Below are 144,179 nucleotides of genomic sequence, written 5' to 3' on the forward strand. Positions count from 1 at the left end.
GCTGTAAATGCACTACTCCCATCTAAGACTTGGGGCACAACAGCAACATGGATAGAGAGCCGGGACTCAGGAGAAGAGAGTCCCCGAAGCAGGCTACAGCTGTCTGCCATACGAGTAGAGTTCTTGGGAACATCTGACAGGAGGAATTCCAGAGTTCCACGGTACTGGAGCCCTTCACACTTTAAGGCGCAATAGAGGAGTCGTTCAGGAAAGGTACATGTTGGCGGAGTGTTGGAGAGGAGCTTTCCATCTGGCCTGGAGGTTGGCTGAGTCTCTGACCCGGATGACACGGCCCGGAGTCAGGCACCCTTGTGTACCGCAGACTGTGAGTAAAGCTTTGGAACTAAAAGTCTCGGTGTCCTCCATTTATTCTTGCGCCAACCTGCTCAGCACCGCTACATCTGGGTACCATTCTTTACACTGCCTGCGCCTTTCCACAACCATTACAACTACACTGCCCTGGGACATCAGCCCTGCCTGTGGAGGGCTATACCATCACTGCTGCACCATACCATCTGTCCCAGAGGATCTATCTGCAGCTTTGGCTTAACACATCCCTTGCCGAGCACCACAGGTGGCATCACAAACTATTCCATTCCACATTAACTACATTGCCCCATTACTTGGGCGCCCAGGGCCACGGACCGGGTCGCCGCTGCTGTGACACATTCCCCTGACACCGGCCCGGTACCGAGTACCCCACGGCCCCGGGAGGGCGACCCAACTTGGCGTCACAAACAGGATGCCATCGGGTTCTGTGTGCCTGAGATTTGTTGGACTTTGAACTTTTGAAAATGTGCAGAAGACCTAGTTTAATGGACTGTGACATGAATATTAAAAATGGCCGCTGGCGCGGAGAAGAGCGTGAAGAGATAGGAGGTCCTAGGAAAAGACCGCAAAGAGTCTTGGGCCTCCCCTGCCTGAATTACTACGTGACCGCTACATGGCCCATCCCCGACGGGTTCGTATACTGGCTTGGTATGGAGGCGCTGGAAGAAGACGCCGCCCCTGGAAGGAGGGGCAGAAGAAGTCAGTGGCGGGAAAGGGGCCGAGACAGGAAGAAGAATGCCAAAACGCCATTTTGGAGAGAGAGAGAGAAGGAGGCCTGTAGAGCGCGCGGAGGTTAAGATGGATCTCCCCGGCGCCATGGCTGAAGGCTCCGACCCCGTCTCTGAGATGAGCCGCCAGCAACTAGAAGAAGACATCGCCCAGCTGACGTGCCGTCTCCGCAGGCAGACGTTTCTATGGCTCTTTCCATTACCCCAACCAGTCCCTATCTCACCCTGTGGGAGGCAGAATACATGCGTATGGCAAGTAGACAAAATCAAGATGAAGATACCACATCTGGTAGCGGTACCCAATCAGCTTCCAGAACCCCAGGAGGGGACCAACATTAGTGAATTTACAGTAACTCTCGTGACCCAAGAGGGTTTGTTCAGCACCGTTGTGCCTTTTTGTTTGCTCATCATGGTTTAATTTTTGTTTTTTCCCAGAGTTGCCCTGTTTGATTGGCAGCGTTTCTACACTTGGAATTGAGGAGATCATGAACGCCGTATGATCCAAAACTTTTATTGTAAATAGTTGCACCTCTTTAGGTGCCCTCTCTTGGTTTTACATAAGGACACTTTGCGAAGATGATGTCAAGATTTTACATAAGGACACTTTGCGAAGATGATGTCTTCCTCAAAGGACACTGCAAGAGATCCCAGCTGGGAGCGGTGTCCAGCACTTGCAAGAATAATTGTTGAAAGTTTTAATGCAAAGTATTTTTGATAATGATGTATCTTATGAGAATATTAGCAACTAGGAAATGGCTTTTATATAGAGTGAGAAATGTTTTGATATGAAAGATTTAAATAAAGAGTTGAAAATGTGAATGGTGAACCAGGTACGGTATCACAGGTGTCACTTGAAAGAGAATAGAGAATGTACACTAGAAAGAGAAAGGAAATGTGTACTAGAGAAGGAAAGCTGATTAATACTGAAGTGATAGTGAGTCACAGATAATAGCACTTAGAATTGCGTAAAATATGAAAAATTGCACTTTTTGACTTGAAATTTAGACAGTTAATTAAGAATTGTTTGTAACGTTCAAGAAACAATGCCTCCTATATTAGGAAGTTTAGCATAAGAAATGTTTATGCACCATTATAAAATTTTGTATGTTCCTGTACCATCAACTTTGTTGTCTTGCAGCCCGCGGACATGTTGTGTTTAACGGGGGGTATGTGGTGCCCCTGAGGCTCAGTCGCCACAGAGGTACTGCACATTCTCCTAAGGTGTAGTGCCCCACCATCCAGGTAAGGTGGGAACTCCTTTCCACGCTCCAACACACGCACCCCACACAACAGGGTAGTACTGCATAACCACATTGCGGCTCAGTGCTTAGAGAGTAGCAGAGCACCCCTGGTGGTTCCCTGCTTGGAACACTGGATGTGCTGGGAGGTGGGTGGAGTTGAGATATATAAAGGAGTGGGAAAGTGTAGGATTAGAAGTTCAGTCTGGCAGAAGGTCAGGCTGGTATGAAGTCACTCAGACAGGAGTGAGGATCCCTGGAAGAAGGGATGGAGGAAGGAGTGCTGCAGCTGCCTCAGTGATCTGAGCCAGCTGGCACGGGAAGGGGAAAAGAAGGAGAAAGATGTAGAACTGCAACCTAAGCTTCCATAAGAGAGAGAAAGATTAGTACAGAATGAAGGAGTAAGGAGAACAGAGAGGACATGGGTTGGAAGAGGAACCCTGCCTATAAGTTCTCAGCACAAGGTCGGGGCCCGGTCCCCGAGGTTGTATGGACACTTATGGTTCTGCAGCAGACACCGGTGGAGTAGTAAGCTATAAATGCACTACTCCCATCTAAGACTTGGGGCACAACAGCAACATGGATAGAGAGCTGGGACTCAGGAGAAGGGAGTCCCTGAAGCAGGCTACAGCTGTCTGCCATACGAGTAGAGTTCTTGGGAACATCTGACAGGAGGAACTCCAGAGTTCCACGGTACTGGAGCTCTTCACACTTCACAGGCGCAATAGAGGAGTCATTCAGGAAAGGTACATGTTGGCAGAGTGTTGGAGAGGAGCTTTCCATCTGGCCTGGAGGTTGGCTGAGTCTCTGACCCGGATGACACGGCCCGGAGGCAGGCACCCTTGTGTAACGCAGACTGTGAGTAAAGCTTTGGAACTGCAAGCCTAGATGTCCTCCATTTATTCTTGCGCCAACCTGCTCAGCACCGCTACATCTGGGTACCATTCTTAACACTGCCTGCGCATCTCCACAACCATTACAACTACACTGCCCTGGGACATCAGCCCTGTCTGTGGAGGGTTATACCATCACTGCTGCACCATACCATCTGTCCCAGAGGATCTGTCTGCAGCGTCGGCTTAACACCTCCCTTGCCGAGCACCACAGGTGGCGTCACGAACTATTCCATTCCACATTAACTACATTGCCCCATTACTTGGGCGCCCAGGGCCACGGACCTGGTTGCCGCTGCTGTGACACATTCCCCTGACACCGGCCCGGTACCGAGTACCCCACGGCCCAGGGAGGGCGACCCACTTCCACTAACAATAGATTGCCTCTTCTTTTTCTAGCCTCCATTGACGACAGGGCAAGTTGCCATATCTGACAATAACAGTGGAGCGCTCACTTTGTGATCATTGTACTCACAGGTTCCATCAACCTAATATTGATCTAACTATTATTTATTATTCTAGCATTCATTTTTCTAGCTCCTGTTTTACTATTGGGCCAATCGCAATAATTGCTACCTTTATTAGCACCTATTAACTAGGTATCTTCACATCTGTTTTATTCAGTATTACTAGAAAAAGTTTGAGACTTTCTTCCAATTCCTGGTTTCCTTCAGCACGAGTCTATTCTTCTTATTATTTATAATCAACCTGTTTGCCCCGTGGTTGGTATCTAGATCCGCAGCAGTTACTAACCTACACACGTACCAGCTCCGCTTTATCTCATTATAGATAGATACTAGCTGAAGAGCCCGGCGCTGCCCGGGCATAGTAACTAACAGTGGTTAGTTATAACAAATTATAATTATCCTCCATCCCATAGTCCCGTGCCCATATACCCATCATACATATCCACCATCCCATAGGCCCGTGCCCATATACCCATCATACATATCCTCCATACCATAGTCGAATGCCCATATACCCATCACACGTCCTCCATCCCATAGTCCCATGCCCATATACCCATCATACATACACACATACATACATACATACATACACACACTTGAGCTTTATATATTAGACTAGCTGAAAAGCCCGGCGCTGCCCGGGCATAGTAACTAACTGTGGTTAGTTATAGCAAATTATAATTATCCTCCGTCCCATAGTCCCGTGCCATATACCCATCATACATATCCTCCATCCCATAATCGAGTGCCCAAATACCCATCACACATCCTCCATCCCATAGTCCCATGCCCATATACCCATCACACATCCTCCTTCCCATAGTCCCATGCCCATATACCCATCATACATATTCGCCATCCCATAGTCTCATGCCCATATACCCATCACACATCCTTCATCTCATAGTCTCATGCCCATATACACATCATACATATCCTCCATCCCATAGTCCCGTGCCCATATACCCATCATACATATCAGCCATCCCATAGTCCCGTGCCCATATACCCGTCATAAATATCCTCCATCCCATAGTCCAGTGCCCATATACCCATCACACATCCTCCATCCCATAGTCCCGTGCCCATATACCCATCACACATCCTCCATTCCATAGTAAACCTTTATGACATCATAATGAGCGGCGTGGCTTGCAACCTATGATGACATCAGCGTCGCCATGGCAACCGTTATGACATCATAATGAGGGGCGGGGCTTGATACACACACACTTTTTCCCCATTATGTAGATAGGGGCAAAATTGTTTGGTGAATTGGAACGCGCGGGGTTAAAATTTCGCCTCACAACATAGCCTAGGACACTCTCGGGGTCCAGACGTGTGACTGTGCCAAATTTTGTGGCTGTAGCTGCGACGGTGCGGATGCCAATCCCGGACATACATACATACATACATACATACATACATATGTACACACACTTGAGCTTTATATAATAGATTAACCTGGCAGCTCTATGCTGAGATGTGTGCTAGATTATCCAATATATATACTTATAGATGTATCAATTACAAATAAATCATATGCCAGGTAGTTCACAGTAACCATCAAGGATTTATCTTCAGGCTGTGTGCCCACGTAGCTTTTTTAAGCATTTCTGCAGCGCTTTTAGACTGTATATGTAAGTGATGAGATGATGATTGTGGTTGTAGTGCAGGGCAGATGGTATAGCAAACAAATCTGAGGACACAGTGGGGTTGTAGTTTCCTTTACCTTTACTGGATGTATAGAGGTGCAGACCGGAGCACTGGTTACAGGTGACAATGGAGGTCAACTCAGGATCCACTCAGCCAGGTGGGTTGGAGGCCTCCTTACTGCGCTGCTCTATTTGAGGTCCTTGCTGGCTAAAGCTCTGCTCAGGCCTCTGTTCCTCTCATTGTCTGTCAGAAAACATTACCCGCATGGCAGGCAGCTTGAGCCTTTCACAGGTGTCGCTCCTCATGGCATCTCCAGGCTCTAACCTTCTGTTGTGCCTTCAGGTGTGTGATGGGGGCCAGAAGATCTGCAATCTTCTGCCCTCCGGATTTAGCTGATGAGACCTAAGTGCTCTACAGCCACGGACTCTGGTGTCCAGTTCTAGTGCTGAGCTCTGGGATGAGCGTGGTCACAGCTCCTCTTCCCAAGCTTTCCTATATTTCGCTCTTCCTCTCTGACTCAGAATGCACTCCAGTCTGGGAACAAGCTCCTCACTCATCCAGTTCCCATCATCAACTCACTGAAACTCTAACTTCCTCCTCCTGACCAGAGAAAGCAGCTTCCCTGAAGTCGGGTTCAGAGCTCCCCCTGCTGGCCCAGAGCAGGAACTGTGTTGCATGCTGTGTATAATTGGCCAGGGGATCCCTCCTTGCTTCAGGCCTGACATCACCCCCTGTGAGGGAGGCAATGCCATTGTGGCAACCGGACTTTTGGGGTGCCACATTTTTATATATGTACATACATACACAGTGGTGACCGGAAATGAATACTTCTCTCTGGTTGTTGTGATGCCATTTTCCTCGTGATAAATTGAAAGTGCATGAAGTTGTCATCATGCAAGACCTAAATTTTAACCAAAATGCTTCAGAATATATGTATGGTCATTTAATTAAAGAAAACTGACTGACAAAAAGTTTTGCATATACTATTATTATGTAGCATAACCTCTTGCTTTAATTATTGCACCACACCGAAGGGGCATTGAAGCCACTCGTGTATTCAAGACCTCTTGAGAGATCTTGATCCATTCCATTTGCAAATCTGCAAACAACTCACTTTTATTGCTATGGGTACGGGCCCCAACTTGGCACCCTAACTCATCCCAAAGGTGCTCTATAGGGTTTAAATCAAGTAAATGGTTTGGCCATTGCAACAGGCGAACATTTTCCTATGCTAACTACAGTGCTGTGCAAATTAATTGGGACAAAGCATTTTTTTAAGTAAAATCATATGTTGATTACCAGTCAGTGGTTCAAACCAGTTTTAACTGCTTTGAACAGGTGTGAGTGCCTGTTCAAAGCAGTTAAAACTGGCTTGAATCACTGACTGGTAACCAACTTACGATTTTACTTAAAAAATGCTTTGTCCCAATTAATTTACACAGCACTGTAATTTGTTACTAAATTGGATGTGTGCTTAGAATCATTGTCTTGCTGGAATTTCCAGCCGCTGACTACTTTGGTTTTACCAAGTGGCAGCATTACATTCTACGGTATATCCTTGTACATGGTAGCATTCATATTTACATAAATTCTATGGAAAGGACCAACGGAAGATGGCGAAAAGCAGCCCCAAACCAAGACATTGCCACCACCATATTTTACTGTAGGTGTTTGGTACCTCACATCATTACGTTTTCCAATTAGGCGGTATATATAGTGCCTGTCATTACTACCAAACAGATTGAACATTGATTCATCCAGCCACAACACCTGAGACCAATCTGTCTCTTTCCATTGGCTGTCTTCTTTGGGAAACTCAAGTCAGACCTTCCGGTTCTTTGCAGAGATGAAAGACTTCTTCACTGGAACTCGTGCATTCAACCCTACTGCTGTTAGCCGTCGGACAACAGTTTGGCAAATCACTTTGACCCCATATTCTTCGTTCATTTCATGCAATATCTGTACAGCACTTTTATGGACATCAGATACTGACTTTTTCTTAATAATGTGATCAACTTTGGAGGAAGTTTTTGTAGTCGTCCATTTCAAGGTTAGTCAGATGTTCCATAACCTTTTTCTTTCTTTATGACACTTTACTTTGAGAACAGTTGAATTCCATTGCTACCTCTTTTTGGCTGTTGCCTAACTTCACTCTCAGAATAATAAGCTTCCTGACATCTGATGATAAATTTGTCTTTGTCTTTGCCATGTTTTAACTAAAAAAAACACACAAAGAAAAAATATAAATTTTACACAAAACTTAACCACCCATGACAAAATATGCAAAACATTTGGCCCAGCAAATCTTGAAAACTAACACATAAAGGTATAAAACAATGTCAAGCACAATTTTCATCCTTATAGCTTACAACCAATTGCTTCTGGTTTGCTAAAATCACTAGGAAAATGGCATCACAAAAAACAGACAGAAGTAGACACACTTTAAAAAAAAGAAAAACTTTTGGTCGCCACTGTGTGTATATATATACTGTATATATATATATATATATACACACAGTGGGGCAAAAAAGTATTTAGTCAGTCAGCAATAGTGCAAGTTCCACCACTTAAAAAGATGAGAGGCGTCTGTAATTTACATCATAGGTAGACCTCAACTATGGGAGACAAACTGAGAAAAAAAAAATCCAGAAAATCACATTGTCTGTTTTTTTTTTTCATTTTATTTGCATATTATGGTGGAAAATAAGTATTTGGTCAGAAGCAAAATTTCATCTCAATACTTTGTGATATATCCTTTGTTGGCAATGACAGAGGTCAAACGGTTTCTGTAAGTCTTCACAAGGTTGCCACACACTGTTGTTGGTATGTTGGCCCATTCCTCCATGCAGATCTCCTCTAGAGCAGTGATGTTTTTGGCTTTTCGCTTGGCAACACGGACTTTCAACTCCCTCCAAAGGTTTTCTATAGGGTTGAGATCTGGAGACTGGCTAGGCCACTCCAGGACCTTGAAATGCTTCTTACGAAGCCACTCCTTCGTTGCCCTGGCGGTGTGCTTTGGATCATTGTCATGTTGAAAGACCCAGCCACGTTTCATCTGCAATGCCCTTGCTGATGGAAGGAGGTTTGCACTCAAAATCTCACGATACATGGCCCCATTCATTCTTTCATGTACCCGGATCAGTCGTCCTGGCCCCTTTGCAGAGAAACAGCCCCAAAGCATGATGTTTCCACCACCATGCTTTACAGTAGGTATGGTGTTTGATGGATGCAACTCAGTATTCTTTTTCCTCCAAACACGACAAGTTGTGTTTCTACCAAACAGTTCGTTTGGTTTCATCAGACCATAGGACATTCTCCCAAAACTCCTCTGGATCATCCAAATGCTCTCTAGCAAACTTCAGACGGGCCCGGACATGTACAGGCTTAAGCAGTGGGACACGTCTGGCACTGCAGGATCTGAGTCCATGGTGGCGTAGTGTGTTACTTATGGTAGGCCTTGTTACATTGGTCCCAGCTCTCTGCAGTTCATTCACTAGGTCCCCCCCGGTGTGGTTCTGGGATTTTTGCTCACCGTTCTTGTGATCATTCTGACCCCACGGGGTGGGATTTTGCGTGGAGCACCAGATCGAGGGAGATTATCAGTGGTCTTGTATGTCTTCCATTTTCTAATTATTGCTCCCACAGTTGATTTCTTCACTCCAAGCTGGTTGGCTATTGCAGATTCAGTCTTCCCAGCCTGGTGCAGGGCTACAATTTTGTTTCTGGTGTCCTTTGACAGCTCTTTGGTCTTCACCATAGTGGAGTTTGGAGTCAGACTGTTTGAGGGTGTGCACAGGTGTCTTTTTATACTGATAACAAGTTTAAACAGGTGCCATTACTACAGGTAATGAGTGGAGGAAAGAGGAGACTCTTAAAGAAGAAGTTACAGGTCTGTGAGAGCCAGAAATCTTGTTTGCTTGTTTCTGACCAAATACTTATTTTCCACCATAATATGCAAATCAAATGAAAACAAAACAGACAATGTGATTTTCTGGATTTTTTTTTCTCAGTTTGTCTCCCATAGTTGAGGTCTACCTATGATGTAAATTACAGACGCCTCTCATCTTTTTAAGTGGTGGAACTTGCATTATTGCTGACTGACTAAATACTTTTTTGCCCCACTGTGTGTGTGTATATATATATATATATATATATATATATATATATATATATATATATATATATATATATACATACAGCTCTGGTAAAAATTAAGAGACCACCACATCAAAACCCTGTCATGGGCAGCCCATTCTCCAGACCTGAACCCCATTGAAAACCTCTGGAATGTAATCAAGAGGATGATTGATAGTCACAAGCCATCAAACAAAGAAGAACTACTTAAATTTTTGCGCCAGAGGCAGTGTGAAAGACTGGTGGAAAGCATGCCAAGACGCATGAAAGCTGTTTTTAAAAATCATGGTTATTCCACAAAATATTGATTTCTGAACTCTTCCTGAGTTAAAACATTAGTATTGCTGTTTCTAAATGATTATGAATGGGTTTTCTTTTTCTTTTTTTTAACATTTTGACCATTTTTCTTTGTCAGAGAAAAAATACAAAATTTATTGCTTGGAAATTCAAAGACATGTTGTCAGAAGCTTATAGACTAAAAGAACAATTTACATTTTACTCCAAAATAAACCTATAAAGAGAAAAATCAGACAAACTTAACATTTGAAAGTGGTCTCTTAATTTTTGCCAGGGCTGTACATATATATATGAGTATGTATGTCAGTGTCCAGCTGCAGCAATGAGACTCATGGGTCTTTCCCACCTGGTAATCAAGTTCCTGCACGGACTGGATTAGGAGTAAATCCTTCAATAGGAGAACAAAAAGGAAATCCAGCAAGAACTCAGCATACCAGGATTGGAGTAAAATGGTACTTTTCTTTATTTCTTCAATAAGGTTAAAAAGACGACCCACAAGGATCAGGAACCAGAGTGCATGGCAGAAATAAACGCAAATGGGACTACGCGTTTTGGCGACCTAACCTGGTTTGGACCGTAAAGAAGGCGGTTAGGTCGCCGAAACGCGTAGTCCCATTTGCGTTTATTTCTGCCATGCACTCTGGTTCCTGATCCTTGTGGGTCGTCTTTTTAACCTTATTGAAGAAATAAAGAAAAGCATCATTTTACTCCAATCCTGGTTTGCTGAGTTCTTGCTGGATTTCCTTTTTGTTCTCATATATATAAATATATATATATTTATTTATTAGCTGCTACTGAGAAATGCACGTGACAATATGCTCTCTTGTTATATGTATTAGTTGTAGCTAGTCATCATACCTAATTCTCTATTAAACAATAAAAATATTTTTCTCATTATTGTTATTATCATTGCGTTCAGCCTCTTAGTTTGACACTCCATAATAGTCAAACTCTATCACGTGGTTAATTTCCAACTCCTGGTAAGGATAGATCTCTACAATGCACCCTCTAGTGCTGAATATGCAGAGGATGATTTTTTTTGGCCATGCATTCATGTGCAGATGGAGCAAGCAATTCAAAATTATGAAAGAAATGGAAACAAAAATACTATATTTAAAATATGATTTCTTTTAATGCTTGCCATGAATTTGAGGTAAGGCAGTTTCAATGACAAGCTACTGTATACTTTAAAATGTGTATGGTTTATAAAATGGACAAATAAAATTGATGTTGCCATTGTTGATTGTTAGCATTGCCTGGAAAACATCGCATAAAGTGCCCCAGTATTCTGTCTACAATCACAAAGACATAGCCAGCGTCGGACTGGCCCACTGGAGAATCGGAGGATTCATCCACTCAATGCCGACTTTTATTCCCCATTGACTTGCATTGGGGTTGGGTTTCAGACGAAACTCCGACTTTTTTTTGCCCTAGTTGGACCAGTTTCATCTGAAACAAATTTTGTTTCATGAAACCCGATCCGACTAAAGTCGCTCAACTCTAGTCGGGAATATTCAGAATATCCATTGATTTTTATTTTACACAATAAGCACAACCATATTTCATAGCGATTAAGAGATCATCAATTGCCCCCATTGGGGCTCAGGGGATTTAAATTCTATCAGTTTGGAGAGAGGGAGGAGAACACAGTACTCAGTGGAAACCCACACAAACACAGGGAGAAAATATAAACTCCTTGAAGATGCTGTTTTTGGTGAGATTTGAACCCAGGACACCAGTACGGCAAAGCAACAGTGTTAATCACTGAGCCACCGTGCTACCCTAAAAATCAATGGAAAGAACCATGCATGAGATCTTCCTCCCCATTGCTGGTGGTAAAAGATGGAACTCCATGCTTGAAATTGGTGCGGGTCCTATCAGCAACTATCAAACATTTGAGACACTTATGACATTCCAAATGGTTTGGTATACATGTAAGGAGGTCAGGACTTAGCCCCTTTAAATGTTGATGCTACTGTTTACATGTATATAATTGCTATATATTTTATTATGCCGTATTTTCATATCTTTGTACTATATGTAAGCTAGGGACGGTGCAGTTATGGGAAAAGGTCACTAGATGGGGTCACTGAGTACACTGCATAGGAAGGTTTAGTTGTAGGAAACTTATAGGTTAATTGTAGGAGTGGTAGGTGGGGCATAAGCTAGACAGAATTTCTTGGATATAGGCAGTCGGGGGCAGACCGCTGGTGTGCTCAGGTGGCCTTGGGGCCTGAGCTGCTTAGCAATCACACAACGTTTCCAAGTAGAAGCCCAGCCATCCATAGAAAGGAGTGAAAGTATAAAGGAAGAAGAGAAGAGTTAAGTGCATGGTACCGCAACAACGTAGTGAAGAAGTTACAGAAGAAGTTTGGGAACAGAAGTAGTAGAGTGGGCCACCAGCGAGTGCGCGGGCAGGATAACCATAAGGGGGTGGACGACCCAGTAGATGATATTTCCGAGTCTGGTCTGAAGTCGTTTCCAGGGAGATATATTGAAGTGACATTTTCACCGGGCTCCTCTTCCCGTTATATCTTTGTGGCCTATTCCTGTGAAGTAGAAGAAGTTATGGAAAGACGAAGAATAATGCATTGCTGGTACTGTGACAAGTGTGCTGGAAGTGTTATGGATGTGCTGTGTCCTGAAGAAAATAAATCCGCTTTGTTGAAAGTTGCTTTGGACTCTGCCTCCTGTTTTTTGAACACCAGGAAGAATGGGGGACACAGCAGGTAAGGAGCAGCTGACAGCACAGTGAGTACGGATTGTGCTGACATGACTACAACTCGGCCAGCGTATTACATACAGTAAATGTCAGAGATGGGAATACTCCTTTAAGGCAGTAAGTAATAGGATGAAAAAAACTTGACTTTGAAAATGTCTTTGAATTGTTCTACAATCTAAGAGGAACAACACTGTGTTTTATAATGCAGTTCTAATGCAGTCACATATGGTAACACTGCCAAATGGCATTTCTATATTTGGGAGCAAAACACATTCTGATGTAATTGAACTTGCATCCGATTTTCAATATTTGCTGCTACTAGTGCAATGCAAATATAAACACACATATCCACACTACTGCAAATATTGTACACATACAGAAATATACTACATGAAGTATATGAAATAAATTCATATATTTTCAATCACATTTTGCTTTAAAAAGTGAAAAATATATTACAACAGAAACTGAAGAAACTAAACATAATAGAGTTGTTCCATCAACATTCATTAAGGGGCTGGTTTGGCAATATAAAGAATATCTAGGAGTACTCTATTTAGCAACCACAGTGCGTTATTTGCCTCAAACAGGCCCCTTTCTAATACAGTGCACTCATGAACTTACAGATTTTCATAAAAAACATGGGGTCCCATAGAAAAATATTTGATGGAGTAGGCAGGGGCTCACCACAAGCGCAGTCGCAGAAGAGCATACCTCCCAACATTTAAAGACTGGGAAATGGATATGTTTTGTGGCACAAACACTTAATTGTGCCCCTACTGAAGCCTTAGTGTTCTCAACCACAATATCCCTTCTCATGGCACCATATAGTATTATGTCCCCACAAATATCCCCCTAACATACGCAGTATGATTCCCCCACAGCTTCCCCCAGCAAATACTGACTGACAAAAAAAGCTACTCACCTCATTCCCTAATGCACTGCTCCACTCTGCAGCATGTGGACCGGGGCTCCATGCAACAGGCGTAATCTAGTGATGTCATTGTGCCTGTTAGGGCAGAGATACACTGCCGTATTTCTCATGCAAGAATCGCATGGTAAACCTCGTACTGGCTGTCAGCTCTCCTGACCTAAGCTTCACAGCTGCATAGTAATCCATCACGCTGTCATGCTCAGGTCAGGAGAGGTGCCGGCCAGTCCGTGCAGTGCGATGCGATTATCGCATGAGAAATATGGCAGTGTGACCCCAGCCTTAAGCTGATACTCAGTTGGACAGGCTCAATTGTGGAACAGAGAACTTATGGCTTGATGTTCCACCTTTGTGTTGGATGTTATCTGCATCCTGAAGATGCAAATACAGTTAAAATTGAGATGTTGGGTGAGTACAGGGAGGTGGAGGCCCTGTGGTACAGGGCGCTACTGTTACCAGCACTTTAGCTGTCCCAGTCCTTACCAAATTTAGAAAATTATTTTGTACTGGATTATACATTAGGTTCATCTTTAGGCCATTTAGTCTAACTTTACATGACTTATTATTTGTTTTCTCTGGGCACCATTTTGGGGGGCAAGGTTGCATCTTACCTCATGTCATTTCCCAGCTAATCCATGCTCCCTTGTAGAGCAAGGTGCAAAATTATCTAAAACCCACATTAAATGTGTTGCTAAGCATATTATTGTTTTTTTTTATGCAAACTGAATCATAAGTCTGAAAAATTTAGCATGGCAAGCTTTTCCTTATTTCTAAATAATTTGGTAATTCTGTGGCTTTGTACATAGAATGTAATACATCTCCTGTCTAGCAATGGGTGAACTCATGGATGTTCGAACCCGGCCGTTTTGGCTAAACATCTAAAAAAAAAAGTTTGGTTCGGGTAACAGAACAGTACCTGAACCTGGACCCCATTCAGATGAATGTGGGGCCCGAACATCCATTGTTTGCCTGGTTTTCAAGAATAGAGGGTTCCCCATGCCATTTTTAAAAATTATTTAAATAAATAATTTATTTTTCCCGCCATTGTTGTCAACCAGCCAACCTAAAGCAGACACTAGGGGCTGGTATTCACAGACTGGTAATGGACCATGGATATTGTCTCACCCAGCTTAAAAATAGAAGATCACAGCCACCCCAGAAAGGTGCATGCATCTATTAGATGTGCCAATTCTGGTGCAGTGGCAAGTGGGGTAATAGTTGTGGGGTCGATGTCAGCTGTTTTATGGTCACAGAGATCAAGCCCACAAGTTAGTAATGGAGAATTGTCTATAAGACGCCCCCATTACTAACCCCATAGTTAGACACAGATAGAAAAAAATTCCTTTATCTAAAATAAACACTCTTTTGTTTAAAATAAAAATAAAAAAGCATGCTTATACTCACCTTACGCCTCTTCCATTGAAGCCCTTGTACTCTATGAAAAACAGAAATTAATAAGCAACAAACGTATGCCTACTCCACCAATGTGCATGTCCCCTGTAAAAATTTTAAAATAATAAATGATCATACCCCTCACCTACCTGATGTGGAGGTAATCCATACTGTCCCATGACAATTCGGGTGATTTGTATAGCAGTCACATCAGTGATGCCACCGCTGTCCCCGTCAGCCGGCACACACTGACAATAGCGTAATCGCTCCTGTCAGTGTTCAGCTCTGAATTTCCATGAGTAAGCTCACTGGAGTTCAAACCTGATGAACTCCGGTGACCTCACTGATGGCCCCGCTAGCTGCTTGAGAAAGTCCTCACGCAGCGGTTCAGTAAGTGAGAAATGTAACTTTTTCCCACAAAAATGTTGCTTTAGTCCTAAATTTTTCATTTTCAGAAGGGTAAGAAGAGAAAATGGACAATACAATTTGATGTTCAATTTCTCCTAAGTACACCGATAACCCATATGCAGTGGAAAACTACTGTTTGTGCGCACGTCAGGACTGGGAAGAGAAAGATCACCATTTGACTTTTGGAGTGAAAAATTTACTGGAATAGATAGCGGACGCCATAACATGCCAAAACAGCATTTTGGAACCTATACCTTTTGAGTAGTGATGAGCAAGCACTAAAATGTTTTGGTACTCGTCACTAAGTCAAACAAATCTTAATACTCATGTGATGCTTGTCACTTCTCACAGCAAAGTCATGAGTCAGAGTGGTCAAGGAGTCCAGGGTCAGAAGCCAGGAGGGTATTATTATTATTTATTATTATTTATTTATAAAGCACCATTGGTTCCATGGTGCTGTACATGAGAAGGGGTTACATACAAAATACAGATATCACTTACAGTAAACAAACTAATAATCACAGACTGATATAGAGGAGAGAGAGGTACATCATAAACAGAAGGAAGAGACAAAAGCGTAGTCAAGTAACGTTCCGAGGTCAGAGTATCGGGAGGATAACAGCAGCGCTGAAGGGGTTAAACAGGCGAATGGTCAGAACGAAGTCAAAGGTCAGGCAGCAGATCAAGCATATAGAACTCACGGCACAAGAAAGCGCAAACCTCACAAGGTGAATGTACATCTGGCAGTGGTCTGGGAGAAGCTGCTCAGTTAAGTAGGCATGACAATTGCCTGGGATAGTGAACACTTGAGACAGCCAACGCCTCCCAGTCATAGATTGGCTAGTTGAGCTGTCAATAAACACACTGACAGCTCAGCATGCCCCTGAATCAGATTAAAAGGCCATTATGTCTGTCAAAGTACTAACAGCTTCAGCATGCCCCTGTACCAGATTGGATGGCCAAGCTGTCAGTAACAACATCCCAGACACCCTGAGGGGTGGAACCATGACAGTACCCCCTCTTCTAGGGGGGCCACAGGACCCCCAGGCTTCCCAGGAAATTTTAGATGGAAGGCCCTGACTAACCAATTGGCCTTCACATGTCAAGCAGGGACCCAGGATCTCTCTTCTAGTCCATATCCCCTCCAGTGGATGAGGTACTGGAGTGAATTACGGACCCTCTGAGGATCCACAACCCTCTGAACCTCATACTCCAGGCCACTGTCTACTGAAATCAGAGAAGGCGGGGATGAGGGAGACAATGCAGAAGGGACATACTCCATTAATAGGGATTTATGGAATAAGGGATGCGAAGGGATGGAGGAAATTTTAACCTAAATGCCACAGGATTGACCACCTCTAGGATCTCATATGGACTAATAAACTTTGGATCCAACTTTGCCGACGGCACTTTAAGTTTAATGTTCTGTGGTGTAGTGACCACTGTGTCCCCTAGGGGGCGCTGTGTGGATGTCCTAGGAGAGAGGATAAATGGCAGAATACTGAATGACCGTTGTGTATCTCAAGGTGGGTGGCCTTGAGATGGAGACTTAAGCGTGTGTTGATCAGCAGTGATACTGCTGAGGTGCTGTTTCAATGTGTCCGGGAGAAGTCTCCAGGTAGCTGGGAAGACGGGCGGACTAGTTACCTACAAATCCAACCAGGGGTGTGGTTAAGAACGATATTGTAAAGAGTGTGAGAATGGTTCAAGGACCTGTGATGAGGTCATGGCCATGTGACCCGGGGGGAGTGGCTATGGACCATAAAAAGTGGCCAGGGTAGGTCACATGGGTGAATGCTGGGACCTGGTTGGTCCGTTTTGGAAGGCCCCATCTGGGAGAGATGGGGGCTGTCTTCCTGACAGCAAGGAACGCTGTGTTGAATGGCTACACGTGCCTGATGATTCCCTGGAGGGAATGGACGTCTGCAGCATGATGAGGTGAAGCAGTCATGAGGAAACCGTGATGTGGGTGAGATAACTGAGGCTGAAGAGCCTGTGTATGCCTTACCTGTGTGACCACAGGGGTTACAGAGCTGAACTCTGTCATGGACGCTATGCTGATGTGATGAACTTTGTATTACTGCTGTGTGTTTATGATGCTGAATAAACCGCATGGACTATAATAGTTTTATGGAAAACCTGTGCCGGATCTGGTTTTGTGGCAGCTAATCGAGTATCCCCTACTTGAATAACAGCGCTACCTTACAGTTCCTAGATGACAACCAAACCTTATCCCCAATCCTAAAAGCAGGACCCACTAACCATCTTTCTTTCTTTTAAACATCTTTTTATTGGGTTATAAAATACAAATAAACAATGTACAGTTACATAACAGGGTGAGTGTGTTTTTTCAATAAAATGTTGCCAAAAGTTCCTTCATTAGGTCATCACATAGTATATGGTAATATTTATCACAGTAGAAGTTACAATCTCTCTTTCCACAACAGTTTGTCTTCATTTTCCTACTGCTTTATAACAAAGGAGTCTAGCCCGGTGTGTACACACCTATAGATCTCAAATTATAACATTGATACAGAAAGAAAGAGAAAGTAGGGAAAGAAACATCAGAAGAAAGGGGGGTGTTATGAGCTCATTTTCTGCTCCACCAGTTGAGAGTTCCCCTTCCGTTCTCCCTCTGATGGTGACAGGAGGTAGTGAGGTTGGTTTAAGTGGTAGTAATCTGCCACCTGGTGAGGACGATAATGATTGGATCTCTGGAATATCAGACTGGATATAAGACAGCCGACGCCCTATCCTAGTGCTGGTGATTCAGTCTGTTTCTCAGGTCTAGGACTCAGCTCTGTTCCAGTCTTCTTAAGATAAGTTTAATTTGTGCTAATGTTCACACTTGCTCTTGTTGGTCTTTTCAGTTTTTTGTGTGGTCAGCCAGCCCGGCTGGGCTGTGCTGAATTTCCACGCTTATTCGCCAAATTGCCTTTCTTTTGTCCCTTATTAGATTGGCCTCTTTTTGCTCTGTCTCAGAATATTTCAGAGTGCTGATATAGTGGGAGAAGTCTAGTGACTTCAGGGTTAATTTTGCTATCAGTTGTGTGGGACATTTTGTAGGGGTTTTTGGCAGACTGCAGTGTCGTTCCTTTCCTGTCCTTTCAAGTTAGTTTGGCCCCATCGTTTGCTCAGCCTATTTTCCTGCCTTTGTGTTTTCATCTTTTTTCACTGTCAATACATGGGGGGGCTGTCTCTCTTTTGGGGTCTGCTCTGGGCAGTTAGTTTTTCCTCTTTTCCTGCTTTAGGCTTATTTAGTTCTCCGGTTGTGACGAGGCGTCTAGGACCACCGTAGGAATGCTCCACGACTGCTGCTAGTTGTGTGTTAGGATCAGGGGTCTGCAGTCTGCATAGTTACCAACCTCTTTGGTTTTCTGAGACTTAGCTTGTATTGTTTTTTTTTTATTTCCTCCTCGGCTGCCCGTTCATAACAGGGGGGTCAATGAGAGTCTTCCATGTAAGAGTGGGTAGTGGCACTGGCAGCTAGCGCCTTACAGCTTCATGAGACCTATGTAACAAGCATTAACCTCTGATAAAAGCTTGTTAGGTTTTAGGGTGGATGCCAGACCATCATTCAGCCAGTGTGTGAGACTGGTGACCCACTACCTTTAAATATTCATCTGATTCCCCATATAATACCCAAGGCTCCCATGTTACCCCAAACCTGTCTCTTGATAAGTTTACAAAAGCTCCAATTTCCTCTACATAATAGAGCTGGTCAACTTTTTGGAGCCAATCAACAATGCTCGGGCTACTCTGAGAGCTCCATCTTGTGGGAATAATAAGTTTGGCCGCTGCTAATAAAAGTAGGAGTAGTGATTTGTGCTTGGCCTGTGAAATGTCACTAGACCAGTTCAGAAAGATGAGGTTCGGCACGCGGAGATTTCGAAAGTTTGCACAACTTGGTAATAATTTTCAAAACACCATCTCAAAACGGTCTAATCTTATCACATTATCACCAAATGTGCAGGAACACCCCTTTATCTCTATTGCATCTCCAACAGGTTGGGAGTATGTTGGGGTACCATGAATGAGTTACCACTGAGGTAGTATACCATCTTGTGACTATCTTACATGAGTTTTCTTGAACTCTTACATAGCTAGATGGTCCAAACAAATTTTTATAAATGCGCTCAACCTCCCATACCTGCAGTTTAATTCCAAGTTCTTTCTCCCATGCTAATATATAGGCATGTTTAATAGGTACAGAGTCCGACAAAGGTCTGGTATAATTTTGGTATAATATTCCTTTGGGTTGTTTATGTTGTGTTATTAAGGTTTCAAAAGTCGTTAATTCCCTAAATGGGATACCAGCTTGTAAATATTAACTTTCTCCATTATAATAAACTCAAGAAAGCTATTAGATCATATTGTGACGTCCGCCTGCGGGTCTGGGCTGCAGCCAGGCAACACCCCGAGAAACACTGATACCCTTTACCCCTATACAGGGATCTGGATTTATAGCAGAGCCCAGGAGGCGCTGTCTGAATAGGAGCAGTGACCAGAGCAGGACGGTCGCCAGAAAGGTGTTCCAATACAGGACACAAATGTGGAGATATGCGAGTCTAAACCAGTCGGGCAGCAATGGTACAAAAATGGTAGACAGAAGCAGAGTCAGATTCAGGCCGAGAGTCATAAACCAGGAGAGTAGCAGAGGTACAGAATCGTTAGGCAGAAGCAGAGTCAGAATCAGGCCGAGAGTCATAAACCAGGAGAGTAGCAGAGGTACAGAATCGTTAGGCAGAAGCAGAGTCAGATTCAGGCCAAAAGTCATAAACCAGGAGAGTCGCAGAGGTACAGAATCGTTAGGCAGAAGGAGAGTCAGAAGTCCAGGCCAAAGTCAGTCAGTCAGAAAGCAATTCACACAGTAACACACAGGGGAACCAAGAATATATCCGGCGGCTTGCAAGACCAGTCCCAAGGTATTTCAGGGATCAGGTCACCCCTCATAGGTTCCTGGACTGATGATGTCATCAGTACCGCCCCCAGGACCAGGCCAGATGGAGATGCAGTAACCTCTTGATGACTGACAGAGGGGTGGAGCCTGCGTCCACCAGATGCCTGCGCAGGTGCCCTTACTCTGTCAGCACCATAACTCCCGGGCGAGCCATGGCGCCTGCTAGTGACCGCGACAGGAGCAGCAGACCCAGAATTTAACGGCGACGTGACAGACCGGCGCCTCCTAGAGGCTAAAGCCGGGACAGTAGGCTCTGAGCCTGACGTGACAGAACCACGGCCCTGTCCAGTGGCCGAGGCAGGAACAGCCGTCCCTGAGTCTGATGATAAAGTGGCGGTCCGGCGCCTCCTAGAGGCCGCGACCGGAGCAGCAGGCCCTAAGTCTGGCAGAAACGTGACAGTACCCCCCCCTCCAAGAGGGGCCTCCGGACCCTCAAAACCCGGTTTATCAGGGTGAAGGAGGTGAAACCTTCTAATCAACCCCTTGGCATGAATGTCACTAGCGGGGACCCAGGACCTCTCCTCTGGGCCATAGCCTTTCCAATGAACTAAATATTGCACAGACTTTCTCACTAAACGGGAATCAAGGATGCCCTGGACTTCGTACTCCAAGGCACCCTTGACCAAAACTGGAGGAGGAGGGGACTGGACGGGATGAATTGGGGAGCGGTACACCTTGAGAAGGGATTTGTGGAAAACATTAGGAATTTTAAAAGACTGAGGGAGCCTTAAACGAAAGGCTACCGGGTTAATTACTTCTAATATCTTGTAGGGACCAATAAACCTGGGCCCCAGTTTGGCAGATGGCACCTTAAGCTTAATGTTTCTGGTAGACAGCCAAACTTTGTCCCCAACTCCTAGGTGCGGCCCCGTGGACCTCCGTTTATTTGCGGCCGAAGCCTGCCTGACCTGGGACCCTTTCAAGTTTGTGTTCACCTCCGACCAGATTGTCCTTAAGTGACGTATGGAATTCTCTACTCCCGGAAGCTCCGACATCTTGGCCGAAAATGAACCAAAACGTGGGTGCAAACCATGATTGCAGAAGAACGGGGTGGTTTTGATAGATTCCTGGTACTGGTTATTTAGCGCGAACTCAGCTAATGGGAGATATTCCGCCCAATCAGACTGATGTTCCGAGACATAGCAGCGAAGATATTGCTCTAGAGCCTGGTTGGTACGCTCCGTTTGACCATTGGTCTCAGGGTGGTAAGCGGAGGAGAAGGATAATTCAATACCAATACATTTGCAGAATGCTCTCCAGAATTTGAAAACAAACTGGGTACCTCGGTCGGACACGATATTCTCTGGAGCGCCATGCAGCCTTATTACATGAACAATAAACAACTTACTCAGAGTTTCTGAATTAGGTAATCCAGAGAGGGGAACAAAATGACATTGCTTACTGAACCTGTCCACCACCACCCAGATACATGTCTTCCCCTCTGAGGGTGGTAGGTCAGTAATGAAGTCCATGGAGATGTGGGTCCATGGACTCTCTGGAGCGGGCAAGGACTGGAGCCAGCCGGCAGGCCGATTGTGAGGGGACTTGGCGCGAGCACAGATTTCACAAGCTAGTACATAATCCTTGCAGTCCTTAACTACCGTTGGCCACCAAAAACTCCTAGTCACAAGTCTGGCGGTATTATTGACCCCAGGATGGCCTGCCAGGACGGAGTCGTGCGACTCCTTCAGAACTTGTAGGCGAAACGGCGCTGGAACAAACAATTTCTGGGGGGGCGTCGAGTCAGGGGCTGGTTCTGGGGACCTACGGATCTCCTCCAGAAGGTCCAGAGACACAGCCGACACAACAATACCATTGGCCAGTATTGGAACTGGCTCCGAGTCCTCAGCCTGTGAGGGGCAGAAACTTCGAGAGAGAGCATCAACCCTCACATTTTTGGTACCAGGACGAAAGGTTATTAAGAAATCAAACCTAGAGAAGAACAAGGCCCACCTCGCTTGTCTAGGATTTAATCTTTTTGCTGACTCCAGGTAAGTCAGATTCTTGTGATCTGTAATCACAGTGATCTTATGTTTGGCGCCTTCGAGGAAGTGGCGCCATTCCTAGAAGGCCCATTTGATCGCCAATAACTCCCGATTACCTATATCGTAATTCTTCTCAGTGGCAGAGAATTTTGCGGGAGAAAAAGGCACATGGGCGAAGCTGAGTGAGTGATGCAGTGCCTTGCGACAGCACTGCTCCCACTCCGACCTCAGAGGCGTCCACCTCTACAATAAACGGGCGGTCCAGATCAGGCTGAACCAAAACTGGGTTGGCTACAAAGCACTCTTTTAACGTAGCAAAAGCCTGAATTGCCTCAGGGTTCCAATTGGTCACGTCTGCCCCTTTTCGGGTCAAATCCGTGAGTGGTTTAGCAATTTCGGAGAAACCCCTGATGAATTTTCGGTAATAATTTGCAAACCCTAAAAATCGCTGCAGCGCTTTTAGCGACTTGGGTTGCACCCAAGTTTTAATAGGTTGGATCTTGGCAGGATCCATACGGAAGCCTGTGCTTGAAACCACATATCCTAAAAATTGTACCTCCTCCGCAAAAAAAACACATTTCTCCAGTTTAGCAAACAGGAAGTGTTCTCGCAGTCTCTGCAGTACAGAGCGAACGTGCTGAGCATGTGTCACAGGGTCAGCAGAATAAATCAAAATGTCATCTAAATACACGACGACATACACCCCACAAATGTCCCTGAAAATGTCATTTACAAAGTGCTGGAACACGGCAGGTGCGTTACTGAGTCCGAAGGGCATTACCAGGTACTCAAAGTGGCCAAGAGGGGTATTAAAGGCTGTTTTCCACTCATCCCCGTCTCTTATGCGGACTAGATTGTATGCCCCCCGGAGGTCCAGTTTAGTAAACCAACGGGCTCCCATTAGCTGATTAAAAAGATCAGGGATGAGTGGAAGCGGGTACTGGTTCTTTATAGTGATTGCATTCAATTCCCGGTAGTCAATGCAGGGTCTGAGACCACCATCTTTCTTTTCTACAAAGAAGAAGCCAGCTCCAACTGGTGAAATGGACGGTCTAATAAACCCCTTTTTTAAGCTATCAGCTATGTACTCGTTCATAGCCTGACGCTCTGGACCTGAGAGATTAAATATTCTCCCTTTTGGGAGACGGGCATCTGGAATCAGATCTATAGGGCAATCATACTTTCTGTGAGGGGGTAGCTTTTCAGATTTTGCAATAGAAAAGACATCCTCAAAATCTCTGAAGGCAAACGGTATGTGGAGGGGTTTAACTTTAACTTGGTTTACTGTTAGCGACATGCAGTTTTCCTGACAGTGTGAACTCCAGCGTATAACATCGCCTAGGTGCCAGTCGATGACTGGATTATGCTGGCGTAGCCATGGCATCCCCAAAATGACTGCAGCAGACAAATTATCCATCACAAAAAATGACATAACCTCGGTATGCAATGCTCCCACCGACATAGTGATTTTGTCAGTAACAAATTTAACCCCCTCCTGGACAATAGATGTGCCATTAATAGCCGTAGTTTTTATAGGGGCATTAAGTCTTAATAGGGGTACACCGAGACTTTTAGCAACCAAAGAATCCATAAAATTCCCTTCAGATCCACAATCCACATATGCGTTCACACACTGAGATTTCTGACCAAAAGAAAGGGCAATAGGCAATAAAACTTTAGCCGCATCTGCGGGCAATACCTGTGCCCCTGGGCAACCATAGCCAGAGTTGCCCAGAGGCCGATGTCTCAGTAGTATGGATCTCTGACGCTCAGCTCTCTCTCTGAAGGCTCCAGACTGCAGCATACTGGTGCAGGAAGATGAAAGTGCTCCTTCAGGCTGTGCACTGAACCAGGTGCTTAGGCCAGAAATCAGCTCAGTCAGAAGAAGGGAGAGAAAAAAAAAATTCAGGGAGACTGCTTTTGTATATGCTGGATATATACACAAGAAGCAGTTTTTTTTTATATGGCCGGATATAATGTGACGTCCGCCTGCGGGTCTGGGCTGCAGCCAGGCAACACCCCGAGAAACACTGATACCCTTTACCCCTATACAGGGATCTGGATTTATAGCAGAGCCCAGGAGACGCTGTCTGAATAGGAGCAGTGACCAGAGCAGGACGGTCGCCAGAAAGGTGTTCCAATACAGGACACAAACGTGGAGATATGCGAGTCTAAACCAGTCGGGCAGCAATGGTACAAAAACGGTAGACAGAAGCAGAGTCAGATTCAGGCCGAGAGTCATAAACCAGGAGAGTAGCAGAGGTACAGAATCGTTAGGCAGAAGCAAAGTCAGATTCAGGCCGAGAGTCATAAACCAGGAGAGTAGCAGAGGTACAGAATCGTTAGGCAGAAGCAGAGTCAGATTCAGGCCGAAAGTCATAAACCAGGAGAGTCGCAGAGGTACAGAATCGTTAGGCAGAAGGAGAGTCAGAAGTCCAGGCCAAAGTCAGTCAGTCAGAAAGCAATTCACACAGTAACACAGGGGAACCAAGAATATATCCGGCGGCTTGCAAGACCAGTCCCAAGGTATTTCAGGGATCAGGTCACCCCTCATAGGTTCCTGGACTGATGATGTCATCAGTACCGCCCCCAGGACCAGGCCAGATGGAGATGCAGTAACCTCTTGATGACTGACAGAGGGGTGGAGCCTGCGTCCACCAGATGCCTGCGCAGGTGCCCTTACTCTGTCAGCACCATAACTCCTGGGCGAGCCATGGCGCCTCCTAGTGACCGCGACAGGAGCAGCAGACCCAGAATTTAACGGCGACGTGACAGACCGGCGCCTCCTAGAGGCTAAAGCCGGGACAGTAGGCTCTGAGCCTGACGTGACAGAACCACGGCCCTGTCCAGTGGCCGAGGCAGGAACAGCCGTCCCTGAGTCTGACGATAAACGTGACACATATGTTGTTTTGGGAATTTATTTTGCAATTCTGGTAATGGGAGCAGTGTACCTTCTGTGCGTATTTAATCAAGTGCAAGGAGTCTATGGATTTAATTTTAGTTTGATCCAAGTACAGCCCTGGTAAATCCGTAAGAAAGTAGAAAAGCTACTGACCAAAGAAGAGAAGGGATCACCAGAGAATATAGTAAATTTTATTGGACAACCATAAACAACACCATATAAAAACACTTAAAAGTCACAAAACATGACAAGGCATACACAAGGCTCATGATAAAGCCAACAAGACATCCCTCACGACTGAAAAAGTGGCTGAACAGTTCAACGTAATGTGTAAGCAATAAAAGTGACAAGAAAGGAACAATTATTGTAAATGCATATGGTACACTAAATAGGTCAAATTATTGTTAATATCACCGTCCCCAATCTGTAGCAGCAGTAATAATGGTTGTTTGCCCATAAGGATGAACACATCACAGTACTATAATGGTATGAAAAAGGCACCAGAAATACACATATAACAGATAGTGGGCAATGGAATCAAAGACTCACAATTTATGTAAATACCTCAAAATGCCCTGAGGAGTGACCAAAGAATTATTTGAAATATTTATAATATAGGAAAGTAGCATATAGTCTTGTCCATACCAATAAGTGAACCACGGTCCTAGTGGACTCAAGCCATATCCAGCAATGCAGCAACAGTGCAGATAGAGATTTAAGGACAGGCTGAAATGAAACCAAGGTAAATGGAGACCATACCACGCATCACCTGAAAACGGAGATGCAATGTACTCAAATAGAGGTGAGAAAAAAGTACTGTCCGCACTATCCTGGTAGCATTCATTTACATGGGGGAGCTTGTGGAGTGCCCGACGCGTGTCGCCACCGCAAGGTGGCTTCATCAGGGGCTGGTGAGTATGTGCAATGGAAGTCCTATAAATATGCTCCATAATAAACATAATAGATTGCAGCTGAGGCAAATTACCTGATCAGACGCATTGGATGAAAGCACGAGGACGCGCCGTCAGACGGAGACCAGAGGTATGACCCGTGACACACCATTACTTCCGGGTGAATGCACGTAAGTTCATTATAGGTGCCCGACATGACAAATCATACTGCGCATGCACAGAAAAAATGGTAGTCGTGGTAACCAGAAGACGCTATTATTGAGAATGATCCAACGCGATAAATCATTAAAAGTATGTGACATGGCTACTCCCCACTGCGCAGATGTAGGGAGAGCAGTCATCATAATGATTATAGACCTGATCGGTCGCATTGGATGAGAGCACGAGAACGCGCCCTCAGGCAGAGACCAGAGGTGTGACCCGTAACACACCATTACTTCCGGGTAAATGCATGTACATTCATTAGAAGATCCTGACATAGGCAAGTCATACTGCGCTTGCGAAAAAAAGATGGTTGTCGTGGGGCGAATTTAAATAATAAAACGTGCAGCTGGATACACCGCCTCCAACTGGCGAATTTAGGTAATACACGTTATATATACAGTAGTCTGGAAACCCCGCCTCCAGTAAGGCGAATTTAAATAATAAAGGGGAAACCTGGGTAACAATAACAATGGTGGGCCCTGCGATAGGGAATAGGGACGTGGAGACCTCCTGTACTCCTCTGAGCCAGTGTCCCTGCACTCCTAACGTTCCCTATGCCGGCTCCACAGCGGGCGACGCACGCGTACCTCAAACCCTGACTCGCCCTGCACCTAAACCCTCACTAGGGAATTGGTCGGTGCGGAAACTAATCCCACCACTGCACTAAACACACATAAGGGAAAATGACAATACAGGGAGAACATCACTTATCTTTGCTCTGTTGCGTTCGCTCCTAGCAACAGAGCCCACCACCTGCGTGCATCTTCTCCAACCGGATCCATTACCATAACCGGATCCATCACCCTAGTGCAGTCTTGGAGCAGAGTCCACCACCAGTTGCAGCTGCCCAGTAAACAGAGTCCCAAAGATGAGTCCAGCTTCTGCCAAAAAGTCCAGCATGCTCGAGTCCAACTTTTCTGCCAAGAAGTCAAGCATGCTTGAGTCCAGCTTTTAGCAACCAAGTCCAGCATGCTGAGTGCAACTCTCACCATAGTCGCCACTCCACCAAGCCATGCAAGCACTTCCTGCTGACACCATAAACTGCGACTCCACCACGCCATACCAGCCCTTCCTGGAGACACCAACGTTGAACTCCACCAATCCATGCCAGCACTCTTTGCAGACTCCATAGCTGACTCAACCCCTCTGACTGGGCTGCCCAGGACTCTCATTCAGCTCCTTCATCACCCAGGCTTGCTTCCCAAATGACGAACTATCAATATCACCAACGATCATCAAACACACCTGAAACTCTTTTATAGAGCCTCACACCTGATTTGTTATACGTGCACATTAAAACTAAAGTGTAATACCACTCACCACCACCGGGGCAACTTAGAACAAACGACACTACATGTAATAATTCTAATGGCTACCGGGGGCAATCAACCCACTTTGGCACCAAGCCAAAGGAAAAAAGTTCACTTTGTCCATTTACTTGTCAGATCCACCTTGGATCATGACATAGTCTTTTTTTCACAGTGGGGAGTAGCCATGTCACATTCTTTTAATGATTTATCGCGTTGGATCATTCTCAATACTAGCGTCTTCTGGTTACCACGACTACCATTTTTTCTGCGCATGCACAGTATGATTTGTCATGTCGGGCACCTCTACTATATTGTCTGGTGATCCCTGCTCTTCTTTGGTCAGTAGCTTTTCTACTTTCTTACAGTGCATGTTTTTTACTGACTGCAGGAGTATCCCAAATTCTTATTTTGTAGTGCCCTCCTTGGTTTCATTATTACAGCCCTGGTAAATACATCACCCTGGCCAGAGGTGACAGAAGTGGCATTAATAAGTTTGAGTTTCTGATCCAAGTGTGTACCACATTCCTAGACATAGCGTTAGGTATTTCTAATTTGTGGATAAAATCTTTGGGAGCATGGAGTATGGTAGTAATCAGGACAGGTACGGAATCATCTGTTATCTTTGTAAATAGCTTATGTTTAAGGTTCCTTACCCAATCAACTGTCAAAGACAGTGTCGCTGCTGTGTGATATTTCTGTCGATCAGGAGCGCTCATACCCCCTTTTGTCCAAGGGATTATTTTATAGTTAAGTCTAGATCTTGAGCCTCTCCATATGTACTTCCCAAAGATGGAGCATATTCTCTGAAAAAATGTGATAGGTACTTTGATAGGGCGCATTCTTGATACATAGCTGAACTTGGGGAGCACAAAGCTTTTTCGCAGATTCTTACATCCCATCCAGGAGACAAAAGGTGCTTTCCATGACAATCAGTTCTAATGTAGTGTTGATCAGAGAGGCATAGTTTAAGTGAGAATAATGGATGCCAATCTGGGCTCAATTTGATTCCCAATTATTTATTGAAGCTCGGGTTCCATTTAATTGGAAATCTGGATTTAATATCTTGAAGGGTCGAGTTCTGGACATTCATACTCACAGCCTCTAATTTTTCAAGATTTATTTTAAAATTTGACATGCTTCCAAATTTTTCAAACGATTTCAGCACTGCAGGGATTTCTTTGCTAGGATTTGTCCATAATAGTAATGTCATCTGCAAAAGCTGCTACAATATGGGACATTCCAGCTAATCTAACCCCTTTACCCTCAAGGGTGGTTTGCATGTTAATGACCAGGCCAATTTTTACAATTCTGACCACTGTGCCTTTATGAGGTAATAACTCTGGAACACTTCCATGGATCCCAGTGATTCTGACATTGTTTTGTCATGACATATTTTGTACTTCATAATAGTAGTAAAATTTCTCTGATATGACTTGTGTTAATTTGTGAAAAAAATGGAAATTTGGCAAAAATTTTCAAAATTTTGCAATTTTCCAACTTTGAATTTTCATGCCCTTAAATCACAGAGATATGTCACACAAAATACTTACTAAGTAAAAGTTGACCAGCGATTTCTCATTTTTACAACACCATTTTTTTAAGGATCACATCACATTTGAAGTCACTTTGAGGGGTCTATATGATAGAAAATACCCAAAAGTTACACCATTCTAAAAACTGCACCCCTGAAGGTGCTCAAAACTACAGTCAAGAAGTTTATTAATCCTTCAGGTGCTTCACAGGAAAAAAAATGAACATTTAACTTTTTTTTCACAAAAAAAATTTTTCAGATCAAATTTTTTTTAATTTTCCCAAGGGTAACAGGAGAAATTAGACACCAAAAGTTGCTCTACAATTTGTTCTGAGTACGCTGATACCCCATATATGCAGGTAAACCACTGTTTGGGTGCATGGCAGAGCTCAGAAGGGAAGGAGCGCCGTTTGAATTTTCAATGCAAAATTGGCTGGAACTGAGATTGGACACCATGTCGCGTTTGGACAGCCTCTAATGTGCCTAAACAGTGGAAACCCCCCACAAGTGCCCACATTGTGTAAACAAGACCCCCTAAGGAACTTATCTAGATGTGTGGTGAGCACTTTGAACCCCCAAGTGCTTCACAAAAGCTTATAATGTAGAGCCATAAAAATAAAAAAAGTCATATTTTTTTCACAAAAATGATCTTTTCGCCCTCAATTTTTTATTTTCCCAAGGGTAACAGGAGAAATTGGACCCCCCAAAAGTTGTTGTCCAATTTGTCCTGAGTACTCCGATACCCCATATGTGGGGGTATATCACTGGGCGCATAGCAGAACTTGGAATGGAAGGAGCACCGTTTGACTTTTTCAACGCAGAGCCCTTATCCCAACCCTAACCCTAACTTTAGCCCCAACCCTAACCCTAACTTTAACCACAACCCCAGCCCCAAGGGTCCCTGATCCAAAGGCAGAGGTGTTCCAGGGGTTAAAGTGCAGTTAGTGCCGGGTGTCAGCTGTGAGAATCAGCTGACACCCTGCCGCGATTGGCCACGCTTACCCTGTTAGCGCGGCTGATCGCCCATGACGTAATATCCCGTCCATGGGCAGTAAGTCCAGGGCATATGGACGGGATAGTACGTCAGCTGTCAGAAAGGGGTTAACAATGCTGATCATTCAAATGTAATTGAAATCCACAATTACATCAAATGTAGTACAAGCGCGGTAATCTACCATGCTGAGTGTCCTTGCAAAATGTAACTGGGAATGGCTACAAGGGAACTCAAGGTAAGAACTAGAGAACATGTATGCGACATAGAAAAATCGAAAACAAGTAAAGACCTGAGTTCCCTCAAAACATTACCCAGACATTTTAAATTGTGCCATCAAGGTGTTTCCAGATGTCTTAAGGTAAAGGGAAATAATAAATTGCATTTAACCAATTGGGGATGAGATATTGTGAAAAAAAATTAGAAAGATTGGAAAGCAGATGGATTATAGATTGGGTACAGTTGCTCCTGGAGGCATCAATGCCTTTCTGTTGGGTATCTTTTATGGGTGGGTTTTATTTTAGGAAATAGGCTGTATTATTTTTACCCTGCATTTTGGTTTTAAACTAATTTTGTTTTTTATATGTTTTTTACCAGAGACAATTTGCTGACCATGTGTAGATGAGATTTCAGATTTTCTGTGTGAGCCCCTGATGGCAGTATCCTGGATACTATTCTGTATTTTCAATCAACCATCCTGTACCTGATTGCTGATCTTTGTAGCAAGATCCACCATTCTTATTATCTTCTCCATGGTATTATATTTGCTGTCATTAGCCTCTTGATGTTCACATCCCACGCCTATATGGTCTTTGTTTAATTTTTTTACTAATGGTGGAGGAAACTTCTAGTATCCTGTATAGGTCCTTGGTTGAAGTATCAGGGATGACGACAAGACAACATGTCTATATCTGCAACTGACCGTTTGGCACCTGATTGATCTATTCAATGGGATTCACTGATTCCATTAAGGGCATGTCACACTAAGCGATATCGCTAGCAATATCGCTATAACTTGTGACGTTATAGCGATATTGCTAGCGATATCGCTGTGTCTGATACTTACCTACGACCGGCTCCCCCGCTGGTTATCGCTGATCGCGCGAGAACGTCCTGGACCGTTTCTCGTCGTCTGCTTCCTGCGGCGCTTCCTGCTGTGACGACGAGCGACGCGTGGAGCCGGGCGGGAGGACGTCAGGATCGCCTGGTGTGACAGGTAAGTAGCGATCCCCGTCTCCAGTGATGTCGCTGGTGAGATCTGCCTGTGTGGCAGCTCACTAGCGACCACTTAGCGATGTACCAGCGATCCTGACCGCGTCATATCGCTGGTCGGGATCGCTGGTACATCGCTAAGTGTGACAGTACCTTTACTCTCATCATGGCACCCCTTACGTAGTTAGTGGCCTTTTCATGTCTACACCCTACAACATTGTTGGTTCTGTAAGCAGATACTGTTTGGCCTCCTCATTTGACCAAGACTCTTATCTATCTTATTTTGTAATATCCTTGAATGCTTGCTCTATCCTTGGGTAGACAGTTTTACTACATGTTCACTTTAGGCTAAATTAATATTTTCCAGGATATGTACTACATGTCCTTGCTATAGTGATCTGTGAATTGTTGTCCTTATTGGGTATTAGATTCTACTGGAGTAATCATGAGTCCTATGGTGGGGGTGACTCATTGATTATATGTTTTAGTGCTGATACTTGTTTATTCACTTGTGCTCAGGGATTGTAAAAAAAAAAAAGGAATTGCACTTTATCCATTTTAAGATTTTATTGTTCACAATGCACTTGCCCTTTGTGTATTATTGTAGATATATTTATTAAATTATTTTTCTGATATACACATATATAGTAGTGTTCTAAATAATAGCAGTGTGTTCAAAAACATGAGTTATTCAAAAAATCTTTATACTAGTTTTATTTCCATACATTGGGAATATTGCACACTGTTTTCTAATTTAAAATACTGTATGAAGAGAATGTCACGGACAGTTCTTCCTGTGCGTCTTTCTGTTGGCAAAGCTCCTGGTACATGGTCCGAATGGGCAGGATCCGGAGTCCAGCGGGATCCATGGCCTGAGCAAACTGTCATGGACGTGGTTTGTAGAACCACTGTGCCACGAACCACGGAGAACCTGGAGAGGGGTGACTAAGGCTACTTTCACACATCAGGTTTTCGCCGTCAGGCACGTTCCGGCGTCGTGCCGGAGCGCCGGATCCAGCAAATGTTTTGTAAAACCGGATGTGACGGATCCAGTTTTCTGCCGGATCCGTCTTGCGCATGACAGCCAAAACCGGATCCGTCTCATCCGGTTCATCCGGTTTTCGATCCGTTTTTTGACGGATTACGGTTTTTTAAAAACGCCCCTTGTGGCCTTCCGAACGGGATTGGCTATTGAAAAACTATATATACCGTGTTCCTACAGCCCTTCTTTGACAGGTTGTAGAGGAGAAAGTGCAGGTTGGAGAGAAGAGCAAGTGACTGGCGAAGATGGATGTTGTGATTGGAAATATTTTGAAGAATTTGGCGGATTTTACAGCGGAGGCGAATCGTTTGAGGGTGATTGTTCTGGAGAAGGAGTGAGCGAGACAGCAGCGCATCAGGTATCGTAGACGACGCTTGTGGATCCACCCCATCACAGCCAAGAGAATGACGCGTGGGGTCTATTCTACACTCTGCATGGACCTTAGACGAAACCCGGAGAAATTTTTTGGATATGTACGGATGAAAATGGAGAATTTTGATTACTTGGTGGAGCGCATTGCACACCTCATAAGAAAATCGGACACCTATTGCCGCTTCTCTGTTTCACCCGCAGAGCGTCTGATGGTGACTTTAAGGTAAGCCACATTTATTGGATATGCTCGCATCAGAGCACACTTTCACTGCAATCTTGTTGGTGGTAGTTTGTATAAACAAGTGTTATAGCTGAGTTTTGGTATGTAATGCTGTGATTTTAAACTAATTGATTGTTTTTTAATTCCCCACAGATTTCTTGCAACTGAAGAATCCCTTTCATCACTGCATTTCCAGTACAGACTCGGGATTTCCACCATATCTGGAATAGTGAAGCACACATGCCGTGCACTGTGGGACTCCTTAGCTGAAGAGTTTTTACCAGAGCCCACAACAGAGAGGTGGATTGAAATTTCTGAAAAGTTTCTACAGATATGTCAGTTTCCGAACTGCTTGGGTGCTGTGGACGGGAAACATATCTGCATTGTAAAGCCAGCCGGATCGGGATCGGAATATTTCAATTACAAGAAATATTTTTCAATTGTCCTCTTGGCCATCGCTGACGCGGAATACAAATTTATTGCTGTTGATATTGGGGCCTATGGTCGCTCAAATGACTCTCAAGTTTTCAAACTGTCTGCCATGGGACGTAAACTGTATGGAAACACCTTCCAGTTCCCATCCCCTAGACCGCTGCCGCAAACATCTGGTCCACCTATGCCATTTGTCTGTGTAGGGGATGAAGCCTTCCAGCTGTCAGAACACCTTTTGAAACCGTACGGTAGCAGAGGATTGTCAAGAACAAAACGCATTTTTAATTACCGCCTCACAAGAGCAAGAAGAATGGTTGAATGTACCTTTGGTATTCTGACAGCCAAATGGCGGGTCCTATTGACTGCGATCAACCTCAAGACAGAAACTGTGGACGAGGTGATCAAAGCTTGCGTGGTACTCCACAATTTTGTTATCTGCAAGGAACCCATTTCCATTGAGGACACCTCTGAAGAAACCACCTTGCAAGATTACCAGGACATTACCACTAGAAGTTCTGTGATGGTTTCAGTAATGAGGGACAATTTTGCAATATACTTTATGTCACCTCAAGGCAGAGTACACTGGCAGGATGACAGAGTGTGAAAGATTTGTGCCCTTAACCAAACTTGTGTACCTTCTGTACCAACAGTATATACCTTTGCCAACCAAAGTTGGCTATCTTGTCATGGTCTTACTATTTTTACCTTTAGGCCACAGGTGTGTACCTGGTTGTGTTTTATGCAAAGTATTTCACCTTTTAACAAAAGTTGTGTACATTGTTAGGAAATTACCAACAATAAACACAACTTTTTAGGTGAAATACTTTGCTTTAAACACAACCAGGAACACAACTGTGGCAAAAAGCTAAAATTTACCCACAGTTATATACCTGGTTTTGAATACCTTTTTACCTTTTAAATACCCTGCATTTAACCTTTTTTTTTTAACATATTTCGCCGCAGAAAGAAATGACAGACAACCAGTGTAAACGATAATTTAACTTTTATTAAAAAAAATTTTTCTTGTAAACTGTTTTTAAAGTTAAAAAAACTTTTTTAATAAAGGTTTGAAACCATAAAAATGGTCATTTTTAATAAAATACACACATTATAAATTGGTGTAGTGTGGGGTGGAAATGCTGCTGGAGGGGCTGCGGGACACTTCGACACTGGGAGTGTGGAGAGAGGACTGGGATCGTGGTGGGGAAGGAACAGTTAGAGGTGAAGGTGTGGAAAAAGCTAGAGAATGGGTGGACATGTGGGAGGCAGAAGAGGTGGTGGAGTGGAGGGTTGGGCAGGGACTGTAGGAGCAGATGATGTTGATGGAAAGTTGTATGGGGAAGGAGTTTAGTACGGGGAAGGAGTTTGGTACGGGGCAGGTTGCTGGAAGTGGGGAGATGTCTGGTACTGGGGAGGTTGCTGGTACTGGGGAGGTGGCTGGTATGTAATAGGAGGGGGAGGATGGAAAGTGGCTGGAGGGGGTGCAGGTGGAGGAACTACTGGGGTGGGAGGAGGAGGTTGGGAGGTAACGTGCTGGAGAGCACCGTGGCACGAATGCATTACATGCATCTGCTGGCTAGGAGAGAGCGTTTCCATGCGCTCCACAACAGACCTGAAAAAGGTGTGGTTTGGCGAAGATCTTGCTTCTGAATGCATGGTTTGCTGAAGTGTCTTTACCTCCAGAATGCTGGATTTGATCTGCTGAAAGCCTGCGGAGATTTGCTCTGACAAGACTTTTAGACAGATCTGGAAATATGCATTCAAATGCAAGAACTCTGACGCATAAGTCTTTTCCTGACCCCTCTGCCGCTGCCGCCCAGTACCCGCAGGTGTACTAGAGGTGGCAGGGGCAGAAGGGTGGGGTAAAGGGAAAGCGATCTCCTCACCAGCAGCTTCATGTAATGTTGTCGGCCACGATGCTCCTGTGCTGGTGGATGGGACAGATGGCTGTAATGTGTGGGAAGGTGCAGATGTACCGGGGCGGTCGAAGTGTCCCTCGGTGCCGGTCTCCTCAGGGATCGCCTCAGAAGGGTCCAATCGTGCAGGCTCCCGAGTGCTGCTCACCGTGCTGTGGAATAAAGAGAAAAAAAAACAATTAAAATAGTGACATGGCATGGCCCTGGCTGAAAATTTTTTTTACATCTAAACATTTTTTTTTACATGTGGTGTGTAATATTTACCTTCTGGTGACCATTGTATCCCGGAGGAACGACAGGGCTCGTGCGTACTTGTACTTGCTCCTGTGTCCTCCAGATCCACTCGGGGCCCGCATCTCTTTATTGAACTCCTTCTTGAAACGATCCCTCACAGACCGCCACCGCTTCACAATTCTGTCCCCTGAAACGAGAAAGGACAAAGTGGTTAGTATACAACATCAGTGTTTCCCAAACTCCAGTCCTCATGGTCCCCAGGGGTCAAGTTTTCAGGATTTCCATAGTAAATAGAAATCCTGAACACATGATCCGTGGGGACCACGAGGACTGGAGTTCGGGAAACACTGGTTTACATCAAGCAACCGGTACTGTATATACTTACGCTCTTTAATCTGGGCCCGAGCATCGAGGTCCTCCCAGCGGTCCACAAGGAGCGAACAGATTTCCTCCCAGAGCCGTCAGGTAACAATCAGGTCAGCATGGCGGCGGTCAGCCATATTCCATAGCGGCTCCCTTTCTCTGACGAGATCGATAAGGTGGTCCACATCTATTCCTCCATCCTCACCGTCAGAGTCAGGAGCACGCTGTGAAGGCTGTTAAAGTAAAATAGAAAAATAGCAAAATTAGTCACCACACTTTAAACATGAAATAAAAAGTGTACCAAAATTTAACTTAAATATTATACTTACACGCTAGTGACCGCCGCGTTGCTGTCGCCGACGACCCTGGGAGGCACTGCGAGGACCTCTTGGCCAAGCACCAGATTGGGAAGACTAGAGAAGAAAAGAAAAAAATTTATGTGTTTGGATGTTGGCATATTTGTTTGCTGTGTGATGTCTGCGGTACATTGTTTTCTATGTGTTGTGTGTAGTGTGATGTTGTGTTTCTGCGTTTGATGAAAAAATCTTACCAATTGTGAGCCCACTCCAGGTGTCTGTCCACCCCTTCCTTCTTCTTCTGGGAGCTCCTCTTCAGCTTGTGATTCCTGTTTTGAAATAAAAGGCAATGAATAGACATATATTACAGAGATGATGGATTTTGGAAATAAAAACTTACCATCAAACGCTAACGATGCGAGGGAGGGCTCCCAGAAGAAGATGTGGTGTCCTGTTGCTGGCCAGACTCCATGGCTGTGGGTGGTGCTGCTGCTGCCAGTGCTGCTGCTCCTGCTGCATCTCTTGGGCGGCTGTTGAACAAAGAGAAACAAAGGGCCAATGAATAGCTTGATATTCCATGGCCCTAGTTTTGAGGAATGGGGGATTTGATAATTACCGTCTCTCATCTGCTGCTGGACTCCCCTCCCGTTGTTCAGCATGTTCCCTTCGCTGCTCCATTTGGGGTGGTGGTGGTGCTGATGGTGCTGCAGTGGTCTCCTGCCTTCTCCTGCGCCTGGTTCCTGTCTTGGGTGGCATGTTGGGTGTGGCTGAGGGTCCCACTGTCATGCTTTTATATATGTGTGCTGTGGGCAGAGCTACTGAGCATGCTCAGACCCCAAAAAACCGGATACGGCTTTCGCCGGATCCGGCACATTGCGGCGCTCATAGACTTTCATTGTGTGAAAAAGCCGGAAGCGCCCGATCCGGAGGGTCCGGCTTTTTCACCGGAGACAAAAAACGTTACAGTTGCCGTTTTTTCCAGATGCCGGATTGCAACACATTGCCAGATCCAGCGAAAACCGGACGAAACGCATGGCCATCTGGCGCGATCCGGCGCAAATGCAAGTCAATGGGGGGGAAACCGGATCCGGCATTGCATTTCGCCGGATTAGGTTTTTGTCAAAAGAGCCGGATCGCGCCTGACGGCGAAAACCTGATGTGTGAAAGAGGCCTAAGCGATTACCTGACTGTTCACTAGACCTTCTGATGGTGAGGTTAGACTTGGCTCCCGATGAATGCCAGGTGCCACCCCAGGACAGACCAATGGTCGTCCAGCAGCTGGACCCAGAAGGATAGACTGGATGGAGCAGCAGGCAGAGCTTGCATCAGAGTGCAGCTGACCAAGTTCGTATCCGAGTGCAGAAGACAGCGTTTGTGTCAGAATGCAGCAGAAAGAGTTTGTGTCAGAGTGCAGCAGACAGGGTCTGCATCAGAGTGCAGCAGGCAGGATTGACACTAGAGTGCAGCAGGCAGGATTTGCACCTTGAGTACAGCAGGGACTGATATGCAACCGTACACAACTTAGACTGCAAACAAGAAGGTTGCTCAGGCACCTCCCCAGTGGGGAGGAAGCAATATATACATAATGCCCCACAGCTATTGGCTGGGGCGGAAATAGCAAGTGCATGCGCTGACCCTTTAAGAGGGTGGGAGGGCACGCGTGAGTGCCCTAAGGACATGTCCAGAGAACCGGCTGGAAGCATGCAGAGCATGGGGAAGGGAAGAACTGACCACAGCATGGGTGAGTGAAGAGACACGCCGGAGACCCTGCCTGTCAGAGCAGGACTCTGGCGTGGTGCTAACAGAGAAATGTATATAATTTTTAACTACTTTAAAGAAAATAACAAAAAATGAACATTGGGCTTTTCTAAAAAATAGCAGCGTCTGCATTTGTCCTCACAAACTCATAATATGTACTTTTTTGTGGATTTAGCATTCCTGTGAATCACTAAATTAATATTTAGTAGAGTTGAGCGACTTTTGCTTTTTTAGGGTCGCGTTTCGTTTCGTGAAACCCGACTTTTCCAAAAGTCGGGTAGAGCAAGATCGTCCGATTATAGGGAAAAGTCGGGGTCGTCCCGAAACACGAAACCCAATGTAAGTCAATGGGGAATAAAAGTCGGCAGTGAGAGGAGGACAGGAAACACACCTACAGTGCCCATTTGAATGCCAAAAGCATCAATTCTTCTTACTTAAGCTTGTCAACCTTAATTAACTTCATAATACAAGTTACGCACTGAAAAATGGGGGTTATTTGGCTAAATTTGTGGGGGGGGGGGGCTGGCTGCAGGTTTTCATGTGCCCTGGGCGAAAGAGCGCCCCTTTAACACATACCACAACTCATCATGCTCCGATACGGCAGAGAAATAGCGGTATAGTACAATGAAAAATACCTCACTTTTTACATCTCATGACGAGGCCCATCTATTTCTCCATACAAAATCATTGGTCCCATATAATGTTTGAAACAGTATATGATGAGCTCCACATAATGCTACAGTATATGTTGGTCCCCATGGATGAAGCTCCACTGTCTTATGGGCCCAAATAATGCTCCAAACATAATGGGCCCCATTTCTACTGCTCTAGTGTATAATGGGCCCTGTAAATGCTGCTCCAGTGTCTGATGTCCACCTTTGGAATGTTCCAGTGTATGGTGGGCCCCATCTATCATTCTCCAGAGTATAGTGCTCCCCAAAAATTCCTGTCCCAACATAGAAAACAATCAAATAAGTCTCCTCGCTAGGGAATCCCTGTACTTGTCTGGACAGGTGCTGTAGCTTGCTTAACAGCTCGCCAGCCGTTCTCACGCCCAGTATGGATTGCACGTGATTGCAAAAAGGTTAGAAAGGGTACCGTATCCCTGGATAACATGTATGGATAGCGTACACATTCAAAATATATGTCTATACAGCATGAGGCAGGCTCAGACGGTGTTAGGCCCAGTATGGATTGCACGTCATTGCACAAAGGTTAGAAGGGGTACCGTATCCCCGGATAACATGTATGGATAGCGTACACATTCAAAATATATGTCTATACAGCATGAGGCAGGCTCAGACGGTGTTAGGCCCAGTATGGATTGCACGTCATTGCACAAAGGTTAGAAGGGGTACCGTATCCCCGGATAACATGTATGGATAGCGTACACATTCAAAATATATGTCTATACAGCATGAGGCAGGCTCAGACGGTGTTAGGCCCAGTATGGATTGCACGTCATTGCACAAAGGTTAGAAAGGGTACCCTATCCCTGGATAACATGTATGGATAGCGTACACATTCAAAATATATGTCTATACAGCATGAGGCAGGCTCAGACGGTGTTAGGCCCAGTATGGATTGCACGTCATTGCACAAAGGTTAGAAGGGGTACCGTATCCCCGGATAACATGTATGGATAGCGTACACATTCAAAATATATGTCTATACAGCATGAGGCAGGCTCAGACGGTGTTAGGCCCAGTATGGATTGCACGTCATTGCACAAAGGTTAGAAGGGGTACCGTATCCCCGGATAACATGTATGGATAGCGTACACATTCAAAATATATGTCTATACAGCATGAGGCAGGCTCAGACGGTGTTAGGCCCAGTATGGATTGCACGTCATTGCACAAAGGTTAGAAGGGGTACCGTATCCCCGGATAACATGTATGGATAGCGTACACATTCAAAATATATGTCTATACAGCATGAGGCAGGCTCAGACGGTGTTAGGCCCAGTATGGATTGCACGTCATTGCACAAAGGTTAGAAGGGGTACCGTATCCCCGGATAACATGTATGGATAGCGTACACATTCAAAATATATGTCTATACAGCATGAGGCAGGCTCAGACGGTGTTAGGCCCAGTATGGATTGCACGTCATTGCACAAAGGTTAGAAAGGGTACCGTATCCCTGGATAACATGTATGGATAGCGTACACATTCAAAATATATGTCTATACAGCATGAGGCAGGCTCAGACGGTGTTAGGCCCAGTATGGATTGCACGTCATTGCACAAAGGTTAGAAGGGGTACCGTATCCCCGGATAACATGTATGGATAGCGTACACATTCAAAATATATGTCTATACAGCATGAGGCAGGCTCAGACGGTGTTAGGCCCAGTATGGATTGCACGTCATTGCACAAAGGTTAGAAGGGGTACCGTATCCCCGGATAACATGTATGGATAGCGTACACATTCAAAATATATGTCTATACAGCATGAGGCAGGCTCAGATGGTGTTAGGCCCAGTATGGATTGCACGTCATTGCACAAAGGTTAGAAGGGGTACCGTATCCCCGGATAACATGTATGGATAGTGTACATATTCAAAATATATGTCTATACAGCATGAGGCAGGCTCAGACGGTGTTAGGCCCAGTATGGATTGCACGTCATTGCACAAAGGTTAGAAGGGGTACCGTATCCCCGGATAACATGTATGGATAGCGTACACATTCAAAATATATGTCTATACAGCATGAGGCAGGCTCAGACGGTGTTAGGCCCAGTATGGATTGCACGTCATTGCACAAAGGTTAGAAGGGGTACCGTATCCCCGGATAACATGTATGGATAGCGTACACATTCAAAATATATGTCTATACAGCATGAGGCAGGCTCAGACGGTGTTAGGCCCAGTATGGATTGCACGTCATTGCACAAAGGTTAGAAAGGGTACCGTATCCCTGGATAACATGTATGGATAGCGTACACATTCAAAATATATGTCTATACAGCATGAGGCAGGCTCAGACGGTGTTAGGCCCAGTATGGATTGCACGTCATTGCACAAAGGTTAGAAGGGGTACCGTATCCCCGGATAACATGTATGGATAGCGTACACATTCAAAATATATGTCTATACAGCATGAGGCAGGCTCAGACGGTGTTAGGCCCAGTATGGATTGCACGTCATTGCACAAAGGTTAGAAGGGGTACCGTATCCCCGGATAACATGTATGGATAGCGTACACATTCAAAATATATGTCTATACAGCATGAGGCAGGCTCAGATGGTGTTAGGCCCAGTATGGATTGCACGTCATTGCACAAAGGTTAGAACGGGTACCGTATCCCCGGATAACATGTATGGATAGTGTACATATTCAAAATATATGTCTATACAGCATGAGGCAGGCTCAGACGGTGTTAGGCCCAGTATGGATTGCACGTCATTGCACAAAGGTTAGAAGGGGTACCGTATCCCCGGATAACATGTATGGATAGCGTACACATTCAAAATATATGTCTATACAGCATGAGGCAGGCTCAGACGGTGTTAGGCCCAGTATGGATTGTACGTCATTGCACAAAGGTTAGAAAGGGTACCGTATCCCCGGATAACATGTATGGATAGCGTACACATTCAAAATATATATCTATACAGCATGAGGCAGGCTCAGACGGTGTTAGGCCCAGTATGGATTGCACGTCATTGCACAAAGGTTAGAAGGGGTACCGTATCCCCGGATAACATGTATGGATAGCGTACACATTCAAAATATATGTCTATACAGCATGAGGCAGGCTCAGACGGTGTTAGGCCCAGTATGGATTGCACGTCATTGCACAAAGGTTAGAAGGGGTACCGTATCCCCGGTTAACATGTATGGATAGCGTACACATTCAAAATATATGTCTATACAGCATGAGGCAGGCTCAGACGGTGTTAGGCCCAGTATGGATTGCACGTCATTGCACAAAGGTTAGAAAGGGTACCGTATCCCCGGATAACATGTATGGATAGCGTACACATTCAAAATATATGTCTATACAGCATGAGGCAGGCTCAGACGGTGTTAGGCCCAGTATGGATTGCACGTCATTGCACAAAGGTTAGAAGGGGTACCGTATCCCCGGATAACATGTATGGATAGCGTACACATTCAAAATATATGTCTCAGGAGGCAGGCTCAGACGGTGTCAGGCACAGTATGGATTTGACGGCCCAGATTACACAGCGGAGGAGCAGGGAGAGGTAAAGATTGCAAATGCTGGGGCCCTGGCCAAGCAAGGGGGGCCCACTCATGGGCGTCGGTACTGGCACTGGGCCCCTCATAGTACAGCGGTGTGTCTGACGGCGGGTGTGCACCACCGCCGTCAGAGACACTTGATTGCACTATGAGGGACCCTGTGCCAGTGCCCGCGCCCAAGAGTCGGCCTACCCACCTGTCCAGGGCAACGGCACTCGCACGGTGTCGTGCACTAGGTGGTGACCCCGGCCATGGGGGGGGAGGCAGCACAGTTAGGGAGTTTTAGAAAGTGGCATATGTTGATGTTGGACATTCAACTGATGCAAAAGGCGAAATAGGTGAAGTACCAGGAAGAGGTGGACCAAAGCAAGCCATTTTTCTGTCACCCTATGTGCCATCAGGGGAAGGTGGGACAAAATCCTTGGAAACCCATGCGTGGTTCATTTTAATGAAGGTTAGATCATCCACATTTTGGGTTGACAGACGGGTCCTTTTTTCTGTCAGGATTGATCCAGCTGCACTGAAGACTCTTTCCGATAGCACACTTGCAGCTGGGCAAGCGAGCTCCTGTAAGGCATATTGGGCCAATTCAGGCCAGGTGTCCAGTTTAGCGGCCCAATAGTCAAAGGGGAATGACCTGTGTGGGAGAACATCGATATGGGAGGAAAAGTAGTTTGTAACCATAGTTGACAACTGCTGTCTCCTGTCACTTTCCATCGATGCAGTATTACCAGTTGTGTGAGCGGTATTTGAAAAATCAGTCCACAACATTGTCATGAAACCCCTGTCTCCAACGCCACTTCTGCTGTGTGCACCACGAACACCTCTGCCAAGCTGCCCCCGGCCCGTACGGCTCGTGTGAGAACCATCACCGCTGCTGTGTGCTGGGAATGCCTCAAGCAACCGATTTACCAGAGTTGCTTGTTTATTAGCCAATATTAGGTCAAGGTTCTCCTGTGGCATGATGTTTTGTAATTTGCCTTTATAGCGTGGATCCAGGATGCTGGCCAACCAGTAGTCGTCATCGTTCATCATTTTGGCAATGCAGGGGTCCCTTTTTAGGATCCGCAAGGCATAATCTGACATGTGGGCCAATGTTCCCGGTGTCAATGATACACTGGGAGTGCTGGGTGGAGGAGCACTTTCTGGCAAATCCACATCCCTCCAGTCACGCACAAACCCTGTACCAGACCTTGCCACGCCAACATTTTCACTTGCCCCACGAGATGCATCCTCCTCCCCTAAGTAATCATCCCCATCATCCTCCTCCTCCTCCTCTTCTTCCTCCACCTCGTCCAGGAGAGGTCCCTGAGCAGACAATGGCTGAATGTCATCAAGGATTCCCTCCTCCTCTTCCTCCTCATCAACATTGGCTGCAGACGCCTGCTCCTTAAGGTGCGTCAAAGTTTGCATGAGCAGACGCATAAGTGGGATGCTCATGCTTAGGATGGCGTCGTCTGCGCTTACCAGCCGTGTGCATTCCTCAAAACACTGAAGGACTTTACAAAGGTCTTTCAGCTTCGACCACTGCACGCCTGTCAACTCCATGTCTGCTCTCAAAGTGCCTGGCCGTGTATCCTCCCACAAATGCATTATGGCCTGCCTCTTCTCGCACAGCCGCTCCACCATGTGCAGGGTGGAGTTCCACCTTGTTGCAATGTCGATAATGAGGCGGTGGTTGGGAAGGTGGAGCAATCGCTGCAGCTTCTGCATACGAACGGAGTGTACAGGCGACCGGCGGATGTGCGCGCACAGTCTTCGCACCTTCTGGAGCAGGGCTGTTAACTCCGGATAATTTTTGAGGAAGCACTGCACCACCAGGTTCAAGGTGTGAGCCAAGCAAGGTATGTGGCTGAGTTTTGAAAGGGCTATGGCTGCCACAAAATTACGGCCGTTATCACTAACTACCTTGCCTGCCTCAAGATGTACACTGCCCAGCCATGACTCAGTTTGTCGCTTCAAGTACTCGGCCAGCACCTCGGCGGTGTGTCTGTCGCCCAAACACATCATCTGCAACACAGCCTGCTGACGCTTTCCACTAGCTGCTCGATAGGGGGACACATCATGTGCAACAGTGGCAGCTGCAGATGGAGTGCTCGTACGACTGCGCTCTGTGGACGAGCTGTCGCTTCTGGAGGAGGAGGAGGAGGAGAAGGGTCGAACGCCTACAGCCAACTGTTTCCTATACCGTGGGCTAGGCAGCACTGTCCCACCACCGCTGTCCCCTGTGGACCCTGCATCCACCACATTAACCCAGTGCGCAGTGATGGACACGTAACGGCCCTGGCCATGCCGACTGGACCATGCATCAGTTGTGAGGTGCACCTTTCCGCTCACTGACTGCTTGAGTGCATGGACAATGCGGTCTTTCACATGATGGTGGAGGGCTGGGATGGCTTTGCGAGAGAAGAAGTGGCGACTGGGTAGGTCATAGCGTGGTACTGCATAGGCCATGAGTTCGCGGAAAGCTGTGCTTTCCACCAACCGAAAGGGCATCATCTCAAACGAGATTAGTTTGGCAATGTGGGCGTTCAAACCCAGTGTACGCGGATGAGAGACTGAGTACTTTCTTGACCTACTCATAGTGTCTGGGAGGGTGAGCTGGACTTGAGAGCTGCATATGGTGGAAGTAGCGGTGGACAGGGCGGACTGAGAGAGGGTTGATGATGATGATGGAGTTGGTGTTCTTTCTGATGGCCAAGAATCAGTCTTTCGTTGATATAACAGTGGGATTCCCTGACTGCTGTGGCCTTGCAACGACACCTCAACATTTGCTGCTGTGCTAACCGGTGGGCTTACAGTGGGGGAAACAATGTAGCGTTGCTGACTACCTTCATTGTGATCAGTTGCACATGTGGCACTTGAGGTTTGGTGTTGTGTCCACGCTTGCAAGTGCATGCTGGTTAAATGTCTAAGCATGCAACTGGTATTCAAATTTTTCAGATTTTTCCCTCGGCTAAAGGTCTTTGCGCACTTCTTACAGATAACCTTGGCCTGATCATGAGGATTTTGTTCAAAAAAGTGCCACACTGCACTCTTCCTACTTTGGCAGACATTTTGCGGCCTAGCACGCTGTGATCTTTTGACCCTCTGGACAAGCTGTCCAGCAACTCTTTTGATGTTTGGAACCTGTCTTTGGAGTGCTCCGGGCCTGCCAGATAACAGCTGTTGCGATGTCGATGTCTGCTGTGGATGCTCCTCATCTGAGCTATTGGAAGCAGCACCCTCTTCCCCCAATGGATGCCAATCTGGGTCAACAACTGGGTCATCCATCACCTCCTCTTCTATGTCATGTGCACCTTTCTCTGTGTCACCGTGTATGGTGGTATAGTGTGCGGGAAGGGGCACCTGAGTCTCATCAGGGTCAAAATCTGGCTCTGTACACTGCGAGGACAATGTAGTGCTCTGAGTGAATGTACCAGCAGAATCATCCATCAGCGGCTGTGCATCAGTGCACTACATGTCAGATTCATCTTGGCCTGGGTAATTCACCATTTGACTTGATAATCCAGGCATGGTATGTGAAAACAGCTCCATGGAGTAATCAGTAGTATGGCCTGCGTCATCCTTCAATCATGGTTGGGGTGAAGGACACAAGGAAAGGTGTGGTTCATGAACATGAGCCTCCAATGACGACTCAGTGCTTTTACTTTTTACAACTGAAGAAGAGGAGGCGATAGAGCTGGAGGCTGAGTCAGCAATGTAAGACAAAACTTTTTCCTGATGCTCTGCCTTTAAAAGCGGTTTGCCAACTCCTAGAAAACTAAGCGTTCGAGGCCTTATGTAGCCAGACGATGACGCAGGGTCAGCACCTCCTGCATTCGGTCCTATTTTGCTCTTGCCACTACCATCAGATCCACCACCAACACCATCATTACCAGCTGCCAACCCCCGCCCAATTCCACGGCCTCTTCCACCAGCCTTCCTCATTTTTGGTAGAAATGTAGACAAAATCCAACAAACTATATAGTAATGTAAAACAAGGTACAAGGTGTCTATAGGACAGGGGAGTTTTAGAATTTCTGCACACACTTGTGGACAGTGGACACTTGTGGATTGTGTGCGGCCCACTGATATCTGAGCGCTATGTGACACGCTCGATGGCACAGCTGCCTGTGACCAAAGTGACGAGAGGATAATGGAGATTTTGAATCTCTGCGTACACTTTTGGACACTGGACACTTGTGGATTGTGTGCGGCCCACTGATATCTGAGCGCTATGTGACACGCTCGATGGCACAGCTGCCTGTGACCAAAGAGACGAGAGGATAATGGAGATTTTGAATCTCTGCGTACACTTTTGGACACTGGACACTTGTGGATTGTGTGCGGCCCACTGATATCTGAGCGCTATGTGACACGCTCGATGGCACAGCTGCCTGTGACCAAAGTGACGAGAGGATAATGGAGATTTTGAATCTCTGCGTACACTTTTGGACAGTGGACACTTGTGGATTGTGTGCGGCCCACTGATATCTGAGCGCTATGTGACACGCTCGATGGCACAGCTGCCTGTGACCAAAGTGACGAGAGGATAATGGAGATTTTGAATCTCTGCGTACACTTGTGGACAGTGGACACTTGTGGATTGTGTGCAGCCCACTGATATCTGAGCGCTATGTGACACGCTCGATGGCACAGCTGCCTGTGACCAAAGTGACGAGAGGATAATGGAGATTTTGAATCTCTGCGTACACTTGTGGACAGTGGACACTTGTGGATTATGTGCGGCCCACTGATATCTGAGCGCTATGTGACACGCTCGATGGCACAGCTGCCTGTGACCAAAGTGACGAGAGGATAATGGAGATTTTGAATCTCTGCGTATACTTTTGGACAGTGGACACTTGTGGATTGTGTGCGGCCCACTGATATCTGAGCGCTATGTGACACGCTCGATGGCACAGCTGCCTGTGACCAAAGTGAAGAGAGGATAATGGAGATTTTGAATCTCTGCGTGCACTTTTGGACACTGGACACTTGTGGATTGTGTGCGGCCCACTGATATCTGAGCGCTATGTGACACGCTCGATGGCACAGCTGCATGTGACCAAAGTGACGAGAGGATAATGGAGATTTTGAATCTCTGCGTACACTTTTGGACAGTGGACACTTGTGGATTGTGTGCGCCCCACTGATATCTGAGCGCTATGTGACACGCTCGATGGCAGAGCTGCCTGTGACCAAAGTGACGAGAGGATAATGGAGATTTTGAATCTCTGCGTACACTTGTGGACAGTGGACACTTGTGGATTGTGTGCGGCCCACTGATATCTGAGCGCTATGTGACACGCTCGATGGCACAGCTGCCTGTGACCAAAGTGACGAGAGGATAATGGAGATTTTGAATCTCTGCGTACACTTGTGGACAGTGGACACTTGTGGATTGTGTGCGGCCCACTGATATCTGAGCGCTATGTGACACGCTCGATTGCACAGCTGCCTGTGACCAAAGTGACAAGAGGATAATGGAGATTTTGAATCTCTGCGTACACTTTTGGACACTGGACACTTGTGGATTGTGTGCGGCCCACTGATATCTGAGCGCTATGTGACACGCTCGATGGCACAGCTGCCTGTGACCAAAGTGACGAGAGGATAATGGAGATTTTGAATCTCTGCGTACACTTTTGGACACTGGACACTTGTGGATTGTGTGCGGCCCACTGATATCTGAGCGCTATGTAACACGCTCGATGGCACAGCTGCCTGTGACCAAAGTGACGAGAGGATAATGGAGATTTTGAATCTCTGCGTACACTTTTGGACACTGGACACTTGTGGATTGTGTGCGGCCCACTGATATCTGAGCGCTATGTGACACGCTCGATGGCACAGCTGCCTGTGACCAAAGTGACGAGAGGATAATGGAGATTTTGAATCTCTGCGTACACTTGTGGACAGTGGACACTTGTGGATTGTGTGCGGCCCACTGATATCTGAGCGCTATGTGACACGCTCGATGGCACAGCTGCCTGTGACCAAAGTGACGAGAGGATAATGGAGATTTTGAATCTCTGCGTACACTTTTGGACACTGGACACTTGTGGATTGTGTGCGGCCCACTGATATCTGAGCGCTATGTGACACGCTCGATGGCACAGCTGCCTGTGACCAAAGTGACGAGAGGATAATGGAGATTTTGAATCTCTGCGTACACTTTTGGACACTGGACACTTGTGGATTGTGTGCGGCCCACTGATATCTGAGCGCTATGTGACACGCTCGATGGCACAGCTGCCTGTGACCAAAGTGACGAGAGGATAATGGAGATTTTGAATCTCTGCGTACACTTTTGGACACTGGACACTTGTGGATTGTGTGTGGCCCACTGATATCTGAGCGCTATGTGACACGCTCGATGGCACAGCTGCCTGTGACCAAAGTGACGAGAGCATAATGGAGATTTTGAATCTCTGCGTACACTTTTGGAAACTGGACACTTGTGGATTGTGTGCGGCCCACTGATATCTGAGCGCTATGTGACACGCTCGATGGCACAGCTGCCTGTGACCAAAGTGACGAGAGGATAATGGAGATTTTGAATCTCTGCGTACACTTTTGGACACTGGACACTTGTGGATTGTGTGCGGCCCACTGATATCTGAGCGCTATGTGACACGCTCGATGGCACAGCTGCCTGTGACCAAAGTGACGAGAGGATAATGGAGATTTTGAATCTCTGCGTACACTTGTGGACAGTGGACACTTGTGGATTGTGTGCGGCCCACTGATATCTGAGCGCTATGTGACACGCTCGATGGCACAGCTGCCTGTGACCAAAGTGACGAGAGGATAAGGGAGATTGGATTGCTTTTAAAAAAGCAGTTTGCGGAGCAGTGGGTAAACAGCAATGCCAGCGTGTCAGGAAGCCTTAAAAGGCAGCCCAACAACCAACACCACTGATACACCACAATATAGCCTCCCCTTGCACTGCACACACAGTGACTTGTGTGTTGTGCAGGCCAAATCGCTAGCAGCAGAAGCAGTTTTTTTGTCTTCTTCCCTGCCTAACGCTCTCCCTACAGAATCAGCAGCAACCTCTCCCTATACTAAGATCGGCAGAAGTAAGATGGCGGTCGGCGTGCACGCCCTTTTATACCCCCTGTGACGCCCACCAAAGCAAGCCAATCACTTGCATGCCCTTCTGAAAGATGGTGGTGACCCGTGCCTATGTCATCACGTTGCCCACAGTGTCCGTGGATCCTGATTGGCTGAAAAAGAGCGCAAAACAAACTTTTGAAACGCGACTTTGGCGCGTAAGTCGCCGACCTCGTGGCCGACCTCATCCTAGGGTCGGGTTTCGTTTCATGAAACCCGACTTTGCCAAAAGTCGGCGACTTTTGAATTTTTTCGACCCGTTTCGCTCAACTCTAATATTTAGCTGTATACCCACAGTTTTTTAGAACTGCTTCACATCTATGTTGCATAGAGTCCACCAACTTCTGGTACCTGTCAACTGTTATTCCAGCCAAGAATGCTTGGACTACATCCAACACTTTTTAGGCTTTGCCTCAGAAACGGCACTTTTACTGTCACCCAACTTGTGTTCTACCGGATTAAGGTCCGGGGATTGGGATGGCCACTCCATAACCTCAATTTTGTTGGACCGGAACCACGTTTTTGCTCATTTACTGGTGTGTTTAGGGTCATTGTCTTGTTGAAACTCACATTTCAAGGGAATATCCACTTCAATGCAAGGCAACATGACCTCTTCAAGAATTTTAATACATGCAAACTGGTCCGTGATCCCTGGTATACGGTAAATAGGTCCGGCACCATAGTAAGAGAAACATGCTCACATCATGATGCTTGCACCACCATGCTTCACTGTCTTCATAATGTACTGATGCTTGAATACAGAGTTTGGGGGTCATCTGACTAACTGTCTGTGGCCCTTGGACACAAAAATAACAATTTTACTTTCATCAGTCCACAAAATGTTTCTCCATTTCTCTTTAGGCCAGTTGATGTGTTATTTGGCAAATTGTATCCACTTCAGTACATGTCTTTTTTTAACAGTGAGACTTTGCCGTGATGTTTTGCTAAGAGATTAGTTTCACACAGGTGTCTTCTTACAGGTAACTTGAGACTTTCTTAGATCATCCTAGAGCTGATCATTGGCGGAGCCTTTGCCATTCTGGTTATTCTGCCATCCAATCGAATGGTACTCTTCCATTTTCTTTCACGTCTCTCTTTTTTGGCTTTCCATTTTAAAGCATTGGAGATTTTGAAAAATAAGGTTCTCAAAGCACAATCGTTAACAATTCCGAAAAGAGGGAAGAATAGTAAGCATTTAAGGAAACTAGGATGGATGAACATAGAACATAAACACATGCTAAAAAGGAAGAAATAATTGTTTATCAAATGGAAAGAGGGAGGCATATCTAAAGAAGAATATAATGCTGTCTGCAGAAAGTGCTGCAGGGGACGCATCAGATTAGCTAAAGCTAACAAGAGACGTCAAAAGCAATAAAAAAGGATTTTGGGAATATGTCAAAAGTAAAAGAAAAGTCAAAGATGATATAGGATTTTTATAGGACGAAAATGATGAAATGGTAAGAAAGGATGTTGAGAAGGCCAACTTTTAAATTCCTATTTTGCATCTGTTTTCTCTGAGAAATAAAATGTAACATCAACTGATCCTCACTGGTCGTAAATGGCTGCTCATCCAGTTGGAAGAATGTCTCAAGTGGGGTACCACAGTGCTCTGTCCTGGGCCCTGTATTGTTCAACATCTTTATCCATTATTTAGATGAAGGAATTGAGGGTACACTGATTAAATTTGCTGATGACACAAAGCTAGGAGGGATAGCTAATATTAGAGAAGAGAGAGAGGTTTTAAAAAGATATAAATAAACTGGAGCAGTGGGCAGCAACTAACAGAATGGTTTTTAACAGGGAAACATGCAAAGTACTACATCTGGGCAATAAAAATGAAAAAAGCATATACAGAATGAGAGGAATAGGGCTAAGCAACAACACATGTGAAAAAGCCTTGGGTATACTAATAGATGATAAACTGAACATGAGTAAACAGTGTGATGCAGCAGCAAAAAAGGCAAATACAATTCTGGGATGTATTAACAGAAGCATACAGTCTAGATCACGTGAAGTCATTACTGCCCGCTACTCCTCTTTGGTCAGACCTGATCTGGAATACTGTGTCCAGTTTTGGGCGCAACATTTTAAAAAAGACATCAACAAACTGGAGCAAGTTCAGAGAATAGTGACCAGAATGGTGACCAGTCTGCAAACAATGTCCTATCAGGAACATTTACAGGATTTGGTAATGTTTAGCTTACAAAAAAGAAGACTGAGAAGAGACTTAATAGCTGTCTACATATATCTCAAGGGCTGTCACATTGTAGAATGATCATCTTTATTCTCATTTGCACAAGTAAAGACTAGAAGCAATGGAATGAAACTGAATGGGAGGAGACACAGATTAGATATTAGAAAAATCTTTTTTGACAGTTAGGGTGAACAATGAGTGGAACAGTCTGCCAGAAGAGGTGGTGATTTCTCCTTCAATGGAAGTCTTCAAACAGAGGCTGGACAAACATCTGTCTGGGATGATTTAGTGAATCCTGCTTTGAGTAGGGGGTTGGACCAGATGACCCAGGAGGTCCATTCCAACTCTACCATTCTATGATTCCATGTGATTATTTTAACCTATCATTTTCTGCAGTTCTCTATAAGTTTTACCCTTTTCAATCAACTTTTTAATCAAAGTACGCTGCTCTTCTGAACAATGTCTTGAATGACACATATTTCTCAGGCTTTTGAGGAGAAATGCATGTACATGTCCTCGCTTCACCCTTAAATAAGGGCCGCCTGATTCACACCTGTTTCTTCACAGAATGATTGACCTCACTAATTGATCTCCACACTGCTATTATTTTGAACACATCTCCATTCAATTAATTATTCTAATACACAGACTCAAAAACATGTAAATCATGAATGCTGAGTCTGTTGGTTTTCTAAGGCCTCTTTCACACATCAGTTTTTTTGCCATCAGTCACAATCCATTGTTTTTAGAAAAAAATGGAACCAGCGACTGATGACACTGGATCCTTTTTTTATCTCATAGACTTGTATTAGTGACGGATTGCGACGGATGGCCTCACGTTTCGTCCATCGTTCACTGGATTCATCGGAAATTTTGTGTCCATCAGGCAGAGACGACGGACAAAGTAAAGTTTTTGGTCTTCGTCGAAAAGTAAGACAGCAACGGATCCAGCGCCATTCGTCATTGGCTATAATGGAAGCCTATGGGCGCAGGATCCATCGATGTCCGTCAAATGGACCTGTCGCATCAGTTTTTCACAATCTGCGACAGATCAGTTTTTTCCAAAACTACTGGAGTGCGAATGAATGCAAGAAACTGATGTGTAAAAGAGGCCTATAATGGAAGCCTATGGGCGCAGGATCAGTCACTGTCCGTCAAATGACGAAATCCAGCGACGAATTCCTTTTTTAAACTGAGCATGCTCCAATTATTATTACGAGGTAGGGCAGTCGGATCCAACAAAAAAACGGATCTGTCGCATCAGTTTTTAACAATCTGCGATGGATGCCTTTTTTTTCCAAAACTGCTGGATTGCGATTGACACCAAAAAACTGATGTGTGAAAAAGGCCTTACAATCTACTGCACCAACTGGTAAATTGTTTGACACGTGGTAATATAACTTATACCAAAAACAGTGATTAAACTGGTTAGTCATATTTGACTGCTATTATTTTGATATTTTGAACACTACTGTATGTATGTATATATATCATGTGAGTTTATTGGCTTCTTAAACCAAGAAGCACCAACAAAAGGTAAACAGCCTTTAGAGCACACAGGCTGGGATAATGTCCAGCTCACACGCTCGGTCTGGAGTCACACACACAGGAGTCCTTCTTCTTCCCAACACACAGACCATGTGCCAAACAATAGCCTCCTTTACATAAGCTGTAACCACACCCAGATGTGAAGTATGTGGGTAGCCAGATCCGCCCGTCTCTCATAACTTCCTGCAACCCAGAAACAGGTGCACCAAATGACATCTTAGTGCTTACGTGTACTAGAAAAAAAAAATTCGGGTTACATCACAGAGCGCTGCCATCTCTGCGACACATATCGCTCATTGATTACGTGGCCTTTAGCCTCCTTACATACCTCCCCCTTTCTCTAAAACAGTGGGGCTTGGCACCTTCCACTACCCGACCAGAGACCCTTCTCGGTTGCCTTTGAAATTTAACCTATCTGGCAAAATTGGGCCTTGTCACTGAACCTTTTTGAAACAATATATCATCTGACTCTGTCACCTCCTTTGATAGAGTGGCCCCTTTTATAGACCACCCCCATCCCTGGCGGTCAGTACGGTATTGCGATTCCCTTGCCCCAATACCTACTGTCTGATCTGACTCTTTGTCACCATGTCCGCTACACGGTCTCCTGCCTAGGCTGCTCAGCACTGAGTTAACAGAGGAGTCCCTAGTTCTAACCCTTCCGTGTCCTCTTCCATTAGGCCACCTTAAGTTGTCTCTCTCTGTTGGCAATTTCTCTTTTTGTCTTTATTAACCAGAGACCAGTCATTGCTTTCATCTCTACTTCCCCTCTTAGATTCAGATTGAGTACTTCCAACCTTTAGAGAACCCCTTCGTCTCTCCATACCTCAGGTTGAAAGTGGTCACTATCCTCTTTCCACTTACTGTAGCTGTTTATTAATCTGCAGTCTGTCAAGTCTTAGCTGCTCTACCTTTAATAGGTATGCCACCCAATATTCAAGAGCATTCAGATATTTCTATGGAACCATCCCATCTTCACCAGCTACCTGAGCTTTGTCATCAGCCGGAATCCGCACTCTCATCACACCGGACTTATTCACGATTTCTTGTATTTCTTTTCCAAGTCATCCAATAACTTTCCTCACCATATTCCTGGGCACTTGTATGATGTCTTCCATCAACCCCAACCGACTTTGAGCCTTCCTTGTACGCTCCAGACGTCGAGTGGCTTCCTCATTCCTCGAAGGGATCATCCATTTCGTGCGGAGACAGCTCAGGATAGCCACCCGCTTTACTGTGACTTCCCTAGTTGACAGTATGACCAACTGTTTAGTCTCTGGCGCCCAGTTCACACTACACACTTTCACCACCTTCCTAAAATCTTCATGCACAGACTCACTGGCACAGACTTCTCTCAAGTCTTTGGGTAACTCTACTTCACACTTGAAAAGCGAAGTCTCAACCTCTTCAGGGACCAACGGCTCCTGCTTTGCCCTGGAAGTTTCCATCAAATTATCTGCCACCACTGGGTGATTGTCTTGTTCAGCCTTTAGCGCAAGTTCTCCCTGAGTTTCACACTCTTCAAGACACCTCACCAAGATGGGCATTTGCAGCTCAGCCCCTTTATCACTCGGGAACTGCCGCTGTAAGTTTGCGACCACCACCTCCTTCTCATGTAGAAATCCCCTTAATGCTTGTTTGAGCACCTCCATATCTTCCAATATGGCCTTGTTCACTGATTGATACGATGATAGGTGATCCCTGAGCTCAGAGACTTCTTTCTCCAGCTCATCCACTCTCTGTTCATTTGCTTGTCTCAAGACTTTTTCTTGCTCTATAAGGTCTTTTACTGCCTCCAGGATCTCTGCTGGGTTCTCTGAAGCTTTCATGTTCTTGTTCCTACACACCATGTCCCCAGCCTCGGACTTTCTGGAGTCCTCACTCTCCACTGTCACGGGGTCACACGCCTCATCACAGTTCGCTTCTTCCTCCAGGGTGCTGTTCTGGTCTCCAGCCTCGTTATAGGTGGATCCACCCGTGGTCTGCACCACCTGAGCATCACAGACTCCTTCAACACTGTTTTCTTCAGCAAGCTACACTTGGAGCACATCTGGATGGCCCTGGCTCCTTCGGCGATGGGAGGATGTGCCATCCTTGTTGAACCCTCCCTTACTGGACTCCCTTTGGTTCATAGAGCCAGAGTCACCCCCGGAATCTGTGTCATACCCCACAGTAAGGTGACCCCTCAATGTGCTGTCTAAATTGGTGTCAACTCCCGCATCACTCCCAGTCACACTGTTATTTACTTCGGGTGATGTCAGGTAAGTACATTGGATGGACGCATACCTTCCACCGGTCACCCCTACATCTGTACCGTCAGATTTGGAAACTGTTACTGTCGGAAGGTACCCACCCCCATGAACATAGGACCCTTCCTCCTCCAGCTATAGAGGAGCTCCCTTCTCCCATAAGTCTGAGAACAGCCCGGAGTGCTGGCCCACTACCACTGGATAGGCTAAGCTAGGGACCACGGCGACATCATGTCGATGACATGAGATGTCACTGGCCGTCTCGAGGATCCCCCTGGACACCTGGTAGTCTTTAGAGCCCCTGTGGATGCAGGTGATGTAGATCTTCCTTTTCGGTATCTCAAAGACCTTGGGCGCAGCCTTCACCAGGGTCACCGAGCTCTCAGAGTCAACCAGCCCGCATACGCCCTCTGCATTCATTTGCAGGGCACATTCACATAGCCCCTGGCCAGGTGGGTAGTTCATCTGGCAGACTGGACACAAATAGTACAATTGTCCCTGGCAACAATCCATCTGCATCACCCCTTTTAGTCTGGGATGCTCCGTCCCCTTTTGGACACCTCACACTTTCTAGTACTCTGCCCCTTTTGGGTCATTATGCCCTTTAGGGCAACCACTCCTTTTGGGATACCACCCCTTTTGTGACTCCACCCCTTTTGGGTAACTACCCCCTTTTGGGATACCGACCCCTTTTGGGACTTTGCACCCTTTTGGGCAACTACCCTCTTTTGGGATACCACCCCTTTTGGGACTCCTCCCCCTTCTGGGCAACTTTCCGTAAACACCCTACAGTTCCTGGGAGCCTCCCAATGGCCCTGCAGACCTCCCGATGGCTCTGAAAGGCTCCACACAGTGATGCTCAGCACCACTCTGCAAGGCTTCGCACTTCTCTGCACAGCTCAACACGGCTCTGCACGGCGAGGCTCCGCACCACTCTGCAAGGCTTTGCACGGCTCCGCAAGGGTCTGCACCTCTCTGCACGGCTCTACACAGCTCTGCCAGCCTCCGATCTGCAGATTTTGTGGACTTGCCAATCCACAGCAAGCCGCCTGGAGTTCGTGGACCCTCCGATCCACAGCAATCACCTGTTGTAATCCTCCCAGGTACCTCCTGGACTGATGCCCGCAGTCTAGCACAAACTTTTGGGGTTGTACTCACTCAGGTGCGACAGGAGAAAAGCAGGAGGCATGTACCACTAAAAGTTCATGAAGGTTTATTGGCTTCATAAACCCAGAAGCACCAACAAAAGGTGAACAGCCTTTAGAGCAGGCAAAAACAAAGCATAAATGTCCTTAGCAGGGCTCTGCTCTGCCAGGCCTGTGGGCACAAAGGCTGGGGTAATGTCCAGCTTGCAGGCTCAGTCTAGAGCCACACACACAGGAGTCCGTCTTCTTCCCAACACACAAATGATGTGCCAAACAACAGCCTCCATTACATAAACTGTAACCACACCCAGATGTCAGGTATGTGGGTAGCCAGACCCACCCATCTCTCATAGCTACCTGCAACCTAGATCTAGGTGCACCAAATGACATCTTAGTGCTTATGTGCACTAAAGAAAATACTCCGGGTTATATCATAGAGAGCAGCCATCTCTGTGACACATACCCCCCAATGATTATGCTGCCTTTAGCCTCCCCACAGCATATATATATATTGTATATTATACCCTCAGTGGTTAGCACTGTAGCCTTGCAGCGCTGGAGTCCTGGGTTCAAATCCTTCCAAGGACAACATCTTCAAGGAGTTTATGTGTTCTCCCTGTGTTTGCATGGGTTACCTCTGGATTCTCCAGTTTCCTCCCACATACCAAAGACATACTGATAGGGAATTTAGATTGTGAGCCCCATCGGGGACAGCGATGATAATGTGTGCAAACTGTAAAGCGATGTAGAATATGTTGTCGCTATATAAATAAAAAGATTATTATTATTATTATATACCCAATACATGGGTGCACAAATTATGTATATAGTATTTTTATTAGCACAATGGTGATGAACAATGCACATGCATTTTAATAGAAGATTAATATGGCCATATTTATATACATTTAATCAGCTGTACATATTAGGTCTTCACAATTCACTAGCAACACATTACATGCAGTAATGTATATTTACATTTAGTCCTCATTCTTTATTTACACCTATTGTTTCACTTAGGCTACATCTGCACGGTCAGTTTCCGGCAGCGCTTTGGACGCACCACATGTCTGTTCTGTCCAAAGCACTGCCGGCTTTTGAACGCAGGTGTTTCTGCATGTGTTCATTGAACCGTGCGGAATCACCGCATCCTATACATCCTATACATTGCACTTGTGATATTTGTCTCCGCAAGATAACTAGATATGCTGAGGTCTGGAAAGACGCGACATGTGTTCGTCTCTGAAGGGGAAGCCACAGGTGTCAGGGCACGCATAGTGGACATGGGATTTCTTGAAATCGCATCCACTGTGCTGTAACATCTGGCCACTGCAGGTTGGACCTTACGGATGTATGCAGCGTCCAACCCGTCACGTTTACTGACCGTGGGAACATACCCATAGTTACTAGATTTTCACATATACTTTATCACTCATACTTGCAGTCACATTTTTCCTTTTTCATAGAAATCTTGCACCACATCTCTTCATTCATTCATTTTCATAACAATCTCCCTTTGTATCTGGTACTCGCTAAGTCACTCTTGGACCACATGTCCACATACGTGATCTGTCTTCCCCTTCTTTATCTCAGCCAGGCGACAAGTCCGTGGTGTGCTTGCATCTTCACGGAAACAGTTCCCGTGGAGACGCTGCATGCTTCGGATGCTGTACCGGTGGGGGGAGGATCCCTTGGGTGTAGTACCATTCGAGCTTGCGCCAATTACATGGATCTGATTTGGAGAACTTCTCCATTACATCGCAGCCATCTTATCAATCAGTAATTGGGGGTGTATGTATACATCATTAAGGATATATTGTAGGCTTATTGTGATCGGCTGGTTGGTTTAATCATGAATGACAGTCATCACCAGATAGGCCACTTCGTGATTACATCACAAACAAGCATTAGGATTTGTCAAACACACAGTTTGCTTGGCAAATTGCCATTGGTCAATTAATTTACATACTAACCCTTTTATACTCACCTGTGCTCCTTATATGACACACCGCTTGAGAAAGCAAAGGTGAAAAACGTGTTGGGGTGCCAGGACCATATGCTATCACTACCTGACACACTACAACATGTAAGTACCTTATTACGATCACATTCTGACAGCCTTATCCTTGCAGTAAGGGTATAATGCACAGTGTTACTCTTGGATTTATTTTGGTTCAAGGAAGATTTTTATTATCTAACATACTAAAATATGTGAGCTTTTCATAATTATTCAATTTTATATCAACTTGTCTTCTTATTTGGTAGAGTATATAGTGAGTACCTCACTTATAATCACTTTTGGATAAAGGAAGGTTATTTAACCTAGTAAATATATAGTTAAAAGCACATGCATTTATGTATGTGGTCCTCCATTGGGTTACTCTGTTGTTTTAACTATTGGTTTTATTGCATATTTTTCATCTCAATAAAATTTATGTTTTATGAGACTTTCATGCACCATATTGTTCTTTTGTTGGTATTGAGTGGGTGTGTTATTAGCTAAATATATTGATCTTATGTAAAGGGGTAAGATATATTGGGAAAGGGGAGCATCTCTCCTAGGACTGCCTATCATTGCCACCCTGAAAGACTGGGAACTTGGAGTGTTACCTGTGCACCATGGACTGCGGTGCGTATTGGACGCAGCTTATATTAAGCCAAATGACTTGCGGTTTTCTTGCGGTTTCTTATTATTGTTGGTTTTTGTATCATGCCTTGGTCAAGGATGACCAAGTTCAAGGAAAGGAAGAGTGTAAGAGGGTAAGATATCATCTCTTTCATGCCTCCCTTCCCTCTGATTGTATCTGGTTCTTGATGTTTACAGATGTGTTTTATGATAATTGCCTGCGGTACTGCTACATGTATAACTATGTATTACCGCTCATTGCTTATGGTATTGCCACTTGAATATGTTACCATAGAAAACTGTAATATATTGCCTTGTATTCCTGTATTATAATATTGTATATATATATATTATGTGCTCTTTGTATATGTACAGTCAGGGAAAGTTAGTGTATCTTTCTTGGGACATTAGAGGAGGGGCTGCTGAGAGTTAAGGTTAATGATGAAGAGTGGTTTAGTCAGCCAGGGCTAAGGTGCCCAAGTATCCACATGGGCTATAGGCCCAGACAGATCAGCAGTCACGTAACGTTAAGTCGTTATAGCCCACGTTACCCACGGCCACTGCATGTCTTAGCAGTGGGTCAGAACAGGAAAATGAGGATGTGGCATCTTACCGCCTGGGCCAATGCTTTTAGGGCAGAAGTTGGCTGGACTAAGGAGATGAAAGGAGTTGGATCTTCGACGAGATCGGTACAGATGGGCCAGATGCTTCAACAGGGATCACCAAGCGTAGTGATTGATGAATTCATGTCTGGGGTGAAACAAGCTAAAGGAAATGTCATTATAGTGAGCTCAGGCGTGGAAGGAACTGGGAAGCAGTCTAGTACAGTCCGGTCCGGGTGTGTACTGCACAGAAGTGATAACAAGCAATGGAGAGATCAGGAAGCAAGCAAATGTTATAATGTACAACCTGTGGATGTAACGTGCGAAATCCTAAGTAAAGAAAGTGTTAAAGTTGTCTCTGACTGTGTCTCCATTGCTGGGGGTCGCTAGAAGAGGGACCGTTATGGCCTGGGAAGTGCCCTGGTGAAGCGGAATCTGGAGATGCAGGTATTCAGAGGAGAATAGTATTGTTTCATGTAGTGGAAGGACTGGACACAGCTGCCACCGAAATACAGGTCACGACTACAGTCCTGTCCCTCCCTTACACTTACATTTAAATGCTGCATATTGTTGGTTTTAATAACTGATACTGTAGATGCAGCCCAATCCACCAGCACCATGTATCAGGCACTGGCTGTATGAACTCAGTCAGGAATGTGTGACCCTGAAACAAAACAATTAATCCTCCTGGACTTCCGATTGTCTCAGGCATGAGAGGGCTATGTGATCGAATTTGTAAATATGTTGAACATTATTTGAGACCACAAGTGGAGACACTGTCCTCCTATGTCAGAAACGTCTTGAGACGTCTGGGCGGTTTACATCTTGAACAGGATATGCTCCATGTTATAGTTGACGTCGAATCTTTGAACACCTGTATTCATCATGAAGATGACTTGGAGGCTGCAAGTTTTTTCTTGAATCTAGTAATATCGAGGTGGAAACTAGCAGCCTAGTGTTGAATTTTTTGCAATTCGTGCTGACTCATAACTTTTTCACATTCAAGAATTGATTCTTTTTGCGGAAATGGGGTACTGCCATGGATAGGGCCGCCATCAGGACATTACTGCCCTTACTGGTGTTAGGGGGCCCGGTGAGTGGGCCCCCTTTATTTGACTCACCAGGCCCCAACAGCAGATATCTGCCTGTTCAGTAATTGAGCGTGCCTCCACGAATGCATGTTCAGTTAAAATTTATGTTGACTTCCTGCACGGCAACAGTTAACAGCTGCCAGCCAATCACAGGCTAGCAGCTGACGTCAGCGTGCACGTCACTGGCGTATGACGTCATTGCTATAAGCGGGGACATTCGCACCTCGGATGAATCGAGGAGAGAATATGAGTCGCCCTCCCAGGGCTGTGGGGTACTCGGTACCGGGCCGGTATCGGTGGGATGTGTCACGGCAGCAGTGACCCGGTCCGTGGCCCTGGGCGCCCAAGTAATAGGGAGATTGAATGGTGGAATGTAGTTAATTGAATGAATAGTTCGTGACGCCACCTGTGGTATTCGGCAATTGAGGTGTTAAGCCGACGCTGCATGCAGATCCGCTGGGACTGATGGTATGGTTCAGCAAAGATGTAAAAGCTCCCCACAGGTGAAGCTGTAGTCCCAGGGCAGGGTAGATGTGATTGGCACGGGGATGTAGTGGTGCTGGAAGAGTAGGAAGCAGACAAAGACACAGCGGGGTGCAGTTTCTGTACCTTTACTTGGTAAATGCAGTCAAGGGTCCTGATTACAGATGGTACCTGAGCAGGCTAGCCTGGAAGCAACTCAGGAATTCTCTCTCAGCAGATGGGCTGTGCAGTCTCCTTCCTAGCACTTATTTGAGGTGTCTCCAGTACCGAGTTACACTGAAGTTCCTCCTTACTATCGCTTCTCTGAATACCTCGTATGGCAGACAGCTGAAGCTGCTATTTCTCTCTTGGCTCACACCGTGCTGTTGTGCCTCTGACTCTTAGGTGGGAGTCGAGTATTTATAACTTCCTACTCCTCTGGTGTCTGTTGCAGGACCATTAGTATCCATACAACCGTGGAGACCAGGCTCCAGTTCATGCGCTCTCACTGGAGATGAGCCATTTCTCTCTGCTCGATCTCGGCGCTTCTTCCTCACGCCTGCACACTTCACCCTCCTCAGACTGACTACCCACTCCTTCCTCTTGGCCCTCAGAGAGCACTCCTCCCCTTAATTCCGGTTCAGAGTCCCCCCTGCTGGCCTGGAGTGGAACTGTGTTGCATGTATAGGTTAACTGCGAGAGAGACCCTTCACTGCTTCCAAGCCTGGCATTACCCTCCCTGGAGGAAGGCAAAGCCACTGTGGCGGCCATACTCCTGGGGGCGCCACAGATACCTGTGGACCTTGACCTAGGTAAGGGGAAACCTTTTTTTTGTAAAGCCGCACCATGGGGGCACTGGGAAAGACACTGGGGCAGCATGGAGAAACACTGGAGCAGAATGGAGAGACATGGGGCATTATGGAAAGACACTGGGGCAGTATGGAGAGATATGGGCAGTATTAAGAGACACTAAGCAGTATGGAGAGACACTGGGCTGTATGGAGAGACAGTGGGGCAGTATGGAGATACATTTGGGCAGTATGGCGATACACTGGGGTAGTATGGAGAGACATTGGGGCAGTATGGAAAGACAATGGGCAGTATGGATAGAAACTGTGGCAGTATGGAGAGCCACTGGGACAGCATGGAGATACATGGGGCATTATGGAAAGACATGGGGCAGTAGGGAAAGACTTGGGGCAGTATGGAAAGACACTAGGCCAGGATGGAGAGACAATGGAGCAGTATGGAAAGATATGGGGCAGTAAGAAGAGACTCTGGGCAGTATGGAGAGACACTGGGGCAGTATGAAGATACATCTCTGGTCATTGTGTGACAGTATTTGTTCCATATATGTGTTATTATTTTGTCACTATGTGGTGGTAATATGTGGTCCGGCCATGGTGTGGTGGCATTTCTTGCCTGTATGTGGTACTGTTCGATGTGGTCTGGTCATGGTGTAACGATATTTGTCCCTTCTATGTGGTATTATTGTTCATTTTTTGTCTCTTGTAGGAAATATATGACTTTGAAACGTTGCAGCATTTTAGAGAAAAACATACTTTAAAAGAATCAAGATGCCCTGGAAATTAGACTCATAGTAAATATTTCAATATTTCACTGGCTTGAATAATATATCTGATAAAGTAAAGTCTGAATCCAGTCTACAGGATATACACAAATGTGCATACAATTCTAGAAGAACAACAGAACCCAAATTGAGAACCCTGGACCCAGCACAAAACAAACCATGAAGCCATCCCAGCAGTAAACACACATTATTACCAGGACTTCAAAGATAAGCAGATTCTTGTTTTCAGACTATACCAATCCTATTAAGATGCAGTTATATGATTAGTATTTGTATGTTTATTTAAAAAAAACTTGATTTCACAGCAGTTCATGTCTCCTGACATCATATGAGTACTCTGGCAGATACTCTGTATGGCACCATATGCTTAATGGGGATATATCTTAACAATTAAATGGAAGTAGGTCACTCAGGGAGAGGACAGGAGACTGAACACATCAAGCCTCAAGGGAAAGTACAGGTGTCATTTACGTCATGTCATCAGGGATGCAGAATATAGGGTTATCAGAGGGAAAAATCTGTATGAGACAACTTATTAGGAGAAAAATATATCAGTACATCTGCATGTAGAGCAGGGCAATGTAGGGCTATGATTTTTGCCTGCAAATTCACCCAAGTATCTGCACTTTCTAATAACATTGAGTTGAGCAGTCTGTGTGGTGATGTCCAGTAAAAAACAGTGATATACTTCCGGTTCCGGCGCCAACGTGGCTACAGCGGGGTGAGGGAGCTCCACACTTCAGCCTGACAATGAGCGACTCAACTTGACCAACGGCCCGTGCTACTCACAGGAAAGGTGACCGCTGACATCCCCTCATACCGGAGGCACCGTGGACCGCTGGCTCCGAAGCATGGGCGGCGAGAGCAGAGCCGCAGGAGCACGTGAGATGGCAGGAGAAATCACCAAGATGGCGGCGCCCGCAGCAGCGCCACAAAGCGGGAAGCACAGGGGTAAGGGAAACCCGGAGGCGCAGTTGAAAACAACCAGGCCAGAGCGGGGAGAGACAGGGGGAACCCGCATTAGCCCCAAAGGAGATTGCCGGCCGGAATCACAGCGCGGGGAAGGCCCTGTGACAGGGACACTTATACAGGGAGACCGCAGGGAGCTGGCAAGAGAGGTGGCCGGATATCTCATGGGGGATAAAAAAATCGCAGTAAAGGAGGCAGTTAAAAACGCTCTAGAAGAGATTCATGAAATATCAGCACAGCATGCCAGCAGGCTGGAGCACTTGGAGCAGAGGGTGTCGGATACAGAAGATAGGACAATTCAGTTTGAACAGGAGCTGGAAGCGTCCCGAAAACAGGGCACATGGCTGAGGTCCAAATTTGAGGACCTAGAAAATAGGTCCCGAAGAAATAACTTGCGGCTAGTGGACCTGCCCGAATCTGTCGCATATCAACAACTCAATGACATTTTTGAAAAGAACTGCCTACAGCCCTAGGTGTACAAGATAAGTGCGGGGTTGAAAGAGCACACAGAGTGGGCCCACCTGGAGGGAACCTGGCGAGAGATACACGTCTAAGTGGAGCGGGACGCGATGATCAACGCAATCAGAAGCCTTGCCAGGTTATAGCGAAATATTTGGACTTTAAGGATAAGGATAAAATTCTGTGCCTTTTTAGAGCCAGGCGACAACCACTCATACTCCAAGGGCATAAAGTTGTCATCTTTGAGGACTTTTCACCCGAAGCTACTAAAAAACGCAGGGCCTTCAGTGAGGTCTGCAGCCTTCTTTACAAGAAAAGCATCCAGTTCCAGCTACTTTACCCTGCTGTCCTCAAAATGAGGCACACGGACAGCTCCTTTAAAATTTGGAGGGACTCCAGCGAAGCCATGAGGGAGCTCATGCCATCTTCCACGAGATCTCCCAATGGGCACCACGATGAGGAAAGAGAAATTGAGGAACGTGGCAACCGCTTAGTTCGCCTGAAGGAATGAAAGTTTCACTGGGAAGACTTTTCTACAAGGATATCTCTAGGCAGGAGGATCTCACTGGCGTTGTCTGCTGATGCTGCATTTTAAACGCTGTGTGATTACTCGAAAGGGAAGATGGCTTCATGTACTTTTGAGAGTTGTTACAGCACCCTCATCTGGACACGTAGATATACGTTGATTGCACTCTGTTTGTTTCCAGGTAGTGGATGGTCACATTGGAAAAAAATGGAAGTACTAGTGATATACATGGCAAGGGGGGGAGGGAGAGGGACAAACTGGGGAAGGGAATGTTGAAAATGTTTCACATGTTGGGGTATTCAGTTTGGGGACCAGGTGGGTTTGGCTTGGTATGTGCTGTAACATTTCAGATGCTTTCGTCAAGATTTGGTTCACTCCTCATAACACACCTGAGGGCGGACTTTGGTTAACCTGCCCAGTACTTTATACACAGGCAGACATCTTGTTATTGAGCCACATCGCTAACACGAATGGTTAAGATCATAACATGGAATGTTAAGGGTCTCAAGACCCCAGAAAAAGGTCCTTGGTACTCAGGCACCTGAAAAGGTTATGTGGTGATATAGTCCTGCTCCAGGAGACACATTTGCCTCAACATGCAGGAAAAGTAGAGGGAGAACCAGGTTGAGATGTGTAAAGTTCATTTTTTGATTCAGAAAGCATTGCATGAATAAACTAGAGGGAAGGGGGAGGAGGGGGGAGTTACCATGTTGTGATATTTGGCAATTTCTACCAGCAATTCTGTAGTGTTCATATTAAGCGGGTGTTTGTAAAGCCACTTATGAGATGTACTACTAATGTTTGATTTTTGTACTTATATGTTTTGTCTTTATTTGAAAACTTAATAAAAAGGATTTATGAATAAAAAGAAAAAAAAACAGTGATATAACAAGGCTCAGACTTAATATATATGCTTATCATATCATTACATCTACATATTTTGGAAAACATGATACAACTAACTTTACAACGTCACGCAGATCCCAATATTGTTGATTCACAACATCACATCAATTTAACATGAAATGAATGACCTACACTGCTCTATTGTTTTCTAGTGAAGCTTATAATCCTTTTCCTTACAGATGTGTTCTGACTTAGCTTTCTATAAATTTGTTAAGGACAACAGTGGCTTAGTAGTAGCAAGCTTAGTAACAGTAACTTGACGCTCGTCATCCCCAATGCACAATCTCCAACAGAGCCCACTACTATCGCAAGGCTTCAATATTAACTCGTGACCGGGCCAATTTTTTAAGTTCTGACCAATGTCACTTTATGTGGTCATAACTCTGGAATGCTTCAACAAATCCCAGTGATTTTGATACTGTTTTTTCGTGGCACATTATAATTTATGGTAATAGTAAATTTAGATTGATATGTTTTGTATTTATTTATAAAAATATCAGAAACTTGACAAAAGGGTAAAAAAATTGCAGTTTTCAAACTTTGAATGATTATCCCTTTAATCCAGATAGTCATACCACAGAAAAACATGAATAAATAACATTTCCCACATGTCTGCTTTACATCAGCACCATTTTTAAAACTGTCATTTATTTTGTTAGCCTTTTAGGAGGTTTAAAAATGTAGCAGTAATTTTTCATTTTTTCTAGGAAATTTGCAAAATTTATTTTTTTGAGGGACCTATCCAGGTTTGAAGTGACTTTAGGGGTGCTATATATTGCAAAACCCCAAACGTGATACCATTTTATTAACAGCACCCCCTGACATATTGAAAACTGCTGTCAGGTAGTTTATTAACCCTTCAGGTGATTTTCAGGAATTAATGCAAAGTGGTATAGCCGGAATGAAAAAGTGTTTGTTTACCACCTAAATGTCGCTAACTTCTGAACTGACCGCTATATCCGGGAGACTCTAAGGCCGCTATTTGGCCATGAACTGCTATGGCAAACATCAGGATCACAGAATCATGATCTCAGTGTATCAATTAGATTAAAATGCAAGCCCCCACAATCTTTTAACCATTTATTTGATGTAGTCACTTTTGACAGCAGCAACTAAGGGGTTAAACAGATATGGACGGTGCCAACACAGATCATTTGTGATGCAGCAAGTTGTCAGATATAGTGGACAGCCGACAGCTGCTGGATTGTCACCTTTATGGGGATGCTATTCTCTTATATCTCAGGTCAGTATATATACATATTGGCGGTCTTGAAGGGGTTAATAGTCTTTTCATGTGGACCAAAGGGATGTTTTGGGCCACCTAGATTCTGTGGCCCTGGTGTAATCGCAATTAATGGACCTACTATAGTTAGGCTATGTTCACACATTGCATTTTTGCTGAGTTTTTGTTGGAATGATGCTTATTATAGTATACTAGCTGAAGAGCCCGGCGTTGCCTGGGCATAGTAACCAACTGTGGTTAGTTATAACAAATTATAATGATTATATTGCACATAAAAACATTTCACATCATATATTCAACACTACAGATTTGCAACACAAATTAACTAAACGATTACCCGAGTATTGATAGTATTTTATTTTCAACTCATTCAAGAGCCTTTTGATAAACAACATGTGTATCTGTGTATCTAACCCTATCCTGTGTGATAATGTCTGCTGAGCTGTGTAACTAATCCTATCCTGTGTGATACTTTCTGGTGAGCTGTGTATCTAATCCTATCATGTGTTACTGACTGCTCAGCCGTGTATCTAATCCTATCCTGTGTAATACTGACTGCTGAGCAGTGTATCTAATCCTATCCTGTGTGATACCGTCTGCTGAGCCATGTATCTAACCCTATCCTGTGTGATACTGATTGCTGAGCCATGTACCTAATGCTATCATGTGTGTTTCTGACTGCTCAGCCGTGTATCTAATCCTATCCTGTGTGATACTGCCTACTGAGCTATGTATCTAATCCTATCCTGTGTGATAGGATTAGATACCTCAAGTGGGGTACCACAGGGCTCTGTCCTGGGCCCTGTATTGTTCAACATCTTTATCAACGATTTAGATGAAGGAATTGAGGGTAAACTGATTAAATTTGCTGATGACACAAAGCTAGGAGGGATAGCTAATACTAGAGAAGAGAGAGAGAGGATTCAAAAAGATTTAAATAAACTGGAGAAGTGGGCAGCAACTAACAGAATGGTTTTTAACAGGGAGAAATGCAAAGTACTACATCTGGGCAATAAAAATGGAAAAAACATATATAGAATGGGAGGAATAGGGCTAAGTGACAGCACATGTGAAAAAGACTTGGGTATACTAATAGATCACAGACTGAATATGAGTCAACAGTGTGATGCAGCAGCAAAAAAGGCAAATGCAATTCTAGGATGTATTAACAGAAGCATACAGTCTAGATCACGTGAAGTCATTATTTCCCTCTACTCCTCTTTGGTCAGACCTCATCTGGAATATTGTGTCCAGTTTTGGGCACCACATTTTAAAAAAGACATCAACAAACTGGAGCAAGTTCAGAAAAGAGCGACCAGAATGGTGACCGGTCTGCAAACCCTGTCTTATGAGGAAAGGTTGCAGGATTTGGGAATGTTTAGTTTGCAAAAGAGAAGACTGAGAGGAGACTTAATAGCTGTCTACAAATATCTAAAGGGCTGTCACATTGTAGAAGGATCAACTTTATTCTCATTTGCACAAGGAAAGACTAGAAGCAATGGGATGAAACTGAATGGGAGGAGACACAGATTAGATATTAGAAAAAACTTTTTGACAGTTAGAGTGATCAATGAGTGGAACAGGCTGCCACGAGAAGTGGTGAGTTCTCCTTCAATGGAAGTCTTCAAACAGAGGCTGGACAGACATCTGACTGGGATGATTTAGCGAATCCTGCTTTGAGCAGGGGGTTGGACCAGATGGCCCAGGAGGTCCCTTCCAACGCTACGATTCTATGATTCTATGATTCTATGATACTGACTGCTGAGCCGTGTATCTTATCCTATCCTGTGTGATACTGACTGCAGAGCCATGTATCTAATCCTATTCTGTGTGATACTTTCTGCTGAGCCGTGTATCTAAGGCTAGTTTCACACTAGCGTTTTGGAGCGCAGCGACGGCCTGCGCACGGCCGCCGCTAAGCCCCGCCCCCTGCCACGCCCCCGCCGGTAGCTCCGCCCACCGGCGCATGACGCTGCATGCGCCCTGCGTCCCCTATCTTTGTCACAGGGGGCGCAGGCCGTGCGCAGTATGCGTTTGGCGGCGCATGCGTCCTTTTGACAGTGCGCCGACCTGCGCCAAAAGCAACCTGCTGCATTTTGGTTGCGTCGGCGCACCGTCAAAAAGGCGCATGCGCCGCCAAACGCATACTGCGCATGGCCTGCGCCCCCTGTGATAAAGATAGGGGACGCAGGGCGCATGCAGCGTCATGCACCGGTGGGCGGAGCTACCGGCGGGGCGTGGCAGGGGGCGGGGCTTAGCGGCGGCCGTGCGCAGGCCGTCGCTGCGCTCCAAAACGCTGGTGTGAAACTAGCCTAATACTATTCTGTGTGATACTGTGTGCTGAGCTGTGTATCTAATCCTATCCTGCGTGATACTGTCTGCTGAGCCGTGTATCTATTCCTATCCTGTGTGATACTGACTTCTGAGCCGTGTATCTAATCCTATCCTGTGTGATACTAACTGCTGAGCCGTGAATTTAATCCTATCCTGTGTGATACTGACTGCTGAGCCGTGTATCTAATACTATTTTGTGTGATACTGTGTGCTGAGCTGTGTATCTAATACTATCCTGTGTGATACTGACTGCTGAGCCGTGTATCTAATCCTATCCTGTGTGATACTGTCTGCTGAGCCGTGTATCTAATCCTATCCTGTGTGATACTGACTGCTGAGCTGTGTATCTAACCCTATCCTGTTTGATACTGTCTGCTGAGCCGTGTATCTATTCCTATCCTGTGTGATACTGACTGCTGAGCTGTGTATCTAATCCTATCCTGTGTGATACTGACTGCTGAGCCATGTATCTAATCCTATCCTGTGTGATACTGACTGCTGAGCTGTGTATCTAATCATATTCTGTGTGATACTGTCTGCTGAGCTGTGTATCTAATACTATTCTGTGTGATACTGTGTGCTGAGCTGTGTATCAAATCCTCTCCTGTGTGATACTGTCTGTTGAGCCGTGTATCTAATCCTATCCTGTGTGATACTGGGCTCCCCTGCAGTCTGTGTCAGAGGGTGGTCTGTGTTGGCGCGGTAATAAATTGTGTTATTTCCAGCTTTACAGAAGGACGATAACACCATAGAAATTATAAGAATAATAGGCAAAATTGTTTGGTGAATTGGAATGTGCAGGGTTAAAATTTCGCCTCACAACATAGCCTATGATGCTCTCGGGGTCCAGACATGTGACTGTGCAAAATTTTGCGGCTGTAGCTGCGTCTGTGCAGATGCCAAACCCAGACAAACACACATACATGCACACACACACTGAGCTTTATATATTAGATATTGCGACAATTACTATTTACTACTCTTTAACCCCTTTACCCCCAAGGGTGGTTTGCACGTTCATGACCGGGCCAATTTTTACAATTCTGACCACTGTCCCTTTATGAGATAACTCTGAATGGATCCCGGTGATTCTGACATTGTTTTCTCGTGACATATTGTACATCATGTTAATGGTAAAATTTCATTGATATAACTTGCGCTTATTTGTGAAAAAAACAGAAATTTGCTGAAAATTTCACAATTTTCCAACTTTGAATTTTTATGCCCTTAAATCACAGAGATATGGCACACAAAAAACTTAATAAATAACATTTCCCATATGTTTACTTTACATCAGCAAATATTTTTTCGTTAGGAAGTTATAAGGGTTAAAAGCTGACCAGTGATTTCTCATTTTTGCAACACCATTTTATTTTTACGGACCACATCACATTTGAAGTCACTTTGAGGGGTCTATATGACAGAAAATACCCAAAACTGATACCATTCTAAAAACTGCACCTCACAAGGTGCTCAAAACCACATTCAAGAAGTTTATTAACCCTTTAGGTGCATCACAGGAATTTTTTGAATGTTTAAAAAAAATGAACACTTAACTTTTTTTCACAAAAAAATTACTTCAGGTCCAATTTTTTTTTATTTTACCAAGGGTAACAGGAGAATTTGGATGCAAAAGTTATTGTGCAATTTGTCCTGAGTACGCTGACACCCCATATGTGGGGGTAAACCACTATTTGGGCGCATGGCAGAGCTCAGAAGGGAAGCAGCGCATTTTGACTTTTTTGGCTGGAATTGGTATCGGATGCCATGCCGCGTTTGGAAAGCCCCTGATGTGTCTAAACAGTGGAAACCCCCCACAAATGACCCCATTTTGGAAACTAGAGGTTCCCCCAAGGAACTTATCTAGATGTGTAGTGAGCACTTTGAACCCCCAAGTGCTTCACAGAAGTTTATAACGCCCGGGCGTGAAAATAAAAAAATCATATTTTTTTTCCACAAAAATGATATTTTTGCCCCCAGTTTTTCATTTTCCTAAGGGTAACAGGAGAGATTGGACCACAAAAGTTGTTTTGCAATTTGTCCTGAGTAGGCTGATACCCCATATGTGGGGGTAAACCACTGTTTGGGCGCATGGCAGAGCTTGGAAGGGAAGAAGCGCCGTTTGACTTTTTCAACGCAGAATTGGCTGGAATTGAGATCAGACGCCATGTTGCGTTTGGAGAGCACCTTATGTGCCTAAACAGTGGAAACCCCCCAATTCTAACTCCAACCCTAACCCCAACACACCCCTAACCGTAACCTCAGCCCTAACCCTAGCCCTAACCCTAACCCTAATGGGAAAATGGAAATAAATACATTTTTTTTTATTTTGTTATTTTCCCTAACTAAGGGGGTGATAAAGGGGGGTTTGATTTACTATTTTTAGTGGGTTTTTATGTTTGGCAGCTGTCATACGCTAAAAGACGCTTTTTATTGTAAAAATAGTTTTTTCATCACCACATTTTGATAGCTATAATTTTTCCATATTTTGACCCACTGAGTCATGTGAGGTCTTATTTTTTGTTGTGATGAGTTGATGTTTTTATTGGTACCATTTTCAGGCATGTGACTTTTTTGATCAATTTTTATTCTGATTTTTGGGACGCAGAATGAACAAAAACCAGCGTTTCATGAATTTCTTTTGGGGGGGGGTGTTTACACTGTTCCGCGTGTTGTAAAATTGATAAAGCTGTTTTATTCTTCGGGTCATTACAATTAGAGCGATACCTCATTTATGTCTTTTTTATGTTTTGGCAGTTTTATGCAATGAAAACAATTTTATATAAAAAATAATTATTTTTGCATCGCTTTATTCTGCGAGCTATAACGATTTTATTTTTTCACTGATGCTGTATGGTGGCTCATTTTTTGTGGGACAAGATGACGTTTTCAGCAGAATCATGGTTATTTATATCCGTCTTTTTGATCGCGCGTTATTGCACTTTTTGTTCGGCGGTATGATAATAAAAAATTGGTTTTTGCTTTGTTTTTTATTTTTACTTTTTAAAGGGTTCGCTAAAGGGGTTAACTAATGGGATAGTTTTATAAGGCGGGTCGCTACGGACGCGGCGATACTAAATATGTGTACTTTTATTGTTTTTTTTTTAAATGAATTTATTAGGGAATATTTTTTTTAATTTATTTATTTAAAATATTTTTACACTTTTTTTTAACCTTTTTACATTGTCCCGGGGGGGGGGACATCAATGTCATGTGTCAGATCGCTGATCTGACACACCACACAGTGCTGTGACAGATCAGCGATCTGACAGGCACTGCACAAGGCTTCCTCATGCCTGCGCTCCGCAGGCACTGAGGAAGCCGCCTCCCTGCAGGCCCCCGAAGGCCATATTGGATCCGGGGACCTGCAGGGAAGGAGGCTCCCAGAGCAGCGCAGCACATCGCGCTGCACTGGGGGTCTCAGGGAAGCACGGAGGGAGCCCCCTCCCTGCCGATGCTTCTCTAAACCCCCGGTACACTGCGATTGTGTTTGATCGCAATGTGCCAGGGGTTAACATGCCTGGGGCGGTCTGTGACCGCCCCTGATGCATAGTGCCGGGTGTCAGCTGTGATAATCAGCTGACACCCGGCCGCGATCAGCGGAGCTCCCCCCGTGAGCGCCGTTGATCGCAATGACGTACTATCCCGTCCATGGGCATAGGGGCCCATGGATGGGATAGAACATCAGATGTCAGGAAGGGGTTAATGATGCATGAGTTTCTGTCTCCAGCAATAGTGTTATATTGCCAGTAAAGCACTGTTAAAAAACAGGAACCAGGAAGTTCCTGTTCACTCTGTGTGTAGCTGGAGCACATTTTAATTTCACTTTGCAAGCTGACAGACAAGATACTAAGATCCTAAGCTATAAGAAATACCAGTTGTAAGCTGTGTTATCTTTGTTCTTGAATAAATATACATTTACTGCTGCACTCCTGAATAGTGATGAGCAAGCAGGCTCAGTAATGTTCGTTACTCGCCCGAGTATCGCTATACTCGCGGTACTCGGTGAGCGCCAATCATTTCCGAGATTATTCGGCGGGTGCTCGGGTCTCCGCCCTGCAAGTTTGGCACTCTTTAGAGCGCCAATCAACATGCAGAGATTTTCTGCCATGCACTGTAATGCCGCAGCCATCTTTGGTGTGGTATTACAGCGATTAGCTGGCCACACAGCATCATCAGGTCTATAAGAGACCTGCCGCAGCCCTACTCGGTACAGTCACGTCCAGAATCAGACAGTGTAGGGAGAGCTGCTGCTGTGATATGGTCAGATTTGGGGGTTTATAAGTTAGTGTGGGTATACCATCATAGAATACACAAATCCAGTTAAACCAACAGACCTTCTAAGGACTAATTATGGGGTAGATAGATTGCAGTGCTAGGAAGGCAGGGGAGTGTATGTGGCTAAATACATAGTGCAAGGCATGCAGGCACTGTATGTGGGTATATAGATATCATTGAATACATCAAGAGGGTCCATTCCATTTTTGCTGCTGCTACCTATTACATATATTGACGGTATATACCTAGCCCCAGGTATCAGTGGCTAGGAATAAATTTTTTTGCATATTAATCCTGATTATTTTATTCCAAAGCAATCTAGAACCCCTTTTTTTCTCCATTTGCTTGTTGACACTGCAGACTACAGCAAGATCCTTTTGATAGTACAGCGTGAAAATACAGCAATTTTAAATGGGTTAGCCCGTCCCAGGCATCACAACTGCCATTTTTTGTGGAACTGTAGAATTTTTTTGAAGTATCTTGTACAATTTTTTTACACCATTTTGCTGCCAAAAAATATTTAGCTACAGGGCAGATATTTTACACTCGGTTTTGTCCGCCACACTGATCTCATATCATTGAGTTCAAAATGTTGCCATTTCAGGCCTCCATAGAATTTATTTGGTTGTGTCATAGCCTACTTATTGACACAATTTTGCTGGCCAAAAAAAAAATGCAGGGCAGATATTTGAAAGTGGGCTTTCTCCGTCAGATGCCTCATCTATCTGTGGGCTACAAATTGTTGCATTTTGGGCCTCCTTTCCACTGTATTTGCTGTCTGTGACCCTAAATCTATAGACTATTTTGGGGTAAAAAAAAAATACAGGCCACATATTGAACAGTGTGGTATCTCGTCATACGCCTGATTTATCTGTGGGCTACAAATTGTGGCATTTCAGGCCTATATTCACCATTTTTTTTACTGTGTCTTACCCTAGTTTTATAAACTATTTTGGGGTAAAAAATAAGAAAATACAGGCCATATATTGAACAGTGTGGTATATCCGTCAAACGCCTCTTCTATCTGTTGGCTAAAAATTGTGGCAGTTGAGGGCTCCATTGAATTGTTTTTGCTGTGTGTTTCCCTAGTTCTATAGACTATTTTGGGGTAAAAAATAAAAAAATACAAGCCACATATTGAACAGTGTGGTATCTCCGTCAGACACCTGATCTACCTGTGGGCTTCAAATTGTTGCATTTCAGGCCTGGGGGGATTAGCCATGCCAGCAGTGAAGAGTCAAATCAGCCACGCGGAGCCGTGCCAGCAGAGCTGTGCGGAGCTCAGCCAGGTGCCGTACACTATGAGAGAGTGAGTACCGCACAAGCGCTGCACAAGAGTGACCGCATACTTGACAGACCCCTTACATATTGTCCACTGGAGTTGGACAACAAATCGACAGCATACCGCCACCCGCCACGCCAGGAGGTTACTCAATTTAGAAGAGAGAGACTGGAGCAGTGAGGAGCAGGTGACTAGGCCAAAGCCCCTTAGCCGAGGACTTGTGCACACCGCGGAGTGACGTCCCATTCCGGCGGTCCCTCACACTGGACTCAGTAACATGCTAGACATATTTAAGCACGGGAAATCTTCCTGCCTCTCAGAGAATTCGCCAAAATGTCCTGTGCCGCTGTTGCCGGTGCCACCGTTGGAACTCCGAGGAGCTGCACCCAAAAAGTTTACAGACTGATAAGTTTCACCTCTATTACTGAACTTTCATTCATCTCTGACCTACCCTGCCACTCTCCCAGTTCTACCCCATTCATTACAATCACCCTACAATCCTTCACTCCTTGTGTGGAGTACATTCCCTGTTTAACAAATACTTTAACTCTTGATCTGTCTCCTGTTCGTGGCAACATCTCGTGTTCCTGCGAAATTATGCAGTATCTCTGTCTTCTATCTGTGGGGTAAAAATTGTGACATTTGAGGGCTCCATTGAATTGTTTTTGCTGTGTCTTTCCCTAGTTCTATAGACTTTTGGGGTAGAAAATAAAAAAAATACAAGCCATATATTGAACAGTGTGGTGTTGTGAACACTTTTGACCTGGCTTCTGAGTTTGGGCTCCCTCTGGTGGTTGCTCCTGATAATGGAGCTGGTGTAGCTGACAGAAGTCAATCACCTGAGCTGGATGATTGGAGGTCAGGTGTTACAGACTGGGGAGATTTAAGTAAACAACATTCCCTCAGCTCTTGCGGGTGATTTGGTTTGCTTCCTGAGCATATTTTGAAGTCTGCTGGTCTCCTGCTCCATCCTGCATCTTTCAGATAAGTTATTTGTCTTCTTGAATCTTTTTTTGCATTGGATCCATTTTTGCTTTTCTCTGATTTTTGCTTAGCTGGTGTTAGATCAGCCTGGTTCCCTGTTGGGACCGGTGCTGGACTCTGCTCCATGTGCCACAGCGTATGTTAGTCTTTTTAGTAACCAGTTCACACCAGAGTTCTAATCTAGTGGGGGAGAGGTCGTGTGGCCTCAGTATTTTTGCATATCTGATGTGTTGGATTTTGCTTAGGGTTTTTGTGTGATTGCAGACAGTATCCTTTCTTGTCCTATTCTATCTAGACAGTTTGGGCCCCATCATTTGCTTACTCTATTCTCTGCCTGTGTTTTGTGCTTCATCTTGTCTCACTGGCAATATATGTTCGGGGGCTATCTATTCCTTTGGGCTTCTACTCCGGGGCCGTTTAGCTTTCCCATTTCTCTCTTTAGGGTTAGTTAACTCTGTGGCTGTGCCGAGGCGTCTAGGGCATCGTAGGTATGTCCCACGGCTAATTCTAGTTGTGTTGTCAGTTTAGGGATCTGCAATCCGCTAGCTAGCAACCTCTTTGGTTATCTGGTTGCCTAATGTATTCCCCGTTATCCTCCTCGGTTACCTAATCATAACAGAATCACCAGCCTGACTGTAGATCCTAGGGTACTCTAAAGAAGGAAAGAACTGTAAAAAAAAGTGTCAGAATTTTTTATATTTTTTTTTCTCTTTTTCTCTGGGGGCCGTAGGAGGATTTTTTATGTAAGGAATATTAAGCAATTGTCTGATCATGTTGAGCAGCTTGCTGCTGAAGTTCGGAGAATTTCTGCCTATCTCGCTCAGTTGTCTGCTGTAGAACCTAAAATCCCTATTCCTGATGTATTTTCTGGGTATTGGTCTACATTTTTGAACTTTAAGAATAATTGTAAACTGTTTTTTGCCTTGAAACCTAATTCCTTGGGGAACTCGGTGCAGCAGGTTAAAATTGTCATCTCCCTGTTGCACGGCGCACCTCAGGATTGGGCTTTTTCCCTGACACCTGAGGATCCTATTCTGACTAATGTGGATGCGTTTTTTGAGGCTCTGGGGTTATTGTATGATGAACCTAATGTTATTGATCAAGCTGAGAAAACCTTATTGGTATTGAACCAGGGTCAGGAATCAGCAGAGTTATATTGTCAGAAATTCCGAAAGTGGGAGGTCCTTACTAAATGGAACGATGATGCCCTAGCGGCTCTTTTTTCGGAAGGGTCTGGCAGAGACCGTTAAAGATGTTATGGTGGGATTTCCTGTCCCCTCTGGTCTCAGCGACTCTATGTCACTGGCCATTCAAATTGACAGATGTTTGCGTGAACGTAAAACTATGCGAGAGGCGTTGTTGCCTTTCAAACAAGCTTCTGAGCCCATGCAGTGTGATAGGGTTTTTTCTAGGGCTCAACGTCAAGAATTTAGAAGGCGTAATAAGTTGTGCTTCTTTTGTGGGGACGCCTGTCATACTATTTCTGTCTGCCCTAAGCGGGAAAAACGTTTTGCTCACTCATCTGTTTTGGGCAATGTACAGCCTAAATTCCTTTTGTCGGTTTTCTTGATCTGCACCTTATCTACATTTTCTGCTAAGGCTTTTGTTGTTTCAGGAGCAGCCCTGAACCTGATGGATTTTGACTTTGCCAAACGTTGTGATTTTCCCACGGTACCCCTGCGGACTCCTATTCCTTTGAGGGGTATTGATGCTACCCCTTTGGCGGAGAATAAACCCCAGTTTTTGACCCAGGTGATAATGCGGGTAGCCTCGGACCACCAAGAGAATTGTAAATTTTTGGTGTTGCATAATTTACATGACATTATTGTGCTGGGTTTTCCTTGGTTGCAGACCCATAATCCTGTTCTGGATTGGAAATCTGTGTCTGTGGTTAGTTGGGCTTGTCAATGTGTTCGTAGTGACACTCCTGTTTTCTCTACCTCTCCCCAGTCTCATGATGATGTCCCTGACTATTTGGCTGATTTCTCTGATGTGTTCAGAGAGGGTAAGTCTGCGTCCTTGCCTCCTCATAGGAGTTATGACTGCGTGATCAAGTTAGTGCCCGGTTGTAAGTTTCCCAAGGGGCGGCTCTTCAATTTATCTGTACCTGAACATGATGCTATGCGATCCTGTATCAAAGAATCCTTGGAGAAGGGTCATATCAGACCGTCCTCTTCACCTTTAGGTGCCGGCTTTTTCTTTGTGGCCAAAAAAGATGGCTCATTGAGGCCATGTATTGACTATCGTCTCCTTAATAAAATCACTGTTAAATATCAGTATCCATTACACCTGATTTCTGATTTATTCTCCAGAGTGAAAGGTGCTAGTAGGTTTACGAAGCTTGACCTTAGGGGGGGGCGTATAATCTTATTCGCATCAAGCACGGTGATGAATGGAAGACGGCGTTTAATACTCCTGAGGGGCATTTTGAGTACCTAGTGATGCCTTTTGGGCTCACTAATGCCCCTTCCGTCTTCCAATCTTTCATGAACGATATTTTCTGGGATTTTGTGGACAAGTTTTTGATCGTTTATTTGGACAATATTTTGATTTTTTTCCCAATGATTGGGATTCTCATGTTGGACATGTTCGGACTGTATTCCGGATTTTGAGAGAAAATGCTCTGTATGTTAAGGGATCGAAATGTCTCTTTGGCGTACAAAAAAATTTCATTTTTGGGATTCATTTTGTCCCCGTCCGCTATTGAAATGGACCCAGTCAAGGTCCAGGCCATTTATGATTGGGTTCAGCCCACTTCCTTGAAGACTCTCCAGAAATTTTTGGGTTTTGCTAATTTCTACCATAAATTCATAAGTAATTTTTCTGTTATTGTTAAACCACTGACGGATTTGACCAAAAAGGGTGCTGATGTGGTGAATTGGTCTCCACAGGCAGTATCAGCATTTCAAGAGCTTAAGCGGAGATTCTCTTCTGCTCCTGTTCTACGGCAACCCAATGTTTCTCTCCCATTTCAGGTGGAGATAGATGCTTCTGAGATTGGGGCAGGAGCCATTTTGTCTCAAAGAAATCCGGTAACCTCTAAGATGAATCCTTGTGCCTTCTTTTCTCAAAAAATTTTCCCATCTGAACGTAATTATGATGTGGGGAATCGGGAGTTGTTGGCTATGAAGTGGGCGTTTGAAAAGTGGAGACAATGGTTGGAGGGGGCCAGACATCAAGTTGTGGTCTTCACCGACCACAAGAACTTGATCTATCTCAAATCAGCCAAGCGATTTAATCCTAGACAGGCTAGGTGGGCCTTGTTTTTCACGCTTTTTAATTTTGTGGTCTCCTTTCTTCCGGGCACTAAGAATATTAAGGCGGATGCCCTCTCTAGGAGTTTCTTTGCAGATTCTCTTGATGTGACTGAGCCTACTACCATTCTAAATGAGGGTGTGGTTCTTTCCGCTATTTCATCCTATTTGAGACTTGCCCTGGAGGAATTTCAAGAGGACAAACCTGAATGATGCCCTATGAGTAAATTTTATGTCCCCGACCAGTGGAGAAGAGGAGTAATGTCTGAAATTCATTGCTCCCGCTTAGCTGCTCATCTTGGTATATTTGGTACCAGAGATTTGGTGAGTCAGTCTTTTTGGTGGTCTGATTTATCTCGTGATGTCAGGAATTTTGTGCAGTCCTGTGGGACTTGTTCTCAGTCCAAACCCTGTTCTCATTCTAGTGGATTGTTAGTGCCACTGCCGGTGCCCAGGAGGCAATGGACCCATATATCAATGGATTTTGTTTCCGACCTCCCTGTCTCTCAGAGAATGACTGCTATCTGGGTGATCTGTGATAGATTTTCCAAGATGGTCCATCTTGTACCACTGCCGAAGTTGCCGTCCTTTTCTGAGTTGGTGCCTTTATTTTTACAGTAGGTGGTTCATTTGCACGGTATTCCGGAGAACATTGTGTCTGACAGAGGAGTCCAGTTTGTTTCCAGATTTTGGAGAGCTTTTTGTTCTAAACTGGGAATTCAGTTGTCCTTCTCTTCTGCGTTTCACCCTCAGACCAATGGGCAGACTGAAAGAGCAAACCAGACCTTGGAAACCTATTTGAGATGTTTTGAGTCTGCTGACTAAGATGACTGGGTCTCTTTTTTGCCCTTGGCTGAATTTGCTCTAAATAATAGGGCTAGTTCTGCCACTTTGATGTCTCCTTTTTTCTGCAACTTCGGGTTTCATCCTTGGTTTTCTTCAGGGCAGGTGGAGGCTTCGGCCTGTCCAGGTGTTGATTCTGTGGTAAAGAGAATGCAGCAGATTTGGGATCAAGTAGTGGATAAGTTGTCTCACTCTCAGAGGGCCCAACGGTTTGCCAACCGGCATAGGACTGTTGGTCCCCGGTTTAAAGTGGGTGACATGGTTTGGTTGTCCTCAAAAAATATCCCTATGAAAGTTGCGTCTCCAAAGTTTAAGCCAAGGTTCATTGGACCTTATAAGGTTTTGGAAATCCTTTATCCCGTTTCTTTCTGTTTGGCTCTACCAGGTATGTTCAAGATTCACAATGTCTTTCATAAATCTTTGTTGAAAAGGTTTGTGGAGCCAGTAGATCCCATGGCTGCGCCCCCTGATCCTGTATTGGTTAAGGGTAATCTGGAGTATGAAGCAGAAAAGGTATTGGATTCTCGTCTGTCTAGACGGGGATTCCAGTACTTGGTCAAGTGGAAAGGTTATGGTCAGGAAGATAATTCTTGGGTCTTTGCTTCGGACATTCATGCCGAGAGATTGGTTTGTGCCTTTCACAGGGCCCATCCTGATCTGCCTGGTGGCGTGGGTGAGGGTTCGGTGACCCCTCCTCAAGGGAACACTTTTGACCTGGCATCTGAGTTTGGGCTCCCTCTGGTGGTTGCTCCTGGTAATGGAGCTGGTCTAGCTGACAGAAGTCAATCACCTGACCTGGATGATTGGAGGTCATGTGTTACAGACTGGAGAAATTTAAGTGAACAACCTTCCCTAAGCTCTTGCCGGTGATTTGGTTTGCTTCCTGATATTTTGAAGTCTGCTTGTCTCCTGCTCCATCCTGCATCTTTCAGATAAGTTATTTGTCTTCTTGAATCTTTTTTTGCATTAGATCCATTTTTGCTTGTCTCTGATTTTTGCTTAGCTGGTGTTAGTTCAGCCTGGTTCCCTGTTAGGACCTGTGCTGGACCCTGCTCCATATGCCACAGCATATGTTAGTCTTTTTAGTAACCAGTTCACACCAGAGTTCTGATCTAGTGGGGGGAGAGGTCGTGTGGCCTCAGTATTTTTGCATATCAGATGTGTTGGATTTTTCTTAGGGTTTTTTGTGTGATTGCAGACAGTATCTTTTCCTGTCCTGTTCTATCTAGACAGTTTGGGCCCCATCATTTGCTTACTCTATTCTCTGCCTGTGTTTTGTGCTTCATCTTGTCTCACCGGCAATATATGTTCGGGGGCTATCTATTCCTTTGGTGTTCCACTCCGGGGCCGTTTAGCTTTCCCATTTCTCTCTTTAGGCTTAGTTAATTCTGTGGCTGTGCTGAGGTGTCTAGGGCATCGTAGGTACTTCCCATGGCTAATTCTAGTTGTGTTGTCAGTTTAGGGGTTGCCTAATCTATTCCCTGTTATCCTCCTCGGTTACCTAATCATAACAGTGTGGTATCTCCGTCAAACACCTGATCTATCTGTGGTCAACAAATTGTTGCATTTCAGGCCTACATTCACCTTTTTTTGCTGTGTCTTACACTAGTTCTGTAGACTATTTTGGGGTAAAAAATAAGAAATACAGGGCACATATTGAACAGTGTGGTATCTCCGGCAGACGACTGATCTATCTGTGGGCTACAAATTGTGGCATTTCAAGCCTCCATTCAACTGTATTCGCTGTGTCTTACCCTAGTTATTGACACAGTTTGATAACAAAAAATAAATTTTTACCTACATTCCAGATATTTTAAAGTGTGGTTTTCCCACACACGGATCACATATAAGTTCGCTCCCAATTCAGCCATTTAAAGTGAACGTGGAAAATATTGTAGTCCATTTAAAATGGGCAAGGTGCGTGGCAAGGGACAGGGAAGTGGACATGATGGTGATGGTGCATGCAGAGGCCAAGGCCAAGGGCAAGCTGAAATTGTGCCTCAACAAACACCGACATCTTCAAGTATGACCTTCCTGGCTGAATTCTTAGGGGACCGCAGAACAGCACTATTAAAACCAGAGCAGTGTCAAAAGGTTTTTAGTTGGATAGTAGATGTTTCCACTCACTTTTACACCACCACCAGCACCCTGTCTTCCACACATTCAAGTCTGAGTAGCCGTGAGTCTGGACCGCATATTCCTCACCCTGATCCTCGTTCCTCTCGCCATGCTAAGTGCCCGAAGACAACTAATCCCACACTTGGACACTCCGAAGAGCTGTTCACTTTTCTATTTATAGATTTGGGCCTCTCGCCTGTTCCCTTGAAGATGAGATTGCAAGTTGCAATGCCAAAATGTTTGAGCAGCCATGTTCACACGAAGGCAACGGTGGGAACGTGTCACAACAGGTGGATGATGTTGAGACACAATTGCCAGAAAGTCAGTAGGAGGACCAGGGTACGGAAGTGGAAGCTGATGATATAGTAACTCACCCAACCTGGCAGGAGGACATGCAGAGCGAGGACAGCAGCATACAGGGGGAGGGAGGCTAGCACCCCAGTAGGCAGAAAGAAGCAGTGTCCGCAGACAGAAGGCGGGCAACCGTTCCTCGTATCACCAACATGACGAAAGTTGGCAGTACAATTGTTAGGTCTTCCCGAGTCTGGTTGTTTTTCAAAGACTCTGACGATAACCCCAAATGGGCCATTTGCGCCACCTGCCATGCCAGCATCAGCAGGGTGTAAGGATTCCGGACTTTCCTTTGTGCCTGTTTGCCCTGATCCAAGATGGAGTCTCGCATCGCGCCCTGTCATGGAATTTCCTGTCTGCCCTGATTAGTCCAGGTCATGTGCTCCTCTATGCTTGAGTATTTTGTTGCTGTTGGCTTCAAAGCTACTGCCTGTCTGCTGGTGGACTCCCTGCTGCTGCTGCTCGTTACTTGGTGCTCTGCCTTTCCACGTTCTGTCACCTACAGTCCTCTGTGCATCTCCCTGATGCTGTCTGTGCTTAACTACGGTCTGGACTTCTAGTGTGGAGCTATTTGCCCCTGGAACTGCTATGCCTAGTAAGGAATCCTGACATCACCATTTCCTCTATGTCTTTGTTTGTTTGAGCTGTGTTGCTGGACTTGTGAGGGACTTTCAGCCCTAAAGGTACATTTAGTGACCTTTTGCTGTTTATACGGCTCCTGTATCACACTGGACTTCTACGTTCAAGTGCCGTGTGCATTTCCACGCTTATGATTGCTGGACTTCTACACTTTAGTGTTGTGTATGTGCTCATTCATAACATCGCAGGACTGCCTCATTAAATGTGGTGTGCTTACTTTCATACTCACTGCTGGACTCCTAGATTTAGTGCCTTGTGCACACCTGCGTAATATTTCTGTTGGCCTGTTTCATATTAGCGGTCGTACCCTGCTCTTCAGTTATTCTGCATCATTCTATATAGTGCTGTGTTTTCTTTACTATTGTAGGAAGTGCTCTGCTAGTTTTACTTTACTTGATTCACTCTATATTGTGCTGTGTTTTTGTTACCATTGCAGGAAGAACTCTGTTAGTTTGGCCACCCTTGTTAAATATACAGGGTGGACCATTTATATGGATACACCTGGGTGGGCCATTTATATGGATACATCTGGGTGGGCCGACTTCAAAATGGCCACCATGGTCACCACCCATGTTGAAAAGTTTTAACCCTTCCATATACTAATGTGCCACAAACAGGAAGTTGATATCACCAACCATTCCCATTTCATTTAGGTGTATTACCCTGTAATTATTTGCATCAACTTTGGTCTGTGTCTCATATTATCCCACGCAATTAGATTCTATTGTACCTTTATAGTTGTTACACAGGGCTAGCAAAACTACCAGCCTGACCACCACCAGCATGATCAGGCACATGGCTGCAAAGCACCTGACTTTGTGGGCCAAACACCAGGCTCCAGGAACAGTATCTGTGGGTGAAAACACTGCTTCTTCAACTGTTATGCTCTCAAACCAATCCCCTGTCCATGTTGCATGCGAAGATACCTCCTGCACTGCACCTGTCATTGTCCACACTCAACCAACACCATCACCAAGCACGTAGAAGTCCTTGTCATTGAAATGCAAGCAAAAATACGCAACCAATACCCCACAGGCCACAGTACTAAATTCACACATGTCTCGTCTGCTTGCGCTCGAAATGTTGCCTTTCAGGCTTGTGGATACAGCGGCCGTCCCAAGGTACTCGGTCCCCAGCTGCCACTATTTCTCCCAGTGTGCTGTCCCGGCATTACACAAGCACGTGTCCTACAACATTACCCATGCCCTGAACAATGCTGTTACTGGGAAAGTCAACCTAACCACAGACATGTGGACAAGTGCTTGTGGGCAGGGACGCTACATCTTGCTGACGGCACACTGGGTTAGCATAGTGGAAGCCGGGATCCAGAGGGACCTTGGGATGGAACACGTCCTCCCGACTTCAAGGATTGCGGGCCCTACATCAATCAAGGTTGCCCCCACAGTCTACAGCTCCTGCACCTCATCCTCCTCCTCCTCTTCTTCAGCTTCCATCTCCAAAATGACCACATCAGTTACAAGCTGGAAGCACTGCAGTACTGTCTCAGCCAAGCATCCACAGGCTATACTGAAGCTAATATGCTTATGTGACAAACCGCACAATGCTGTAGAGTTGTGGACAGCTCTGAAAGAGCAGGCAGATGTGTAGCTGACACCGCTCAACCTACAGCCAGGCATGGTTGTGTGTGACAATGGCCAAAACATGTTGGCAACTCTGAGGCGAGGCAAGTTCACATGGGTACCATGTCTGACCCATGTGCTTAACCTCGTTGTTCAACGGTTTCTCAAAACCTACCCGGAGCTGCCAGATCTGCTTGTCAAAGTACGCCCATTATCAAAAGACAGCTTCAGCTTCCACCGCCCTTGCCGTGCTTCAGCAGCGTTAGAAGGTTCCGGCTCACTGACCGGTGTGTGATGTCCCCACACGTTGGAAAGGATTTGTGAGCAGAAGAGGGCAGTTGTTGACTACCAGCATCAACAAGGCCATCAGTATTCAGTTCAGACTCCACACATAAGACCTCAGGAGTGGACATGGATGTCAAACATATGTACCATGCTACAAAACTTTGAGGAGTCCACCAAGATGGTGAGTGGCGATAACGCCATAACTAGCATCACCATCCTGCTTCTCTGTCTTCTGAAACGCTCTCTGCTCACAATCAAAGAGGTGGCATTGCAGGTTGAGCACAATGAGATGGAGTAAGGAAGTATACAGGGTGATTACACACAGCCCAGCCTCATGTCATCCCAATGTGGATTGGTTGACAATGAGGAAGTGGAGGAGGAGGAAGAACAGGAGCTACTTTTATGCGCTGTAGATGGTACTACAAACAAAACTGTCATACCTTCTGTTCAAAGTGGATGGACTGAGGACAGGGAGGAGGAGGAGGAGAGGATGGTCAGTTGTCCTCTTGGTGAGGAGAGGGAAGTCTTGCCTGTTAGCAGTCTGCCATGCATGGCTGACTTTATGTTGTGCTGCCATTTCCGTGACCCTTGTAATGTCAAAGTTTTGGCTGACAGTCATTACTGGTTGGTGACACTTCTACAAGGAGAGCTTTCAATATCTTCTTTCAGAGGCAGACAGGTCTACTTAAATTTTGCAGTACCAGAAGGCCCTTGTTATGGAATTATTAAAAAAAATTCCCATATGAAAACACTGGCGGCAGAGGTCACATTGGTTGTTGGACAACCAAGGAGTACAGGCGAGAGAGACACAACTCCAATCCAGCAGAGGCAGGGGAAAACTGGAAAAGTTCTGGGAAAGTTTTCTCAGACCCTGCCATCGCGGTGGCCCTGAGGCGCGGGGTACTCTCACAAGGAATGCAAAGTTTTGGAAGATGGTGGGGAAGTACCTTGCTGACCGTACCAACGTCCTCCTAGAGTCCTCTGTACCTTTAAATTATTGGGTCTCAAAGCAGGATACGTGGCATGAACTGGCTCTCTACGCTTTGGAGGTCCTGGTCTGTCCTGCTGCTAGCGTTTTGTCAGAGCACGTCTTTAGTGCTGCTGGTGGAATTATATCTGATAAGTGCATCTGCCTTTCAACTGAAAATGCTGACAAGCTGACCCTTATAAAAATGAACAAGGGCTGGATTGGCCTGACTTCTGCACACCACCGCATGATAACTGTGAATCCTAACCTCAAATCCAGTGTATTTTTTGGGAGGTATATTCCCATACCAACTCTTCATACCCGCACATGTTTATACGCTTCTGGATTTTGGCTATTTACTTTTATCCTCCTCCTTATCCTCATCCTCATCATCCACCACCACTAGATCACCATGGTGACCATGGTCCGTGATGCAACAGCCATTAGAAATTTTTGCAAGGGTATTTATGATGCCAGTTCCAAAAATGTTTACACTCTATATTGAGGTGTCCCCCCAGGGGAAAATGTTTTTCAGCCTATACACTTAGTGTGTGGGCATTACAAGTATAGGAGAACCGCTCCTTTAAATTGGGAAAACAGTTTTAGTAGGTCATCCTACACGTCTCTTTCGACACCTCCACTAGATCACCAGCGTAATCGTGGTCCGTAATGCAACATCCGCTATAGTTTTTTGCAAGGGTGTTTATGATGGCCGTAAAAAAATATTTACACAGTAGATTGATGTGTACCCCCTAGGGGGGAAATGTTTGTCATCCCATACACTTAGTGTATGGGCATTACAAGTATAGGAGACCCGCTCCTATAAACTGGGAAAACATTTTTCAGAGACCATCCTCCACATTTCTTCCTTGGGGGATTGGAGTGTGTGCAAATTTTGCGCAAACCTTGTATTCACTTCGTTTGTATTCAAACTTTAGCCGACTTAGGGCTGTGTGTAACTTTGCTGCAGGGCAGGCATTGCATTCAGTGCATAAGCAAGCAGTATGGTCGTACCAAATGAACAGTACAGAGATTAATACGCTGGCAACAGGTTATGGGCCAAGAGACCCAGGGACCCATCAACTCAGGCCCAGAGAAGCAGGGTCCCAGGATCACTGCTGGAGGAGGCAAGAGTGGAGCATTGCTGCAGGCCACAGGCTGGGATGAGGGGGTGTTAGGATGTGTGGCGCGCCGTGGCTCTGCTGACATTTTGTGAAAGGCCAGAGCCCCCACAGTTCTATGGTTTCCTATGTGGAGGACTCCGGGAAAATGGCTGCCAGGGGCGACACATGCGCAGATGGAGATCTCAGCACCAAGATCTCGGGAGATGAGATCTCAGCACTGCTGTCACCATTGCATTCTATGGCGCATACATCCATATAATAATGATAATAAACCTGAGGCTGCAAAAAATTATTTTTATATGTTGTTTTTTATTATAAATAGCAGTCACACAATGCCCAACATTTCGGCCGTACTGGTCTTTATCAAGGGTATTTTATCTAAATTAAACATGAAAATAACATCAAATCAAAATTTTTTATACCTAAACTGAAAAATAAATTGCTGACTAATATTTAATGTGAAAAATTCAAGTAGCAATTATATACATTGACATACAATCAATAACTACAGAATTATAATACTGTATAATGACCACAAATAGAGTAACCATCATTGGAGGCAGTTCCTATAAAAGGAAAAATATTCATATCCAGAAGCATTACAGTCTAAGGCAGATTTTGGTATCACAAAAAGAAGGTGCATAGAACAATAATAATAGAAAATACCTGTGTGGCTACAAATTGGAGATTCAGAATGCTAGTAAAATAATAAATAATAAATTTTTTGTAAAATGAGATATAGCCAATGAAAGGCCGCTATAAGTGTAATACCCTGTTTATAAAGGAGACCCATCATAAAATTTGGTATTGACCAACCTGTAACAGGAATATGCGGTGGAACAGGACTGCGCCACAGCTTGGTGAAGAAGTGAGTGTAATACCAAAAGGTTCGCCTATTTATGCCTCTTTAATGAGTAAATGTAATGCAGCTGAGGACACTGAATTGCGCTAAGGGGGTGCATGTGCAGACTATCAATGAGTACGGAAGTGGGGCATACAAGCGGAAGTGGGGCATATGCAAATTACAAGAGAGTATTGGAGCGTCGTAATATTGAAAAACGCCTGCTCTGGACGCACTAACTTGCGCAAATAACATGAAAGTGCCGACTGACTGTTTATGTCTCTAAAGTGGATGAATGTGATACAACAGAACACATAAGATCGCGCTAAAGGTGCGCATGCGCAGACCATCAGTGAAGACGGAAGTGGGGCATACTGCAACCAGAAATGAGGCATATATGAATTACAGGGAGATATAGGAGCGATGTAATGATAAAGTGCGCTTATGCTAAGCGCTTGGGAAAGAAAGCGCCAGATATCTAGAAGGATAAACCACATACAAGCCCCAATAAGGGGGAGGATATGTAAATGTATAGAAATTTGTGAAAAAGGTATAATTTGGCAGCGCGCCTGTGCAGAATAACATATGGACAAGTCTGATATATAATATGATATAATATGATATTTTATTTGTTAGGCAAAGGAAAATAGGAAAAAAGGGGGACAAAAATAAATAACCAAAGAAAAATTAGGAACATGCCATTATTAAATCCAATCACCTAGTGAAGTGAATATCAATAAGCCGAAAAGTGAATACCATATTCCTGCGATTAGGTCTGTAGAGAAAGAAAAAAACGAAGAAAATTACTTCATTAAAATAAACATCCAGACACTCTTTTGCTGGGGGTTTTGGACTTATGCCTCAATGAGGACACACAATGCAATGTGAAAGCACCCTTAAGGTGCTGTCACACTTAGCGATGCACCAGCGATCCCGACCAACGATATGACCCGTTCAGGATCGCTGGTGCATCTCTAAATGGTCGCTAGTGAGCTGCCACACAGGCAGATCTCACCAGCGACATAGCAGGGGTGGGGGGTCGCTACTTACCTGTCAGACACGGCGATCCTGACGTCCTCCCGCCCGCGTCTACGCGTCGCTCCTCGGCGCCACAGGAAGCCCAGCAGGAAGCTGATGACGAGAAACGTCCCAGGACGTTCTCGCGCGATCAGCGATAACCAGCGGGGGAGCGGTCGTAGGTAAGTATCAGACATAGCGATATTGCTAGCAATATCGCTGCTACGTCACAAAAACCAGTGACGTTATAGCGATATTGCTAGCGATATCGCTTAGTGTGACATGCCCTTTAGTATTAGTACAGTTTAATTAAATTAGTGAGACGTGATAAAGGAAAAAATGCCTGACCAATTCAACTCCCTCTTGCTGTTTTTAAATAAAAATGTTTTATGGTTTCAGATACGTCTAATACCTTGTATTGTTCATGCTTGTATGGTGGAAGAAAAGCTGAACTTAAGTATCCTGAAAAACACAGCAAAAATAGACAGCAGAAGCACAGCAAGAACTGCAGCAAAACCTGTGGTTTTTGGCAGCAGCTTTTTTACTACCAAGATATCAGGCTCTGGGCTGCAGAAAAAAAGACGCAAAAAAGCAACATATGTACATAGTCTTACATCCCTGGACACCAGGGACCCTCACTGTAGGATTGAGCTTTCCACCATAGCACACAATCTTATTATCTACCTCTATAGTGGGGCACTCATGAATAACAATGTCTTTTCTATACCAAGGAACACATATGTGATCATGAGGTTTTAATGTGATTAGTAGTATCTTGTGACAAGTGTTCAGTATTAGAAATATGGCATATAGGGAGTATATATTTTTACGACTCTTGCTATTATCTTGAGCGCCGCACTTTCTTATGAGATTTGATATATACTCTATCTCTTACTCCTTGTTACATTCTTGAAATGCTTGGCATAAATATTTTTCTATACTTTTTATTTTTGGAGGGATTAATTTATCATACAGTATATTCTTAATGTGATTGCATTTTTGTATTTTAGTGTCTGTACTACCGGCATTGTACTGTGCAATTGTGATACCTTTTTGTACATTATTATTGCAACCATTAGGGTTTATTTTGCCCATCTGTGCTTACTCTATAACGTGACTGGTAATCACTGTATTACCTGTACACTGTATACTATATACAGAGCTCTTGATTATGATGTCACTGGTGATCACTGTATTATCTGTACACTATACACTATATGCAGAACTCCTGTGTATAATATCATTGGTAATCATTGTATTACCTGTACACTGACACTATATACAGACCTCCTGTGTATAATGTCACTTGTAATCACTGTATTACCCGTACACTGACACTATATAAACCTATTACCCTTACCCACAAAGCACTCCACGGCTCAGCACCACCATACATCTCCTCCCTAGTCTCAGCCTACCACCCTACCCGTGCCCTCCGTTCTGCTAATGACCTGAGGTTAACATATTTAAACTGTTAACTGGTTCATGGAGCCATTTTGTGAGCTGAATTTCTTGCTACATGTTCACAGACTTACCAGTGGAAACTCCTAATTTCACATGCCACAAATGCAAGCTTGTGTCCCTGTTGGAGGAAAAGTTGCAAAATCTCAAAGAGAGGTTAACTACATTGAAGATCGTTAAGGAAGGTGAAGAGTTCTTAGACAGAGCAGAATTATCTCTTCATGTTACAGAAAGAGAAGAAATTCGAAGTGCACCTGAAGAAACAGAGGAATGGAGACATGTGACCCAGAGAACCAGGAGGATCGGGAGGCAGTCAGCGCTCATACTGTTAAGGAACCAGTACCAGGCTCTTACACAGGAGAACGATGAAGAAATACATCAAGATAAGACCTTACCCACAAAGAACAACCTTGTACAGAGTCCTCCTGGATGGAGAAAGAAAAATGTTGTGAAGAAGAAACGGAGAGTGGTGGTCATGGGGGATTCCCTGTTGAGAGGAACAGAGGCCGCTATCTGCAGACCGGATATAACCTCAAGAGAAATGTGCTGACTTCCAGGTGCAAAAATTAAAGATGTGTCTGACAGGATATCAGGACTCTTCAGACCTACAGATGACTACCCTTTCCTGCTAATACATGTGGGGACAGATGACACAGCAACAAATGACCTGGAAACCATCTGCAGTGACTTTGAAAAGTTAGGTAAGAAAGTGAAAGAGCTGGGAGCGCAGGTGGTAGAGTTGAGCGACTTTTGGTTTTTTAGGGTCACGTTTCGTTTCGTGAAACCCGACTTTTCCAAAAGTCGGGTCGAGCAAGATCGTCCGATTATAGAGAAAAGTCGGGGTCGTCCCGAAACACGAAACCCAATGTAAGTCAATGGGGAATAAAAGTCGGCAGTGAGAGGAGGACAGGAAACACACCTACTGTGCCCATTTGAATGCCAAAAGCATCAATTCTTCTTACTTAAGCTTGTCAACCTTAATTAACTTCATAATACAAGTTACGCACTGAAAAATGGGGGTTATTTGGCTAAAGTTGTGGGGGGGGCTGGCTGCAGGTTTTCATGTGCCCTGGGCGAAAGAGCGCCCCTTTAACACATACCACAACTCATCATGCTCCGATACGGCAGAGAAATAGCGGTATAGTACAATGAAAAATACCTCACTTTTTACATCTCATGACGAGGCCCATCTATTTCTCCATACAAAATCATTGGTCCCATATAATGTTTGAAACAGTATATGATGAGCTCCACATAATGCTACAGTATATGTTGGTCCCCATGGATGAAGCTCCACTGTCTTATGGGCCCAAATAATGCTCCAAACATAATGGGCCCCATTTCTAATGCTCTAGTGTATAATGGGCCCTGTAAATGCTGCTCCAGTGTCTGATGTCCACCTTTGGAATGTTCCAGTGTATGGTGGGCCCCATCTATCATTCTCCAGAGTATAGTGCTCCCCAAAAATTGCTGTCCCAACATTGAAAACAATCAAATAAGTCTCCTCGCTAGGGAATCCCTGTACTTGTCTGGACTCCTCGTCGTCCCCATCTTCCATCTCACTGCACAGTATTTCAACTTTGCAAGTGCTGTGATCCTGAGCAAGCAGGGGGGGGCCCACTCGTTGGCGACGGCACTGGCACAGGGCCCCTGATAGTACGGTGGTGTGTCTGATGGCGGGTGGGCCGAACCTGCACTTTCATCTGCAGCTTCCTCTTTGTCACCGTGTAAGATGGAACTGTATATGGGAAGGGTAACCTGAGTTTCATCAGGGTCAGATTCAGGTCGTGTAGCGTGCGAGGGGAATGTAGTGGTCTGGGTCAATGTACCAGCAGATTCATCGAGCAGTGGCTGGGCATCAGTGCACTTGTGTCGCCCCCAGGAGTACGGTCGCCACAGTGGCATTACCTTCTTCCTAGGGAGTGTGATGTCATGCTTGGGAGCAACGAACGATCTCTCTAGCAGGTTAACTGATTGGGCGGCGTTATTCCCACGAGTCATGACCCTCCAAACAGCGTTCATGAAGGCAAAGTGTTTGTTTTACGTGGGCAGTATGGTTGCAAAGCTGAACCTTAAAGGAATGTCCAGAAGGGCACCACCAGGAGTGGAGCCTACGGTTAAATTCGACTCCACCTGGGAAACCTCAACCATGCCAGCTACAGAACAGATGCACACATTGCAAGCTTAATTCCGTTAACGAACGAGACTCCGTCATGCCCCGCGGTCCGAGTCCGGCTTACTAGAGGGACACGTGAGGCTCTGGCACATGAGATTGGCCAATAACTGGTGTGTCATGCCCTTACATGTCCGTGGCTGCATGTGCGCTACACTGAAAAGGCCAGCGTTTGTCGCTTACAGGTGCAGATAACCCGCTGAACAACGTTAGTGATGGGGATCACTGATTACAATTATTACCCGCGAACGATGATTTCCCAGTAAGTGCAGGTCAACCGCAGTTCCGGAATTAGGCCTAACCATCATTCCTGAAAAAATGAAAAACTTACGTGTGCAAACCACAGGTGCTGTAGCTTGCTTAACAGCTCGCCAGCCGTTCTCACGCCCAGTATGGATTACACGTGATTGCACAAAGGTGAGAAAGGGTACCGTATCCCCAGATAACATGTATGGATAGCGTACACATTCAAAATATATGTCTATACATCAGGAGGCAGGCTCAGACGGTGTTAGGCCCAGTATGGATTGCACGTGATTGCACAAAGGTTAGAAAGGGTACCGTATCCCCGGATAACATGTATGGATAGCGTACACATTCAAAATATATGTCTATACATCAGGAGGCAGGCTCAGACGGTGTAAAGCCCAGTATGGCTTGCAAGTGATTGCACAAAGGTTAGAAAGGGTACCGTATCCCCAGATAACATGTATGGATAGCGTACACATTCAAAATATATGTCTATACATCAGGAGGCAGGCTCAGACGGTGTTAGGCCCAGTATGGATTGCACGTGATTGCACAAAGGTTAGAAAGGGTACCGTATCCCCAGATAACATGTATGGATAGCGTACACATTCAAAATATATGTCTATACATCAGGAGGCAGGAAGGCGGTGTTAGGCCCAGTATGGATTGCACGTGATTGCACAAAGGTTAGAAAGGGTACCGTTTCCCCGGATAACATGTATGGATAGCGTACACATTCAAAATATATGTCTATACATCAGGAGGCAGGCTCAGACGGTGTTAGGCCCAGTATGGATTGCACGTGATTGCACAAAGGTTAGAAAGGGTACCGTATCCCCAGATAACATGTATGGATAGTGTACACATTCAAAATATATGTCTATACATCAGGAGGCAGGCTCAGACGGTGTTAGGCCCAGTATGGATTGCACGTGATTGCACAAAGGTTAGAAAGGGTACCGTTTCCCCGGATAACATGTATGGATAGCGTACACATTCAAAATATATGTCTATACATCAGGAGGCAGGCTCAGACGGTGTTAGGCCCAGTATGGATTGCACGTGATTGCACAAAGGTTAGAAAGGGTACCGTATCCCCAGATAACATGTATGGATAGCGTACACATTCAAAATATATGTCTATACATCAGGAGGCAGGAAGACGGTGTTAGGCCCAGTATGGATTGCACGTGATTGCACAAAGGTTAGAAAGGGTACCGTTTCCCGGCATAACATGTATGGATAGCGTACACATTCAAAATATATGTCTATACATCAGGAGGCAGGCTCAGACGGTGTTAGGCCCAGTATGGATTGCACGTGATTGCACAAAGGTTAGAAAGGGTACCGTATCCCCAGATAACATGTATGGATAGCGTACACATTCAAAATATATGTCTATACATCAGGAGGCAGGAAGACGGTGTTAGGCCCAGTATGGATTGCACGTGATTGCACAAAGGTTAGAAAGGGTACCGTTTCCCCAGATAACATGTATGGATAGCGTACACATTCAAAATATATGTCTATACATCAGGAGGCAGGCTCAGACGGTGTTAGGCCCAGTATGGATTGCACGTGATTGCACAAAGGTTAGAAAGGGTACCGTATCCCCAGATAACATGTATGGATAGCGTACACATTCAAAATATATGTCTATACATCAGGAGGCAGGAAGACGGTGTTAGGCCCAGTATGGATTGCACGTGATTGCACAAAGGTTAGAAAGGGTACCGTTTCCCCGGATAACATGTATATATAGCGTACACATTCAAAATATATGTCTATACATCAGGAGGCAGGCTCAGACGGTGTTAGGCCCAGTATGGATTGCACGTGATTGCACAAAGGTTAGAAAGGGTACCGTATCCCCAGATAACATGTATGGATAGCGTACACATTCAAAATATATGTCTATACATCAGGAGGCAGGAAGACGGTGTTAGGCCCAGTATGGATTGCACGTGATTGCACAAAGGTTAGAAAGGGTACCGTTTCCCCGGATAACATGTATATATAGCGTACACATTCAAAATATATGTCTATACATCAGGAGGCAGGCTCAGACGGTGTTAGGCCCAGTATGGATTGCACGTGATTGCACAAAGGTTAGAAAGGGTACCGTATCCCCAGATAACATGTATGGATAGCGTACACATTCAAAATATATGTCTATACATCAGGAGGCAGGCTCAGACGGTGTCAGGCACAGTATGGATTTGACGGCCCAGACTACACAGCGGAGGAGCAGGGAGAGGTAAAGATTGCAAATGCTGGGGCCCTGCCCAAGCAAGGGGGGCCCACTCGTGGGCGTCGGTACTGGCACTGGGCCCCTCATAGTACGGCGGTGTGTCTGATGGCGGGTGTGCACCACCACCGTCAGAGACACTTGATTGCACTATGAAGGACCCTGTGCCAGTGCCCGCGCCCAAGAGTCGGCCTACCCACCTGTCCAGGGCAACGGCACTCGCACGGTGTCGTGCGCTAGGTGGTGACCCCGGCCATGGGGGGTGGAGGCAGCACAGTTAGGGAGTTTTAGAAAGTGGCATATGTTGATGTTGGACATTCAGCTGATGCAAAAGGTGAAATAGGTCAAGTCCCAGGAAGAGGTGGACCAAAGCAAGCCATTTTTCTGTCACCCTATGTGTCATCAGGGGAAGGTGGGACAAAATCCTTGGAAACCCATGCGTGGTTCATTTTAATGAAGGTTAGATCATCCACATTTTGGGTTGACAGACGGGTCCTTTTTTCTGTCAGGATTGATCCAGCTGCACTGAAGACTCTTTCCGATAGCACACTTGCAGCTGGGCAAGCGAGCTCCTGTAAGGCATATTGTGCCAATTCAGGCCAGGTGTCCAGTTTAGCGGCCCAATAGTCAAAGGGGAATGACCTGTGTGGGAGAACATCGATATGGGAGGAAAAGTAGTTTGTAACCATAGTTGACAACTGCTGTCTCCTGTCACTTTCCATCGATGCAGTATTACCAGTTGTGTGAGCGGTACTTGAAAAATCAGTCCACAACATTGTCATGAAACCCCTGTCTCCAACGCCACTTCTGCTGTGTGCACCACGAACACCTCTGCCAAGCTGCCCCCGGCCCGTACGGCTCGTGTGAGAACCATCACCGCTGCTGTGTGCTGGGAATGCCTCAAGTAACCGATTTACCAGAGTTGCTTGTTTATTAGCCAATATTAGGTCAAGGTTCTCCTGTGGTATGATGTTTTGTAATTTGCCTTTATAGCGTGGATCCAGGATGCTGGCCAACCAGTAGTCATCATCGTTCATCATTTTGGCAATGCGTGGGTCCCTTTTTAGGATCTGCAAGGCATAATCTGACATGTGGGCCAATGTTCCCGGTGTCAATGATGCACTGCGAGTGCTGGTTGGAGGAGCACTTTCTGGCAAATCCACATCCCTCCAGTCACGCACAAACCCTGTACCAGACCTTGCCACGCCAACATTTTCACTTGCCCCACGAGATGCATCCTCCTCCCCTAAGTAATCATCCCCATCATCCTCCTCCTCCTCCTCTTCTTCCTCCACCTCGTCCAGGAGAGGTCCCTGAGCAGACAATGGCTGAATGTCATCAAGGATTCCCTCCTCCTCTTCCTCCTCATCAACATTGGCTGCAGACGCCTGCTCCTTAAGGTGCGTCAAAGTTTGCATGAGCAGACGCATAAGTGGGATGCTCATGCTTAGGATGGCGTCGTCTGCGCTTACCAGCCGTGTGCATTCCTCAAAACACTGAAGGACTTTACAGAGGTCTTTCAGCTTCGACCACTGCACACCTGTCAACTCCATGTCTGCTCTCAAAGTGCCTGGCCGTGTATCCTCCCACAAATGCATTATGGCCTGCCTCTGCTCGCACAGCCGCTCCACCATGTGCAGGGTGGAGTTCCACCTTGTTGCAATGTCGATAATGAGGCGGTGGTTGGGAAGGTGGAGCAATCGCTGCAGCTTCTGCATATGAATGGAGTGTACAGGCGACCGGCGGATGTGCGCGCACAGTCTTCGCACCTTCTGGAGCAGGACTGTTAACTCCGGATAATTTATGAGGAAGCACTGCACCACCAGGTTCAAGGTGTGAGCCAAGCAAGGTATATGGCTGAGTTTTGAAAGGGCTATGGCTGCCACAAAATTACAGCCGTTATCACTAACTACCTTGCCTGCCTCAAGATGTACACTGCCCAGCCATGACTCAGTTTGTCGCTTCAAGTACTCGGCCAGCACCTCGGCGGTGTGTCTGTTGCCCAAACACATCATCTGCAACACAGCCTGCTGACGCTTTCCACTAGCTGCTCGATAGGGGGACACATCGTGTGCAACAGTGGCAGCTGCAGATGGAGTGCTCGTACGACTGCGCTCTGTGGACGAGCTTTCGCTTCTGGAGGAGGAGGAGGAGGGTCGAACGCCTACAGCCAACTGTTTCCTATACCGTGGGCTAGGCAGCACTGTCCCACCACTGCTGTCCCCTGTGGACCCTGCATCCACCACATTAACCCAGTGTGCAGTGATGGACACGTAACGGCCCTGGCCATGCCGACTGGACCATGCATCAGTTGTGAGGTGCACCTTTCCGCTCACTGACTGCTTGAGTGCATGGACAATGCGGTCTTTCACATGATGGTGGAGGGCTGGGATGGCTTTGCGAGAGAAGAAGTGGCGACTGGGTAGGTCATAGCGTGGTACTGCATAGGCCATGAGTTCGCGGAAAGCTGTGCTTTCCACCAACCGAAAGGGCATCATCTCAAACGAGATTAGTTTGGCAATGTGGGCGTTCAAACCCAGTGTACGCGGATGAGAGACTGAGTACTTTCTTGACCTACTCATAGTGTCTGGGAGGGTGAGCTGGACTTGAGAGCTGCATATGGTGGAAGTAGCAGTGGACAGGGCGGACTGAGAGAGGGTTGATGATGGTGATGGAGTTGGTGTTCTTTCTGATGGCCTAGAATCAGTCTTTCGTTGATATAACAGTGGGATTCCCTGACTGCTGTGGCCTTGCAACGACACCTCAACATTTGCTGCTGTGCTAACCGGTGGGCTTACAGTGGGGGAAACAATGTAGCGTTGCTGACTACCTTCGTTGTGATCAGTTGCACATGTGGCACTTGAGGTTTGGTGTTGTGTCCACGCTTGCAAGTGCATGCTGGTTAAATGTCTAAGCATGCAACTGGTATTCAAATTTTTCAGATTTTTCCCTCGGCTAACGGTCTTTGCGCACTTCTTACAGATAACCTTGGCCTGATCATGAGGATTTTGGTCAAAAAAGTGCCACACTGCACTCTTCCTACTTTGGCAGACATTTTGCGGCCTAGCATGCTGTGATCTTTTGACCCTCTGGACAAGCTGTCCAGCAACTTTTTGATGTTTGGAACCTGTCTTTGGAGTGCTCCGGGCCTGCCAGATAACAGCTGTTGCGATGTCGATGTCTGCTGTGGATGCTCCTCATCTGAGCTATCGGAAGCAGCACCCTCTTCCCCCAATGGATGCCAATCTGGGTCAACAACTGGGTCATCCATCACCTCCTCTTCTATGTCATGTGCACCTTCCTCTGTGTCACCGTGTATGGTGGTATAGTGTGCGGGAAGGGGCACCTGAGTCTCATCAGGGTCAGAATCTGGCTCTGTACACTGCGAGGACAATGTAGTGCTCTGAGTGAATGTACCAGCAGAATCATCCATCAGCGGCTGTGCATCAGTGGACTCCATGTCAGATTCATCTTGGCCTGGGTAATTCACCATTTGACTTGATAATCCAGGCATGGTATGTGAAAACAGCTCCATGGAGTAATCAGTAGTATGGCCTGCGTCATCCTTCAATCTTGGTTGGGGTGAAGGACACAAGGAAAGGTGTGGTTCATGAACATGAGCCTCCAATGACGACTCAGTGCTTTTACTTTTTACAACTGAAGAAGAGGAGGCGATTGAGCTGGAGGCTGAGTCAGCAATGTAAGACAAAACTTTTTCCTGATGCTCTGGCTTTAAAAGCGGTTTGCCAACTCCTAGAAAACTAAGCGTTCGAGGCCTTATGTAGCCAGACAATGACGCAGGCTCAACTCCTCCTGCATTCGGTCCTATTTTGCTCTTGCCACTACCATCAGATCCACCACCAACACCATCATTACCAGCTGCCAACCCCCGCCCAATTCCACGGCCTCTTCCACCAGCCTTCCTCATTTTTGGTAGAAATGTAGACAAAATCCAACAAACTATATAGTAATGTAAAACAAGGTACAAGTGTCTATAGGACAGGGGAGATTTTGAATTTCTGCAGACACTTGTGGACACTGGACACTTTTGGATTGTGTGAGGCCCACTGATATCTGAGCGCTATGTCACAGGCTCGATGGCACAGCTGTGACAAAAGTGACGAGAGGATAAGGGAGATTTTGAATTTCTGCAGACACTTGTGGACACTGGACACTTTTGGATTGTGTGAGGGCCACTGATATCTGAGCGCTATTTCACAGGCTCGATGGCACAGCTGTGACAAAAGTGACGAGAGGATAAGGGAGATTTTGAATTTCTGCAGACACTTGTGGACACTGGACACTTTTGGATTGTGTGAGGCCCACTGATATCTGAGCGCTATGTCACAGGCTCGATGGCACAGCTGTGACAAAAGTGACGAGAGGATAAGGGAGATTTTGAATTTCTGCAGACACTTGTGGACACTGGACACTTTTGGATTGTGTGAGGGCCACTGATATCTGAGCGCTATGTCACAGGCTCGATGGCACAGCTGTGACAAAAGTGACGAGAGGATAAGGGAGATTTTGAATTTCTGCACACACTTGTGGACACTGGACACTTTTGGATTGTGTGAGACCCAATGAATATCTGAGCGCTATGTGACAGGCTCGATGGCACAGCTGTGACCAAAGTGACTAGAGGATAAGGGAGATTTTGAATTTCTGCACACACTTGTGGACACTGGACACTTTTGGATTGTGTGAGGCCCAATGAATATCTGAGCGCTATGTGACAGGCTCGATGGCACAGCTGTGACCAAAGTGACTAGAGGATAAGGGAGATTTTGAATTTCTGCACACACTTGTGGACACTGGACACTTTTGGATTGTGTGAGGGCCACTGATATCTGAGCGCTATGTCATAGGCTCGATGGCACAGCTGTGACAAAAGTGACGAGAGGATAAGGGAGATTTTGAATTTCTGCAGACACTTGTGGACACTGGACACTTTTGGATTGTGTGAGGCCCACTGATATCTGAGCGCTATGTCACAGGCTCGATGGCACAGCTGTGACAAAAGTGACTAGAGGATAAGGGAGATTGGATTGCTTTTAAAAAAGCAGTTTGCAGAGCAGTGGGTAAACAGCAATGCCAGCCTGTCAGGAAGTCTTAAAGGCAGCCCAACAACCAACACCACTGATACACCACAATATAGCCTCCCCTTGCACTGCACACACAGTGACTGGTGTGTTGTGCAGGCCAAATCGCTAGCAGCAGAAGCAGTTTTTTTTTCTTCTCAGCAGGACAAAAAAAAAAAATTGGGATTGCTTTTAAAAAAGCAGTTTGCGGAGCAGTGGGTAAACAGCAATGCAGGAATGTCAGGAAGCCTTAGAAGGCAGCCCAACAACCAACACCACTGATACACCACTATATAGCCTCCCCTTGCACTGCACACACAGTGACTGGTGTGTTGTACAGGCCAAATCGCTAGCAGCAGAAGCAGTTTTTTTTTCTTCTCAGCAGGACAAAAAAAAAAATTGGGATTGCTTTTAAAAAAGCAGTTTGCAGAGCAGTGGGTAAACAGCAATGCAGGAATGTCAGGAAGCCTTAGAAGGCAGCCCAACAACCAACACCACTGATACACCACTATATAGCCTCCCCTTGCACTGCACACACAGTGACTGGTGTGTTGTGCAGGCCAAATTGCTAGCAGCAGAAGCAGTTTTTTTGTCTTCTTCCCTGCCTAACGCTCTCCCTACAGAATCAGCAGCAACCTCTCCCTATACTGAGATCGGCAGAAGTAAGATGGCGGTCGGCGTGCACGCCCTTTTATACCCCCTGTGACGCCCACCAAAGCAAGCCAATCACTTGCATGCCCTTCTGAAAGATGGTGGTGACCCCTGCCTATGTCATCACGTTGCCCACAGTGTCCGTGGATCCTGATTGGCTGAAAAAGAGCGCAAAACAAACTTTTGAAACGCGACTTTGGCGCGTAAGTCGCCGACCTCGTGGCCGACCTCATCCTAGGGTCGGGTTTCGTTTCATGAAACCCGACTTTGCCCAAAGTCGGCGACTTTTGAAATTTTTCAACCCGTTTCGCTCAACTCTAGCAGGTGGTCTTCTCTTCCATCCTCCCAGTGGATAGCCATGGAACAAGGAGGTGGAGTAAGATTCTGCAGGTGAACAACTGGCTACGTCGATGGTGCCGTCAGCAAGGATTTGTATTTCTGGGTCACGGAGTGAATTACCTATACGATGGACTGCTTGCTAGAGATGGGGTGCACCTTACGAAGACTGGAAAACATGTATTTGGAAGTTGCCTTGCTTCACTCATCAGGAGAGCTTTAAACTAGAACAATGTGGGAAGGGAAGCAATAGGCCAGAAAAAGCCATACACCTTACAAATGCTATTGAGAACTCTGGTATTAGAAGTGGAAAGGAAGAACAAAGACAAAAGAATCTAAATAATAAAAATATTGGAGAAAGAGAAACCAATCACAAACTAAAATGTTTCTATACTAATGCACAAAGCATGGGCAACAAACAAGGAGAATTGGAACTACTAACGCAGGAAAAGAAATATGATGTTATTGGAATCACTGAAACTTGGTGGGACAATACACATGATTGGAATACAAGTCTAGAAGGATACAACTTATTTGCTAGAAACAGACTTGATAAACGAGGAGGAGGTGTCGCATTGTATGTTAAGGTACTGTCACACTAAGCGATCGCACCAGCAATCACGACAACACAACCTGGCAGAGATCGTTTGTACATCGCTATATGGTCGCTAGTTAGCTTCCAAACATGAAGATCTCATAAACGACACATCAGCGATCAGCGATCTGTATAACGGTCGTTGGGACCTGTCACACAGCATGTATTGTATAAGACCCCGACCTCGATAGGTGGGATTCAGTGCATCTTTTTCCACACCCCTCTTCACAGATTGGTGGTCAGTGTATGGCATGACTGTTTATGTCACAGCTCTCGCTTTGTGATTGGACGACCGTGTAATAAAAGGATGACGTATTAGTGCTCCCATCCATTTTTTCTAGAGCGCAGAGGTTCATACGAGTTTCCAGCAGCGATCCATATTGCGTCCAGCTAGCCTTCTGCTTTGCAGTTCCTGCGATCTATTCTGTGCCGCTGTTGCATTTGGCCTGGATTTATTGATTCCTTCAGGATCTCTATACTGTATTGTAAGGTAGGCACTTATTTTTCTTAGTTTATCATTTTTTTTGCATTAATTTTTTTTACTTTATTTAATATTTATATCTGTCTTTATATCCAGCAGCCATGGTAGTTTTCCTGCCACCGCCCTCCGCTATAACATCTTTCGGACATTTTTGTTTCTGCCGCGCCCACTATCACTATTTTTTTGCAGCTGTTTTAACAGTTGTCGGCCATCTCTGGATTTTTTGGGGGCAGCCATTTTTGTTTCTAGCGTGCCCACTGTTATGAATGAGTCACCGTAGGAGGCAAAAGCACTTATACAAGCTAAGTCCAGAAAACCAGAGAAGTTGGCAACTATCAGATTGCAGACCCCTGAACCTATCAACACAACTAGCAGTAGCCGTGGGGGTTCCTACGATGCCCTAGACCCCTCGATCACAGCCTGAGAAATACATAGGCCTAAAGAAAGAAAGGGGAAATCTAAACTGCCCCAGAGCAGACCCCAAAGCAATAGGCAGCCCCCAACATATAAGGACGGTGAAGCAAGATGAAAATACTAACACAGACAGAAAGATAGACTGAGCAAAGACGGGGCCCCAAAACTACCTAGATAGGAAATGACAGGAAGGCTGCTGTCTGCAATCTGCCAAAACCCTATCAAAGACATAAGCCAACCAGCTGATATGAAAAAGGCCCTGAAACAGCTAGGCTTCAAAAACTGAATCAGCACTCAGGTATTTTCAGAAGACAGAGCTAAATGAATTCAGCAAAACACAGCAGGGAATGGCAGAAATCCAGAAAAACAAAGCAAAAACAAAGTCAAAGCACAAAAGCAAAAGGCCGAGCAGCAAACTTAGCTTTGGAGGAGCAGGAATTCAGACTGGTCTCCAAGGATCCCACAGAAAAATCACCCGCAGGGCAGAAGGCCGTCGGCAGCATTATATCCAGTCCGTAACTCCACTCAGCCAGTCACAATCATCAGCCTCAGGTGTTTGACAATCAGGCTCACTACCTTTCTTTACCAGAAGAGGGAGTTCCTCGGGCCTCAGTAATGAAGGGGAAAATGAACTCACAACAGTACCTCCCCCTTGAGGAGGGGTCACCGAACCCTCAACTATGCCACCAGGGCGATCAGGGTGAGCCCGATGAAAGGCACGCACCAATCGTTTGGCATGAATATCAGAGGCGGAGACCCAGGAATTATCCTCCTGACCATAACCCTTCCACTTAACCAAATACTGGAGTCTCCATCTAGCCAGACGGGAATCCAGTACTTTCTCTACCTCATACTCCATGTTACCTTCAACCAATACAGGGTCTGGAGGTGCCACCCCCGGAACAACAGGTTCAACAAACCTCTTCAACAAAGATTTATGGAACACATTATGGATTTTAAATGTGACAGGAAGAGCCAAACGAAAAGAGACCGGATTAATAATCTCCACAATCTTGTAAGGTCCAATAAATCTAGGCTTAAACTTAGGAGAAGCCACCTTCATAGAAATATTTTTTGATGATAACCACACCATATCACCAACCTTAAACTTGGGACCAATGGTCCTATGTCGGTTGGAAAACCGCTGGGCCTTCTCCTGGGAGAGAGATAACTTATCCACCACTTGGTCCCAGATCTGGTGCATTCTCTCCACCACAGTGTCAACACCTGGGCAGGCAGAGGGCTCCACCTGCCCTGAAGAAAATCGAGGATGAAACCCAAAGTTACAAAAAAAAGGTGACATCAAAGTGGCAGAACTAGCTCTATTATTCAAAGCAAATTCGGCCAAGGGCAAAAATGAAACCCAATCATCCTGATCAGCAGAAATAAAACATCTCAAATATGACTCCAAGGTCTGGTTTGTTCTCTCTGTCTGCCCATTGGTCTGAGGGTGAAAAGCAGAGGAGAAGGACAACTGAATTCCCAGCCTGGAACAGAAAGTTCTCCAAAATCTAGACACAAACTGCACTCCTCTGTCAGATACAATGTTCTCAGGAATCCCGTGCAAACGAACCACCTGTTGTAAAAACAGGGGCACCAACTCAGAGGAAGACGGCAACTTAGGGAGTGGTACAAGATGAACCATCTTAGAGAACCTATCACAAATCACCCAAATAACAGTCATCCTCTGAGAGACAGGCATATCAGAGATGAAATCCATTGAAATATGGGTCCATGGCCTCTTGGGGACAGGCAAAGGCATCAACAACCCACTAGAGCGAGAATACGATTTAGACCGGGAGCACGTCCCACAGGACTGCACAAAATTCCTGACATCACGAGACAAGGAGGGCCACCAAAAAAAACGACTCACCAGATCTCTAGTACCAAAAATACCTGGATGACCAGCCAAAGCAGAGCAATGAACTTCAGACATCACTCTCTTCTTCCACTGGTCAGGAACATACAACTTACAATGGGACAACGCTCAGGTTTGTCCTCCTGGAACTCTTCCAGAGCACGTCTCAAATCGGGCGAGATGGCAGAAAGAACTACCCCTTCGCCTAAGATGGTAGCAGGCTTGGTCACCACAGGAGAATCAGCAAGGAAGCTCCTAGAGAGGGCGTCTGCCTTGACATTCTTTGTTCCAGGAAGAAAAGAAACCACAAAATCAAAACGTGTAAAAAACAAGGCCCACCTAGCCTGTCTAGGGTTCAAGCGCTTAGCCGACTCTAGGTAAATCAAATTCTTGTGGTCAGTGAGGACCACGACTTGATGCTTAGCTCCCTCCAACCAATGTCTCCACTCCTCAAATGCCCATTTCATGGCCAACAGTTCCCTATTCCCCACATCATAGTTACGTTCAGATGGAGAGAACTTTCGGGAAAAGAAAGCACAGGGATTCATTTTAGATGTTACAGGATCCTTTTTGGACAAAACAGCTCCTGTACCAATCTCAGAAGCATCCACCTCTACCTGGAATGGAAGTGAGACATCAGGTTGCCGCAAAACCGGGGCGGAGGTGAATCTTCGCTTCAACTCCTGAAAGGAAGAAACAGCCTCCTGAGACCAATTTAACACATCAGCACCCTTTTTAGTCAAATCAGTCAATGGCTTGGCAATACTAGAAAATTTTGCTATAAATTTCCGATAAAAATTAGCAAAACCCAAAAACTTCTGGAGGGCCTTCAAAGAAGTGGGCTGAACCCAATCGTGAATGGCCTGTACCTTGGCCGGGTCCATTTCAATAGTTGACAGGGACAAAATAAATCCCAAAAAAGAAATCCTCTGTACTCCAAAAAGGCATTTAGATCCCTTGACATACAGGGAATTCTCCCTCAAGATCCGGAACACAGTCCGAATATGTTCCACATGAGAATCCCAATCCTTGGAGAAGATCAAAATATCATCCAGATAGATAATCAAAAATTTATCGACAAAATCTCGGAAAATATCGTTCATGAAGCACTGGAAGACAGAAGGGGCTTTAGTGAGCCCAAAAGGCATCACCAGGTACTCAAAATGTCCCTCCGGAGTATTAAACGCCGTCTTCCATTCATCCCCATGCTTAATGCGAATAAGACTGGTCTCCAAGGATCCCACAGAGAAATCACCCGCAGGGCAGAAGGGCGTCGGCAGCATTATATCCAGTCCGTAACTCCACTCAGCCAGTCACAATCATCAGCCTCAGGTGTTTGACAATCAGGCTCACTACCCTTCTTTACCAGAAGAGGGAGTTCCTCGGGCCTCAGTAATGAAGGGGAAAATGAACTCACAACAGCCCACCACCGCCATTTTACCATCCCAGCTGTGTTAACCATTGTCGGCCATCTATGAATTTATTTGTGGTATCCATTTTTGTTCTGCCGTGCCCACCGTTGCCATTTTTTTCCAGCTGTGTTAACAGTTGTCGGCCATCTCTGGATTTTTTGGGGGGCAGTTATTTTTGTTTCTGCTGTGCCCAGCACCGCCATTTTATGCAGCTGTGTTAACCGATGTTGGCCATCACGTTTTTTTTGGGGGGGCAGCCATTTTTGTTTCTGCCGCGCCCAGCACCGCCATTTTATCCAGCTGTGTTAACAGTTGTTGGCCATCACTAATTTTTTTGTGGGGCAGCCATTTTTGTTTCTGCCGCGCCCACCTCCACCATTTTATGATCATAGCTGTGTTTTAAGTTGTAGGCTATGTACGCATTTTATTTTATCATACCTTTCAATAAAACAAATGTTACTTGTATTGGGCCGCTCTCACATAATCACTTTTTTATTGTATATGGCCGATAAGCAAGATTTCCTGCGTGACTTCATAGAGATGTACCGCTCGATGCCTTGCTTATGGAAAATAAAGTCGGCTGATTACAGCAACAGGCTGAAAAAGAAGGAGGCTTACTAAAAACTGGTGGAGCTTTCAAAAAGCCATTACCCCAATGAGCCAGTGGATGAGTCTTCGGTCAAAAAAAGAATTCAGACCCTCCGCACAGTATACTGGAAGGAACTAAACAAAGTCGAGAATTCAACCAAGTCTGGAGCCGGGTCAGAATATGTATATGTCCCCAAACTTTGGTACTTTGAACTTCTTGCTTTCACAAGGGACCAAGAAGTACCGAGACAAATGTTGGCACCAGACCCTGTGATCCTGCAGGACTCCCCTGTCGGTGATGTAAGTACCTATCTTGTAGTACACATAGGAATGTACATGCCCATTTGGAATAGAAATTATAAATAAATAAGGGAAAATTGACACAATAGCACAAGTTATCCCATAACGCACTGATAATTAATCAAGTTAAACTTTTGAGGCCTATCTATTTAACATACAGTTGAAGGACAGTTAATAACAATTGATACTATTCCTGTTATCAAATTTGTTGCTGTATTTGGCTGTTATAGTGTGACGCTTAATTTCTTTTGCTTTGTGATGTTACATGTATTTTCTGTTCACACAGGACACAGAAGAGGCAGTCATCTCACCTCCCTTAATCACGCCCGAACAAGACAGCATTGCAACGGTGCAAGAGGAGGAAGCAGTTGAGACACCATCCCCATCTGTGCCGAGGCGACTCACATTTTCAGGTCAAAATTGGAAGGCCCCCACCTCGGCTACCCCTGAATTTATCCAACTTGCCAAAAAAGTCCTAACAACACCTCAGAACCTAACCGGCTTTGCGTACTATGCTAATGAGAAGCTGCCTACACTCGATTCAATACAGCGTGTTCATGCTGAAAGGCTTATGCTCGAGATTGAGCTCATCTTTTTCCACGCCCCTCTGCACAGATTGGTGGTCAGTGTATGGCATGACTGTTTATGTCACAGCTCTCGCTTTGTGTTTGGACGACCGTGTAATAAAAGGATGACGTATTAGCGCTCCCATCCATTTTTTCTAGAGCGCAGAGGTTCATACGAGTTTCCAGCAGCGATCCATATTGCGTCCAGCTAACCTTCTGCTTTGCAGTTCCTGCGATCCATTCTGTGCCGCTGTTGCGTTTGGCCCGGATTTATTGATTCCTATAGGATCTCTATACTGTATTGTAAGGTAGGCACTTATTTTTCTTATTTTATAATTTTTTTTGCATTAATTTTTTTTTAACTTTATTTAATATTTATATCTGTCTTTATATCCAGCAGCCATGGTAGTTTTCCTGCCACCGCCCTCCGCTATAACATCTTTCGGACATTTTTGTTTCTGCCGCGCCCACTATCACTATTTTTTTGCAGCTGTTTTAACAGTTGTCGGCCATCTCTGGATTTTTTGGGGGCAGCCATTTTTGTTTCTGCCGCTCCCAGCACCGCCATTTTATCCAGCTGTGATAACAGTGTTGAGTCAAGCAGCAACCGGGAGACTCACTGACACGTATACTGTCATGGACAGAAATCACAACCCGCAATACTCTTGGCCGCACAATCCTGCACCTCTTGAGCCTACAATGAGGAGGGGGTTAGACCCTCAGCAGAACCCAAGACTTGTTCCCCCACCTTTTTATTATACTCCGCCAAAGCAACGTGGAAATGAAAACGACACATATTACCAACAATTGTAGTTCTGCACATATTTCTTGCAATTTTTTTTTGTGCATATATATTTTTTACAAGTTGTTTAAGTGTTTTTAATAAAAATGTTATATTTCATATGAAACGAGGTCTGGTTTTCTTCTTTTGTTTGGTATTTGAACATTATTGTATACTACAATATAAAGATGGCCATATACATGAACACGGACGTCAGCCCAAGTAACCAATCTTTTACCAAAAAAAGACACAGCCGCGTATATGAACTTAAAATATATAAATATATATTTATGACATATATATTATATATCAAACTTTTTTGTGTAAACATGATACAAACTTTCTGTACCGATAGTAAAACATTAAACATAAATATAACTAAAAAAAAATTAGGTAATGCCACCCTGTTGTAGGCCCGCCAAGAACCTCTCCAGCATCTGTCCGTGCACGTCCATAGCTGCCAGAGTGACAGCTATAGCAGCCCTCATCCGCCAGTGAGATGCCAGCAGGACCTGTGCAGTGGGAATCTCTGTTGAAGAAATGATAAACGTAAACCTGTAAATTATTGACACACTACAAACAAAAGGTCCAAGGTTCTTGTTTTTATACTTACGGTATTGCAGTGGCTCAGTTCCGTCACGTGAGGGGCTAATAGCCCACCCCGAACCAGTGGCACCAACGGCTATGGGACCAAAAACAAAAAATTTAACGACAACCCTCCATCCTTTCCAAAGCCAAACATAAAAGTACCCTTTTTTTTTAATTTTATTAAAAAAAAACGTGCTTTAATTTAATTACCAGATGGAGAGGCGGCACCAATATCACGGAGTGATGCTGGAGATGGGCTGGCAGCGGGCGAAGGGGTAGGTGCTGAGGCGTGGTGATCCCCTGGAGATGGTGGGGTTGTTGATCGTGCTGACCGCGATGGCGGGCTGGATTGTGAAGGTGGTCCTAGAGATAGGAAAAACAGTCCATTGATATCTGAATGTAAAATGCAGTATTTCATCGTAAAAAAAAAAACAGGGCCGAACATTTGTGTTATTAGCGAGTTGTTAAATCGTCAACGCTATTTGCATACCGCTAACAACTATTTAATAATAACAAGTATTCTTCTCAATTTTAAATGTTATGTTGTACTCTTTTACAGTTCCGCTTTTACCTACAGCAATAAACGTTTTTTTGTTGTTTTTTTTATTTTAATCCTGGAGTAACATTAAAATTTTAATGTAACTTTTACTTTAAAAAAGTTTTGGTTTAAATTTGGTACAAATTTTTAAAAAATCAGTAGATGTGCATCTTCATTTAAAAGCTTCACCAAAAAAAAAAAATATTCACACTTCTTGTAACTTTCACTTTCATTATAACACATTACAATGCCCCTGCATTTTTGCAAACGGCAAATGCCATCATGCTGTGTGTTTACAAGCTGACGCTTGTCAAAAGCTGAACGTGCTACGTCAGATATGAGGCGGTAAAATACACGTCCATAGACAACATACAACTTAAAAAAAAAATAAAAAATTCACATCCTGTCCAAAACACTCACCCTCTCCCCTTTGGTTTTCTGACCGGATAGTCGCTATGCGCTCACTTGAGCGGTAACGCAGATCCGCCAATTTCTTTCTGATCTGCGTCGTAGTCCACTGTATTCCAGCGTTGCGCATTAGGCCTTTTTCGATCTTTTTCAAAACGCGCTTCTTGTGCAGCATGGGACGGTCATGTGTTGTACAGTCATAGTCCCGTGCGTCAAGTTCTCTGATCAGAAATCGGACCTCTGGCTCCCCCCAAGGAACCGAATGCTGGGATGCCATGTTGTTCAGTTATGTGTTGGCTAGGCCACATTAACGCCGCCCACCAGAGCGTCATGGCGTCATGGCGCTCGGTGACGCTGATGCGTCATAGTTATACCGCGGCCTCTTTGGCGACGCAACAAAACTTGCATATGTCTTGGCATTACATGTTTTCTATAGCTACACGTTCTACTTATAAATTGGATTTATCCACAATACACACCTGTCCCGATCACGACAATGACCTTGCCTTCTCCCCATTACTCCCCACTCCCCATCACACCCCACATTTTCCCTTATTACTCCCCTCTCCCCATCACACCAATGACTTTGCCTTCTCTCCATTACTCCCCCCTCCCCATCACACCAATGACTTGGCCTTCTCCCCATTACTCCTCCCTCCCCATCACACCCCACATTTTCCCTTATTACTCCCCTCTCCCCATCACACCAATGACTTTGCCTTCTCTCCATTACTCCCATCTCCCCATCACACCAATGACTTGGCCTTCTCCCCATTACTCCCCCCTCCCCATCACACCCCACATTTTCCCTTATTACTCCCCTCTCCCCAACACACCAATGACTTTGCCTTCTCTCCATTACTCCCCCCTCCCCATCACACCCCTTCATTTTCCCTTATCCCCATTACTCCCACCTCCCCATCACACCCCTCATTTTCCCTTATTACTCCCCTCTCCCCATCACACCAATGACTTTGCCTTCTCCCCATTACTCCCCCCTCCCCATCACACCCCCTCATTTTCCCTTATCCCCATTACTCCCCCCTCCCCATCACACCCCTCATTTTCCCTTATTACTCCCCTCTCCCCATCACACCTATGACTTTGCCTTCACCCCATTACTCCCCTCCCCCCATCACACCCATCATTAGCCCTCTCACCATGCCCTTCCCCCATATTGCTAAATTTATTGAAATAATGAAGGCAATTTTAAATGTAAAATTTTTTTATTAACAAAATGTATAAAAAAAGGATAAACTAAAAATTTTTACAATGCAAACTATATCTGATGCTGCCAAGTCACTGCACCAGGCCTGTTGAAGTATTGGCAGTAATTATCTCGGCTGGCCTTCGCATCGTCCTTGGTCCTGCCTTGATTGACAGGTTGAAGTCCTGCAATAGCGGGATCATTTTCACGCCATTCTCCGAGCACAACGTCACCATTGCTGTCCGAGTCCATGAAGCCTGGCGGACTGTAAGCTAGAGCATCGCGCTGCCAAACAAAATTGTGCAGCACGCAACAGGCCAACACCACGGAGTCTATAGAATCCAGCTTCATGTTGATTGGTGTGTGGAAAACCCTGAAGCGGTTGTCTATTATGCCGAAGGTATTCTTGACAGTGCGTCGTGCCCTTGACAGTCTGTAATTAAAAATATGCCTTTCCTCTGTCAAAGTCTTTTGTGGGTACGGTTTCACAAGATGCGCATGAAGGGGGAAGGCTTCATCGCCAAAAAAAACAAATTTAAGGTTGGCGGTGGTGTCCATGTTAGTTAGCAAGTGCAGTTCATTGTTATTCAAGCGTTCCCCAAAAATAGTGTGCTCTAAAACGCCTCCGTCTGAAACCCTTCCGTTCATGCCAACATCTACGTTTATAAATTCATAATTGGCATTAACAAGGGCCATGAGGATCACGCTGAAGTAGCCCTTGTAGTTATAGAAGTAGGATCCGCTGTTGGCTGGTTGCGTGATCCGCACATGTTTGCCATCCAAGGCACAACCACAGTTTGGGAACTGCCAAATACATTCAAAATCTGAGGCAATTTTTTGCCATTCCGCCACGCTTTTTGGAAAAGGAATGTAGCTCCGTAAACTGCAGACGATGGCGTTGCATGTTTCTGAAATTAATACACTGAGGAGTGATCGAGAAACAGCAGCAGAAAATTGCAAGTCTTTCATTGAATGTCCAGTTGCCAGAAAACGCAGCGTGACTGCCAAACGTTCCTCTGCTGAAACAGCTGCACGCATCCGTGTATCCTGCGGTTCAATGAGTGGCCTCACACATTCCAGTAGGAGCTTGAATGAATCCTCCGACATCCGTAGATAATTTCTGAAATGCTGCGGATTCTTCTCCTGCAACTCCCTCACTAGATGCATGTGGGTGAATTTGGACCTCTGCTCCAGCCATTCTCTGGTCCACATGTGACGCTTTCGTTTGGAGCACCTCAGTTCCACCTGCGCCTCTTCTTGTCAATCTCCCTCCATCAGTAAAGCTGCTGCCACAATCACATGCTCCGCGGTGGTCATGTACATTATGTGCAACCTGCCCGGTAAAGAAGAGAAAAGTTATTTAATTAAGTTAATAAAAAAAAATAAGAAATTGTTTTTTGTTTACATCGCATTAGTTACCATTGAAAAAACAGCAAGCGTACAAAAGCCTAAAATGGCGGGGGGTGGGCACGGCTGTCAAAAGATTGCTAGGTTAGCCGAAAATGGCGGGGGGGGGGTGGGCGCGGCTGTCAAAAGATTGCTAGGTTATCCATTGTTATGAATGATCAAATATAACCAAAAAATTAACTCAAAAAGCAACAATGATCTTAAAATTACAGTGGTGGTTGTTTTGCAGACAACAAAAAAAAAAAATTCCCCGCAACACGTCTATATATTTATTGGAGGTAAGCAGCCAAAAATACAAGCTGTTTTGCAAAAATAACTTAAAAACGCATCACAAAACAACAGAGACAATATGTACTGTACCTTGCAAGGGAAATCCAAAAATCCTGAAGGTACAGTATAAATGCCAAAGATGAAGCGCTGTAGAGACTCTGACAGGATCGCAAAACCCCCACACACGATAGTATCCTCTCCACAAAGCGCTCAGGAACAATGGATGGGCGGCGCAGTTTTACGCTCTCATTTATTGCTGAGGTGATGTTGTGGCCGCCAATCGGAGCTGAGGGGCGTTACTAAAGAAAACCTAGTCCCGCCTGTGCCGCTGACATATGAGTCGCCAACGAGGTCGCTCGTCGTTCATAAAGGGTGTCAAACTCAGCGATTCCGGCTCACCAGCGGGACGCCAACGATCAAAATACGGTCCAGGACGTTCGAGCACGATCAGCGACATCGCAGCAGGGGCCACATCGCCGCTACATGTGACACACAGCGACATCGTTGACGATGTCGCTGCTGCGTCATAATATCGATGTCGCTTAAGCGATATCGCTAGCGATCTCGCTTAGTATGACATGGCCTTTAGAAACGCATATATCTGCACAGAGATTGAAGCTTCAGAGACTGGGAGTTCTGTGGAAACTGTTTGGGTAAGAATACAAGGACAGAACAATGGAAAGGACACCATTGTAGGCATTTACTACAGGCCGCCTGTGCAAGCTGAAGATATGGATGAACTTTTTATACATCAAATGACCAAGTTCTCCAAAAAATATGACATAGTTGTTATGGGAGATTTGAACAATCATGACATTTGCTGGGAATCTCTCTCAGGCAAAACTGACAGGTCAAGGAAATTCTTATCATCTCTTGCTGACAACTTTATCTTCCAAAAGGTAGGGGAGAAAACAAGGGGAACTGCTACCTTGAATCTAATCCTTATAAACAGGGAGGAAATGGTTGAGGAGGTAAAAGTGGCTGGAACCCTAGGAGGTAGCGACCACGCTATTTTAGAATTTTGGATAACTAGAGGAGTAAGACCTGTGAAGACTCAGACGTCAAGGTTAGATTTCAGAAAGGCAGATTTTAAGGGATTCAGAAAGAGAATTGGAGGGATCCAATGGTTGGATATCCTTAAGGACAAAAATTTCCAGGAAGGATGGGAAATCTTGAAAAATGAAATTCTCAAAGCACAATTGTTAACAATTCCGAAAAGTGGGAAGAATAGGAAGCATTTAAAGAAGCCAGGATGGATGAACACAGAACTTAAGCACATGCTAAAAAGGAAGAAAGAATTGTTTATAAAATGGAAAGAGGGAGGCATATCTAAAGAAGAATATAATGCTGTCTGCAGAACTTGCAGGACACAAATCAGACTAAAGCTGACAATGAATTGAGGCATGCAGGAGATGTCAAAAGCAATAATAAAGGATTTGGGGGATATGTCAAAAGTAAAAGAAAAGTCAAAGATGCTAGAGGATTTTTACAGGATGAAAATGATGAAATGGTAAGACAGGATTTTGAGAAGGCCGAACATTTAAATTCCTATTTTGCATCTATTTTCTCTCAGAAAGGAAATGCAACATCAACTGTTCTTCACTGTCCTATTAAGGGAATAGAAGAATTCAGGATATCTATAAACAGAAAGATAGTGAGGAAACAGTTAGCTAACCTAAATAAATTCAAGTCTCCAGGTCCAGATGAATTACACCCCAGAGTACTGAAGGAGATAGCAGAAGAAATTTTTGAACCCTTCTCCATAATCTTTGAAAATTCTTGGAGAACAGGAGAAGTCCCAGAAGACTGGAGAAGAGAAAATGTTGTTCCCATCTTCAAAAAGGGGAAGAAGGTGGACCCAGGCAACTATAGGCCAGTGAGTCTGACTTCTATTCCAGGAAAGATCTCTGAACAAATTATTAAACAACATGTATGTAAGTACCTGGATAAGAATAAAGTGATTAAACAGAGTCAGCATGGGTTTGTAACTAATAAGTCCTGTCAGACTAACTTAATTTCCTTCTATGACAGAATCGCTGTTTGGGTGGTTCAGGGAAATGCTGTAGATATGGTATGTCTTGACTTCAGCAAAGCATTTGACAAAGTATCTCACACAATCCTTATTGAAAAAATGGCTAAGTATGGAATGGACAAGGCAACTGTTAGGTGGATTCATAACTGGCTTAGTGATTGGACCCAAAGAGTGGTGGTGGTAAATGGCTGCACATCCAGTTGGAAGAATGTCTCAAATGGGGTACCACAGGGCTCTGTCCTGGGCCCTGTATTGTTCAACATCTTTATCAACCATTTAGATGAAGGAATTGAGGGTAAACTGATTAAATTTGCTGATGACACAAAGCTAGGAGGGATAGCTAATACTAGAGAAGAGAGAGGATTCAAAAAGACATAAACTGGAGCAGTGGGCAGCAACTAACAGAATGGTTTTTAACAGGGAAAAATGCAAAGTACTACATCTGGGCAATAAAAATGAAAAAAGCATACGCAGAATGGGAGGAATAGGACTAAGCAACAGCACATGTGAAAAAGACTTGGGTATACTAATAGATCACAGGCTGAATATGAGTCAACAGTGTGATGCAGCAGCAAAAAAGGCAAATGCAATTCTAGGATGTATTAACATAAGCATACAATCTAGATCACGAGAAGTCATTATTGCCCTCTTCTCCTCTTTGGTCAGACCTCATCTGGAATACTGTGTCCAGTTTTGGGCACCACATTTTAAAAAAGACATCAACAAACTGGAGCAAGTTCAGAAAAGAGCGACCAGAATGGTGACCGGTCTGCAAACCCTGTCTTATGAGGAAAGGTTGCAGGATTTGGGAATGTTTAGCTTGCAGAAGAGAAGACTGAGAGGAGACTTAATAGCTGTCTACAAATATCTCAAGGGCTGTCACATTGTAGAAGGATCATCTTTATTCTCATTTGCACAAGGAAAGACTAGAAGAAATGGGATGAAACTGATTGGGAAGAGACACAGATTAGATATTAGAAAAAACTTTTTGACAGTTAGAGTGATTGTTTAGTTTGCAAAAGAGAAGACTGAGAGGAGACTTAATAGCTGTCTACAAATATCTAAAGGGCTGTCACATTGTAGAAGGATCAACTTTATTCTCATTTGCACAAGGAAAGACTAGAAGCAATGGGATGAAACTGAATGGGAGGAGACACAGATTAGATATTAGAAAAAAACTTTTTGACAGTTAGAGTGATCAATGAGTGGAACAAGCTGCCACGAGAAGTGGTGAGTTCTCCTTCAATGGAAGTCTTCAAACAGAGGCTGGAAAGACATCTGACTGGAATGATTTAGCGAATCCTGTTTTGAGCAGGGGGTTGGACCAGATGGCCCAGGAGGTCCCTTCCAACTCTACAATTCTATGATATAAGTAATCAATGATTGGAACAGGCTGCCATGAGAGGTGGTGAGTTCTCCTTCAATAGAAGTCTTCAAACAGAGGCTGGACAGACATCTGTCTGGGATGATTTAGCGAATCCTGCTTTTGACCAGAGGGTTGGACCAGATGGCCCAGGAGGTCCCTTCCAACTCTACGATTCTATGATTCTATGCAGCATCAGGAACATCCGATTCTTACACTAGGGATGGTCCAAACAATAAAAACAATAAAGGCAATTGTTACCATCAAACTTTCGTGTCTCTCCTTTTCCCTTATAGATTGTAAGCTTGTGAGCAGGGCCCTCATTCCTATTGATAGCTGTTTTGATCTATGTGTTTATTGCTATCCTATGCTGTAATGTCTATTGTCTGCAGAAGTCTCCTCTATAATGTAAAGTGCTGCGGAACATGTTGGCGCTATAGAAATAAAATTATTATTATTATTACTATATACAGAGTACCTGTGTATAATTTCACTGGTGATCACTGTATTACCTGTACACTATACACTATGTATAGAGCTAATGTGTATAATGTCACTAGTGATTACTGTATTACCAGTACGCTGACACTATATACAGAGCTCCTCTGTATAATGTCACAGATGATCATTGTATTACCTGCACACTGACATTATACACTCTATTTACAGAGCTCCTGTGTATAATGTCACTGGTGGTAATAGCAGTGTTGTTAGTATGGCTGTTTTTATTCATGATCAGTATTGTAGTATTCGGTCACTACGTGGTGGTAATATGTGGTCTGGTCATGGTTTGGTGGTATTTCTACCTTGTATGTAGTATTATTTGGTCACTACGTGATTGTAATATGTTGTCTGGTTACGCTGCCAATGTATTTGTCCCTGTATGTGGTATTATTCGGTCACTATGTGGTGGAATATGTAGTCCAATCATGGTGTGGCGGTATTATTCCCTTGTATGTGGTATTATTATAGCTTCTTTTAACCACAGAAGCCCTTTAATGCAAACTACTGTAATTGTATATCCCAGTTATAGTGTATGCACATTAGATTTGTAAGAGCCACCTGTGTTTTTACAGTCGATGCTTCACTATAATGGGGATAATGGCTAACAGCTATTTGCTGTCGGGTGGGCCCCTAGGGTCAATTCCTCCTGTGGGCCCCAGACACTCCAGTCCGACTCTGAATAGAGTTAAGGCTGGTTTCACATTAGCGTTTGTGTGTGCAGCATTTAGATCCACATGCGTCATATGTACATATATTTAACATGGTGTATGCAGGGACATGGGTTTGCATGCTTTTGCGTATGCATGCGTCATTTCGCGGTGTGCTGCGGTGTCCAGTGAACGCAACATGTTGCATTTTTTGAGGCGTCAAAAATACGTCAAATATGTGCAGGCATGCGCATGCGGATGAGTGCATCAAAAAAAACGCATTACTATCTATGGGAACACATTGGTACGCAAGGACATGTGTACGCATGCGTTCCATACACATGGGTTATTCAAGATACATATAGAAATCCCATGAGACACACCCATTTTTGTCTGGTGTCATAGAGAACGCATGCGCATAAACAATGCAACCGTATGCAAAAAAGCATACAAACGCATGCACATGCAGCGTTTTTTTCCCGTCATGCGAAAGATTATGCGCATAAGAAAACGCTGCGTAAACATGCGTTTTGCATGCGTTTTTGCATGCGTTTGCGCATACGGATGATACGCTGCGGACTCAAACGCTAATGTGATCTTAACCTAACATATTCACATGCACCAGCTACTGGCGAGCTTCTACAACATATTTGGGTGCTGCATAGTGCTCACACAGGCAATTTACGGATAAAGTTTTCAAGTTCTTGTTAATGTCTTTGTAGATTTTGCAGGGAAATCTGCTGTTTATTTACAAAAGAGCAGGCAGATGTTAATAAGCGTTTTTAGAACTGCACCGATTTGCAGTAAAACAGCACTTAAGCTGAACAGCAATTACTACATCTGACCATACCCCTAAAGACTAACCAGACTGTCCATTCTAAGTCCTTTATACACACATGTAAGGAAAATGAATGACTGGAACAGAAAATAATTGATGCAACATTGATTTCATAATTAATTTGAAGAAAAATGAAAAGCTACAGCAGCGACCATCTAATGGTTAACTCTGATGTCTATGCAACTTAAGCCTGTCTCTGAAGTCCTCTATTATTACCCTTGCACTCATTAATTATTTGTTGAATAAAGTGGTACAACATAAAAAATTCAGATATTATTTTTGTTATTACTTGCGAGCTTTGATGTCCTAATTTTTTATTTTAACCCAAGCTGTTTAGAATGTGAAGACTACAGTAATTATTTCTGAGTGTGTGACTCTATAACAAGAGGTCTTTCCACATATAATTTGCTATAACAGGAGAAACCACTTAACACATGACTGGAGTGAAGTAATATGTTGGGAAGATGAGCCCTTCACTGATATATAAACACAAGTGTTCAGCAAAAAGTGACACTTATTAATAAGTTAACCTTGAGTCGACCCCTAAATTTAATAGAAGTCTTTTCATCAGACGGAGGAAGCGTTCTGTGTCTGGAGCCACAGTCATTTGAATCATTAATGGGTGTTCAGCTTGGGTGTATGAAGACACGTTTATAGGAAAAGTGAATGATTATCCCCTGTAAAGTCAACACACCTTGTCAATTTCTCTGTATGTGAACCATCCTATCAACTGAGTTTATCGACTCTAAGGAGATGCAAAGTTTATTCAGGAATTATTATAGAAAAGAATGCAGAAAAAAAGGTTCACGCCAAAATAAACATGGAAGAAGTCATGCAATGGCTGTTTCAAAATAGACAATTGATAGTTATTCTTTTTATACTGAAAAAATATTAAATTTTATGATACAGTTTTTGAAGAAAAAAATCGGTATGTGTCAAGATCTCAGGTTACAGTCATTGATTGGGAATTTTGTTTACTTATGGGAAGTAAAAATCTGTCACATAGGTTCTGAGACACAGCTCTGATACCTGGGGTGTTACGACCTGTGCATCCGTGTATACTCATGTATAAGCTGAGATTTTCAGCACTTATTTTGTGCTGAAAACACCCCCCTCAGCTTATACACAAGTCATTGTCCAGAAAGCCGGCAGGGGAGGGGAAGCGGCGGAGCAGCGGCAGGAGTCGGCGGCTGTGGTTGTAACTGTGCCGCTGCTAAAGAGAAATGAATATTCATTTCTTTTATAGCAGTGACAGCTGCAGCCGCCGTTTTCCAGAAGACATCACCCTCCTCCGTGCCGTCGCTGCATCTCCGTTGGTCCCAGCAGCGGCAGCACTTCCTTTGCTGAGGATCACCTGGCACCGCTCATTAAGTTAATGAATATGCATGCGTCTCCACTCCCATAGGCGTGGAGCGCATATTCTTTACCTTAATAAACGGGCCACATGATCGCAGGAAGAGCTGCTGGCGCCGAACAAGATCCAGCGACGGCGTGCAAGCAGGACATGGACCGGGGGAGCCCTGCATATCTGGACAGCTACGGAGGAGCCATGCATGCAATGATAGGGACCGGGTGAGTCGTGCATACAATGATAGTGTCCAGAGGAGTGTGCATACAATGCCAGGGACCAGGGGAGCCATGCATACAATGACAGTGACCAGGGGAGCCGTGCATACAATGACAGGGGCCAGGGAAGCCGTGCATACAATGACAGGGACTGGGGAGCCATGCATACAATGAGACAGGAACTGGGGAAGCCGTGCATACAATGACAGGGACCGGGGAAGCCGTGCATACAATGACAGGGACCGGGGGAGCCATGCATACAATGACAGGGACCGGGGGAGCCATGCATACAATGACAGGGACCGGGGGAGCCATGCATACAATAACGGGGATCGGGGAGCCGTGCATACCAGCACAGGAATGAGGGGATAATGCATACCTGGCTTATACTCGAGTCAATAAGCTTACCCAGTTTTTCATGGCAAAATTAGGTGCCTCGGCTTATACTCGGGTCAGCTTATGCTCTAGTATATACAGTATATTCCCTTTATTATTCATTTTTGATCTTAGTGGCAAAATCAAACTTAGGAGTTTTGCGATGCATTTACTTAATAGGTTATAACTTTGTAGAATTTGCTTTTATGTCAAGAATTTGATATTTGCAAGAAAATTGGATGGTCTGGCCATCTATCTATGGATATTAAATCAAATAGCCAAAGGCAAAAAAAATCAAATTTTAGCCAATCCAAGATAAAACAATTTTAATTGTTATATTAAACCCTTCATGCCATGACCAATTTTATTTTTAACAGTTTTGTTTGTTGAGGGCAGAGCAGAGTACTGCAGTGTGCAGGCGCCGGACCAGGTCAGAGAGGTCTGGCGCCTGCGCACTGCAGTACTCTGCTCTGCCCTCAACAGGGCAGAGCAGTGCACCTGCGCCGGAGCCGCGAAAGGAAGCAAAGAAGAGGACGTCACCCTTAGGAGATGGGAGGCGCCGGACCGCGACACCCATCTGACCAAGACCGGACCGCCCCTGGGTGAGTATAATATAACTCGTCTTTCTTCTCTTTCAGGTTACATTGGGGGCTTATCTACAGCATTACAGAATGCTGTAGATAAGCCCCTGATGGCGGTGCCGACAGCTGATAGTCCAAAAATGGGGTGACAGATTCCCTTTAAATTATTCTATATTTTGATAGATTGAACTTTTACGAATGAAGTAATACCAAATTTATGTATTTTTCTTATGCTTTTATTGTTTTAGGGGGCAAAAGGGGGATTTTAACTTTTGTGGGTTTATTTTTTTTCATATTTTTAAACTATTTTTTTTCACTTTCTACTATTATACTATACTTTCTACTACTATTTAATCAGGACTTGAAGCTGCAATATCTTGATTGCTTATGCTATACATAGTAGTACATCATCACTGCTATGTATAGCAGAAATCACTATCTTATAAGAACTCCAGACACTGGCTGGCTTTCACAGGCGTATCATGATGACAAGGATAGGGTCTTCAGCAGCTGTTCTGATAATCCATCCCCACCCTGTGATCATGTCACGGGCACTATAATGGGTGCATAGAATGATGAAGGATTTAACAAGTTAACATCCCCAGGCAGAGCACAGCTCCACCCACGACTATTAGAGGCACATGATGGCTGATTAAATAAGCTGTCATGTGCCACGAAAGATGCAGTCGGCATGCAAACTTATGTAGTACCGGTAAGTCATATGTCAGTAAGGGGTTAAGAATATGAGTAACTAGTGCAAATCATATGTTAAAGTGCACATTAAATGAATCGCAAGCGGTCAAACTGCTACACTAGATGAATCATTCAATTGTAATATACATACGGATAGGCCTACCTATTTGTAGCTACATAGGGGTGTACAGCGCAGGTTTGTATCCTATTTTGCAATGTCTAATGATCAGAAGAACAAGACGCTATTAAAATAGAGAAAGAGCCTCCCCAACATGTTTCACCGTTATAGGCTTCGTCAGGGTTATGGGGAAAATGCAAACTTAGTAATTTTTCTATGCCGTTATTTAATAGGTTATAATTTTGTGGAATTTGCTGTTCTCTCAAGTATTTGATATTTGCATCTTCTTTCTATGGAACACCTGATAGCAGACTGCTACAATTCTTCCTTCCTGGTTATCAAGTAATTAGTGAATAAGTATTAAGGAATTCATGTGTAGGAATCTAGGAGTACATTTCCAACACTGGAGGACAATTAAATCCAAGTCAATGATGAGTCCAGATAGAATACTTTATTGTATCTAAAAATGCAGGTACGCAAATGAGTTATCGGCTCTGGACCAGGGCCTTTGACAGTTTTCTGTATCTGCACAGCCATTGGTAAACTTTAACATTTTTCTATCCCTCCTGTGCATGATAGGCACTTGGCATGGCCTAGAACAGAAAGTGCCCATTATGGCTTAAAAATTACTCGGTTTCCAAAGCTGACTTTGTTTTGTTGGGTTTTTTTTTGTAGTTTGCATTTGGAAGTGTGGCCGTTTTCCAGGCAGTTCACCCTTACTCCACCTATCTTCGCCAAGCAGGTTTCAATACAAGCTACAAGAGTTCCAATTTCTTCCTCATTTCATTTGACGGCAGTGCTACAGTAAAGTTACTTTACACCGCTGCATCTGTAACTTTCGCAGCTGCAGGTTCCACCACAGTATCAGAACTACAATATCCACCAAAATATTTTTAGCTTGATCTAATGTTACATTTTACTTTGCATAATAAAGTAACAAATATAGGCCGCATGCACACATTGAGTATTTGGTGAGTTTTTACCCCAGTATTTGTAAGCCAAAACCAGGAGTGGGTGGAAAATGCAGAAGTGGTGCAAATGTTTCTATTATGTTTTTCCTCTGATTGTTCCACTCCCGGTTTTGGCTTACAAATACTGGGGTAAAAAACTCACCAAATTCTCAGTGTGTGCACATGGCCATAATGTAAAAATAATGTTATAAAACTATGACAATTATAATATAGCTAGATGGAGGCCCGATGCTATCGCATCGGTAGGGCAGTAATGTCACGATGGGGGCAGGCTTTGCAGCTTTGAGAATCTCTCTCCTCCATGTTCTCACCCACCTATCCTTTCTCTCTTTCCCCATGTGCTGACTTCCCCCATCTTTGACCTGTGTACCCCATGTGCTATCCCCCTTGTCTCTCTCCTTCCTGTGCTGTGTCTCCCTTCATGTGCTTCCCGTTAGAACCGTCTCCCCCCCGTGCTCTGTCTGTCTCACCCCTGTGCGCCTTCTCTCTCCCCCATCTGCTGTCTTCTCCTCTCATGTCATCTCTTGTTTGACCTGTGTACCCCATCACTAAACAGCCAGTGCACAGCATGTCAGGAGGAATTTCTATGACATCATCTCCAAGGTTGTGCTCGTTTGACAGCTCACCGTTTCCTAGTTTAAGCAACCAAGTGCTGTATTCTGGATCACTGGAGCGCATGTTGTTGAATAGCGGCAGTCTTATAAAGTTTTTCCAGTGTTTTGAATATTTAACACAGGAGTCTACAATTTCTGTTCTTGTGGCATTAGCAAGTTCAGGAAGGCATTGTCTGAAGCCTCCTCAAAAAAAAAACCTTTACCACCAAAGGTTACTTGATTTTTTTGTCAGCAACATGTGTTGTCATGACTACTATTAAAATTAGGTTACTTGGGTTATTTCATTACGTTTTTGTATGCCTTTTTTAACTTGCGTTTTTATCGTGTTTTTGATGCTGCGGTTTGTTTCTGTTTGGTGTGTCATAAAGCTGTTATGTTTTCTATACTTTCTATATGTTTTTTGCTTTGACAAAACTTTAGTAACATAGGTGCGGACTACATGCTTTTTTGATGCGTTTCAGCCGTGGAAATGCACTAAAAATGCATGTGCGTTTTTTACCTGCGGAATTTCTGCACCTAATGCAAGTCTATGGGGTAATTCAGCACAGAGAACTCTGCATACCCACAAGAGAAATTAACATGATTTGGATTTGATCATAGCAGGTGAGTTAACGCAGCGTTAAAAAGCACAGTGGGCAGGAGATTTTTATGCATCCCATACACATTGCTGGAACTGTAAGACAATGCGTTTTTGACACTGCAAAAACACACATTATCAAAAATGCACCAAAATTTCATTGTGGGAATGTAGAATTCCAGATGACCATACCTTATACAATGGTGGTCAGTACCCAGGCCATCACAGATCAATGGTTCCCAGTGGAGCACAGTTTGTACAGCAGAGTCGTGTTTCATCTCTAGAATCACTGGGCAATGCGAGAAACTCACGCATCAATACCCGGCACTGCCGCCGGCACTCGGGACCGGAGTGTGCGGCTGCATAGAAATACATGCAGCGGCCACACTCTGGTCCCGAGTGCCGGCGGTAGTGCCAGGTATTGTTGGGAGAGACTCACGCGAGTTTCCCATATCACACTCGCAAGTCTAAGTCTCTCTCTTCAGTATAGTGTTAACTATTGAAGTCAGTAGAAAATTAGAGATGGGTTCTGTGGAGAGGAAAACTAGGGACAAATGCAGGATACCCAACATATAATGGACAGAGATAGTCTCATTCCTCATGTACACACATATGACAGTTTATTCTAAAAAGCTACCTGACATGGCAGCTATGCTGTAAGTATTGTTTTGGTTTTTGTTGCCCATAGTGAAGTTCCTAGAAGCTGAAATAGTCGGTCATGGACTAATTAGAACATTGCTGTTATTAGAGTGATTGATATGCCTATAACAGAGTTAAGGAGTGGAGATCGATAGCAATTAACTAAGGTTTTTATCTAAGCTGTGTGAACCTTTTCGTATGTGTTGGTATCAAAGAAGAAATACTGAGAATATTTCAAATAGTGGAAATAATTATACAAAAAGGACACACGTAGTACATAATTTTATTTTTTTATTATGCTTATTTATTAAGCTTACTTATATAACGTCATCATATTCTGCAGCGCTTTACAGACGTCTTCATCATCGTCCCCATTGGGGCTCACAATCATGCACATACAGTACTTTGCAAAAGTTTTAGGCAGGTGTAGAAGAAATGCTGTAAAGTGAGAAAGCCTTAAAAAATAGTGTTAATAGGCTATTTGTTTATCAATTAACAAAATGCAAAGTAAATGAACAAAAGAGAAATCTAAAGTAAAGGAAACAGGTTTTTGACAATTACCTTTCACAATTGGTTCAGGATCGAAAAAGAAGGGGGAAGGAGGGGGGAACTTCTAGTCCTAATTTAACCAATAAATCAGACAGAGTATAAAATGAGCAAGGTGAGGGTCAATTGGGTAATGGTGATCACAAAATAATAAGTTTTCAAATGTCCTTTAATGAGTATAGTAGAGGAGCTATGAGAACACTAAACTTCAGGAAGGGTAATTTCCAGCAGCTATGAGATGATCGTAATGCCATAGGAGAAAATCTCTTACTAAAGCTGTAAAGGCCGCAATAGTTGACAAAAAGAAAGTGCTTTATAAGTTTAGCAATAGGGTAATTTGATGGCATTATACAGCTATAGAGGAAAAAATAAATTGTGTAAAAAAAAAAAAAAAAAAAAAACAATCATAGCAGCAAAGATTGAGACAGAGATGCTCATAGTAAAAAAAAAAGTAAAAATGATACAAAAATATTCTTCAACTACATAAACAGTAAGAAACTCAAAAATTATAGTGTTGGCTACCTCAAAAATATTCTGGGTAAAATGGTGAAGGAGGATGAAGGAAAGACCTCTATTAAATGCCTTCTTATTTACAGTACTTGCACTGGAAAATCCCATTACAGATGACATAATCAGAGATTCTAGAAATTCTCCAATAAATGTCACCTGCTTAACACAGTGAAAAATATGGCACTACTTCAAGAACAATGAAGTTTACAAATCCCAAGACCCAGATGGCATACATTCCAAAGTTCAACAGGAATTAGGTATCATGAAAGACAGACCATTATTTCTAATATTCAAGAATTCCATTATAATGGTGCATAGCAAATATGGTGCCAATATTCAAATAGGATCAAAAACTGAGCATGGAAATTATAGACCAGTGGGTAGCAAGTTCACAACACAATGGGAGCCGCCCTGGGGCTTTGGCTTTCTCGGATAACTCCGCCGTAGTATTTGAGCCAGCAAAGTTTTCACCTCTTGGTAGAGCTGTGGAGGAATCTGTCGATATAGTTCGCGGATGGGGGCCACTCCTGCCGTGGGAATTCCATGGGTGATAGCGGTGGTACATCCAAAATCTTCCTCATGACTAGCAAATACCTCGTGGTACTGTCCAAGCAGTGTTTTTATCTGGGAAAGCTGAGCTGAAGTTAGACCGGAGAGCTCAGCCCTCATTTGTTCCAGGATGTTTTGACCCTTTTCCTGAGTTGAGATTTCGGTAGCCTGTAGAATCCGGATAGTCACTGTCCAAGGGTCCTCGGATTGCACTCTCAATTGGACCGCAGGGGCCGGCAGCATTTCTTCCAAAGGCCTTACTAGCTTGGCCAGTTCGGTCCGGGGCTTCAGGACGACGTCTTGGTCTTCAAGGTTGACGCAGCGCACCAGGACGGTCACCTTTTGCACTGTAGTCAGGGAGCGGGCCATCAGTATGCCAGGAGGCAAGCGCTCTGAGTAGCATGGCTCCACCTGCATCTCTACGCCCTCCAAGGGTATCAAGGCTCGAATCGGCAGGGCCATCACCGTCTGCCCAGGGGGCAGTACAAGCAGGGGAGCCGCTGGTGCGATGACTTTGCCCAGAGCCTCGCCCTCCCAGCAGTCCTGATGTACTCGCACTTCCCACACCAACTGCTGGAATACCTATCCTTGGGCCGTGCGGGAACCTCACTGCTTCAGGATCTTGTGCGTGGGGTCATTGAGGAGCAGATTGCCGAACTCCCGCAGTATGTTCATGCCCACACTGACTGGATGCTGCTTATCGGTTTCCCCTTGGGTCAGAACCACCCCTCTGTGGCCGAGGGATTTACCGCACAGCGTCACCTGTACCCACACCACCCCGGCAACAGGGACCGGTAGTTGATTGGTGGCTACCAGTCTGATCATGGGCCCCCACTGGGGTCTCGCTGCCTCGGGGAAATTCTTCTGGAAATAAGTTGCAGGCATAGTTGTTACTTGTGACCCCGTGTCCACTAGGCACCGGACGGCACGGCCCTCAACTTCTGCCCATACCACCGGACAGTTTGCGACCAAATCTTCGGGACTTCCACCGCCCCTAATCATGGTTTCTGGCTCTGAGCGGCGTCCCCCCAGCCCAGAGCTCTCTAGTTTAATGGCCGCCGAGGTGTGTATCTCCCACGCCGCGGACACTCTCGGGCGAAGTGGCCCGGCTCCCCACACTCATAGCACCGGGTCTGCGCAGATCGACTGCCCCGGGTGGAGCGGGGCCCCCAGGGGCCGGGATTGAAACTAGGCCGTCCAGTCCCGGACTCAGTCCTTCTTTTCACTTCGGCCAACTCACCCTTGATGTTCTTCAATTCTTGTTTCATCTCCTCCACCCATTGAGGCTCCTCAACTGCGTTCACAGAAGCCTCCACACTCCAGACCTTCCCCACGGGGACCGCCATTCCCTGCTCCTGCTCGTGAGCGCGTGCTTGACTTCCCTTCTCTGAAAAGTCGATACGTGGGTTCATTCTGACCTGCTCCCATAATGCATGCTTTATTAACGGGTCCCGCAGTCCAGTCACCAACAGGTCGCGTAGTGTAATGTCAATAGGTCCTACCCCTACGCCGTCCTTCCTTTCGATGGCCATGTGCAACTCTTGGAGGACATTCATATACTGGGTGATGTTCTCCCCCTCCCCCTGCATCCAACTGAACAACCAGGTCCTTAACTCTCCCACATTGGTTGGGTCCCCATGGGTCTGTTCTAAAATCTGTAAAACTTTATCAAAGGTGTTGCGGTGCCACGGGGGCCTCAACATAACTGAATTCCGAGCCTCCCCGTCTAATGCCATGAGAGCTACCGTCATCGGGTGCATCGGAAAGAGCCCCCGCATCCGCTCTGTCCAGCTCCATAGCATGGTATTGGAGTCGGAAAACCTAGGCAGGTTGCTCAGCATAGCCCCCAACAAAATGCTGGAACGGGGGCCCTCGTTATCTGTTAAGTTCACAGCCCTGCCCTGGTCTGGGGCGTCGTTGTCCGTGCTCAGAGACTGCATCCTGCCGACTACGCCAAATGTAGGTAATAGCAGGTACGCAGGATGCGGCGACGAGACGCGAGACTGAGTTGTACTTTGGGAAGTAACTTTTATAAATTGAAGCCGCTAGGGCTATACTAAGCAACCAAAACAAAATAACAGCTATTGTGCTCACAGGGACTCAGTACAAACAAACACTGTTAAAGAGAACACGACTAACCAGGCAAAGTCCGGTTACTATAAGGCAGCGATATGGCCGACTACGGGTCCTTATTTCCTATAGTGTCACTTATCCTTCCTGACGTCCCTCGGCATCTCTGATGAAGCTGCTTTGGCGTTTCAGCAGCTGGGCCCAGCTGCTGAAGATCTGGCGTAGTCTTTGGGCGCCCAAGCACCCAGGAGGAGTTGGGGCACAACAGGCCCTAATGGAGTCCTTTGATGAGGTAACCCCCTGTGGAAACAGTGGGGCTCCGTTCGTTAGCGAGTTTAAGGAGACTCCAGTCCCCAAGCAGGGTGATGACGCAGTTACGAGGAGTGGCGGTTGGTAGGCCACGTGCACAGCCTGGACCTGTGCAAAGAGTCTCTCTGTAGGCGAGGAGCAGGCCCCAACTGTCGACTGCAGCGGGGTGATGGCAGCTGTGGACGGTGATGAACAGGCCGCAGCCGCTGGCCGAAGCGAGGTGGCAGCGGGCAGGCCGCAACCGCGGGCTGGAGTGAAGCAGCAGCAGCCGCGAAAGTCAGCGGACAGGCCGCAACAGGCTGGAGCACAGCGGTAATGGCTGCGGACGACCGTGGGCAGGTCGTGACCCCGAATTGGAGTGAAGCGGCAGTCTCTTGTCGGTAAGCTCGGCGCTTCCTCCCCAAAGGCCACTGTAAATCTCCCCTCTGCTGCTGGTCTCCTCTCTGGTCACCGTCTGTCGCTCTGGCTCTCTCACACTCCCACAGTCTCTTGCTCCGTGTCTGCTGTTTCGCTAACTGACTTCCCTGCGCGCTCCCTGCCCCTTTTATACTCGCCCCTCCCCTTGCTGTCCTGTCACTCTCAGCTGTCCACTCTCCTCATCCATTCCCCGGGTACAGTTCCCTTAGGAACCTAGATGGCGGTCCCCTTGGTTCCGGCCCAGACACTCTGCGGGGGCCCTCCTCCCTACACAATGTTAATAAATGGGAAATCCAAAAACACTATGCACATGCTGCGGAAAATTCCGCTGACAGGAGACAATGGCTCCTGCAGTGCATCACTGATGTTACCTGAGTTCAGGCTCTCACTTTACAGCAATGCTGCGTGAGAATTAGGGTTAGGGTTACGGGACCTCTTTCCCAGCGGTGGAGGGATACACAGCGGAGGATTACCACCGCCTGTCATTTCATCACAGGAGCCCCTGTAGAGCACTGACATCACCCGATGTCAGTGTTCTATACAAAGATCATCATGGGACACTCGTTATTATCTGGACTACGGCAGAAAGGAAATTATAGGTTGGTCTATTATTTTTATTACAGGAGATCGAGGGCTTCGGGGAATTAGGTGTATATGGTGAGTATGTACTCTGTTATATGTTGTATGTACTGTCTGTAATGTATGTGTATATGTACTGTGTTCTTTTTTTTTTTTTTACACTTTATATGCATTGTCTGATGGGACTACTTTCCCATCATCGGCAATGCAGTAGACCCATCAGACAATGGCTGCACAGCAGACACGCACACACCAGGGACACACAGGGACACACAGACACGCACACACAGACAAGCACACACACAGGGACACCCAGACATGCACACACACAGACACGCAGACTACCGCACACACATACACGCAGACCCCGCCCTGCACACAGATATGCACATAGCTCCATCCACACACTTCCTTCCTCCCGGTCCGCAGCATTTCTCGCACCCACATCTGCAGCAAAACTGCATATCTTTTTTACATCTGTGGTTTTGCTACAGATGTGCCTGACTCAATGCAAGTCAATGGGTGCGGAAAATAAAACGCTGCAAATCTGCGTGTTTTTTCCCGCAGCATGTGCATAGGAAATCTCCATTTCTCATAGGTTTACATTGGTTGAGCACTACACTGCAGATTTGATGCGAATCAGTGTGGCAAAAAACGCTGCAGATCTGCAATAAAATCTGCATTGTGTGCACATACCCTTACTGTTGCTCTTATTCATTCTCATCCAGACTATTGTAGCTCTCTACTAATCGATCTCCAATCTGTCTTGAATGCTGCAGCCAAGATTATATTCCTCACTGTGACGGACTCAGCTTCTGCTGAGCCCATTTTCCTTTTTAGAGTGGACCCTCTGGGCCGTGGCACCCACTCACCTAGGGTGAGCTGACCTAGTGAGAACCCACCCCATGTACAGGGAGTGTCAGGGGCAAGACCAAGGGGGTGAGTCACCACGACTGCTGGGACCAGACGGCCGGCTCAGGGGGACACTACGGGAGTGTCTGACGACCCGGGACAGGCAGGAAACAAGACAAGACAAGAGGTAAGTGCAAGTTATCTTCATTAAGATCTTCAGGGTCACATTCAGTGCAAACATGAAAACAAGCAAAACGTGCAAGGTGCACGCGTGGCCACGCCAAGGTCCATAGCATAGTACGTGCCAGGTGGCACACCTAGGTACAGGTAAAGGCACAATGGCATCGGACTCCGGACCGCTGGCAACGATCGACATGATCAAGGCATCAGGCTGTGGACATCAGCTCCGGGCATCAGGCCGCAGTCATCCATCTTACGATCTTTGGCAGCGATCGGCAGGTTCCGGGCATCCGGCAGGCAAACCAGGGTTCAGGCAAGGAGGCACGTCAGATATCCAGGCATGGTGCGTGTTAGGGAACACGCCAAGGTCCAAGGCTAGGTGCGTGTGTAGGGGACACGCCAGGGTTGAAGGCAAGGTGCGTGTGTAGGGGACACGCCAGGGTTCACAAAACGAGACAGGGTGCGTGTGTAGAGACACGCCAAGGCACAAGGTACAAGACAGAGTGCGTGTATAGAGACACGCCAAGGCACAAGGTAGCAAAGCAGATACCTGCGCGTGCAGAGAGGCACGCCAGGGTCAGGCAAGGCAGAGTTCTGCACATGCAGAGAGGCACGCCAGGGTCAGGCGAGGCAGAGTCCTGTGCGTGCAGAGAGGCACGCCAGGGTCAGGGTTCCAGGACAGGGTTAGGGCCTGTGCGTGCAAGAGGGCATGACAAGGGACATGGCAAAGCCTGCGCGCACTTTTAAAGAAGCACGGGGAGGTATGCCATGGGCAGGCGAGGCCTGCGCGTGCTATAGAGAGCATGTAGAGCACAGTGCAGAAACAGAGTGAGGTGCAAGGGAGCACAGAGAGCACAGCTGGGGCACTGGCTAGCTGATCGGGCTGCAGCACTGACAGCCGGGCAAGACTCCAGCGAACCCGGCTGAGGCATGGCAGGCGACATAGCTGTCACTGACCGATGAGCACGGCTGAGGCACAAGCAGGCGGGCATGGCTAGGGCGGGCACGGCTGAGGCACAAACAGGAGGCTAGGAAGGCCAGGTGCATGCAAAGGGCACACGAAGAAACAGAGCAAGGGAAGACAAGATGAGAAACAAGACAGAGCTTAGGCAGTGTACGGAACCAGGGACAGAAGCATAGGCAGAAACACGGAATCAGGTCAGAGCAAGAACAGAGCTAGCAGCGGAGCGTAGGCCGAAGCCCAGAGCCGGGCCAAGGGAGAACCTTGGGACTAGCCTAGAAACATGCAAGAGAGCATAATAGGAAAGAGTCTAGCAGCGGAGCGTAGACTGAAGCCCAGAGCCAGGCCAAGGCAGAGCCTTGGGACTAGACATGGAAAAGAGCACAAAAGGAAAGAAAGGAGGGATGGTGCGTGTGCCAGGGAGCACTACAGAGCACCATAGGAGAGAGCGAGGCAGAGCAAGCAAAGACTGAGACCATAGGGAGGAACAAGGCAGAGCAAGGCAAAGTACGAAACAAGGCATAGCGAAAACAGGCAAGGCAGAGAATAACAGAAGGACTACAAGTCCAAGCAGGACAAGGACGAACATGGCACAATGGACAAACATAAGACAAGGCACGGGACAAGAGACAGAGTATGAGCACAGAGCGTGTGCAGAGATGCACGACAGAGCAAGTGCAAGGGCACAGAATAGAGGGAGCGCCCCACAGACCAAGCAGCCATGCAGGGACACAACACAATACTCAGGCCCTGAGCATAGGAAGGGGCGGTCTAATATTGTCATGTCGGACGCTGTTCACACCACAGCATCCGGCAGGCAGAGGTAGTTCCACCTCCAGCCACTATAGCCTCGGTGGCGCCGGCCTGATCTTCAGGCTCTCGGGGGTTAATCCTGCTGGAGACCAGGTTGGATGGTTAGTCACGCCCACGGTCTTTAAATAGTCATGCTGGCCTATGGGCGTCGCCGATTATAGCTTGTGTTTCATACCAAGTGGTTCCGGTCTGGAGTGGAGGTGTTCAAGAGAGAGAGATTCATATCTGGTGTCGTATGATCCGTCGTTATCCTTTCTCCTTCCCATATTTGTGTTTAGTTGTGCCCTGTTCACATTACTGTTTATTCCTGTGTGTGTGCGGCGCAGTGCAGTTTAAGTTCTCCCTGTCTGTCATTATTTGTGTGGGACCTTTGGTGGTGACTTCTCACTGGGTGGAGGGTGGAGGGTTAAGTGCAGGGCTGAGCAGGAGATAAGGAAAGGTCGGAGGCTCAGGCATTTGCACCTTCAGCAAAAACCCTGGGTTGAGGGTCAGACAGGGTTTCCCCTAGTAAAGGGACACCACAGGGGCCCCGGGTATTTCAGCCTTAGTTGAACTAAGCCCCCGTGACATTATAATCGGCCCACATTTTTTCAGGAGTCCATGGATCCATTAGATTCCATAACCCGCCAGTTGGCGGCGCTGTCCATACAGGTCTCCGAGTTGAATGGGGCAGTTCAGCAGCAGGGCCTGGTAGTAGCAAAGGTGCAAACGGCATCTGCAGGTATCGGTGCAGAGCCGAAGTTTCCGCTGCCAGAACGATTTTCAGGCGATCGCAGCAAATTTGTCGTATTTCGGGAGGCCTGCAAATTATACTTCCGCATGCGGCCAATATCCTCAGGTAATGAGGCCCAGCGAGTAGGGCTGGTGTTGTCATTACTGAGTGGTGACCCCCAAGCATGGGCATTTTCCTTACCACCTGACTCTGCTACATTTCATTCGGTCGATAATGTTTTTTCTGCCCTCGGGCTCATTTACGATGACCCTGACCGACTGGCTCTAGCGGAATCTAAAATCCGCGCCCTCCGCCAGGGGGAGCGCTTAGCAGAAGACTATTGTTCGGAATTTCGCCGCTGGGCTGTAGACACACAGTGGAATGACCCAGCACTGCGGAGCCAGTTTATTCATGGGGTATCAGGGAGGGTGAAACAGGCCCTCCTGATGTATGAGACTCCGGCATCATTGGAGTCTGCCATGAGTTTGGTGATACGTATTGATCGCCGTTTTCGTCAGGGGGCACAGGAGACGCTACCTCTGGGGGAAAACAGAGGTGCAGGTGTGGTTGAAGTAGATGAGTCCCCTGAACCTATGCAGATTGCTGGCGTGGCACAGGTTCAGCCTCGCGCTCCGGGAGTCCGGAAGTCCAGAGCATGTTTCTACTGTGGTAAAGGTGGTCATTATGTTAACGTTTGCCCGGTACTACCTAAGAGGGTCACACCGGCGGAAAACTGTTAAGCTCAGAGGGTATGGAGGAGACCCAACTGAGCGTATGCATATCCTCCATGATGGTATCTCAATGTATGCTCCCTGCCAAGGTTATTGTCGCCGGCAGAGAGCTACCTATATCAGTGTTTGTGGATAGCGGTTCCGCCACCATTCTCATAGATGAGGAGTTTGCGCACACCGCCGGGTTTAAGATTGAAAAACTTCCTCACCCCATACAGGTGGTGACCATTAATGCTGTTCCCCTCCCTCAAGGGGAGATTACTGAGTTTGTGGCAGAGGTGAAACTCCACATTGGGGTCCTACATTCTGAGTCGGTTACATGTAGGGTCCTCCGTAATCTCCCAGCTCAAATGGTCCTGGGTTTTCCATGGCTGTCCAGGCACAACCCGGTAATTGATTGGAAAACTCAGGACATAGTACAATGGAGTGGTTTCTGCCAAGACAATTGCTTGGCCACATGTGTGTCCGCCGTGACGCCCAGCCTGCCGGAGGCTTTGCAGGATTTCGCGGATGTTTTCTCTGAGAAGGGTTGCTCAGAACTGCCTCCACATAGAGCCTATGACTGTGCTATTAGGTTAAAACCCGGGGCCAAATTACCTAAGGCCAGGATGTTTAATATTTCTGGTCCTGAGAGACAAGCTCTGAAAGACTACATCGCGGAGAGTCTGAGCAAAGGTCACATCCGGCCTTCGTCCTCGCCTGTAGCCGCGGGGTTTTTCTTCATTAAGAAGAAAGATGGGGGGTTACGCCCGTGTCTGGATTTCCGAGAGTTAAACCAGATTACTATCCGTGATCCCTACCCAATGCCGTTGATCCCGGATTTGTTCAACCAGGTAGCGGGGGCAAAATGGTTTTCCAAGCTGGACCTCAGGGGGGCGTATAACCTCATAAGGGTCCGTCAGGGGGATGAGTGGAAGACGGAGTTTAACACTCCTGAGGGTCATTTTGAGAGTCTGGTTATGCCGTTTGGGTTGACCACCGCGCCTGCCGTTTTCCAACATTTTATTAATGATGTCTTTGCTCATGTCCTGGGGAGATTTGTGATTGTATACCTGGATGATATCCTCATTTATTCTAGCGATCGGGACACTCATTTGCAGCATGTTAGGCAGGTGTTACAGTTGCTCCGGGAGAACCAGCTCTATGCTAAGTGGAAAAATGTTTATTTTTTGTCCAGGAGTTGCCCTTTTTGGGATATATTGTGTCCGCAGCTGGTTTTAATATGGACACCGCTAAGGTGCAAGCGGTGTTGCAATGGGAGAGGCCGGAGAGTCTGAAAGCACTCCAGCGGTTCCTTGGGTTTGCGAATTATTATAGGAAATTTATAAAACACTTTTCGACTGTCGCCAAACCGCTCACGGACATGACAAAAAAGGGTGCCGATCTGGCGAACTGGCCTGAGGTGGCTATACGTGCATTTGAGCGTCTGAAGAATAGTTTTGCTTCAGCCCCCATTCTGGTGCAACCAGACGTGTCTAAACCTTTTGTGGTAGAGGTTGATGCGTCGGAGGTGGGAGTGGGGGCAGTACTGTCTCAAGGCTCGTCCTTGAGCGAGATGCATCCATGCGCCTACTTCTCCAAGAAGTTGTCGCCGGCCGAACGGAATTATGATATCGGCAACAGGGAGTTGTTGGCCATCAAACTGGCTTTTGAGGAATGGCGACACTTCTTGGAGGGGGCGGCTCACCAGGTCACAGTTATCACCGACCATAAGAATCTGCTCTACCTGGAGTCGGCCAAGCGTCTGTCTCCTAGGCAGGCTCGCTGGGCATTGTTTTTTACTCGTTTCAATTTTCTTGTGACGTACCGTCCCGGGGCTAAAAACACCAAGGCGGATGCTTTGTCTAGGTGTTTTCCGGGGGGAGAACCTCGGGAAGAGCCGGTACCCATCCTCCAGAAAGAGGTAGTGGTCTCGGCTCTCACGACTGAGGTAGAGGCGGAGATTGCCGAGGCCCAAGAGGAGGTACCACCAGGACTTCCCGCCAACAAATCATTTGTACCCCTGCATCTTCGGCCTAAGGTGTTGAAGGAACACCACGATTCGGTACTGGCTGGTCACCCAGGGGTGAAGGGCACCTTAGAGCTGGTATCGCGTCGTTTCTGGTGGCCCAAAATCCGGCAGGACGTGGTCTCGTACGTGGCAGCTTGCATCACGTGCGCTAGGGCTAAGTCACCCCGAACCCGTCCTGCTGGCACGCTACAGCCTCTGGGGGTACCCAATAGGCCATGGACAGAAATCTCCATGGATTTTATCACTGACTTGCCAGCCTCGGCAGGGAACACGGTCATCCTGGTGGTGGTTGACCGTTTTTCAAAGATGGCGCATTTTGTGGCGTTGTCCTCTTTGCCCAATGCTAAGACGTTGGCTCAGGTATTTGTGAAGGAGGTGGTCAGACTCCACGGAGTACCGTCTGACATAGTATCTGATAGGGGTACGCAATTTGTGGCGAGGTTTTGGAAAGCTTTTTGCTCAAGGTTGGGGATCAAGTTGTCACATTCATCGGCGTTTCATCCACAGTCTAATGGACAAACTGAGCGCATGAACCAAAATCTAGAACAGTATTTACGATGCTTTGTGTCCAACAACCAGGAGGAGTGGTCTACTTTCCTTCCTCTGGCCGAATTCGCATTAAATAATCACCGCCAAGAGTCATCAGGAGAGTCTCCATTCTTTTGTGTGTACGGTCAACATCCTCAGTTTTGTACCTTACGTCAGGGTGACTCCGGGGGTGTCCCGGAGGAGGATCAGCTAGGAGCCCAATTGTCATCAGTCTGGAGGCGGGTGAAACAGCGTTTGTTGAGCATGAGTGCCAGGTACTAACGGGTGGCTGACAGTAGACGCGTGCCAGGTCCGGACCTGTGTGTGGGTGAATGGGTGTGGTTAGCTACGAAGAACATAAAACTCAAAATCCCTTCTTTAAAACTGGGTCCAAGGTTTATTGGGCCTTTTAGGATTTCTGCCATCATTAACCCAGTGGCTTATCGGTTGGAACTTCCCGCAGTGTACAAGATACACAACGTGTTTCACAGGGCTTTATTGAAAAAGGTGGTAGGCTCTGTGGACACAACGCCGATGCCACCTCCAGTCATGGTGGATGGCGAGTTAGAGTTCGAGGTCGCCAAGGTAGTGGACTCTCGAGTAGTACGCCGTACTCTTCAGTATTTGGTGCACTGGCGGGGGTATGGTCCAGAGAGGTCTTGGGTTCCAGCCTCAGACATACATGCGGATCGGCTGGTCAGTTCTTTTCACCGTCGTCATCCGGACAAGCCGGGTCCTATGAGTCTTGAGGGCCCTGGGGTCCCTCGTAGAAGACGGGGTACTGTCATGTCGGACGCTGTTCACACCACAGCATCCGGCAGGCAGAGGTAGTTCCACCTCCAGCCACTATGGCCTCAGTGGCGCCGGCCTGATCTTCAGGCTCTCGGGGGTTAATCCTGCTGGAGACCAGGTTGGATGGTTAGTCACGCCCACGGTCTTTAAATAGTCATGCTGGCCTATGGGCGTCGCCGATTATAGCTTGTGTTTCATACCAAGTGGTTCCGGTCTGGAGTGGAGGTGTTCAAGAGAGAGAGATTCATATCTGGTGTCGTATGATCCGTCGTTATCCTTTCTCCTTCCCATATTTGTGTTTAGTTGTGCCCTGTTCACATTACTGTTTATTCCTGTGTGTGTGCGGCGCAGTGCAGTTTAAGTTCTCCCTGTCTGTCATTATTTGTGTGGGACCTTTGGTGGTGACTTCTCACTGGGTGGAGGGTGGAGGGTTAAGTGCAGGGCTGAGCAGGAGATAAGGAAAGGTCGGAGGCTCAGGCATTTGCACCTTCAGCAAAAACCCTGGGTTGAGGGTCAGACAGGGTTTCCCCTAGTAAAGGGACACCACAGGGGCCCCGGGTATTTCAGCCTTAGTTGAACTAAGCCCCCGTGACAAATATAGGGCATAGCACCTCCTCTTCCGCGTCAGGACCAGGGGAGAACTTCCTAGTTCAGAAGTTCCAGGATCACAGAGCGCAGTCACATGATCAGGGTTTCAGACATGACGAGATGATCACAGAACCAGACAGTGCAGGATCCTAGGAAGGACACATGATCAGGGATTCTAGACATGACAAGATGATTGCAGAACCAGACAGTGCAGGATCTTAGGAAACGTCACATGATCAAGGTTTCGGACATGACGAGATGATTGCAGAACCAGACAGTGCAGGATCCTAGGAAAGGTCACATGATCAGAGTTTCAGACATGACGAGATGATTGCAGAACCAGACAGTGCAGGATCTTAGAAAACGTCACATGATCAAGGTTTCTAGACATGACGAGAAGATCACAGAAGGCAAAGCAGAAACGCAGGCATCTTGCAGCTCAGCAGACATGAGGTGAGTGTGCACACTGCTCTAGGGAATAAGCAGGATAGCAGACATGAGATGCGCATGCACATCGCTCCAGGGTCATGAGGCAAAACAGACATGGCGGTCATAACAGACATGGCGAGCATGACACTCACCAACTGTTATACTGATGCCTCTACCTTGTGCCAGTCATTGCACTGGTTACCCATTCACTCCAGAGTGCAATATAACATTACTCTCACCCACAAAGACCTCCACGGTTCAGCACCACCCTACATCTCCGCCCTCGCCTTAGTCTACCACCCCCTACCCATGCCCTCCATAACGTTAATGACATAAGGTAAACATGCTCAATAATCAGAACCTCCCACTCCCGTCTCCAAGACTTCTCACGTGTTTCGCCATTTCTTTGGAGTGGGCTACCCAGGATAATTCGATTAATCCCCAATACCCACAGTTTTAGGGATTCCCTAAAAACGCATTTCTTCAGACTGGCCTACCGCCTCACATTTATCTAACTATCTCTGTGTTGCCCATTCAAAATTTTCTTCATAACCAGGTTCCTCTTTATGCATTTAGTAGACCTCGGTATCTGTCCTTTTACACATTCTGGCTGGTAACCTGTTCATGCAGCATAACATGAACACCCGATTTATTACATTATAGTCATACCAATGAAAGCAATTGTTACCATCCACCTTTCATGTCTCCCCTATTTCCTCATAGCTTGTAAGCTTGCAAGCAGGGCCCTCATTCCTCTTGGTATCTCTTCATTTATGTGATTACTGTTATACTGTAATGTCTTTTATTGTCTGTACAAGTCCTCTTTAAAATGTAAAGTGCTGCAGAATATGTTGGTGCTATAGAAATAAAATTATTATATATTAAATTGTGCTGTCAATCTGTGGCAGCACGAAGGCTAGGGGCACACTGTTCTATGTGACCATCAGCGAAAATGTGACGTGATAGTGGGTAGCTGATGGGTTGCCATGAAGGCCAGGGGTCTGCTGAAGACCCCTGTGCCTGTCATGATGATACTCCAGTTTGTGCTGGCGTTCATAGGAGACTGACTTTTGCTATATACAGCAAAACTGTGGTATTGCTGTAAATAGCACAATTGATCAGATGATCAAGGGTTCAAGTCCCCTAATCTGAAAAACAAATACAGTGAAAAGAAAAACAAAAGGTTTTACTAAAAATGAAACAAAAATAAAAGATCAAATCACCCCGCTTTTCCCCCATTAAAAGTTAAGAAATATAAAAAAATTACACATATGTGGAATCACTGCATTTGTAAAAGTTTGATTTATCAAAATATAACATAAATTAATCCAACCAATAAATGGCATAATAAGAAAAAAAATCAAAAAGACAAAATTGCGATTTTTTTTTTTTTTTTTTTTTTTTTCTGCCGCTGCATCACTACAAAAATGTAATAACAGGTGATCTAAACATTGTATCTATTCCAAAATGATATCAATAAAAACAATCGCTCACGTGTCCTTATATCCTGAATATTGACAATATTACAGATCCTGGAAAATGAAGTCACAAACAAGTTTTTTTTATTTTTTACAAATTTTTGAATTTTTTTTGACCACTTAAATAAAACAAAAACTATGCATGTTTGGAATGTTCATAATCATAATGACCAGTAGAATCATATTATCAGGTCATTTTTACCGTAAAAGAAATGCTGTAAATAAAAAAAAAGAAGTATAGGGAAAGATGAAGATACATGTATTGTGCAACCTGTGATTAATGCTGGGAAAAACTTGGATGTGCTGAGAAATGTAAACAGTAAAATTGTTCAGTTTCAAGTTCAAATGGACTGTGTCTCAATTCAAGTGAAATCGTCTGCAGACAGCCTTCAGTAGCACAGAAGATATCCTGACGATGCTGGACTTGAAGGCACAGGTATGCTGACCAATGGATATTATTTTCATGAGATGGGAGGCCAGGGCCAAGAAGCCCCGCTGTCCTCGGCCATGACTACAGCCCTGGCCCTACCTCACAACACTACAACTGAAGAAATGGAGAACTCACTGCAGGATCTCCACATGATTTGAAATGTTTAGTCCTGACCAGCTTCATTAGTGGTTGAAGTTCTTGGGAAGAGTGATATTTCTGCCAAGCTTCGCAGTTATATAGAGGAAGAGAAGTGAGAGGGCACCAGCTCCACAAGACAGTGGACCTTACAAAAAAAATGTACACTGTGCTGCATGTGTAAAGGTGCCAGATGCTGCACCACAACATCTAATGCACAGCTCTTTATTATAGTGCTACTTTTGTCTTTTCAGCTTAATTGGTAATGCAATGCCCAGCTTATTCCCTTCAATTGACTTTCTGCAGACCATGGGAAGGTCTGCAGACCCCCATGGTAAGGCTACACTGGAAAATAAAAAACATATTACTCTGCTGCGATTTTCCAAAGGTATGACAAAATTGTTGCAAAATGTCCTTTGATTGTGGCAAAAAATATGCAAAGTCAGTCATGTGTGTATAGTGTAAGTCTGGAGTGTATGGCTATATTTAGGTGTACAGTGTAAGTATGCAGATTGCTTGGTGTGTATGTATAATGGTGTGCAGTGTGTGTATATACTTCTGTGCAGAGTGTGTCTGTTGTGCATGTATACTGGTGCACATCGTGTTTCTGGTGTGTACATATATTGGTACGCAGTGTGCCAAGTGTGTATGTATACTAGTGTGCAGTGTGTCAAGTGTGTATGTATAAGGCTGCGTTCACACGTGGCATTTTTTTCGCGTTTCCGCGGCGGTTTTAACCGTGCGATTTTGCCGCGAAAAATAAGCATCCCATGCATTCCTATGGGATTCCGCAATGCTGTGCTAATGCTGCGGTTTTTACCGCGGCGGAATCGCTTCGTGGTTAAAAACGCAGCATGCTCATTAATTTCGCGGAATCGCGGCGATCCCGCACCCATAGGAGTGCATTGTTCTGCTTACTTTCCGCATGTGACTGTGCCCACCAAGCGAAAAGTAAGCAGAACATTTGCGGATGGTACCCACGGCCCGGAGGAGAGGAGACTGTCATCCAGGCTGTGGGTACCATATCAATGTAAAAAATAGAATTTAAAATAAAAATATTGTTATTCTCACCTTCCGACGTCCCGCGCAGCCTTCCCGCATCTCTCCATGCTCTCGGTCCCAGTAGTCCTTTGCGCGAACTACCGCGATGACGTCCGTTCTCGCGGGATCGCGAAGTCTTGCGGTCATTCACGCGACGTCATCACGAATGACCGCGAGACGTTGCGATCCCGCGAGATCGGACGTCATCGCGGTAGTTCGCGCAAAGGACTACTGGGACCGGGAGCGTGGAGAGAGGCGGGAAGGCTGCGCGGGACATCGGAAGGTGAGAATAACAATATATTTTTTTTTTAATTATTTTTTACATCCTATCTTTTACTATTGATGCCGCATAGGCGGCCTCAATAGTAAAAAGTTGGTCACACTCGTCAAACACTATGTTTGACGAGTGTGACCAACCTGTCAATCAGTTCTCCAAGTGATGCTCCAGATCGCTTGGAAAACGCTAGCAATTCTGCAAGCTAATTACGCTTGCAAAATGCTAGTTTTTCCGAGGGAAAATCGCGGGAATTTAAAATGCGATTTTTCAGCGGAATGGAATTCCGGAATTCTCGCGGTAATTTCCGTGAGAGTTCCGTTACATGTGAACTTAGCCTAATGGTGATTGTTGTGTGTGTAATGTATACTGTTGTGCAGATTGGTTTGTATGTATACTTTTGCTCAGATTATCTGGTTTGTTTGTATATTGTTGTGCAAAGTGTGTCTAATGCACATGTATACAAGTGTGCACAGTGTTTGGTTTGTAAATACACTAGTGTGCAGAGTGTGTTTGGTGTCTATTTATACTGGTATTCATAGTGTATTAGATGTGTGTACAAAGGTGTGTGTTGTGTGTGATATATATATACTGTTGGGCAGATTGCTTGGTTTGTATATGTACTAGTGTTCAGTGAGTTTGGTTAGTAAATATACAGCTATGTGCACACATATATTTAGGTCCCGCGGATTTTTCCGCTCGGATTTGGAAAAATCTGCAGGTAAATTCTCAGGTCAAAAGTCCTGCGGTTTACCTGCGGATTAGCCTGCGGTTTAGCCCTGCGGTTTCACACCTCTACAATGGAGAAGGTGTGAAACCGCAGCGGAATCCGCACAAAGAATTGACATGCTGCAGAATTGGACCCGCAGCAAATCCGCATGGAAAAATCCGCAGCATGTGCACAGCGTTTTCCAGTTTACCATTGAAAACAATGGTACTGTACAACGCAGAGCCTGAAACGCTGCGGATCCACAGCAGAGTCCGCACCGTGTGCACATAGCCTACTGGTGTGTAGAGTGTGTGTGGTGTCTATGTATACTGGTGTGTATGTAGACTTTTGTGCAGATTGTTGGGTTTGTATGTATACTACTGTGCAGAGTGTCTTTTGTGTATGTATATTGTTGTGTAGAATATCCAATATGTGTATTTCCAGGGGTGCAGATGTATGTGGAGTGTATAGAGAAATCATGCAATGTGAGCAAATAGTGCAGTTTGTATATAGCTGTGCATTGTATGAATACAGACATGCCATGCATGCAGGTGCGCGGTGTGTGACTGAATTGTGTGCAGAACGTCCCTTTGAGTTGTGTGTATAGAGGTGTGCACACCTTTTGCAATGTGTCTACATTGTGATCAGCGTGTATATGCCTGCACCTGTGCCGTATATTTGCATACAAAACGTGTGCAAAGACTTCTATACAATGATATTCAGTTTTTGTTCTATATACTAGGTGTTGTACGAAAGCTTGAAAAGTTGACATCTTTCAAACTGAATTGCACACAAGGATGGAGGGGGCGTATTTCGAAGCCGTCGCTTCGTTTGCCATAAGTTCTTGTCCTGCCCCCGAATCTTTTAACTGAAATATAAAATGCGTCAGCACTGACATTTGCTTTTGGGGAATCAATTGTTAACATATCCATAGAGAGAAACTGTTTATTGTGCAGTGAAAAGGGTCATTAGACCTACAAGTGCAGGGCATTTGTCTGGAAGAGCTAACACTTTCATTTGTTACTATTAATATGGAAGCTGCACCTGCTATATGACACCTTAATCATAGCACTCCTGCTAATGCCCATTGTACCACGACTGTTTAATGGTCCCATTTCCTCCATTTCTCAGGTGCGATTGTTTAGTTGCGTTATTATGTGGACTAACAATTTTTGAAGTTAACAGAAAATAATAAATACGTAAATACCATGGAGCGATTTGCTTTCAAGTGCAAATGGGAAATAAAATAAGACCTACGGTAACTATGTTTCCCACAGCTCCATTCTCAGGTTTTCCAACCTGTGTTCGGATTTCTCTGCATGGAACGTAATCTGTGGACACAGTATTGACTGTCTGCAAATGACTGTTTAAAGGATTGAAGGTGGATCGTGTTTCTCGAAGCTCGAGCTCAGTTCTGTATTGCTATGGGCTTTGAAACACACCTTGTGGTTAATTGCTGCTTAGCAGCAGAGATAATGGATGTGAATGCAGAAGTTGGAGGCTCCTACCCAACAATGCTCTACTTAATCTCATCGACATTGTTTTTCTAATCATCCAAGAAGGATTAGGAGCACATACTGATGTAAAAAATTATACTTTACGCAAATCAGGTAGACTCGAAATTACAGCTTACTTCTAATACTTTGAGATCTGTCACACATGAGGTAGAAGAAAAATGGTTTTCAATACTCATAAACTGGAAATATATCAACACAATATCTGTTACTTATTTTAAAGTTCTCTATATTGCCCTTATTCCTGTAATTGTTATTTAATTTTTATTGATAATAGTAACATTTTCTGTGTTGGTATTTTTCTTTGATTTGTCCATCAAAATTTTATTTTAAAGTGGTCATAGACGTGATTTTTATCAAGATTATGGCCAATATGTATAGTTTATGATGAAACTAAAAATTTGTTATAGAAAGTCTGGTATAGATAAAAAAAAAAGTTCTTTCCAAGTAAACTATAACGTTGATCCAGGAGAAGGCAAAATCTACAAAAGACAAGCTTCCTTATCAGAAAAATAATGTATTCTTAAACCAGAAATGGCAATTGGAATGCATCCCTGAATCAACAAACCATTTCCAGTAATCTAGTAACTTTAATTTAGAAGATTATTACTCTCAAGAAGGTATTTCGAACTGCCAGCAAATAACTATGATGACATCTACTGGCCGAGAATTCCATTGTGTTGCTGCTCTTACTGTAAGGGAGTCTCTTCTATGAATAACTAGAAAACTTCTTTCCTTTAAATGTTGTAGATGCCCCTTTAGGTACAAAAAGATCATTAGACAGTTCTAAGTACTGATGTCATGTCTAACCAAGTGTCCTTCTGAAGTGTTTGTGTAGTGATGTGTGCAGTATGTGTCTGGAGAGTGTACAGTGTTCAGCATAAATGAGTACAACCCAACAAATTTGTTGGAAAAACCTAGCTTGCTTCCAGAATTAACATTTTCTATGGGATACCATACTGCAAAATACTCCCACAAATGTAGACAATTGATTGCAAACAAAAAAAATTATTTTGCACATCAAAAAATTTTCTAAGAAATTAATTTAAAACCATTGTGCAAAAATGAGTACACTTCAATGAAAGTCTTAGAAGCAAAACTAAAGTTTAGACTACAAAATTCTAATTAACAAGAATTCAACCACAGGTAAGTCTAATTATTCATGAAACAAGTGTCTGTTAGACAATTGCCTGTTTTTACTTAAAAGGGAATGTGTCACCATTTTTGTCCGA

This window comes from Dendrobates tinctorius, unplaced genomic scaffold (genome assembly GCF_039654945.1).
Source record: "Dendrobates tinctorius isolate UK_male_01 unplaced genomic scaffold, ASM3965494v1 ptg000263l, whole genome shotgun sequence".
In the NCBI taxonomy this organism is placed as follows: Eukaryota; Metazoa; Chordata; class Amphibia; order Anura; family Dendrobatidae; genus Dendrobates; species Dendrobates tinctorius.